Below are 132,902 nucleotides of genomic sequence, written 5' to 3'. Positions count from 1 at the left end.
ATAATTGATCTAAGAACTAGAAAACTCAGAAATATGGGGCCAACATTACTGTACTTAACGACTTCCACAAATATTTTCCACGTGCCTACCACGTTCCGGATGCTTTTCTGGATGCTGAGGATACCCAGAGATAAAATCCCTGTCCTCATGTACCTTACATTCCTTTTAAAAAAAATTTTTTTAAATGTTTTTAATTTAGTTTTGAGGAAGAGAGAGAGACAGAGTGCAAGCGGAAGAAGAGCAGACAGAGGGAGACACAGAGCCCGAAGCAGGCTCCAGGCTCTGAGCTGTCAGCACAGAGACGGACGCGGGGCTCAAACTTGTGAACCGCGAGATCATGACCTGAGTGTAAGTCAGATGCTTAACCAACTGAGCCGCCCATCATGTACCTTACCTTCCAATCGAGGGAGTTTAGTTTAACGCCGTTCCTGCAAGCATCATGCATTTCCTTACCAGATGCTTCCTGTGTTTGAGACCCTGTGCTCAATGCTGGGGAGACCAGGTTCAATTAGAAAGTGTCCTCCACCTCAAAGCGATGGGAATGCTGAGAAAACCATCCCTTCCCGAATCTGCGGCAAGAACAGAGTTAGAGGCAGGTGTAGGGTCCTGGGCGGGCACTGAGGAAGCCTAATCATCTAAAGTCAGTGTCAGCGAACTTTTTCTGTAAAGAACTAAGGAGTAAATATTTTATTTCTGGGCCATTAGGTATCTGCCAAAAGTATTCAACCCTGCCCTGTGGGGCAAAAACAGCCACAGGCAATACAGAAGCGAGCAGAGCAGGTCTGTCTTCTAATAGGACTTTATTTATAGACACTCACATTTAAATTTCAGATAACATTCATGAGTTGTGAACTTTCCTCTTTTGATTTTTTCAACCATTGAAAAATGAAAACACTCTTCTTAGGTCACAGGCTGTACAAAAATAGACGTTAGGTGGATTTAACTTGTAAGCCACAGTTCACCATAGACCCTTGACCAAAAGCAGAGAAAGGGTCAAGAAGAGCTTCTTAAGGAAGGTGACACATGAATTGGACTTTTAAAGAAGAGAGAAGGGGGCGCCTGAGTTGCTCAGTCGGTTAAGTGGCCGACTTCGGCTCAGGTCATGATCTCGCGGTCCGTGAGTTCGAGCCGTGCGTCGGGCTCTGTGCTGACAGCTCGGAGCCTGGAGACTGCTTCTGTTTCTGTGTCTCCATCTCTCTCTCTCTGCCCCTCCCCCATTCGTGCTCTGTTTCTCTCTGCCTTTCAAAAATGAATAAATGCTAAATACATACATATATATTATACATACATATTATAGATATTATAGATATTAATATGTATTATGTAGATACGTATATATATATTATACATATTATATATATAAGAGAGAGAAGATGCCAGACTAAAAAAAGGGTCACATGATGAAGTCAGGGAACAAGGAAGGATATTTAAGTTTGTGGAAACAGAGCAATCTAGAAAATAGTTGAAAATCACAGGGTTTAATGTAATTCTGTAAAAACAAGGATTTGGTCAAGAGTTAATATTTCAGTCTTTTTTTTATAGTATTGATGATTTTGGTGAATTGAAAATATAACTATTGTATAGTTTCTGCATGGCCTAGGTTTTTACAAAAATAGTCTGTGATCATCAAGAAAAATCAGAGTATACAGATAAGCAAAAGAACCTAAAGAATCCCCATAATCCTGCCCACACAGAACAACCACTGATGACCCGTTAGTGTATATGCTTTTAGGTTCTCCTTGAAGCATATTTAAATATACATATTACTTTGTTTTTTACAAAAAGGGGAAGATAGCATACATACCTTTATATAACCCACCATATTTTATGTAAGAAAGTTCAGTGACTGTTGGATAATTAGGTTATTTTGATTAGTCCTCTGATGTTGGATATATAGTTTGTTTTAACCCATCCCTTTGAGTTATTCTGACTTGCAGCTCTTCCAAAAAGCCCTTACAAGAACTGATTGACTGAATGATTGGCAGCTAAAAAGCCATCTCCCAGATAGACTGGGGTTGTGACCCATCATTGTGGTACACCCAAACTGGAAATTAGGTTTCAACCAAATTATCATGTTTACCAACTTTTTCGTGGCCAAATTATATGCCTATCTGAACCGCAGAGGCATGCATTAGTAAGATGTCTTTCAAAAACTTCTACTATTTTCTACTTATGAATAAAAAAAGCTGGGATGAACTGAGAATTACAGGAGCCCAATCTGAGTGACTTAGTGCAAGCTAAGGAATGTGGACTTAATTATGAAAGTCTTGGGAGCATCAAAGAATTTCAAGAGGAGGAATGACATGATGTTTATAAAGGTTTTGAAAATATGACCTGTGTAACCAAGAGAAGGATGGATTCCGTGAGGTCCAGGCTTGTGGTAGGAAGACCAGTCGGGAGACCATTGCTATCATTTGAGAACAAAATGATACAGGGGCGCCTGGGTGGTTCAGTTGGTTAAGCGTCCGACTCTTGACTTTGTCTCAGGTCATGATTTCACAGTCTGTGAGTTCGAGCCCCATGTCAGGCTCTGTGCTGACAGTGCAGAGCCTGCTTAGAATTCCCTCTCTCTCTCTCTCTACCTCTCTCTGCCCTTCTCTCTCTCTCTTTCAAAACAAATAAATAAACCAAAAAAAAAAAAAAAAAGAATGAAACGACACAAATTTGAACTATGAACTCTGTGTAAGTGTAAAGGAGTCAAAACAGAGCAGAGACTAAGGAAGCACATATTCCACAGAATTTAGTAACGGGCTAAACGTAGGGGGCAGGGAGCAACAAAAGAGAGGAGTCTGTGTCGACACTTGTGTTCCTGGCCGGGCCATTTGGGTGGATAGCAGTGCCACAGAGTGGGACAGGAATGCAGTCGAACAGGTGCTGGAGGAAGAAAATGACTTCAGTTTTAAATACATTGTGACTGAAGTGCCTGTCCGTTTGACTGTGTGGGCGGGTCTAGAATGATGGGGATGAGATTCCTACTGGAAATGGGGGCTTGGGGGTCACATGATATGAGTGGCATTTAGAGATGGCGGTTTGGGTGAGGACGGTCAGCGAGTGTGGAGAATGCAGAAGCATTCTGAGTGTAACCGGTCAGAAGGAGAGGAGAATTGTGTGGTCTGCCGTAAAATGTCTCAGTGCCGTAAAATGTCTCAGCAAGTTTTGTCTCAGCCTGAAGGGGGTCACTTGAACTGGTGGTCTTGATGAGAGCAAATTCATGGGAGCAGTGGAGATGGAAATCGATTGTAGGGCTAGGGTGGGACATTCTCCAAGATGAGTGTAGTTCGGTGTTTCACTAAAGGGTCTACTGCTGGTGGACGGCCAGAGGGTCCCCAGACCTCAGAAGAGAAAAGGCACATCCTCCTGGTATGTCATTTTCACTTGACATGAGAAATTAAAATTATATTTTAGACACACACACATACACACACACGTAATCATTTTTACTTGATATGAAAAAAATATTTATATTATTTATATACTTATATATAAATTTATAGATATATGTCAAGTAAAAATGACGTATGTGTATGTAGATATATATATATATCTATACACCCTGATTTTTGAAAGTTTGCATTATACCTCTTCACTTTTATGAAAGACCTGTTAGTACCCATTTCCATCGACCAAAAGGAATCCAAAGAGGATTTTCATCTTTGAAAAAAAAACCCAAAAACCCAAAACCGAGAATAGCATTCAGTGTTTGTTTTGCAGTGAGCTAGTTAAGGGGTAAAGCACACCTCAGGCTGCGAGAGGGCCCAGCCAAGACCCCTCACCAGGACCTGTGCTCAGCATCTCAGCACCAAGCCTCCATAGCTTTGAACCACGTCTGTGAGCATCTGTGCTTTATCTCAATTTATTTCGTGCATTTGTTAGGAAGTTGTGTGCCAGAAAAAACTAGGAGAGGTTATTTTTTGGATCTGGGAATACTCACAAATTTTTCCATACAAATTAAGTCATTGCTTCTTTGCTTTATGCCATTTCTGCTTATGGAAGTTTTTATAGGAACACTCTAGGATAACTTTAGGGGGAAACTGCATGTATGTTCTAGATAAAGTCAGTTGGAAATCTCATTCCATCTCTGTGACAGGCCATGGTCTTCTGCAAGATTTCAGAGAATTCCTGGGATGGAGGAGAATTCCTCCTCATAGTTGTCTCTGGGTCCCTGCTCCGAGCCTGCATCTACCAAACCTATGATTTAATGGCCCTGGTGCAAATTATACTGACCTAATGTGGCAACTGACCCATGGCAATCAGCCCTCCTTCTTGATTTCCAAAGCCCCAACATTGCATGAAAATTGGGGAAACGAAGGAAGGTTAATATTAGAGCAACACAAACGACTTCAAACCAAACAGGAGACCTTACTGTTGCGAGAAGTCCTCTGTCTAACTTACCGTCAGAGATTCCCTCCCCCCGCACGCCCCTGGCTATTTCATCCCACTTAATAGTCTGTGTTTTCTTGCTAGCGTATCACTTCCTTCCTCTTCTGTCATGCTTCTGCATCACTACTGTCCCCCCTACATTACTTTCGGGAATTCAAGATTATTTGTTTCTCTCTGGTATGCACAGCAAATTCAGCTCTCTCTGGTCCCATCCCAACAAGAAGTTCGGGTCTACCTTTGCACCTCCAAGCTAATTAGTGTGATGCAGATCCCATGAGCCCTTTATCTAACAGGAGCCACCCTAAAGTTATGGCTGTGAATAGAATTTCTCCCCCCTGGAAGATGCTATATGTTCTCCCAGAACAACACAAAAACCATCACATAGTCACTCACAATCTATTATCTGGACTGTCGCTTCTGAACTGGTTTCTTCCTGACTGGTCGCTCTGCTTCCATTCCCACTCACCCCAACTTGTCTTTAACATGCTAGAGTGATTGATATTTGTCCAAAATGCAGTTCTGATCACAGCAGCCACCTTTTGAAATTCTTCAGGGGTAGCTCATATTCTACAGAATAAAATTCAAATCCCTTTGCCTGGCAGACATGGCCCTGATGATCTCTCTGCCTCATTTCCACCGCTTGTCCACATGTGCTAACGCCGTCCTGCGCAACCTGCAGCTCCCTGAACAGGCGGTGGCCCCTCTTGACACACCCCTTTTCGCATACTTCTTACCTGCCTGGAATTCCCCTCCCACTCTTTAAATCTGGATAGCACCTAATTCATCCTGCAAGAGACCTTGAAAGACAAGTAGCTTATTGACCCAAGGAGATGGGAAAAAGGGCATCCTGCAGAAGAGCCTTGTTCTCCACAGTCTCCCTGGGTGACCTCATCCGAGCTGCTGTCTTTAAATACTACTCATATCACATGACCTCCAAATCCTTACTGCCAGCACAAATAAACGCCCCCCGTGATTCTGAGCCCACACATTCACATTCAGACATGATGTATTTAAAACTGAACTCATCTTCCTCCTTCAATACCCACTCCTGTTATATTTCATTTTCCACAGTCTCACAATATATTTTGCTTTACGCTGCGTACTATTTGTGTACATGTCTTAATCTTCCCACTGTCCTCCTGGACTATATATCCTGGAGACCAGAGACTATATCTTATCTTTATGCCTAATAAACAGCTAGCACTCCATACATGTATTTGAATAGATGGAGATATCAGCTACTCAGGGACAATGAGGAAGCAACGTGACAGTGTCTTCCCATCGTTCCTCCCGGAGTGGCCAACAGTGGGATGGGATCAAAAAGGAACATGGTTGGGAAATGAAGTTCTAGAGGAAGATTGGTCCCAGGTTTTAAGACAAGTCAGGAACTACACATGGAGGCTTAGGGGCTCCAAGGAGCACCCAATGATACCACTTCCTTTGTGAATATTGTAAGGCCAGAATTCTAAGAATATTAGCATCCTCTCTTGATGCCCCTCCTCCCTCAAAGCCCCCATCCCTTTTCTCTGTGTGATCTGGGAGCAGAGGTCAGGCTACGGTCACGAGTGGCCGTGCAAGCTATTGTCAGGAGAGCACTGGGGCCAGCCAGGGACTGACACTGGAAAATGAAAAGCCCTGCTCTCTAAAAGAACCATCTTGAGGTAAAATTAGTATAATCTTTAAAACCCTAAAGACAAATTTGCAGTCTAAAGTGGAGGGTTTTACTCTGATACATTCTCTGTTTGCATATTAGCTATTCTGCAGTAATTTTCAGACGACTAACCACGTGTTTAGCTATATAACCTTTATTACAAACTAAACAGTTTCTTAGCAACACAGCTGTCATGGGGTTATATATTTTGGATTTTTAAAAATTAGATGTGTCATTGACAAACATACAAGCTGTGGTCCAAATACTGCTGTCACGAGCACAAACCGCTAAATTTCCTCTCCTCCTGAATGAAATCTCAGATGATCCATCTGAGTGATCACTGTTATATAAACACAAAAACAGACGATCAAAAGTCAGTCTCAGGTTGCACTTTGCAAACTGCCCTCCCTGAATTTATCTGGGATTAACTCCTCTTCGAGCCCAGAGCTTGGTGGTGGCGGCACGCAGATTAAAAACCCGTGAATCCACGTAAGCGAATAAGCCGACGAGTGGCCGCTCAGAGGAACCCTTTGCAAACCCTTCAGCAAAACTGGGAACGTTAAACAACATTTTTTGGACACTTGGGGTTTTTTTTTGAAGGAAGAGTCGGGGTGGGGGGGAACTGCATGTATTTATACATATTTATGATGGTCTTTTTAGAAAGTTTACCCTGGTTTTCTGCAGCTTTTGGTTCATCCACATGACAGCAGTGGGGGTTGTGGCTCCTACCCAGGACCAGCACAAAGCTGGAAATACCACATTCAGGAGGAGCAAGGTAATACATACCAACCCCCTCACTTATTTTTCTCTAAATGCTGCCAAGAATTTCTGGTGACTCTTTTCAGAGACACTCGTAGGACGTTTAACAGGAATCTTGATTTGTTAGGATGGAGAGCTATGCTTGTACTCAGAAGCTATCAGTGGTGAACGTTGTTTTTAACGGCATGCAAATTTTTTTAACATAAGCCAAAAAAAAAAAAAAAAAGACAAAACAAAACCAGTTTTGCCTCCACATACGATATTCATAAGTTGGAAGTCACCGTTGGGGTGGTAAAAATATGAAATACATGGAAAATGCGTAAGGACAGGAGACGCACTGGCACAGGTCACTTCAAGTTCAGAGAGAGGACTCTGAGGTAATTCCAAATAAATCCTTATGTCATCACTTATTAAGCATTTGGGATTACTCAAACGTGTTAGTTACCTAATCTAATATTTCAAATGGAAAAAAAATATTTTAGTGCCGGTGGAAGGGGGGAAATGGGGGTTGGGGATGAGCAAACCAAAGATGAATTATAAAAATACTATATTCTATCCACTGAATACTCCCAAAATATGAGACTGCACTGATCTCACAACGTGCCTTGGCTTGCTTTAGTGGCTGCTGGTTGAGCTGCATGATTATAACATATTTTCCTTTTGTTGAATTTTGTGTGTGTGTGTGTGTGTGTGTGTGTGTGTGTTTTCCTGGAAAACAGAATGAAACAGTTCCCTTTGGGCTTTTGCATGTGCATAAGCAGAACAATCCCAAGCTTTCTACTTTTGAAATGAAGCTATTGGAATAATATTTTTATTTTTTACCCAGACTATCACTGGTGACTTAATACACGTGGGAGGCAGGGAACTCTAGTGGTTAAAGACACAGCCTCTGTATTAAGACAGACTTAAGTCTGTGACTCAGCTCTGACAGTTAACAGCTTTTTAACTTTGTGCAAACTGTTTAACGTGTCTCATTTGCCTTAGTTGAAAAATTGGGACAACTTCCTGAAGCAAAATATTTCATGCAGTGTCCAACACTTAGTAAGTGTCCTAATAAATACTGGTTAGTATTAAAATGGATGCTTTTAAACATGACTATTCTCAAAGGAAAAACATCTCAAAAGAAAAATTATCTGGGGATGGAGTAAGCATGGCCATGAGGCTTTTGGAAGATCCCTTAGATGGCTTCGTTATCAAAAAGTAGCCCAGTCTGCAACTGGATGAGTGCCCACATTACAGTTCCCTCTGCAGAAGGGGACAGGGCTGGGCGTGAATCCTTGAGGAAGTCAGAGAACTCTGGACACCAGGAAATGCAAACTAAGTGGTCAGGTGTTTGCTGTGCCCTCTGGGAAAAGTGCTTATGAGAAAAGCGTTCGTAACAATACTGGAATTAAAATTAAAACTTAATTTTAAAAAGTGAAAATAAAACAAAAACAAAAACAAAAACACTTGTATGGGCTGGTAAATGTATTGCCAATATTTGAAGGTGTTGCTATTACTTCCATGAAGTTCCTGGGATCTTTGCTGGACTCCCTATTTCCCAATATCAACTCACAAGTTTCAAGAACACAAAGATGCAAACCCAATCCTCTTCTGTGCATTGTATATTCCCAGCTCTCTTAATTACCTGTCAATTACTGTTCATTTCAGTTTCCGGGGAGGAAAGTAGCAGGGAATGACAGAAACCATAGAACAAAAAATTGTATTGGGCAATTTCTAGGAGGGGTGAGCCCAAGGGAGATTGTTGCCACAATATTAAGACAAAGAGTAAAGCTGGAGAGTGATTGAAGGGGACGATGCTTTCAAGAGAAACAGTACCTCAGATGGGGAAACAATCTCCATAATTTTCTGAAAATTGTTTCTTCTGCCTTCCTGTTCAACATGGTGCAGTGGTTTCTATCTTTGAGGTAGATGTTGTGAAAAATTGCCAATGGGAATTTAAGTCTGGAAACCAAATAACTTGAGAACAAATTTTCTACATTTTGAACTGGACATATTATTTTCGTTCCTCCAGAAGACTTGCCAGAACAGCTCTGGTAAGTCAATTAATACCACTGTCAAGGTCACATTAATTCAGGCCAGTTATTTTTGAAGAAACAGATAATAGTCTTAAGTATTGCTAGCAGCTACACATCACTGAATAGTATGTTGGATATTGAGTCTACATGCCCAAAATTCCATGCCTAAGGCCTGGTTCTTTTTCCCAATTGTGAGGGGAAAAACAGCCATGGAGAAATCTTAACTTAGCACTGACAACTCTTGAAGGGTCAGTGATTTATTCAAACTCTTGCCATATGTATAAATTATACAGTAGTCCAAATTAACAACCCTGCTTTCATCAGCCTGTAGTCACCAAATCTTGAAACCAGCCTAAATCTTGAAACCAGCCCAGTCGAATCTTGAAACCATTCGACCCATTGCCAGTCTTGTGGATAATGATTATAAACATAAATCTTTTCCTTATCTTTTTGTTTCTCCCAAATTTTCTCATTAGATGCATTAATGTATACTTTCTAAGAATCATGATGGCTTCACGATGGCTAAAATGCTATTTCTCCACCTAAATGGAGCCAGCCAAGTACTTGTGCACTAATTTCTCCTCCTTGTACCTGGGCAGGTTGTTTCTAATTTCCACAGGTCAGGGTGGTTCCATAAATATATTTGTATACATCAATATACGTAAATATTCCTGCTCATGCACACCCATACAAAGACAATTTTTTTTTTAATCTTTATTTTTGAGAGAGAGAGAGAGAGAGAGAGAGCAAGTAGGGGAGGAACAGAGAGAGAGGGAGACAGAATCTGAAGCAGGCTTCAGGCTCCCAACTGTCAGCACAGAGCCCGACGCAGGGCTTGAACTCAGGAACCACGAGTTCTTGATCTGAGTCGAAGTCAGTCGCTTAACCAACAGAGCCACCCAGGCGCCCCCAAAGACAATTTCTTAAATGACATTAATAATGTGGCTTCAAGGCTGCATCTCCAGTGACCTGCTAGAACAGACCTTGTATTTTTAGACAGGTCTGGAAGTGGCTCACATGGCCTCAACCATTGGTAGCCACACATATGTATCTCCAACATTTAATGTCAAGGTTTTTCCAGTCTCCTTTCCTGTTTCACCAATGTGTGACTTTTGGCCACTCTTTTGTTATCAGTCATGAGCATACCTTCTATTCCTAAGCTGTTCCTAAGTGTCAAGGTAACTTAATAAACTACAAAAACCTGTTCAAAGCCGGCAGGGGAGGTGGAGAGCCTGATTTCTCAATGGGTCTTAGCATTATGTGGCCACATGAATTTTTATTATCTTAATCTAGAGATATATTAGTACAGAACAACAGATTTGTTTTATTCTGGGGTCTACTTCCAACTTACAGTAACAGTTTTTTTTTTTAAATGTTTATTTTTGAGAGAGGGAGAGAGAGGGAGAGAGAGAGAGAAGAGTGCAAATGGGGGAAGGGCAGAGAGGGAGACACAGAATCCAAAGCAGGCTCCAAGCTCCAAGCTGTCAGCACAGAGCCCGACATGGGGCTCGAACTCACAAACCGTGAGATCATGACCTGAGCTGAAGTCGGACGCTTAACTGACTGAGCCACCCAGGCATCCTCAACTTACAGTAACAATAATCATTTTAAGTAGTTTGGCTAAGTATTAGGATAATGATGCTTGCATTCAAGTGCACTCACCTAGTCGTTCCAAAAATATGATGCCTGGGGATTTTTGAAGAGCCAGGAACTTGAGACAGGAGAACATTTCTTTCTGTTCCTGTTCCTACTTGCTTTATTCACCAATTAATATTTTAGATTAATGTTTTAATTTAATATTCATTAAAGTTTAATTTAAAAACACAAGTTTAATTTAAAAACTTGTGTATTTGAAAGCTTTCTGGGAAAAACTCTCAAAAAATTCCTTTAGTTTTTATACTGCCCATCCCTATCTTCAATTTTGTGGTGTATCTTATCAACGTGAAGATACAGCAATGGTTTCCAAGTGTGGAAAGATACTTGCTTTATTATGTCAACCGGTTTGTGTGTGGGGTCATTACTGCAATTCTAACTTAACACACATCACAAGCTAAGACCAAGATACGAAGGCACTGCTACATCTCAGTGTTAACCAGCCATGCAGTGGACAGAATACAACCACATTTCCCGCCTACAAGTTACCCTAGCTTCTCCAATGACCCACCAAATCCCATCTGTGTTAAGATGTCCATTAACGATTACAAGTAAGCTTTACAGAGTCAAAACTAAACTCAAACGCAAAATGTACTTGTGTCTCCCTACCCTTCTCAGCGGCATGATGTTTGGCTCTATTTAGATAGTTGGGAAATGAAGATCTGGAAAACCAAGTGATGGAAGTGGAAAGTGAGAGGAGGATACTGGGAGGGCTCAGTGGTGCACAGAGCTCTGTGCATGGTCTCGTGGCACAAACCACATCAGGCTGACCCAGGGATAGTGGTTGTAAACTTTAGGGCTCTGGTGCTGGCCTGAAGCTATCATTCGGCTCAGAATCAACTCAAATTTCCTAAACGTTTTTAGGCAGCAGGTCCTAACAAACATGTTCTGTAGCGTCCAGCCATTCAACCAGGGGCAAACAAGTCCACCTAAATAGAAGCATAATGTGCTCCATTTACTGGTGGCTTGGTAAGAAAATGGTTGCAATCTAGGACTATGCTTATTAAATCAGACTCTCTCATAATCACTTACCTGTTAATGTTAACTACACCACAACTTTTGTCAAATGTCCACAGCAAAGTTCAGAAAAGTCTTTTAAAAAAGAAAAAAAAAAGCAATTGAATTTTCCATTTGAAAAGGCTGGTATAGATTTGTAGCTGAATATACAACTCAGAAAAAGCTGGCCCTTCTACATTTATACCTTTGCTTAATAAAACCAAATATCCTATTTTATCAACTTCTTTTTAACTGGGTATCACTCTCCAAAATGGAGATTTTAACACATTTAATTGCACTTGCTGAATGTTTACGCAATCCCAATCTTGAAACAAAAATCTGCTTGCAAATACTCTCCTTTCTATTTTCTGTCTCCTTAGACTCCGCCCTAAAATGATAAAATAAATAAAAGTTGTCTCTTTTTAGGTTCAGAAGTGGAGTTAAGGAGCTAGAGTTCTTCACAGATCACTACAGAACTGAGACATTGTGAACACCTTTGTTTGTTTCCCTATAGTTAACTGGACCTGCTGATGCCTTTTCCTTTCACTTGTCTCCTTCAACACCACAAACACCGGAATACAAGCTTTACTTCCCTGCCTCTTTTCCGGGAAGGGTGAAGTATATGCCACTAAATTCGAATCTCCCCTGTCTCACTAATAAGAAAACCAGGAAGTTGGATTTAAAGTGTCCAGTTTGTCCTTGTCCTCTTGGAAGAACTCCCGGTCTTTAAATTGACAGTGCAGCTGTTGACTGAAAATTATACAGAAAGATTAATACATTCTCAAGCTAATTTTTTGTCAGGCAAGTTCAGTGTTAAGGGTTTACAAAATACTTACGTCTAGATACAGTCACTAGCTTTTACACCCATAAGAAACTAACAAAAATAAGTTGGATGTAGAATAAAAAGCTCATTTTTTTTTTAACCCAGTACGAAACGACAGGAGTGTCCTGTGATGACCGAATGCTTGGACAATGTAGGGTGGCCACCATCACTGAGCCAAAATATGATCACATGCTTCAGAGTCAGAGGCCGGCTCCTCAAAGCAAGCCAGCTTTCCCAGGCAGAGACGGGAACAGGATGCTGGTAGCTTCTATCAACACCCAGATGACATGTGAGAAAGGGTAAAATCTGTAGCCATAAATCTTTCAGAAACAAAGTAAATCTGCAATTTATTCATAATCTAAGAAAAATACAGAAGAATAAAACAGCATTAAGGCGCATGGAAAAGAGCAACTGAACTGGCAGCCTGATCGGAATTCCACTATTAGCTCCTTCTAACAGACCTCAGGCGAGCCCCCACTTTGATGAGACTTGGCTTCATGGAACTCGATGGTCTCCAGCTGTCTTTCAGTTGTGAAATAAGTAGTTTAGATTGAAGGAGGGAGGGGATCTACTTCACCGCAATCATAGTTTAATGTCCATCACCTGTTTAGTCTTAATAAACAATTGCTTAAACATGGTGATATTGATGCTTACGAATTCTTAGACTTACGCTTTGATGAAAATCTTCACACATGTAGCCATGACCAAGATAAAACTGAATTTAGGTCAAGACATGCCATCCAGGCCAAGATAGAAAGTAATGTCAATATGACACCTGGAACTTCCAGTTCCATAATGCAATCTGATACTGTTAAGATTAACTTCCTCTTGAGTAGAAAAATTCTTTAAAATCCTTACTAAAGTTAAGTGTAAGAAATTTTTGTGGTTGTTACAAAATTAAGGGACTTCAAATTTACTGGAAATACCCCAATACACGAAATGATTGTGTGTTATCCATATCCTGATTAGTCAATCTCGGTGGTACATATGACCAGTTAAGACTTACACTGGATGTGTGTGAAATTAAATACTGCCTCAGTAGTTAGGATGACCACTGATGTATGTTAAAAAAAAAAAAAAAAAAAAAACGGAACGGCTGATTTATGTAGACACGTTTTGTAATAAAGCCAAAATTTTTAGTGGTCTCCTTCACGCAATGGAGGATACCATGTTATCATATGTAGAAGCAAAGGCAGTCTTAGCATTAACAGCAAAGTATGTCCCCAAATTTTCATAAGAGCCACTTTATTACACCTTTTCCCAGTGATTTCACTACAAAGCAAAGGTTAAAAAACATCCACCAATGAGGGGCACCTGGGTGGCTCAGTCATGATCTCACGGTTCGTGGGTTCAAGCCCCACGTCGGGGCTATCTGTTGTCAGCACAGCACCAGCTTTGGATTCTCCCTCTGTCCCCCTCTCTCTCTGCCTCTCCTCTGCTTGTGAGCTCTCTTTCAAAAATAAATATTAAAAAAGAAAAATCACCAATGAAAGCCCAAGAGATTATGAGAATGCTGTGTTTAAGGAGGTAAGATTTAACAATAAAATAAGTGTGCCAAGTAAAATTTTTCTTTTCCACAGAGTTTTCTATTGTACTATAAATAGACTTTATCTCTATACTTGTCCTTTAAGAACTCCATTTCTAAAGGGCAGTAAGTTATTTCAGGAATTTCTCCTTTGATTAGATAAATATAATGTGACAAGCCCAATTCTGAGGCATTTGTCTCTTAAAAATCTGTTTTAAAGTTTGGTTAATACTTTCCTAAGTATTCACATTGTACAACAGAAAGGAATTTTTAATAGAACATATAAATTTGGCTAAAGCTCTTAGAAGGCATTTTGCAGCATCCTACACACTAGATTCCATGGCTCAGTTTAATCTTCAGACACCCACTTGTGCTAGAGTCAGAACAGAAAATTCTATTTATCAAAACTGAGGTTCCTGTTTAAAGTGCCATCTTGATACCATTTATGAAGAACCACTGAAGTCCCACGTGAACTGCTACATTTGGCTTCCACTGAAATTAGCGGTAAGCTTCAGCATCATTCCGATTTTAGGGAACCTCAACATTCTTGGTGTGCAAAAGAGCTGCGGTGTGACCCTGCGATGTGACTGCTCTGTGCCGCACAGCGGTGGCTTCCCGGGAGCTGCTGAGCAGCTGCCACGTTTCCCGGCAGAACAGGGAGGAACATTCTTTTGCCCACCGGTGTTTACTTCACGGCACACTCTCTCAGGGCGTGCGGTCTGCTGAACACTTCGACCGTCATCACTCACTGCGCCATACCCTTACTCTAATCTACGGTTAAAATTTCTTTTTACCCATTTTAATCTCTTAACATAAATAAAGAAAAACGCTTTTTTCGCCTATTTGGGTCAAATTAATTTTATTATGCTCCATGATGAATTGCCACCAGTGCAATATCCTATCACTATACATTTCGAAAAAATTCACATACTAAACAAAATTTCAGTTGATAAATGGAAACGAATGATTGAAAAGTCTTTATGAATCTCACACATACAATATGTGGCTACCTGAAATTGTCTATCACATAGCACTTAGATATAAAAAGCCTCATGCTAGTCTGTTAAATGCGAAGGCTGTCAGACAATCGTTTAGCTGCGGTGACCGTGGGAGGCTCTCAGACAAAGCACAGGTGTGGTGCCGCCCACAGAGAAGCTGGTGAACAAGCTGGTGGCTGGAACATGCGGCCTGCACACCCGCAGTGGGTTCAGTCTTCATGCCGGGACTGAACCCCACAGCTGCTGTGTTTCAGCCAATGGGAATTTAGACTTTGGGCAACAACAACAGAAAGCCTTTTTTTTTTTCTTTAAGAAGAATGAACCTAATTACCTTTGGCAAATTTTATACCCATCTTACACGTTAAAAGTTGTGTTTCCAACTCAAGGAACTGATATCCTTTACTCAGAGCAGCTCCTGATAAATATAGATCACACCAAAGTTTGCCGGAAAACCCTGAATTCCTGGGCCAAAAGTTAAGAGAGATCTTAAATTGGCATTACCTTAAAGACATTTCCAGGATGTTTAAAATGTTTTTTTCAATAATGTCACAAAGAAAAAAAAATGAAAAATGTTGAAAATTACTTAAAATAATTATAATGCTCTATTTACCATTTGCACAAATTCCTAATTCTATTGGTTAGTAGCTGTCCAGCCTCATCCACAGCAGACTCGGCGTCACTGAGCTCAAGCCACAGTAAAAATGAGAGTAAGCAGAAAAAGGTTTCCAGCAGCAGAGGGCACTGTTTTTGCAAGAAACAAAAAAGTCTAGAGTCTTTCCCGTGTTTAAATTACTCTTGCAAGAAAGGTAACATTCTTTGAATAACTTAACTATTTTACTGCACCACTTACTGCTTTCAGCAACAAAACCTTTTAAATTATTTCTTACGATAACTAGATGCATGATCACTAGAGATGATGTGATAACTGGTTAAAATTCAAGCCATATCTTGCAGGTCCAGCCTGTCAAGATCATGCCAATACTAGATTTTGGTCGGTACAATTCTAGAGAGCTTAATTTTTAGTTGGATATTGTGATTATAGTAATGAAATACATTTGGAACTACATTCTGCATATGACTCAATGTGAGAAAAATACGTGTCTGTATTTAAATCAGATCATTTTTCTACCTAAAATTTAAAATAGGTAGGTATGATAATTAGCACTATAAATATGAAAAAAACAACACCTTTAGGCAGATTAGTGTATTGTAGAGAGGCAAGGAAACCCTAATTTTAAGACATCATTTAGTATACATAACAAATGTGCAGGTTGTAAAGTTTTATTTACTTATTTATTTATTTATTTTAAATCTAGCATTCAGTTATGTCTCTCAAGAAATTTGACGTTGGGACCACCAATCTTTTAAGAAAAATGTAACTGTTCACCTGACAGTTGACAAAAACCTTGAGAAATTATAAAAGAGAAAAATTTAAATAGTGTACTAAGTTCAGCATTACAGTGTTTACCTTGGCCAGCTCAATTACATTTGTATGGTTGGTATTTCTGAATACCTCAACCCATACAGACTACCCGATAATTCCACATCATTTCCATCATGTTCTGATTTTATAGCGTACTTAACCAAAACTGAAGTGACCATTATGTATTGCCTCCTTCAGTTCATGGAGAATATTACCCCTAAAATCCCCAAACTGCAAAAACTTAAATAACCATCGAAGATTGATACCAAAAATATTTTTAAATTTTTGCCAAAAAGAGCCTGCCACATTTGCTATAGCATAAGAATAATCTCAGTCAAGTACAGGTAAGCAAGGTCTCCTTAGGATCCCAGCCTCCACATACCCCTCTGTACAGGAACAGGCAATATTGCCAGAAGAGGAGTGTTACGGGTTTTCCCGACTAGGGCCTCTGTAGTGGTCTTCCGTAGAGCATCCTGCTACAATTTGAGAACCTGCATCGGTGTAGTGATGTCTAGAGAACCGTGCAATGTGTCTGCTTCAACATTCATGTAGCATGGTGTTCAAAATGGAGGGGCTAAATAAACTAAGGTCTGCATCACTTAAAAAAGAATGTAGTGCTATACTAGATTTTAATAAGAAAATTTAGGTACAGAAAAAGTAGGGTATGAAAATAGTGTTTTCCTTCTGGCATTATAACTAAATTACATTAAGGTTTTTGTCAGTCTCACATATAATATTTAAACTCCCTTGTTGATGGAATGACAAATATTCACAAATTTAAGTGAGCATCCTGGTGTAAACTTGCACACAATGACAGGGAGTAGCTTTGTAGAGGATTTTGACAAACCTTTACAGATTAAATGAGGTATTGCACAGATTAATAAAAAAAAAAAAAGCAAAAAAGGCAACAAAAATATACAGCAAATTGGTAGAACATTTACATGATAATTTTACAGAATCCATAGACAGAAAGTAGTGTTTAGTATTTCACCTTAAAAATATATATATAATATATAGATCAGTCTTCCCATTCATCATCGTCCTCAAAATCTTCTTCATCATCTTCATCCTCATCTTCATCTAAAAGAAAATCATCAAGTCAAACAATCAAAATATTATGTATAAATAAAATACCATTACAGAATTCTTGGGTGATTTCTCCAATCGTTTAACTTCTGACACACAAACCATTCCATTGACACACAAACCAATCAAGTGACTAGGGTAATTTAAAAGGAATCAAATACAATACATATAAAGGGTATGATGGTCAGTTGAAGATTAGAACAGGAGTTAAGAAGTAAGTCCCTTAGTATCTATGTAAGGAATTTCAACTAGTGCTTCTTTATGTGTAAACCCTCATTTGGGTTGGGCTCTCTGAATTTTCACAGATCTCAAATCTAAGAAAGGCCCATTTAATTGACTACCTTTAAAGAAAAGTTGTAAAACAAACAAACAAAAAAACCCCACCTGACTGAACAGATTGTTCGGCTAGCAATTCCACTTATAACTCCAGTGATAGGCAGGAAACTCACTGACACTGAGCCACTAAGGAAACAGAGCAGGTAGTCCAAATACTCAGCATCCCTTTCTACCCTCCTATTCTCTCCTGAACTCAGTAACATTGCTGTTTCCAGATCACCAATGACCGACCATTGCTAAAACTAAAGCTTGACTTCCTGTTCTCATTTTCTTGACCGATCATACTTTTGACCCATATCCTGACTCCTTCCTCCTTCAAACACTTCATGTGGCTTCTAAGATACTGCACTCTCCAGCCTTCAGAGCCTACTATAATCTCTTCTTCTCTATTTACATGCACTTCTTTAAGGATCCCAGCCAGTTCTGTAACTTTAAATACCATGCCTGTCTCAATGACATGCAAATTTCTATTACCAGTCCAGACCTCCTCCCTCAACTTCAGGCTCATAATCAAATGCCTGCACAACATCTACATTTGAATTTTTAGTAGGTATCTCAAATTTACTATTTACAAAAACCAAACTCCCGATCTTTCCTCTCAAACCTGCTCCTCCTAAGTCTCATCCCACTCCATTAATGAAAATTTCACCCCTTTCATACTCAAGTCAAAAATCTTGGGAGTCATCCCTCACTTTCTTTTTTCTAAACTTCACTTCCAATCCATCGGCAAACCCAATTATTTCCTCATTCACAATATACCTAGTATCCAATCTCTTCTCACTGGGGCTAACAATCTCATTCAAACCTCTACTATCTCTTGCTTGGATCATTGCCATCCCTCTGCTAAGGACCTTCCAATCACTTCCCATCACATTCATGGCCTCCAAAGCCTTACTACTGGCCTCCTGTACCTCTTGTACTTCAATGCCTTACTATTCTTTCCCCCTCTTCCTTACTCAGCCATACTGACCTCATCATTATTCATCAACCTCAGGAACTTTGCACTTGCTGTTCTTTCTACCGGAATGAACACACTTTCCCCAATTTTCTACACGGTTTACTCCTTGAACTCCTTTTGGTCTTTTCTCCAATGTCACTTCAGTTAGGCTCATCCTATTTCAAAATGAACTTCCCTCCTACAGCTACAAGTCCCTAGATCTCCCTTTTCTGATTTATTTTTGCCCTTAGCACATATCACCGTTTAATATCTGTTTTTCTAATTTATTTTATTGTTGTCTCTCCCTGAAATGCATGCTCCATGGAGGCGGGGATTTTTATTGTTTTTTAATTATTATCCTACAATAAATACCTACAGAATGAACTAGCCTATTCTATCTCTGTAACAGTGTTGGAATAAATATGTCTATTTAAAGAAAATAAATATTAGTAATAGATCTTAGATATGACTCATGAATTCTCTCCATAAAACAAATAAAAAAATTGAGGTCCACAGTGAATAAATAATAATTCAATAAGAACAAAGATCAGATTCTAGTACAGCATACTGGGGAAGCTCTTTACTAAACCTCAAGCACTACATCAGCTAGACCAATTGCTTTCTCTTTTGAAAGTAACATCCATTTATATGGTGGTGTACATACGCTTAATAATGGCCTCAAAATAGAACTAGTTTATTCAAATAAACCTTTTAGAAAATGACGAAAAAGAGGACACAAAACACTTCAGGATTCTTTAGCAAACCCCAGAAAACCTAATTTCTCAGCCCAAATTCTTACAAATCAGGGAAACCTGAATTTCTCATGTCATCACAAGAATGTCGCAGGAATGGGATCCAGAATCTCAAGCTTTGTTTAGAGGTTTGACAGGCATTCTATTAGTATTCCCAGCATAGGAAATGAAACTGCTACTTTTCTGAAGTTGTTCTTCCAATTTATGCTTATGGCTATGGTGTACTAGAATCCATTAAACATCAGATAGACTAATCATGGTGGCAAAAACTTTTAAAAATTTGCCCTAATATCCACATCAGTGTTATTCAATAGCAGGGGGAAAGCGAGCAAAGTCTACCATAAAATAAAAAGAAAACAGAACTTCAAATATTAAAATTAAATATAAATGCACTCATATAAATAAACATACCTGAAGAATGAATGGCTTTGCTCCTTTTCTGCATCACTTCCATTAATGCACCCACAATTCCTGAAGTGGGTGCAGGTGTTGGTGGTGTAGACTCTTGGCCATCAGATACCTTGGAAAAGAAAGTGAGCAAAATTTAGAACTAAATCCTTAGCAAACACTTTTTGTCTCCAGAAAGTCTTACTTTTTTAGAATCACTTCCTATTTAAAAAAAGAAAGGGGGGGAGGAGTGAAGAGCAAATAAGCCCAGGACAGGATTAACTAATTTAAGAAGAAATAAATTGTGCCTTAAAATAATTATTCAAAATATACGTCCTCTCCTTAATGTATAAAGCCATCAACACATTTCCAAATTTAAAATAACAAACCTTTTCCTAAATAATACTTGCCTTTGCAGTTGGATTACTTCTGTTCATTCTAGAACATAAAGCCTTAGCTGATGAAACTTTAAAACTATTATCAAGGATCAGCATTTTATAAAAAATTAAGGTATATTCAGATTCTTAGAGTTGTTAGGTGAGAAGGACACTTAAGATATCTAAGAGCAACCGAAGAAACTTCTAATCTCCTAGAAAAACTCAGCTTCGCTAATAAACTTATAACTTTGTATACTATATTTATAGTTCATATGGTACAAACTTATAGATATGTGTAATATATGTATATATATTATTATAACTCAAAATGAACTTTCCTTCTCATAGCATATAACTTCTCTTCAAGGAGCTCGGCCAGGTAACTTTCAAAATGTACCTACCTCACAAGGCAACCACTATCCCTAACTAAAGTACTTCTATCTAGTATCAACTACTTTTGGGGCGGGGGAAACAATATCAAGGGGTCTCATTAAAGTCTAGTACCTATACAAAATACTCCAATTCCAACTCTCATTAAAAAAGAGAAAATACAGGAAATCTGTAGAGATTCAGGAAAAAAATACATAATTTGGAAATTACTGCTCTAAGTGTACTTTGACTAAAATGAAAGGTCATTTATCCAAAATAACTCATTTTGTTAATTTTGTCTCTGGACTTACATGACCCATGTAAAGGTAGAATATTAGTATACTTAAAAATGAAATTGTACAGCTCTTTTACTTGGATTCTTATCATTTCCCAAAGAAAAACTACTTTTTTAGGACAAACTTTTTATTTTGGCCTTTACAGCTCTTCTCCTAATACTACTTGTCTTTCTGGAGACTTAATAGGTCTTTTTCTTTTAAAAATATTCAAAGTAATTCCCCCATAAGATACTGATTCATTCATTAGTATTTAGGTTTGGGGAGGCTGGGTATTAACTACTCCTGGTATAGAAGTGCCACAAATGAAAAAGACAACAGAAACAGTTTCTGAGGTTTGAAGGTCAGCATGAGGCTCTGAAAGAAGTGTAGCAGCAGTAAGAAGAAACACTTAAGACACCCTTGAAGCAATGTGAGAATACACGGCACAGACCACAGGAGCACAACACTGACACAAACACGTTTTTGAAGGTACTTACTTGGATGGTGCTATCCAAGGTACTATGAACATGGAACTCAAAATCTATGTAAGTGAATAGTTACACCCTTCCTGCCAACTGTGATCTTATGTTAGTCATATTCATCTGTGAATAAGTGATTTACATAGACTGTTTAAAGAAACATAGCTGGAGAAATTTCAACCACAGAACGGTTTTCTTAAAAAACGAGGTAAAGCTATGGACTCAGATCACATACAACATGCCAATAATTCACTGATTTATTCCTCTAGGATAATACTCTAAAATTAATTTTAAGAAGTGATTATTTAGGGGAAGAATGACCTACATTTAGAATAAAACATACTTTTCTCTCTAAAAGAAATGTAGAGAATGAAGAGAGTTGGGATGGGACGGGGAAGAAATGATGATGGGGAAAATAGGGAACTTAACTCAGTAATTTTTTTAATTAAGAAAAGAGGACAGACAAGGAGTGGGATTAAAAAAAATGAGAACACAATTTAATTTATTAAAAATAACCCCTTATGGGGCGCCTGGGTGGCGCAGTCGGTTAAGCGTCCGACTTCAGCCAGGTCACGATTTCGTGGTCCGTGAGTTCGAGCCTCGCGTCAGGCTCTGGGCTGATGGCTCGGAGCTTGGAGCCTGTTTCCGACTCTGTGTCTCCCTCTCTCTCTGCCCCTCCCCTGTTCATGCTCTGTCTCTCCCTGTCCCAAAAATAAATAAAAAACGTTGAAAAAAAAATTAAAAAAAAAAAACAAACCCTTATTAGTAACAGCAAATGAGAGAAAGCAATAAAAGTTGATTGTGCAAGAGAGAGGAAATAGACAAGAGAAACAAAAAGAGAAGTTATGAGTGGCAGATGCAGGAATGAGTGACCCTGAGTTTGAGGTAAAGTCCATTAAAGCCTGCTACTCACCTGGGCTGTGGTCTTTTTTTTTTTTTTTTTACATAAATGTTTATTTATTTTTGAGAAAGAGAGAGAGAGAAAAGGTGCGTGAGAGAATGTGAGTGGGAAGTGGCAGAGAGAAAGGGAGACCGAGAATCCAAAGTGGGCGGCTCTGTGCTTGACAGCAGAGAACTCCATGCAGGGCTTGAACTCCTGAACTGTGAGATCATGACCTGAGCCGAAGTTTGATGCTTAACTGACTGTGAGCTACCCAGGCACCCCTTTAATTTTGCCACTAATTCCTCCCACTAACAACTATTTGAAATTCTTCAACTGTTCCTGAGAACCCTTTAGTCTAAACTAAATGGGGAAAGGGAGCAGAGACAACTGCTCACAGGTTGATCACATGGCAAGCAAAGACCTAGATACATTTTAAAGATCAGAGTTTTTAAAATCTGTGCTATGCCAATGTTCAAGCGTTTCCATTCAGTCAGCTGTGTTCCCTATCCATCGTTCTCCTCCTAACCAAGCATCGGAGATTTAGTTACCATAATTCCCTACATCACAAAATCATTTTCAATTAGAATCTCCTTTCACCTTCATTTACTGCACAGAAAAATCCACCACCCTCACCAACCCGAAGCCCTGGAGAGCAAATGTTCCTCTTGGAACTGAGAGACCATAAGTAAAAGCTCGGGAGTATGTGATGTAGGCAATTCAGATTCTAGAAAAGGGGTCAGCAAACTATTGCCCATGGGTCAAATCTAGCTCATCCTGTTTTTGTAGAACTTTTTTTTTTTAAATTTTTTTAACGTTTATTGATTTTTGAGACAGAGAGAGACAGAGCATGAACGGGGGAGGGGCAGAGAGAGAGGGAGACACAGAATCGGAAACAGGCTCCAGGCTCTGAGCCATCAGCCCAGAGCCCAACGCGGGGCTCGAACTCACGGACCGCGAGATCATGACCTGAGCGAAGTCGGACGCTTAACCGACTGAGCCACCCAGGCGCCCCTTTGTAGAACTTTTAAAGTGAAAAACGATTGTTACATTTTTAAACGGTTGGAAGAAAATAAAAAGAATATTTGTGACATGTGAAAATTACATGAAATTCAAATTTCAGTGTCCATAAATAAAGCTTTATAGAACACAATCACGCCCAATTTTGCATCATGTATGCTGCTGCATTTGTAATACAAGGGCAAAGCTGAGTAGTTGTGACAGAGACCATACGGCCTGCAAGTCTAAAATATTTACCATTTGGTCGGTCCTTTAAAAAAAACCAGTTTGCCAACCTCTGCTCTAGAAGACTATATGATCACCTCTTCCAATACACAGGATCCAAAATTCTCTACCAACATTATCCAAAATTCTATTAGAACTCTTTCAAGTTTCTGCAGAGTCAGATTGTCTACGAATCTAAATTTCAGAACACAGAAACTTTACAATATCGTTTAGTTTTCATAGTTAATGGTATGAACTTACCAAGATGATTATAATTGGTTACAAGCAGGGCTTTTACTTCTCCACAGTTTAAAGATTTATCTTTAAGTTCAAATAAATTTTATTCAGAAGTGAAGTCTAGAACACAGCAAACATACTATATATAATACTCCACTTACATGAAGTTCTAAGAACAGGCAACACTAATCTACAGTGATTAAAAATCAGATTAGTGATTTTTTTTTTTTTTTTTTTTGAGATGGAGACAAATGAAAAGAGGCGTGAGGGAACTTTTTCTGGGGTGACATTCTAATTATAGAAGTATGGGCTACACAGGTATAGGGTATAAATGTGTGTGGTTCTAGTTTGTAAAAACATCAGAAATTCAATGGGTTAAACACCTGAATACCAAGGGAAAGAGCAAAAAATAAAGATTTTCCAAGTTGTCTCATAAATTACTTTAAAATTCCGTTAGGACAGAGCATCTAAACTGAAACGAACAGATTACTTACAGATTTCAGCTGAATACCCTGTCGTATCTGGTCTAAAAGTGCATCCCTTCCGGAGCAGGACACAGGTCGACTGTTCTGTTCCACCTTTTTTAGCTGAGCACCCTCTCTAATTTGATCCAAAAGAGCTGCTTTGCTTCCTGCAGGAGGTGGAACCTGATGGTCACCGTCAGAAGGGAGGCCAGGCGGAGGTGGCGGCCCCGGGGGAGGCGGGGGCGGAGGTGGCGGGGGCGGTGCCGCTGAGCCGGCCACCGACAGAGGTGGAGGTGGCGGTGGAGGCCCCGACGGTGCTGAGGAGGGAAGGGCTGGAGGCGGAGGAGGGTACATCCTATTTGGTGGCGGTGGAGGGGCTCCCACACCTGGCCTGGACGGAGGCGGTGGCGGAGGCGCGGCGGTGGGAGCTCTAGAAGGTGGTGGAGGAGGAGCGCCTCTCCCCCTGGCGGGAGGGGGCGGGGGGCCTGAGCTGTGCGGGGGTGGGGGGGGAGGAGGCGGCCCTCCCCTAGACGGCGGTGGCGGCGGTGGCGCTGAAATAAAAACAGAAAAAAGAAACCGTGCTTTTCTCCGCCCCAAACACCACACTGAAGAAAAACTTACTTCAACACGTGTGAAAAGACATACGAGGGGGAAAAAAGGCCTCGTCTTTGTATTTTATTTTACAAGGACATGTGAGCACGGATGATATAATTCTATTTGGGAATACTCCTCTAAAGACCACTTTTCCTGTTTTTCTTGAAAAATATTAGCTGAAACTGTAGAATCTAGTTTTGAGGAATCAGCACCACTTCTGAAGGTACAGGAATAAACACTTCCTTATATAATAAAAACATCACAAAATCAAATACTGTGGTCAATTAGCATTATTTAGCATTTCAATAAAAATTAATGGATACCTTCCCTCTTTAAAGAATTGAGTTTATTTAATTTATAAAATTACTTTACATTCGGAATAAAATAGCTGGTGTTGCATAACCTATCAGAATTTATTCAAGTTAATCTGAGTTAAACCCAAATTGAATACTTTTTCTTTTAAAATTTAAAACTTTGTCACCTTACATTTATATTATATGGTCTGTATTTTCTAAAAATATAGTATATGTTATAATAAAATATACTATAATATGTAATAATATATATAATATTCTATATTTCCAGAAGATGGTCATTAACTCTAGTGATGGCAGTAAAGGGAGGCTGGTTGCTCAAGTGAAATGTTCAACTACTTATTCAGGAGATGCAACCAACTATTAATAAATTAACTGAGAATTTCTACATTGAAACACTGGACTAAGTTATTGATAAAATATTAATATTATCCTAGTATTAATGATTTTCCCATTCTTATTCTACTTAAATAAAAATAAGGAAAGAAATTCAAAGTACACATTTATTATTTTTGGAAGTATGATTTTACTAACAGTATGTACAAATTTACATAATAATGAACTTTATTATTTCTCCATTCCAAGACTGAAGAGGCAAATTAAGTATTTTTAGGAGTAGAGAAATCCTAGAATTCATAAAAACTCTTTGTGTTTACGGATATAAACTATATCACTGATGGACAGTTCTACAATCTTACAAAATACAAATACCGATCTTAATTACAAATAACAACAAGCATCTTTAGATGTTCAATAATATGATGATACGGGGCAGGGGGTGGGGGAGTGGGGGCCTCACTTCAAAGGAGATAAAATGGTATCTTCCAAATTAATTTGAGACGAACATGGGAAACATGCTATAAAAATATGCTATCAAATATAATCATAAATATTAGATAAAATATGCAGAAAGACCAATACTCACATTGTAAATGAGGAATACAATACTGTCTCCTTGTATACAAACTTTTACAAGTGAAATAATACATAGCTGCAAACAGGCGAGTTACCCTATTCAGGTGTCGGCCACCACAGAGGGAAGTTCCTATGATTTACATCAAGGCACCCTGGAGGTCTGAGTGTTGCAGGTTCATCCAATTTTCTCACTGGATCCAAAGTGAGGACACTTACACTAACCTTGCTAAAAGCAAAGTCTTTTTCTAACATATTTTGTAATAAAAGAACAAAACCAGGAGGATATGACATATATGTAATCTGTGTACTCTCTGCATAAGACAGTACCTCAAATCCTTCAAGCAATTTTAATCAGGCTAAGGTTTATATTTCAAATAGCTATGATTTACTTGTTTGTTAATCAAGAGGAAAATACCCACCCTATTCTACTTTAAAAAGTATTAGTAAATCATTTCTCATAGTCTCTTTGAGGACTCTGGATCCACAATCTTTTATATGTAAAATGATGTATTTCTTCAGTAGAGAGAATAAAAGTTCTTTCAAACTTGCAGTAAGTACATTTATTGGAATAATTTGGAGTCCAGCTATTACTCATTTAAACAGACACTAAATCACTGCCTAGGAAAAGGAAGCGTGAATTGATTGGGAGTAAATTATTACCTGGGTATAGCACAAGTTCAGCATCTCTACTGTCTTGAAAAGTGATGGAAAATGTCTCTATATTTTTGTGAGGAAAACATCTATTACCAACTTTGTTTTTTTATAGTCTGTATTATTTTTACATAAAAAGGTAAGTATGCAAAAGACATGCCATATCCTGATGTAAGAATATGAAAGAATTAAGAGGGAAGTACGGATGGCACAATAGGAGTTAGGTTTAGATGCACAAAAATGTCTAAGCAGACATCACGCACCATCAAGAGAAAATCGGATGGCCTACAGATTTGCAAAACTCTGAAAAGTCACCACAAACACCAGAATCAGAATGATAACAGTACTTAGATTTCTAAAAAATAAATAAAGTGAAACATATGAAACAAGTTACAACAAATAAAACTGTTCTTACTATCAGAGTTTAGTTAAAAAGGAAGAAAGACACGGAAAAAAATCTTGTCTTGATTGTATACTACAAAGAAAAGCTCCTATACTTAAAAATAATTATTATTGCAGATCAATATTAAGAATAATAGGTTAACTAATTTTCTAGATATGTGATATTTATAGGATTGGGAAGCAGAAATTATAAAATATAAATATAATTAAGGTTTAAAAGAAATATAGTATTATATAAAATTCAGGAAACATTCAAGAACTTCTCTCATGCACCCTCACCAAAGGAAAGCAAATAGAAAACTGCTATCTATTCAACACAAATTTAAATAACTCTGACTAGGCATGTATAGAACTGTGTGTTTATGTTTAGCACCCCCTCCTTGACTCAAATTAATGTAAAAATCTAAGTACATTTCATATAGTTTACTGAAATGATGCTAAGTGTGAAAGGCAACCACTAGGAATGAGTATAATAAGTGACAATAAAAACAACAATGGTGCTGTGGTTAAGAGGTGTTTTTTAAAAATCCACAGAATTTCATTAGAATTGTCTAAACTATAGATGAAATATGAGCTCTGACTCATACAGAAATATATTTTTTTTTATTTTACCATCTATGTGCCCAAAACATTAGTTTGAGTGAAGGGCAAAAAAACCTCATTGTATGTTTAGATTTGGAAGCAGGATAAATGAACTCAAGCTTCTCTGAAAATAAACATATCGAAGCATGCATAATTTAGAGCACTGGGTCAAATAACATCCCACATATATACATACCACTGCATTGTGGTGGACCTACACAGCAGATTATTATGAGTTAATGGCCTTCAAAGAATTGCACAGATACACACAAAATACATTGGAAATCACAAGTCTACTACTTTTTATAAACCTGATTACATAATTTTATAAAATAAGTTTCAAGAGATTTGATTCAGTAGGTTTTACAAAATATATTTTTAAGACAACTTCATAAATTTCTCCTCTAATTTTTTATACTTCTGAACACATTATATGTTCTGCCTGAAAACATTTCCCTAACAAATCATTAATTTTTATTTTTTTATTATTATTTATTTATTTTTTTATTCTTTCTTTGAAAAATTTATCTTCCACAAAATCATTCTTTGGTGTCTAAAAGGTTCCCCACTGGGAGTTAGGTTCTTAAGTATGACAAGAATTTAACTTTGTTCCCAAAGCATGTTTTGTTTTTGGTTTTTTTTTTTGTTTATTTTTATTTTTGAGAGAAAGAGAGAGCGAGCGAGCTCGTGCGAGCATGAGCAGGGGAGGGGCAGAGAGCGAGGGAGACACAGAATCTGAAGCAGGCTCCAGGCTCCAAGCTGTCAGCTGTCAGCACAGAGCACGACATGGGGCTCAAACACACAAACTGGAAGATCATGACCTGAGCCGAAGTTGGATGCTTCTTGACTCAGCCACCCAGGCGGCCCACCCAAAGCATGTTTTTTAATGTCTGTGTATTTCTTTGGTTTTAAGTAATTCAATTAAGGAAAGATCTTGCCTAATTTGATGCTTTAAAAGCAGCTAGAATAATAAGCAGTCATAATAAAGTTTAAAAACCAAATCAGGGGTTGGGGGGTGGGGAAAATGGGAAATGGGCATTGAGGAAGGCACTTGGGATGAGCACTGGGTGTTGTATGTAAGTGATGAATCATGGGCATCTACTCCCGAAGCAAAGACTACACTGTATACACTGTATGTTAGCTAACTTGAAAATAAATTATTTAGGGGCGCCTGGGTGGCGCAGTCGGTTAAGCGTCCGACTTCAGCCAGGTCACGATCTCGCGGTCCGTGAGTTCGAGCCCCGCGTCGGGTTCTGGGCTGATGGCTCAGAGCCTGGAGCCTGTTTCTGATTCTGTGTCTCCCTCTCTCTCTGCCCCTCCCCCGTTCATGCTCTGTCTCTCTCTGTCCCAAAAAGATAAATAAACGTTAAAAAAAAAAAATTGAAAATAAATTATTTAAAATAAACAAAGATTGATATTTGTAACTTAAAAAAAAAAAAAATCCAATCAAGTTAATCTAGACAACCCTCAGTCACAGGTATTCAGGTGTGAGGGGACATATATGGGTAGCCCAGTAAAGGTCAAGAGTCATTTATAAATTTATAAATTCAGAGAGCTCAGAGAGATGCCAAGCAAAATTTGGTAATGTGAGGGTATGTGATAACCATGGAAAAAGAGAGTTGGGAAACACACTACCAGTAAACGTGACTTATTCTGGGAGCATTTAAAAACAATAATGGTGCTATGCCCAAGATGTTTTTATTAAAAATCCATAGAGCCTGGAAATGTAATTTTTTCAAAAACTAAAACAAATTAGCATCATACTAATTTCAATGAAACTAACATTGTGTTTCTGCAATAGCAATTTCTGACTATATACTTGTTTAAATATCTATTTCCACACTAGACTACGAGATTTCGGAGGGCAGAAACCTTTTATTTAATAAACATCTAAATATCCTGAGTGGAAATGAGTGCTGGCATAATGTTTACTGAATAGATGAATAAATGAAAGATTGAATGAACATCAGTACTGAAAAAGATACAAGTAAGTCAAATACCTAATTTAAAACGACAGTGAAATTCCTCAGAATACTTTGATAAAATGGAACTTTTGCTCTGTACACAAAAGCTAGATAGAAGAAAAGCAATCTCAAATGAATAAGGTGGCAAAGAGATGATTGTCATATTGGAAAATTCAGTTATTGAATTTACACTTTATTGTTCAATTAACATACAACTAAAACAGAAGGTGCTTTAAATATCAGATCTTAAAAGGATGCAAATTAGTATACTCAAAGTACTAAATGATAAATTTTATTCTTTACCAAGAAAAAAATGTTTGTATTTCAAATAATTTTCATTATTTATATCCTTGAAAATGCTTATATATTACTGATTAAACAATGATTATTTTTAAATTACTACTTCTGAGTTGTAATAAAAACAACTTTAATGGTGGTTTCTAAGATTTGTTAATTAAGATATTACGCAACTATAAATTTTTATTCTAAGATAGAATAGCCAGAAGATTTTGTACGGATATTCATGAATATAAGACTTTTTAGTAAGAAAAACCTTGCCAAATGTTTGATTTTTTTTTCTATTTTTTTTTTTTAATGTTTATTTACTTTTGAGAGAGATAGAGACAGAGCACAAGTGGCAGAGGGGCAGAGATGGAAGGAGACACAGAATCCGAAGCAGGCTCCAGGCTCTGAGCTGTCAGCACAGAGCCCGATGTGAAGCTCGAACTCACAAACTGTGAGATCATGACCTGAGCCGAAGTCGGATGCTTAACCGACTGAGCCACCCAGGTGCCCCACCAAATGTTTTAGTTACATCAAAATAATGTAAAACAATACCCGGTCGAGTTAGTTATCTATAAATTCAAATATTCTGCTTACGGAAGGTTCACAGGAATGTGTATAGCTGTCTTCCATGAAACTGACCTCAAAATAGTCAAAAGAAAAAAAAAGGATTACAATGCTTAAATGAAAAAATAAATTACCTTGCCTTCGTAGTTCATTTTTAACAGCTTCCACACCTCCTGTTTTTTCAATGAAGTCATATATAACTTTCGATGTTTCTCGGTCTTTAAGTTGTGCCTCTGAGATTCCACACATATCAAAAAGATTCTTCAATTCTGGATCCAAATTATTCAGCTAAAACAAATAAAGTAACTAACTGTAAAATCGATCCCAATTTTTAAAAATAAGCATGATCAAATTTGATCCTCATCTTTGCCCTTTATGAAATTATTTTAAGTTGAAATATGGTTATTTATATTCCAACTAAACTTTCTTATTTAAATAAAACAGAAAAGGTAAGAACAAAGAATACATTTTTATTTTGTTTTGTTCCCTTCCTTCAAAAAGGGCATCTCATTTAGAGTTTTACTAACCCATTTATGATTAAACATTTCCAATGTTCACCTATTCCTAAATAAAATTTAGATACATCACAAATAAACAAAAGAAGTAAATCAATTTGAAAATCTGAGGACAAGGACCTCCTTATAACCTCAGCACCCTGTACAGTGCCCAACACAAAGAAGCATTCAATAAATGTTGTAGAGTTAACACTGTAGTTATAACAAAAATAACCAGAAGGATTTTTGACCCCAATCACAAGTATTTCTCTTCAAAATAATTTTTCCAAATCCTGATCATCTGGTCAACTGTGAAATACGTATTAATACTTAAGCAACCAAAAATACAGGTAAAATGTTAAAAACACATATTTTTGCCAGCAGTTTAACGTACCTTGCTCAGTGCTGTAAATTAAATAATGACGAAATTGCCAAGAAGAATAGAATGAAAAGACCTAGACAATTTAACAACTGGATAATTCAGAAATTGATTATTCTCCAGTAATTTGGCATACATTCCCCAAAAACGATCAGCTAGCAGAAATAGTTTCTTTCTCTTGCTGTCAACACACAAGAATTTCACATTACAGTATGTAAATCCAAGGAGTATAAAACCTTTGTCTTTAGAGACATAGCCATAAATGACTGAAGAATACGAAGGTTTCAAACCTCAGTAGTATATGTGCATAAACACATTCAAATAAACGCCAGAATTCACAAAAATGAATAATAAAAATCAACACACAGGCCATTGCATTCCCACTTATTTAGAGCAATAATGTTTATGACTTGCAAAGATACTTACATCAAAGCCAGTATTTGGATCCCAACCAACATGTCCAATGTGCCTGAAGAAGTAGACAAAAATAAAATAAAAAATAGAAAATGCATAAGGAGCATTTAAAACATAACATACATCAAATCCAAACCACCCAATAAATTTTGGCCCTGAACTAATAGTTCTCACAGACATAACCATATTCAGGGGAAAACTGTATGATTCCAGCCCTGGCTATGCTACTGAGTCTTAACACCTTTGCACAATCTTTCTGAGCATCCATTTCCTCAACTGTCAAACTGTCATTAAGAATACAGGCATTTTATGGGGCGCCTGGGTGGGTCAGTCAGTTGAGCATCCAACTCTTCATTTTGGCTCAGGTCATGATCCCAGGGTTGTGGGACCAAGCCCCGCATCATTGGGCTCTGTAATGAGCGTGGAGCCTGCTTAGCATTCGCTCTCTCTTTTCCTCTGCCTCTCTCCCTAGCTGGAGCTCTCTCAAAAAAAGAAAAACAAACAAAAACAAAAACAAAAACAAAACAACAAAAAAACCCCAAGAATTATATATATGAGAATATAAGAGTTTTGTCACGACCTAATGAAATGATGTATATGAAAATGCTTAAAATACATCAAAGAAATAGGAAAGGTTTGATGCCTACTATAGACTACATGTCTGTGTCCCCTAAAAATTCCTTTGTTGAAACCTAATTCCTAATGTGATGATATGTGGACCTGAGGATTTTAGGAGGTGATTATATTTTGAGGGTAGATCCCTCAAGAATGGGATTAGCACCCTTAGATAAAAGGCCCAAGAAGGCTTCCTTGCCCTCTTCCAAAATGTGAGGAAGACAGCTAGAAGGCCACGCACGGTCTATGAACCAGGAAGAAGAATCTCACCAGACACTACATTTCGCCTGCCTCTTCCCAGTCTCCAGAGCTGTGAGAAATAAATTTCTGTTACTTATCAGCTACTCAGTCTATAGTATTCTTTTACAGCAGCCCAAATGGACTGAGACAGTGCCTTCAGGCAATTTCAAATACCATTTATAGAGAAAAAGTGAGAAATCACTATGTCCAACAATTATTTAAAGAAACAACTTCATCTAATTTTTCTTTACTGATGGGTAGAAAAGTAAATAAACGGTTAAGATACAGAGAAAGTCTACTGAGCCTTAAAAAACAAACAAACACCTCCCAACAAAATCTATAGCTAAAAAGGTACACAAATGATAAATGTAAGGGTCCCCCCACCAATAAGAAAACTAAATTTTCTAACAAGTTAAAAATCAAGAGCAGTAATGAGTAAATCAAAAGATAAGAAAAACAAAAGAACTCTCTTACTGGAAATTGCTTGGTGTTCCAATATCTGCCTTGGTTAATCTCTTCTTTTTTGTTTTTCCTTTTTTCTTTTCTTTGGTATGGGATATGTTGTTGACTTGTGGACCATAAAATCTATTGGTTGTGATTTCTGGATTTTTTATGTCAACTGTTGCCATGGGTAGATTAGGACCTGCAAAACAATATGAAAGGAATAAAACTTGAGATAACAATTATTACATTCCGATTATTTACAATTTGAATATCTTTCTCTGAAGTAGGACCACTTCAATAATATAAATTATTTAAAATTTAAACTTGCATGTTAGTCTTTTATAAATAAAGGATAAAGTACTTCCTAAATTTCAAAAGCCTATAATAAATTCTTAAACACATTAGCATAGATGTTATTTGAAAGCAAACTTGTATTTTTATAATATTAAATCCCTCGGGAAACACATATTTTCAATAAGAATTTATATTTAATTGATCTAATCCCTTGAATTTGGACTACAATAGCCTGATACACATCACATCACTCCATGGTAAAATGGTATATATCACATAACAAGGCTAATAAAAAAAAAAAAAAAAAAAAAAAAAAAGTACATACTTCATTTTAAATCTGACAAAGAAATCTAGTCATACTTCTTTGTTTCAACTTTATTAGCCCATGAGGGAACAAAGTAGTTTTACAATTATTAGTATTTTTTCCAAAACTACCATATTTAAATCCGGTAATATTTTCCCTATCATACATATACTTTGATTAATAGAAGTACAGGGCTCAAAAACAAAATGGGAACATTCGCAAAACACTCATCTTCCACAAGAATCAATAGTGAAAATATCTCGGGCATCTTCAGATACTATTAATAGCATCTTTAGGAGTGACACTAAATATAGCATACAAAACCTGTCTGAAAATTCACGAAAATATTGTGGCCTTAAAAGCACGATAGTCTAAATGAAATGTATTCAATTTTAAAATTCCTTATAAATTTAACTAAAGAGCTTCACATGTTCCTTAGAGAGTCCATTTTAATATATGATACTCTGACAAAACCACTTATCAGACTTAATTCCTTTGAGATGAGTAATGACAACTTTCAAAATGTTGTCTACAATGTAACCACTACTGTGCAGAGAAAGAGTTAACACAGTAGGCCTGAGCCTGCCACTCTTAGAGTGACCTGCTTGCAAGGTTGACACTCAGCTGGCATCTGGAAACTGGGATTCCAAGAGGGTTCTTACCATTTCCTGATAGGATGGGCTCCTTGTGCCTCAACTATTTGTGCTGACAATGTGCTTAATGCTAAACACCTGCTTTCCTCCTGGGAGTCCAGAATCTCGGTATGTGCTAGACAGAGGATGACTACGTGAGTAGCGCCAGATAAACCCCAGGCACTGATCCCTAATCAGTTTCTCCTTTACTCAACATTTCACATGTGCTGTAACAATTTTTACTGGAGGAATGATGTGCATCCCCTGTGATTCCAGTGGGAGAAGACGATCACAAAGTTGGGTGTGCTTTCCCTCAGACCTAACCCCATGTGTCTTTCTCTTTGCTGATTTTGTTTTATATCCTTTCACTGTGTGCTTGGTCCCGCTGAGTCCTTCTAGTAAATCAACTAGGCTTTGATCTTGAGGATCCCCAACACAATCATAGAAGAGCAACTGGAAATCCCAAGAAATTACAGGCTAATGTATATTAGGTAACAACTAATTGCCAATTTGACTCTAATTCTTCACTTGCAGTAAACAGCTCAAATGTATCCTATTCATTAAAGTTACCTGAAAGAACAATGTTCATCTAAGTGGGTAAATTATATATAACCCATTTTCTCTCTCTCAACTCTACTATTAAAGATAAAATACAGTTAAAATAAATTTATGAAAGCCATCTGCCACCTTATCAGACAAGTAGACAATCTGGAAAGATGCGTATTTTTAACGTCACCAAAATTCAGCTATTTTTCCCTCCATATTCAAGGTCTACTTACATTTAGGTGTATAAAAGTTCTACTTATATTTTCATATAAAATTCCATGGGAAGTTGCCCATAGTGGCAAGAAATAAATAACTTCTTATTTGAAAAAAATAAAAGCTAGTGAGTAAAATGGATAAAACCATGAAAATAAGCTGATTCAGTGTCAAGGAATAATCTAAAATAGCTGGATCAAAAATTAAAAGTTAGTTAAGCAATTAGGCTTATTAATAGTAGATAAAGACTTAGGTTTTCAAATTTGTTCAGATAGCAGATTTCACAAAGTTTCACAAGTAGTTTCACAAAGGGACTAATCGAGAATAACCAGAATTTAAGTATTAGAGGTTAAATTGGTGTCATACACAAAGGCTTATCTAATGATCTGTTTTTACTTCTCATCCTTCTCTTTCTGCCTTCCCTCTTATAATTTGTCTTTACAAGTCAGTATCAGCAATACCATCCATGAGAAGCTGTGGCAAAGCACTATTTATTCTATCTTTATACTTAATACAATTCAAGACGTGACTTAAGACAGATTTAGGAGTATCAGAGTGAGGCACTCTCTTTAAAAATACCACCCCTCCCTGGGGCACCTGGGTAGCTCAGTCAGTTGAGCATCTGACTTCGGCTCAGGTCAGGATCTCATAGTTCATGGGTTCGAGCCCCGCGTCAGGCTCTGTGCTGACAGCTTGCTCAGAGCCTGGAGCCTGCTTCAGATTCTGCATCTCCTTCTCTTTGCCTCCCCTGCTCACACTCTGTCTCTCAAAAATAAAATAAATGTTTAAAAAAATTTTTTTTAGAATACCACCCCTCCTGAAATAGGTGTTCAAATAGTAACTATAAAGGAACAGCCAGATTCACCATTAAAAAACAACAACAAAACTATTATTAGTTTTTGGAAAAAAAACAAAAATAACAATATTTTTATGCTGCTTTGGGTTATATAAAAGTTATTATTATTTTGTGGATATTCTAAACAGTAAGTAGAGTTGGCTATAAAGGGAAGTTTAATAGCTTAAATTAGCTAATAAATTCTTCTCTGGGAATTTTTTAAAAGTTAAGATTTTTGTAAGCCTGATGCGTAAGTCGCTAGAGAAAATAATTCAGCCATCTCTGAAGAAAGTTCAAGGATAAAGAAGACAGGAAAAAAACATAAGTGGTATGTAGAATGAAAAAGTTTAACTCCTACTGTAGTCAGACTGTGTTTCCCCTCCTCTCTCTACCCCAAAATGAGATGTGGATATACTGTTATATGTCTGCCAAGCAGTTTATAAAGCCTTTGAATTAGCTATTTAGAATCATTACACGTGAATTTGATTAGTACCAGTTAAAAGATTATTTAGTTAAGTCTACACAGGAAAATCTGAATTATAGCAATGTATAGAAAATTAGTATTAGCTAGGAAATTAGACTGTTTTCCTAAACTTTTCCTTTTATAGATGGAAAATTAAGGTGAAGAGTCAGGTGACCTATCAAAAGTCACACAACTGTGACAAAGGCTGAACTCTGCAATCTTGGTTCCTGGTCCACTACCCTTTCTATTAACTACTATTGTACTTCCTACACTAATGTCAAACCATAAGGTGATTGATAATGCTAACTTTACAAATGTCACCGTATATAATTTCCTTACCAATTTATTAGTTCTCTTAGTTTATAAACAGTTTATTATTTAATAAATATTCACTAGTAACTTTCAAAATTTAGAAAAAAGTTTCCTACGTATTCAAGGGAATGGGTACTTGGTTCTTTCTGTTGATAATAGTCATTTACAGTTAGAAGGTGTTCAGAAATAAGTTTAAAATAGCATTCTAAAGCCCAATTAAATATTTGTTTCAAAAGTGACAGACTAAAAAAAGTAAAAACCTGTACAAAGCACAGAGTCATTTTTTAATAAAGTAAGGTTTATGGGAGATTTGGTAAGAGATTACAGAGATACTCTCAAATCACTTCTAGTAAAAAGTAATTTAATTCTTCCACTTACGAAATTATACTCATCCTAAGAACATATACTAAGTAAATATATAATGGAGGAGGCTGTTTCCGTTCTTTTTTTTCAAAAAACAGTCAAATGATAAATTACCTTCTTCTGATTAAAGACAACTGTCACAGAAAAGGCTTTTTAATATTCTCACTGAACAGCATTTCTAGTTAATTTTAAAACTAAAAGAACAAACTAAAGTCCTCCCCTTAATTTCATAAAAAGCAGAGAACTCTCACCAAGGTAAAATAGTTGAGAAACAGGTGGCCCAGAGGCCTCTGATGTCAAGCAGTCATGAAGCTGAGAACAAATCATTGGAAAGCGTCTAAGCTAAAAGGTGAGACTGACCAATAAAGAAAAAAGAAAGATGTACGGATTAGGAGTTAGTGAAGAAGACACTGAATTGCATTTCAGGAATATATGTTACTTGTACATAAAGTGTCTTTTTAATAGTTACAATTCGAGAAAAGCCTGCTAAACTGATAATCTAAACGAGGGTGGAAGTCAAAGCACCAGCATGGACATCGCAAGGTGGTTATGTGTCCACTGCATCTGCTGGTCGGGCACCAAATGCAGAAAAGTAATATGCTGCCTCCAAAACAGCGGTCTCCACATGGAGAGCAAGTCTCCACAGCGGTCTCCACAGTGGGGAGAGCAAGACAAGGACTGCACATCAGGAAAAAACATGAAAACTTCTATTAATTATTATTTCATCCTTTATTATGTAATATATTAATACCATATTATATGTACATTTTATAAAGAAATATACAAATATTGGTTAGTGCAATTTTGCCTTTTAATGGTACTATTTTTATAACTGTCATTTAATGAAAACAAGTTTGGGATCACTGCACCTAAGGGTAAAAACTACAGGTCTAAAGATTTGAAAGCAAGAGCAACTGCAGAGAAAGAAACTATATTTAATTATGAGTATCCTAACTAGAAGTAAGAAAATGGTGAGATACCACTGTCACATAAGGAATATCCAAATTCTTTGTATTCATGGATTAGGTGCCTTTTCGGAAGTATATTTTAAATGTACTGAAAAGATTAAAATTTTTAAAACCCCATAAGGTATTTACACCCTTAACTTATATTATTTGTACAACGTCTACACTTTAAAATCTCAGGTTACTTTCCCCAAAGATGCCACTGTTAGGAAGCCTTCCCCCTGTATTCATACAAGCAGAATGCAGAATGCAGAATCACAGAATGCAGAATAATAAATGCAAAAAGATTAAAATACTGAGGACACCAACAAGGGAGAGAATTCCAACACTGACGTAAAAGTTCACGGATGAAGGACTTCTGACTCGGCGGCTTCTGCCTCCCTTTGCCTCTGCCACATATTAGCCCCAGGACCTGGGGTACTGATTTACTCGGGCTAAGTCTCAGTTTCTCTTTCAAAATCTTCTGGACATGGCACAGTGGTTCAGGGGGTGGGCTGTGGAGTTAGACTGCTTGAGACTGAATCCTGCCCTACCACTTAACTAGTTCTGTGCCCTTGAGAAAGTTACTCACCTGTGCCCCTGCTGCTCTCCTATAAAATGGAGATAACAGCAGCTACTTCGTAAGATTGCTGACAGTGCCTGGCTGGGAGTAAGTAGTCAGTAAATAGGAGCTGCTATGATTATTGTTGTTATTGTCTTCATCGTGATAACTAATATTTACTAAGTACTAGGCTAAGTACTTTGATTACTTCATTTAATCTCCACAGAAGTCCTATAAATTAAGATTTCCATTTAAAAGACAAAGTATATAATATTTGGCACAAGATAAGCCCTAAGGCTACCTAAGGCAGCCATTTTTTTTTATTACAATAAGGTAAATAATCCAAACGGTCATACAGCAGTATTTCATTCATGTTTTTATATCAGGAAAACAAATTTAAGGATAAATTCAGAAAGCAATATATGTGTTTAAAAGAAACAAACCCTAACAATCACCAGTAGTTGTCATATATTAAGAACTCTGTATTATTTGTTTCCCTGAATAATCTATCTAAACTCTGATGAGAGGATGTGAGATGCTTTTAAAAGGAAAAAGCAGCATTCTCCATTATATTGAAGGTTCCTAGAGCAATGGTTCTTTACCTTCACAGGATCGGGGACCCCATTTAAAGGTGACGAAAGCCCTGCATCCTCTCTCCCCAGAGAAAATATATACACTTAAAAATTTAACACACTATTTCAGAGACGCTTTATGGAGTCAAGGATGAGAATCTCTACCCTAAAGATCTGGGACTTTGTCCTTTTTATTTTAGTATTCTGCTTTTACTTTCTGGTATACATGTTTTGTTTGTTTTTTAAATGAAATCCACAACACTTCAAGTGTTCCCTATCAAACTAAGGAGGGTTAGATACAACTACTATTAGCTCTAAACATACCATTAAAGTCAGTGTTCATTCTCCCAGGGGCTAATTTTGCATTACAAGCGTGAAATTGTATTTTGAAATTAAAAGAAAAGACACATCTTAAAGTACGCAGACTGAATTTATCTTCCTTCTCTTCAAAGAAGATACTAAGTCAAGATTATAGTTTCTCAACTTAATCAGTTGTGAATACAGAATGAAGATATAATATTGACTGTCACCCTATGGAGACTTCCTTCATGCTACAAAAAAGTCACAGAATAGTACATTTCTAAGACTCATCTTTGTTGTTTTAAAATAACACAATAAACTACAGTAGTTGATCACAGATACTAAACATTAAGTATTAACGTATGATATGTTTCTAAAAAGATTAAACTTTAACCTAAAATCTTCTTGATCAATAATTTGTATCAAAGAGCTTACCATTTGGGGGATCTCGTCTTTTCTCTGTTAGAAAATAAATTAAAATAACATTATTAGGCATATGTAATATAAAAATCAACATAAAATATTAATTCACCTAAACTCTGTCTTAATTCCTAAGTCAACGTACAGGTAGCTAAGAAAGATTTCTCTGAGGAACTGACATCTGAATAAACTAAGAGAGGGAACAACATATTTAAAGGCCCTAAGGAAAGAATAGCATGAAGGAACATCATGAAGCCTGGACTGGAATGAGCCAAGAGAAGAGTAAAAGGAGAGAAGTCAAAAGGAGACGGAGGGACTGGATCATGTAGGGTCCCACAGGCCAAGGTAAGGAATGTAGATTGTATTTTAGATATGAGAGAAAGCTCTTATAGGGTTTCCAATAGGGCAAGTGACATACCCTAATCTATGTTTTTAAGTTAACTTTGGCTACTACGTGGAAAAGAGATCATAAGGGGCACTGGGTGGTAGTAGAAAGGCCAGTGAGGGAGTCAGGGTAGTCTAGATGACAGAAGGTAGTGGCTTAGATTAGGGAGGCAGCAGCAGAGGTGGTGAGAAACAGACCCAGATTCTGTGTTTGAAGGAAGAGACAATGGACTCATGGATAGGATTTACAAGGGACCATGGTCAGCCAGAGTGGAACATTTTACCAAGTTGAGGAAGACTAGGAGAGGAGTCGGAATAGGTCTAATTGGGGTCAGGGAACATGGATCAAATGCTCTACTCAGATATGTTATGTTTGAAAGCTATTCTGATGTCCAACTGAAGTAAATTAGTCTGAAGGTTGGGGGGAGGGGTCAGTAATACAGATAAAACTTTGGAAGGTTTCAGCATACGGACAGTTTTCAAGCTGCAGGACTGAGTAAAAGCATAAGGGTAACGAAAATACACAGCGATAACTGAGCACCGGGGCAAACCAAAATAATAACAAAGAGCTACAGCAGATTAGGAAGGAGTAAAACCAGGAGAACTACCAATCCTTTGTATTCATACTCTTACATACGAGGTCTGATATCATTTTAGATTTAAGAAATTCAAAAGTGGTTGAAGAATTTTAAACAAATAGAATTTCCAGGGATTTTCTAATATAAAGTTGTCCAAAATTATAAGCGAAATACCCATAAATGATGATATAATAAAAATAATTAGTTTATAAATAGCCATAAACTAAAATTAATAGGATTTAACTGGAGGACAAGTGAGAAAATCCTGGCAATGGGAAACATAAATGTATTACTCCATCTGGTGGTCTGATGAAGTAACTTTTTGAAACATTTGACGTAATCAAATTCTGTCTATATCAATGAATGTCAATCTCCCATTTCCCAGGTGATGTCACCTCTGCAACCAGAGGAAATACTTCTTAAAGTGATGACAACACAGATATGGAAATATACTGAGATAAATATAAAGTTCAGAGTGTATATTATAAAAAGTAACTTAAAAATAAGACGGTATCCTGGCTTGAAAGCCACACATATGAAAAAAAGGATGGCTTGGCTGAACAATGAATGGGAGGTACTAATGTGAGGTATTTGCTAAAACATTAGCAGGACAGTATTTAATCAAATCAAGAGATGTGTTTTAGTATCATGGAACCAGTGAAACTACTTTTGGAGTACTGTGTTCAAATCTGAACCATCTGAAGAAGACAAAAATCTACAGTGGATTCAGAGCTCGGTACTCAGGATGAGTCTATAAACTACATCATGTGATGAGTAAAAAACTGGAACTGGTTAAACTAAAGAAGTGAAGGCGTAAGAACACGATAGATGGCTTCCATTATTAAATGGCTACTGGGAGGAAAAGAAAACAGACTAATTTTTTGTTGCTCCAAAAGTCAGACTCCATGCATCTAAGTTAAAGAGAGGTGAAGCTGGAGTTTGACTTAGCATGAAGGACTACCCAAAGATGAATCAGCTGACTCCCTAATGTTGGGGTCTTTCTGCTTGTGAAACACCATGCTTAAATGCTTAGGAACTGTGTAAAAAGAAATTCCTATACCAGCTGAAAGACAACCTTTAAGTGACCTTCCTATTTCAAAGTCAATTAGTCTATATTTTAAGAAACATTTTTTACTCGCTTTGATTTGGAAACGCCACATATTTTGGCTAAAAGGAACCCCAGAAAGCTCCTGGCCGAGCACCACATGTCCCTGAAATAAGGTACTAAACCATAAATTATTCCATAGCTTTAAATTCTTCCCTAGCATGGAATCAAGTGGTAAATGTCCTTGATCCCAAAAAGAAGTAACAAAAAATAGGTCCCTAACAATTCTCCTATGTGCTCATTACAGTTAAGATATAATAAGAAGGCAATAGTGAGCAACAGCTTACCTCATTTTATTCTCGTTTTTACCTCGCTTCCCTCTTGAAAATACATTAAAATACTAATGGAGAAGTATAAAATGGAGTACATGATTTTACACTCCAGTTTTCCAGATCCAATGTCTTATTTTTTTCATGGCTTAGTCCCTCTTATTGGTAAAGCACATCCCTGAACACAGTGGTAACATGTACCCCCAGATATACAGAAAACTTTCAAGGAGCATATGGCATAGTTTTAAGGATATCTATTTGCTGATCTCGATACCCATATGTTATTTCTCCTAAAACTGATTTGCTTAAAACAATGATTTTGGAGAGGTTCACCTTTCCTAATCACCCTTCTCCCACTTCCTAACAGAAACAGTAGACTGTTAACAAATATTTCTATACCAATAAATTGAAAGTTCTACACTATCTTGCATCATTCTCTAATTATCTTACGTGTATTAAAGTCTCATGAATTACACTGTGTTTCTCATGGTTTAATAATAGATAACATTAGGGACAAAATAGAGACAAAACAGTGTTTACAGATTATATTTGCAACGTGGCTTATTTGCTTCTAGGCTTGCCTAAAAAGTCTTTGTTCACAAAGTATTAAATATTCTAAGAATGTAAGAACAATGCCATAAAATGGCAAATTTAAGAGTCCGTATATATGGAATATTACCAACAAAAAAAGGTTATCAGAATGAGTTCTTCAGTAAACTGAAAAAAACTAGTTCTTAATATGCCTCTTAAGTAAGGATCATCACCTTTTTTATTTTTATTTTTTCTAGAGGGGCAGAGAATACACATTTTAGATTTTGTGTGTCATACAGTCTTTGTTGTAACTATCCAACTATTGTTGTGGCAAAAAGGCAGCCGCAGACACACTATACAGACAGTATGTAAGCCAATAAACATAGCTGTGTCTCACTAAAACTTCAGGTGGTAGGCCAGATCTGTCCCATGAGCCTTAGTTTGCTAGCTCCTGTTTCAAAGGATTAAAAAAAAAAAAAAAAAAAAAAAAAAGGTTTACCAGATTTCCTTTGTCGCCGGCCCAACAAGTCTGTAACTGCTTTTCGGAATTTTTTTGCTTCTTCTTCATTGGCAAAATTAAGAGCAACTTGACAAGTCTGAAATATTTTTTTTTTTTTTTTTAGCAAAAAAGGTAAACAGCAAAAAACATGAATTTAGCTTTATTTAATGAAAATGTTGATAGCCAACAAAGTACATTTCTGAAGAAGGAAAGCTGACTTTACTAACAAAGATTCAGTTTACCTTAAAGTTTTAATTTTACTTGAAAAACCTAAGAATGCTAAAAGCACAGAAAAAGCAGAGTAAAAGACTACATTTAGAAAAGCTGCCTATCACAGTGGACACTCAAAATTAAACTGAATACTTTATCTTCAACAACAACAAGAAAAGAAACAAAAAAATTTGATCCTTCAACAGAGCTCTATAAAATAATTTGGATTTTAGAAAAAGCAAATACCAGAAAAGTTGGTCAAATGCAGGCCAGCTCTATCTTTACTAGGGAATGTTTTTATTTTACAGCTTAACTGTAGGTATTATTTAAATTATAACTTTAATTCAGGTAAATTATTTAAAATCGTGGAAACACACTGACATTATTGATTATGGTACTTAATGCATACTTTTATATATTTACATATATCTATATTTTATTAAGAAAAATGTGGAAAACAATAGCTAGAGAAGAAAATACTTTTTGAAAAGATAGATCATCTAATCCAACCATCTTTTTTCTTATTATAGAAAATTTAGGAAATACAAATATGAAAATAAAGAAAATTAAAATCACCTATAACCTAGACACTCAGACAATCCCTGGGAGCAGATGGTATGGAAATCCTTCTAACAATTTCCCCAAGTATATGCGATAAATTTTTGAAATTCTGTTCTCCCCGCTACACACATTTACTTTATTTTAGTACTCTCCTAAGTCACGAACTATTCTTTTACGAAATAACTTGAATGGCAATATAATATTCAATGTTTAAAAGATATCACGGATTAGTGGGCAATTCAGACTTCATTTTTACAGAAAACTAAATCCCAGAAAGATTAAGCTATCTGCCCAAAGACAAAAAGATGATGAAAACCAAATTTCTTTTCACGTAGCAAGTTATATTCACAGTACTCTTTGAAATCCTTTTTGGTTTTCTGGCCCTTTAAAATCATAGCCATTTCCTCTTTACTATCTATGAAGATGCTTTTAAAAGTAAAATCATTCTTTTTATTTCATACAGTGTTTACATGGAAAGCTCATAGATGCTTTCCACAGACAAATGTAAAAACAATTACATTAAACAGGGCAATAAAAAAAAAAAATATGACTTACATCTCCAGCGAAGGTATGAAAATATCCTCTAGGACTATTATATACAAAGTTATTGTATAGCTCTTGTTCCCACAATAGTTTCCCATCCTAGAAAACAACAGTTAAAATAAGAGTTAACAAAAAGATAATCTCTAGGAATAAACCAAAATAGATGACTCCTATTAAGCAAATTGTTTTTATTAATAGCTTTTACATGCACAGAAAACACAGATATGCATAAAATATATATAACATAATTTAACTGGTGTTTTCTTAATAAGAAAATAGTAAATTCTGGCTATTTCTTCCATAAAAACTACGTATCAAGTGAGCTTAATTCAGTATGCCAAGATACAATCTCCTTAGCCTGTATTCCCAAATATAGTTACCTGGTCAAATACGTAACTAGAACAGTTACTAGGTCATCAATGTCAGACAGAAGGAATAGAATACTGCTGTACATGCACTGATGATCAATGCCTAGTTCCACTGGCAATAGACCGTGTGCTATCAAACATTATAGGAACATTTCATGCTCTTTTCCTCAATTCTGTAAGATGCTGGGAGTGTCAAATATACCTTCTCTGTACTGTTCACTAACAGTCTTTGAACTCCTAAATTTTATACAGTGGCTCCCTAATACTACTAGTAAAAGTAGTGTCAATCGTGTGCAGAAAAAGACCGATGATTAAGGTGCACCAAGGGTAAACTCTGGTTAGGAGAGGCATGGGTGACTGGATTGTCATATGTATGGCTGTAGTAGAAGACATAGAATTAACCTTAATACCAAAGGTGGCTAATTGCCAAGCATTCAGCAATGGTTATCTACAATTAGAAATCAGCAGTTAGAGGAAGATAAGTATTGCCCTATTCTGAAAGCAAAGTTCTACCTAGACCATGACTTAAAAATATTCAGAATTCACTATACACACAGGACCACCCATTCCTTTTCTCTTTGTGGAGTTATATGTGCACTTTACTTCTAAATAGTGCTTCTCATTGGTGATGAGAAGTATGTCAAAACAACTATGGGTTTCTTTCAAACTACTGCATGTTTCCCCATCCCCTAGAATCACTGCCATAGTTAAGCCACTGATAACAGGAGTACCCCACATTGCTCAGCTGTCTTGGAGTATGGAGAAGTGGATGCTAAGAAGCACTAAGTTACAAAGTACAGAAACTTAAATCTTACTTAATCTCAGGGAAACACTTTGCAATAGACGCAGATGGTTCTTGCATTTTATAAATAAATAAGCCAAGGCCCAGAGAAATTAAACATACAGAGGCTGACATACAATCTATCCGTAAGTATCATCCAGGAGAGTTCAAAGTCAGTGTTTTTTGGTTGTATTTATTGTCACATATAAATATTACAAAAGCCTACTTATAGAAAAGGTCTTAAAAGATAAATGGAGACTTCATCTCTGCAAAAAGGTAATTACTTCTATGGTAACTACAAGAAATGAATACCTGAGAATGGGCATCCAATCTAGGACAATGTGGATTTGTGTTTGAATGTGAGCGATACAAAGCTGTGAAAACGTAAACATACCTATGTTGGGAAACAACATAAGGAAAAATGGGTAGCAAATACATTATTACAGATACTGTATTATGCTTTAAGCCTAGGCTGAAGTAACTAACAGTACATACTAAACTAAAATATACTTTTATAGTTCCTTGAAAGGACTTTATACTACTCTGTATGGGACAAGATGAAATAGAAGAGTATCACTAGAAAGAGAGCATGTAGGGAAAGCCCAAGATGTAAAAAGTATTAAACCATACATACAGGATAAACAAAAATTACATACGTAACATACATAAATATATGTAAAAATCGTAACTGAAATAAAAAACCTAAGCACCTACAGTTTAAAGTGGAAGCAAAACAAAACTCACCTTAATATCAAATATTCTTAAAAAATAAGATCTCTGTGGATTGTCCTTAACAAGACAAGCAACACCGCTGCACTTCTTTGACCACATACAGTTACGATCTGCTGCATATAACTGTACCACCGCTGAAGACATAGTCTGGAAAATGTAAAATTTATAGCCATTAGGTTCAAAATAACACTCAGATGACCTCAGCCCCTGCTGACATCCTGAATGCAACCTCATGAGAGACATGGAACCAGAACCACCCAGCTATGTTGCTTCTGAATTTGTGACTCATAGGAACAAGGGGATAATAAACATTTATTGTTACTTTCTGAAGAAATTACTTATTCAGTAATAAATAACACAATAACTATGCTAAAAATAACTATGGAAAGGAAACATTTATTGCTGCTTAGAATGTATCAGAAATCGTGTTAAGCACTTTTAAATACAACTCCATTTAAATTTTATTACTATTATAATTTCATGTTATGCTTGAGAACCTCAGAGTTAAAGGGATACATAATTTACTCCACAAATCACACAGCTAACTGGCAGAGTTGAAATTCCAATCCAGGCAAGTTGTGACTTCAGATCCTGTACTTACTCCTTGCAAAATACAATAATCCCCAATCCTCCTTTATCCATGGGGAATACATTCCAAAACCCTCCAGTGGATAGCCTGAAACTGCTGATAGTACCAAATCCCATATATACTATGTTTTTTCCCCTATGGATACATAGCTATGATAAAGTTTAATTTACAAGTTAGGCACTGAGAGATTAACAACTAATAACACAATAGAACAATTACAACTATATACTGTAATGCAAGTTATGTAAATGTGGTCTCTTACTCAAAATTATCTTATTGTACTATACTCATCCTTCTTGTGATGTGAGATGATAAAATGCCTATGTGAGGAGATGAAGTGGGGTAAAGGCATAGGCATTATGATGTGGCATTAGGCTACTACTGACCTTCTGACAATATGTCAGAAGGAGGATCATCTACTTCTAACCTGCAATTGACCTTGGGTAACTGAAACCATGGAAAGCAAAACCATGGGCAAAGGAGGACTACTACACCGTTTTCCAATAAAATGAACATTTAAGTAATGAAGTAGTAGTGTTAGTAAAGGCTGATGTCTGTATAGCAGTTAACTACTTTAGTATGGTACTAAATCAAACGAAAGCAAAATTTGTGGTTACTAAATTATAATGCTGGACACTTTGATCATACCATCCTGGAAGACAGATTCTAGTATCACCTTTTTCAAAGATGGTAAAACTGAGGGAAAAAAGATATTAAGTGACTTGCACATGGCCACTTAGCTTGCAAGCTATACTGAAAACATGAAGAATTATTTGAGTGATCGTTGTGCCAATTTTTCCAAGGATATAGGTAACTAGTATCCTTTCAGACGTGTAAGAAAGAAGCTAATTGTTACATGCAAGGAACACAGCACATTAACTTCTACCACGTTGCCACCTCACTCATGACAGTAACATAAAATAATGGAAACTTTAGTTTAATTCTAAATTAAGTTTTTTTTAGGGGCACTTGGGTGGCTCAGTCAGTTAAGCATCCATCGACTTTGGCTCAGGCCATGATCTCACGGTTCGTGAGTCTGAGCCCTGCATTGGGCTCTCTGCTGTCCGCACAGAGCCTGCTTAGTTTCCTCTGTCTCCCTCTCTCTCTGGCTCTCCCTCACTGGTTCGGTCTCTCTCTCTCTCTCTCTCTCTCTCTCTCTCTCTCTCCCTCCCTCCCTCCCTCCCTCCCTCCCTCAAAATAAATACACTTAAAAAAAATCTCCTTTAAGCTTTTAAATAAATAAATAAATAAATAAATAAATAAATAAATAAAGTTTCTTTTATAGTATAATCTAGGAAGTAACTATGCAATTTTAGTTTCTGTCAGAATGATACACCACACTTACAAATCCTCTGAAAGTAATAATCATGTTTTTGGGTCTAAATCTACTGATTTCAGGGGCACCTGATGGCTCAGTCAGTTAAGCATCCAACTCCTGATTTCGGCTCAGGTCATGATCTCACAGCTTGTGAGATTGAGCCCCGCCACTGGGCTCTGTGCTGACAGAGCAGAGCCTGCTTGCGTCTCTGTCTCTGTCTCTGTCTCTCTCTCTCCGCCCCCCCCCCCCACCCTGCCCCTCACCTGCATGAGTGTCTCTCTCTCTCAAAATAAATAAACATTTAAATCTAGTGATTGCACTCCTAAATGGGAAAGCAAGGAAATAATTTAAAATACCTCAAAAATTTGTTATTTTTATATAAATATGAAACAAAATGTTTATACAAATATATTAGTTACAGTTTTTTTTTTTTTTAATTTTTTTTTTTTCAACGTTTATTTATTTTTGGGACAGAGAGAGACAGAGCATGAACGGGGGAGGGGCAGAGAGAGAGGGAGACACAGAATCGGAAACAGGCTCCAGGCTCTGAGCCATCAGCCCAGAGCCCGACGCGGGGCTCGAACTCACGGACCGCGAGATCGTGACCTGGCTGAAGTCGGACGCTTAACCGACTGCGCCACCCAGGCGCCCCAGTTACAGTTTTTTAAATAAAAGGAATTTAAAAACCAGAAGTAAGAGATGATTTAAGTAATTACAGTATATCAGTTCAATGAATACTGGTCATTGTAAAAGGAAATAGACTACATTAGATTTAGAAATAAAGTTGTTTTGGGTTACCTAACTATGGCTGGGGAACTTTCAGACTCATATACACAGAGTTTATATATATTAGTTATAATAATAAAGTCAGAAATGTAAGATGAGTGTACTTTTGGGGAATCCAAATTGTATAAAGACTTTCCTAACTAACAGTGCTCCATGTTATGTTTTTAACTTTTGTAGACCACAAACTCATCTTTGAATTTCTGATAGTCATTGACAGCACACAAAGCAGCAAGAAAATTTCCACAAGAGCCATTAAAAAAATGATAAAGATAGTTTGAAACATATCAAATGTATATACTAGGATGCTGGGCTTAAAAAAGGACACTATGCCTTTGGCTTGCTCAAAGCATACTCTGTTCTTCTCCAAGTATAACACATATCATTTTCTGCTTGGGCTCCCCGACCTCAAACTCCTCACACTGAAAACTTCAACCAAAAACAAATGGATTCTGCATATATGACCCAAAGGTATTAAAGAACAGACTGAAGGATTCAAAAATCAGATGAGTAAATTTGTTTTCTAAGGCAAATTCATATAAATTCCTGTCCTTTTAGTATGATGCTGTCAAAAGGCATTCATTTCTAAAAAGAAATTAGGAAACTAGATACCAAGAAAAAAATAAAAAAATCCTTTTACTTTTCTTTTTAACCAAAAAACAAGAAGTAACAGCTCAGAAAAGAAAAAAACGGATTATCAAATAGAGTCTGAAATTCCATTATGGAAATCCCCTTGCCAAATGACCAAATATTGACATGTAAAATGTATATGTGAACCTAAAAAAAAGTAACAAAAACTAAAAATCTACATTTAGACATTTATATAAATGTAAAACAAATTCTTAAAACATCTGCTTGAGAAATAAAGACCTGTGAAACAGTTTAATAGCATTCCACATAAACGTGGTTAGCAGAATAAACCTTATTCTAAAACAATTTATAGAATTTTAATACTGAAGAACCCACCTGTAATCAGAAGCTATTTTCAATAACTGGATTTTCAAATTTCTACTACAATCATACTGTCAGTATATGCCTCTTTCAGCCCTTTTTATCTTAAACTAGCAAAGTCTGAAAATTATATAAAGCCCTTTCTGATTAATTCAGGAAAATTATAGTAAATGCAAGAATAGCTTACACATATAAAATTTAATATATAAATGCTAGAAACATTAAAACAGTGACTATCCCTTAAGCCCTAGATTGACAGTGACTTAATTAAGCTTTTGAAAACATTCCTTCCATTCCTTTAAAGAAATTACAGCTACTCAACTCCGTTACATCTGGTCTCTCATAACTGAGAGGTATTATTGAAAAACAACCTAAGGACAAGTGCTTAGGAAAAGAAATCTATTTCTTATTAGCCCAATAATATTAGGGTTAAAATTTGTTAATTAAAAGGAAACAAGTAATATATCAGCTTTTGTAGAAACAGAACCTGTCCTATCATACACAGTCCTGATATTTCAGTACTAAGTTACTGAAATAACACATTCATCCTCAGAACTTTCATTGTCAAGAGCAGACAGAAGATAAAGGATGAACTCTGGGATGTGGATCTCTCCCACTGTCCTTCAATGGTGCACTTCTACCTCTCAGGCAGACTCTGCACCAGTCAAGAACTATTTCCCCAGTTCCCTAGGTTAAATGACTGGTTTTTTCCTTCACTTTTCTAGAGTATCTTCTTTCTGAGTATCTTGTGTAAATCTTATTGTACCACAACTTATTCTAAAATAGACTAATTTGCTGTATTGATTATTCATTTTAGTGGACTGTAATTCCCTTAAGCACCTGAACAGTTTTGCAAGAATATATATATTTTCACTTCACCTACACTTTGCTCCAAATAAGCAAACATTTGTTAAATTAAAAATTACGTATTCTGATTTTGATACTAATACTATGATAGTGTCCTTGATTTTAGGATACACATTTGAAGCATTATAAAGGGGTATGATATTGGCAATTACTTTCAACTGGTTCTGAAAATAACTGTATATATGTATGTGTACATACATAAGACAGAAGGAACCCTAACAAAATGTCATAAATGCTTGACAAATCTGGATGAAGGATATGCAGGAATTCTTTGTACTATATTTGCAACTTTTCTGTAAGTATGAAATTAAAAAATTCTAAAGCCCAAATGATTCATAAAAGTGTAAGACTCTCAGCCTCCTTCCACAGCCATGAGTCTTGGGACGGTGGTTCTATCTGTACATATACTAGCTACTACCACACTGACTCAAAACTAAGAAAATCACTACTTCTTCCAATTCCTTCTATACTCATACCAACCTTGTTACAGGGAGCTTCATCCTGAGTAAGAAAGACTTAAATCACAAAGATTCACCACTTCTATAGTTTACATTCTTCTCACATTATCAGAACGACCATGTTATATAACAGGTCAAAATAAGAATTTGAGATTAGGAAAACAGACGTTTCTTTTATTACAGGATCAGCTAATGACGGAAAAGACTGGAAGATACTAGGTCTTGTAGATCCTTGCCTGACCAACTGCCTACTTAGTACTAAGATGACTTAATAATGAACAACTGTCTACAAATATTATTTTAATAATCCAATAAATATACAATGTTGTTGAAGGAAATCATTTTTAAAGATATATTTTCAATTAATATCCAAAATAAACAGAGTGTGGGGAAAAAAAAAATCATAGGATTGAAAACATAAGTCTTTCCTATGGACATGATAGTCTAGATTAATAGCCAAAACACTCCAGCTTTTGTGTGTGTGTGTGTGTGTGTGTGTGTGTGTGTGTGTGTGTGTGTGTGTATCCAAATTCCTAAAATCTAATCCAGGAAAATCCATCCTAAGTTTTCTTATTATATAAAACTGCTTTAAATGTTCCTAAATACTCTGACGATATATTTACATGAAATGACCCATTAGTATCATAAATATGAAATTTTAATATGAAACATAAAAGGAATTATAAAAGTAAAGAAAAAGAAAAAATTTGGTTATACTTCAATTAAGAAATTAAAAATCATGTAAACGAGGAATTTGATTGAACTCTTATAATTATTTAATTGTGCAGTGATTTCAAGGAGCAATTTTCTAAATAATTAAAGTATAACAATGCTTTAGTTACACAGCCACCTAAAAAACCCAACACAGGGGCGCCTGGGTGGCGCAGTCGGTTAAGCGTCCGACTTCAGCCAGGTCACGATCTCGCGGTCCGTGAGTTCGAGCCCCGCGTCGGGCTCTGGGCTGATGGCTCAGAGCCTGGAGCCTGTCTCCGATTCTGTGTCTCCCTCTCTCTCTGCCCCTCCCCCGTTCATGCTCTGTCTCTCTCTGTCCCAAAAATAAGTAAAAAAAAAAAAAAAAAAAACGTTTAAAAAAAAAAACCCAACACAGAAACCAGCAATTTAAAAAAAATAGAAACAAGACTCCTGATTGGAAAGTATCAGTAAAAATTACCCAGGAAAAGAAAACACCGATAATTTACTCTGGAAAGGGCAGATTTTATCACCTGGTAATTTCCACGATGAGAAATAACCAGAAAGAGAAAGGAAAATAGAAAAAGGTAGAGATTAAAAAAGAATACATCAAAGACAGAAGACTTCAGAAGAAACCGTAATTTTTTAAAAAGCAAAGTTGGAGGATTAAAAGAGAAAGTGGACAAAAGCAGTAACAGAATCTCAAGTGTGTGTGTGTGTGTGTGTGTGTGTGTGTGTGTGTGTATAAAAGCCACAAGAAAACAGCTGCTGTCTTATGGATCAAGCAGAAATGGTGTTTTAGGCCTCAGTAGCTACTTAAGAAAAAGACCATGCTAGGCATATTCATTTACCAAATGTTTACTGAGCACCTACTATGTACGTGGAACTGTGATAAATGGGGGTGGGGGTGAATGAAAGTGAGGTCAAGCACAAAAATTTATTACAGACATGGTCCTCATGAAATGTGTTCTAATGGGCACAAAGACATTGTTAATGATTACAAATGCTATAAAGGAAAAATGCATCATGCAGGAAAAATGTAAAACCTATCCAGCATGGGAAGGCTGCCCAAGAGTAACAATTTACCTGAAGGATGAAACTGAATGAATCAGGTGAGCAAAGGGGTGGAGGGAAGAGGAGAAGAAATAGCATTCCACTGCAGACAGATCAACAAAGACCCTACCATGGGAAAGTGCTAATCTGAGTAGGTAAGAAAGAGAAGAGTGGCATGGCATGAAGTCACAGACTTCATATTAAAATAACATCAAACATGGCTCACCTCTGTGGTTTAGAGAGATAAACAGCCATGTGCAGTTTGGAGACTTTGTCTAGAGATGTAGTAGAGTGGTTTATCATTCCTGTAATGGCATTTGATGTCTCTTAGTATCTCAGTTCTGGTATACTCTTCTTCCCCACCCCCACACCCCGCCCAAGGGCCCTGGGTTTGTCCATATGATTTGCTTTGAGCAATAGAGCCTCAACAAATATAAGCAGAAGCTTGAAAACTACTTGTACGTAGTGGCTTGCCCTCCTGGAACTGCTGCCCTAAAATCTTGGGGTGAAAGACCATATGGAGAGCCGGCCCCATCATATTACCTGTCCTTGCCAAGCCTAGTTCCCACTGGACTGCCCACTGAATGCCACTGCATGAGTGAACATAGGTGACAAACTAGACACCCCACCAATCCACAGAATCATAAAATATAAATCAATACTGCTTTTAAGTCACAAAGTTTTCAGGTGGTTTGTTTGCAACAACATGCAGGAGATTATTTTAATATAATAATAACATATTATAGATGGTTCTAGCTCCTTCCTCCATTTCATTTATACTGGACATGTGTTTAAAATTACCAGTAAAATTTTCAGAAAAATTTTAATGTTTATTTATTTTTGAAGGAGAGACAGAGTGTGAGTGGGGAAGGGGGAGAGACACACACAGAATCTGAAGCAGGCTCCAGGCTCTGAGCTGTCAGCACAGAGCCCAACGCGGGGCTTGAACCCACAAACTGCGAGATCATGACCTGAGCCGAAGTCAGATGCTCAACCAACTGAGCCACCCAGGCACCCCAGAAATTTTGATCTATAAATCGTAGAAGTTTTAGAGCTCACTCTCACTATCAATGCACTTTCTTTTTTGGAATCATTGTTTAAATGCACTTTACATCCAAAAGCCTTACTAAAAGATATGTACTGGACAAGAGACTAAGCTCACTGACTAAACTAGTCATGGCCACACATCCATCTCATATGGTGTCTGTGATTTAAATTCATACATCAAAAAGCTGTAAATTATGTGGCAAAGATCTTTAGCATTACCTGCAATCAAAATTATAGATGCTAAAACCACAAATGGCAAAGTTTACCATCCTCTTAATTTTCTACTTGAAGGATAATCACACATAGATAAAGGTGAGAGGAATAGTGATCTCAATATAGCCTGGGTTATGTTTACAAACAGACAGGACACTGTAGTAGACGGGCAGCAAATAGGTGCAGCTTGCTCTCTTCTGCCTTTCCCTTCTCTGTAGCTTAAGTAGACATGCTTTAGGGAGTTTTTCTTCTTTCCTCTTCTGTGGGTTTCAATTTTTAGGGAATGAAGGTGCAGATGGGAAGGACGGTCCCAAGGATTACCACCTCAGCTGACCAAAGTTTAACATTTACCGGCTGCGCCCCAAGCTCTGGCAACAAGAAAATGTGCGCATGTGTGTGTGTGTATGTGTACAAAATACATTATAAAATATACGAAGTATATTATGCTATAATATAAAGTATGTTATATTTTAAGACCTAAGTATATTATACATTTTTATTATAAAACATATTTATTTATATATTATTAAATATATATTTTTTATTCTGCTACCACTTTCCTGTGCAAGTAACAGTTTGGGAAGAGAAGGTGGAAGGTTGTTACTTTGGTCACTGATAGGATTTCAGTGTTCCTGAACCCAGTATCATTTCACCATAAATTTATCCAGAGTATAATCCAATCCCTTCATTTTACAGAAGAGGTCAACTTATTTCTCAAAGTTCACATTGGTCAGCTCTGGATGAATTTCACAATCAGATGCTCATTTTATATTCACCATACACTACTCATTGATTTATCCCAGTTACTAATTTGTTAGATTTTTGACCTATCACATCTAAATGATTTTCAAAGAACTATATATCCTTAATATAATTTTATCCCTCTATTGATCTCATTTGGTTTACCTTATTTTGGAGGAGGGCAGGGGAAAGTTAGTGGCGGTAGCAAATAGAGGACTACTAGTGCATGAGAAAAAAGGATCTTTATGGAAAGAAAAACTTCAAACAGATGTAAGTTATACGACCTGGGGACATAAGCAGATTTACCAGGAAGCCAATTCATTTAAGTTTCAGAATCCTTTACTTGGAAGTGTCCCTTACAAAATTTGGTTTGTTCTCCTTTGGGGAGCACATGAAGGAGCAGCAATCCCAGCCGCATGCTTAAGGGCTCCTCTGTAGCTATTCTTGGAGGTCATCCTGGTACTTCCATCAAGGATGCACTACCTGGACATCCGTCCAGCCCCAGCAAATAACCTGTCCCTCTTGGAACACAAAATGCTCCCAGACCCAATCTTTAACCCCAAGGAAAAGGTATGAATGACTGCTATTTAGCACCCTGCTGGGGGTGGCACACTAAGACCAAACTTTGAACACTTCTGGGGAAAGGAGAGTGGTCCAGCCACCTAAGATCAAGAGCTGGAGTTTTTTCCCCAGGCAAGAAGCATCCTCTAAACAAAGTGAAGGAAATTAAAGATGTACCAGTAACTAGTTTAAGGAAACTTCTTTGAGCTTCACAACTATCAATATTTTGATCAAACATACTAGAGCAGGAGTCTTTTCTATAAAATACCAGATAGTTAATATTTTAGGCTTGTGGGCTCTTTGGCCTCTTTTATCTCTGCTGCTATAGCGTGTGCAAAAGCAGCCATAGATAATTTGGAGATGACTATGTTCCAATAAAACTTCATTTACCAACACAAGCAGGCTATAGTTTGCTAGGCCGTGTGCAAGAAGAAAGGATCTCTCTATAGAAAATACAAAATTGTTGTCATGTAAAGAGGTGCTCAATGAATAGATAGCCAAAATAAGTAGGAAAAAAAATATCAAGAAAGTGTATCAATTAATAGTAATAGAAATAAGTTATAATAAGTAATAAGCTATTTTTCTGGATTTTGTGATGTTTATGGTATTTTTTTGTTGTTATCTTTTCTCATACTAAATCACCATTTTTATATTTAATTTTAGATTCTTTTTTTAAAGAGAACCCTTCCAAATTATGTAAGTTTCAGGCCACAAAACGTGGATCAGCCTTATTTGGAGTAACAATATAATGCACCAATTGCAGCAACAGGATTTTGTATCTAAAAAAAAAAAAAGAGCTAACTGAATATATTCCTTTTGCCAAACCAAACTTAATGTAGTAACTTTTTAACATGCAGTGACTTTATCAACAGAAAAAAACTGCGGCTGAGCAACTTCAAAAAACCACTCAATAAAAAAAAGGTTTGAAAGGTCACTGGGAATGTGTGGGTCTATGTGGATGGGTTGCAAGAGTCTTTATAGTTAACTTTCTACCCAAAGTAAGAATTCCTCACGTGATATTGTTAACAATTAAATAACATTTGCTTGAATGCTTGCTCCAATGGAGAGTTCACAACTTGAAGGGAAAAACTCTTATTCTTGAGCAACTCAGAAAATAGATACTGAACCTAAACCTGTTTTCCTGGCAATTCCCACCCACAGGTATTTAATCTTTAATCGTTCATTTAAAACACAGCTTTATCAAACGTTTATTTATTTTTGGGACAGAGAGAGACAGAGCATGAACGGGGGAGGGGCAGAGAGAGAGGGAGACACAGAATCGGAAACAGGCTCCAGGCTCTGAGCCATCAGCCCAGAGCCTGACGCGGGGCTCGAACTCACGGACCGCGAGATCGTGACCTGGCTGAAGTCGGACGCTTAACCGACTGCGCCACCCAGGCGCCCCTTTAATCGTTCATTTAAATATCCGTTGAACATTTGCTATGTGACAGGCGCAGTGCTAGTTACTGTGGCTACAATGCTACAAAACTGGAGATGTAAACTATTCCCCCACTAATCACAGCATATCATGTATGTGTAGTGGCAATAACATTTTCATTTTCATAAAGATGTGCCCCAACAACCCTACTTCTCAGGTCATCTCTTTTTCAGCAAGAATTAATTTATTTTGGTCATTTCTCATCTGACCTGATTTATGGATACCTTATCAGTCTGGTTGCCCTTATCAGTCTATAGTTACATGTGGTCTGACCAGTGCAGAATATTAGCGAAATGATGGAGGAGATAATTTGTTCCCAATCACAGAAAGAAATGCATGTGCCACCTCATTCTCACCTATCACACTGTATACTGAAGACACAGGGCACCATCTTTCACTAGTCATTATCCTCTCTCATGTCCTGATTTTCCATTTCAGTTCTTTGCTCCCAAAGGCAAAACACCCTCTCTCACCCTCCCTTTACCTGGCTAATTCTGTTCACCTTTCAAACCTCAGTTCAGATGTCATCTATCATATCCCTTCCCTGACTCCCTCAAAAAGTGTTATAACTTAACCTACAGTTAATATCCTACTATTTATGAGAATAAGCAACATGAGCTTGCCTAACAAGGCACTTTAGTCCATTTCAGGAGGAAGCAGTTCCTCTTTTCACTAGGCCTTACCAAGAAGATTCTCTTCAAAAGTCAGTGGACTGGTTAGGTAATTAGACCCTCTCAAACTACACCAATGGTTAGGTTAAATATTTTTAGTGGACAGGAAATGCTAAAGAATAAAATGAAATCTAGAATTAAAAAGTCTACAGGAGGGGGGCCTGGGTGGCTCAGTCGGTTAAGCATCTGACTTCGGCTCAGGTCATGATCTCGCAGGTCATGAGCTTGAGCCCTGCGTCGGGCTCTGTGCTGACAGCTCAGAGCCTGGAGCCTCTTAAGATTTCTTTGTCTGTCTGTCTGTCTGTCTCTCTCTCTCTCTCTGTGGCCCACCCCGGCTTGCACTCTGTCTCTATCTCTCTCAAAAATAAACAAACATTAAAAAAACATTTTTTAAAGTCTATAGGAATCAAATATGCTGAGAAGTTCAAAGTTCATTAAAAAAAAAAAAAAAAAAAAAAAAAAAAAAGCACAGAGAACACAGGGGCACCTGGGTGGCTCAGTCCCTTCAGTGTCCGACTTTGGCTCCGGTCATGATCTCACAGCTCGTGAGTTCAAACCCTGAGTTGGGCTCTGTGCTGACAGCTCAGAGCCTGGAGCCTGCTTCAAATTCTCTAACTCCCTCTCTCTCTGCCCTCCCCTGCTTGTGTGCGCTCTCTGTCTCTCTCTTGAAAACAAATGAACACTAAAAACAAAACAAAACACAGGGAACATAGTCAATAGTATTATAACAACATTGTATGGTGACAGATGGTGACTACACTTTTGGTGGTGAGATATGTTGTATACTTGAAACTAACAATCTGTGTGTCAACTCTACTCAACATAAATGAATACTTGGAACAGGAAAAGTTACGATCTCTGATGTAACTAGTACCAGAGTTTCCCCACTAGTACACGTCGCATTGGTACTAACAAAAATTCTCTGAAAGGACGCCTGGACAGCAGATCTGCCATAAATCTGCTGCAGTAGAGCCCACATACTCAAAAAAGTACAGGCAAAATATCTAAAAAATACTGACATGAAAGGATCTAATAATTAGCAGGAATGAGAAATATTACATAAGCAAAGATAGCATGACATACAGTATGAAAGAAGAGCTATAACTGATTCACAATAACCCCAAAAAAGTTAAGTCTTAACCATAATCAAAATGGATGTTCATCAGATGAAGCATGATAGGCAATTTGCATCCTGTAATAATGATGTATTTCTTTTGGAGCAAGAAAATATACCAGAGTAAAATATATGGTACCTCAAATATTCACATAGGGACCTACTTTATCACATAGGAGTTAAAGTAAGTTCAGTAATGTGTTTGTTCTGTTGTACTAAACCACGGTAAAGCACTAACACATTTTAGAAAGACTTCCATCAAAATCAACAAAATATTTCAAACCTTGCATTTATTAATTCAGATCTTCAGAACCTTAATATTATCCAAAATTACTCAGGCAACTCGAACTTTCTAGGTCATCAAGAAAAATACCCACACAACTCATTAAATAAACTACAATTTAGTTATACAATGAGATACAATACAGCTGCTAAAAAAATAAAAGAACGAAGAGGTTCTAAGTAATAAGGAAAAATCCTCAAGATACATTGTTATGTGAGAAAAAAGCAAGATGTAAAATGAAAGGTGTAGTATGTTAACATTTGTGCACAATAGCAAGAATCAATATTTGCCTAGTATGCATAAAACTGAAAATGGACACAATTGCTACCTATTTTGTATATGCAAAGGTGTTTTGTGAGGGGAGGAAGGACGAGGCAAATGGAAGATAGCATGGAAGAGAAACTTTTCACTTTCATATATTTTGATTTTATACCATGTGAGTATTTGAGTTTTTCAAAAAATTAAATATTGATGTGAAAATACACACAAAAAAGAAAAAGACCTACTCAAGTCATATCATGGTAGAAGTCTGGGTGAAAAAAAGATCTTTGTGATCTAGAAACTGTAACCCAGGAAGAATTTCTTGCAGCTTTTAAGAAGCCTTCCTTTAAAAAAAAAAAAAAAAAAAAAAAAGTCATTTTGAGAGAGCGAGAGAGCACATGTGTGTGAGGTGGGGAGGGGCAAAGAGAGAGGCAGACAGAGGATCCAAAGCAGGCTCTGTGCTGAAAGCGGAAAGTCCCACATGGGGCTTGAACTCACACACTGTGAGATCATGACCTAAGCCGAAGTCAGATACTTAACCGACTGAGCCACCCAGGCGCCCCAAAAAGCCTTCCCTTAAAAATTAAGTGAACATTGCTGAAAATAACATACTATAATATCTAAAGGCATAAAGTAATAAAAAGGCAAACTTTGGCTATTATAAAAAGATAGCCTATGTCTGTAATGAAGGCCAAAGTCTATGGCTTCTTTCATAAACTTTCCCTTTGAGTCTTTTGAACTCTTAACATGATTAATCAAGACAAGCAAGTTTAAATAAAATTCAGTCGATTTTGTCTTCCATATTTGTTATTCTATATGCAGCAATTCATAATTATCCAAGCTTTTAAAGACAGTAATAAGGATGTGTATACATATTACATGTATTACATAATATAAATAGAAGTATATAAATTATGTGTAATATGTATACACATTTCTTTTGTACACATTATATATCATATATTATATATACACATATATATATATACACACATTTAATTTGCTTGACTTTCATATGTACAATCAAGGTGGGGGAAGAACATGCAAAGAAATTAATCTGAGAGTAAATGGAATTTAAATTCAACATACAACCTAAAGACTTTAGATTCAAAATTTGAGACTCATACATGATGTATAAGAATTATTAGAAAAGAAAAAAAAAGAGAGGCAAGAATCTTTCTTATTTTTTCAAAGATTTTATTTTTAAGTAATCTCTACACCCAGCCTGGGGCTTGAATTTACAACCCCGAGATCAAGAGACACATGTTCTACCGACTAAGCTGGCCAGGTGCCCCAAGGACCTTTCTAAGGTTGTTTTTAAGGTTTACACTTTACAGTAACCAGATCTATTATGGTGATCCTTTTGCCATGCATATAAATGTTGAATCACGATGCTGTATACCTAAAATATGATGCTGTATTTCAATTATGTTTCAATTAAAAATTTTATCCCTTGTTAACAACTTCAGACTTAAAATTATAGTGTTAAACATCAGTAATGATCTACTCAATAATTTGAAATCATTTAGTAAACCAAATTTTATATACTTCCTCAGAAAGCTTAATGTTGCTAGTTTCAAAAGGCATTTTTTATTCAAAATGCATGAACCAATATTTCTAACTCCAGTTATCATTACTGAAACTGAATGAACATGCCTAACTAGATGTTCAATTGCAACCACCACAGAGGAGTAGGAAGCAGACTGTATTAAAATAAATGGTAGATCATGTTTTTTTTTCTTTTAAAAGATTTTTATCATTAATAAACCATAAACTTGGGGGGCAGGGTTAAATGTTAGGATTTTATATAATTTAATTCTACTCTATAATGTTACACTAAGCACTATAAAGGCAAAAACAGCAAGCTAATAATTTTCTCTCTAAATGGAATGGGTGACTGGATCCCATGTACATATTTGGATACTTAAATGTTCTATGTTTTTAATGCATAAATTATTTGGGAAGAATTAATTTTGAGCCAAGGTGAGTGACTTAGGCAGGAGGTGCCTAAGGCAGGAAGTGAAAAGATGCTACTAGACTCCTTTTCCTTTTGCTCTTTGGAGCTGCACTGTCTAATAAGGAGCTCACTAGCCACACACAGGTATTTAAAACTGAAAATTCAGTCCCTTTGTCTTACTAGCCACATTTCCAATGCTCAATAGCCATGGATGACTACTTATTAAATGGTACAAATGCAGAATACGTCCACCATCATGAAAAGTTCCATTGGATAGTACTGCTCTGGAAAATCCAAGGGAGAGATTTTATATAAATACTTTATTAGAATAAGACATAGAATTTATAAGGTCAGGAGTGGAACAGAGTTGGAATCATTAGACAAAGGAATATTCATAATAAAAAGAATAAAATCATATTTATTCCAAAATGTCTGGCTAACTAGAGACTCAATTTGAATACAGTATTAAATTCAATTTAACAGATATTTATTATATACTGAAAACAGAAAAATAATTAAGGGCTGGTCTCTGTCTCCAGTGACCTAATTAGGGAGATATGCTTTAAATGAATAACAAACTATGCTACAAAATGAAAATGTACCAAATGAAATGTACCAAAATGAAAACAAAAATAAAGTGCTCTAGAAAGGCTGAGAAGCAAATGCTGAATTCTGACAGGGTTGTCGACAAAGTAAGGGTAGAGAATCACAGATATCCCAGGGAAGAATAACGTGAGGACTAAAGCACAGATTCTGGGGTGGATTCCACCACTCACTTGCTAAGCGATTTTCGGTAATTATATACTCATCTTTCCAATCCATTTCCTGATCTGCAAAATGGGGATACTATTACTAACTTCATTTTGTGTTATAGAGTAAATTAGTTAATACATGTAAAGTGTTCTGAACAATTTCTTCATCATAGGGTGATTAAATTTAAATGAAATACAGAAAGTACTCAGAAAATTGCTTGTCATTGTATGTACTTCTTGAACGTTAACTATTATGATACTCACATTATCAGTTGCTATATTTCCAATCAGATCATTTTAAAGCTCTACTACTAGCTTACAGAAACTAGTAATTAGAGAACATTTCCTGTTTTCAGCAAGTTGGTCAATTAAAAAATAAGGAGAACCAGGAAAAAAACCCAAGCCTGCGAAAACATGAAAGAAACCCTCACACCTTTACAGTCTGCAAATCTGGGATCAGAATTGTAACTAAAAACAACACCTTAGTACAGTAAATATTTTTTACAATGGCATCTAAAGCAGGTTTAGGTGAGTGACAGACCAAATAAATAATCATGTACTATATCTTAATAGAATTTTCACTAACATTTATACACATGATAAACAGAACATAAGCAGGTACTGCCTGTCCCCCCAACCCTAATACTTCTGGTATTAAAGACTCAGTTCCTTTCTCCAGGGACAAGCACCTGTGCTTATGCTCAATTAAGATTCTCTCCCTAAAATTTAGAATTCCAAACTGAGTCACAGGACTAACGGGTTGAGGGAAGAGATGACTGGAGTTGAGAGAAGTTCCACCAACTCCTGCTGTTGTTCTCAGAACTTCCCAGCCTCCTGCTGCTCCTGAAGTTTTATTGTTCAATTCTGTCCCGGATTCCATGGGATCCTCTGAGAGCCAATAAATTCCTTTTTGCTTAAACCAGCCAGAACCAGTTTCTGTTATTTGTGCCAAAGAGCTTTAACTAACAATTGGTTTCTTAAAGTAAATATTTAAGTAATTCTCATACCTCCAAGTTCTTAATGGAAATCAATGAGAAAAGACACTTTATTCACTATACATATATGCTATTATATGCAATCATATAAATGTGGAGCTGAATTTATACAGTAACTTCCTTTGGCCTGATGTATTTTAATAGCCTGAAAGGACACTATTCTCCATAAATTCTTGACAATTACTTTTTTTTTTTTAATTTTTTTTTCCACGTTTATTTATTTTTGGGACAGAGAGAGACAGAGCATGAATGGGGGAGGGGCAGAGAGAGAGGGAGACACAGAATCGGAAACAGGCTCCAGGCTCTGAGCCATCAGCCCAGAGCCTGACGCGGGGCTCGAACTCACGGACCGCGAGATCGTGACCTGGCTGAAGTCGGACGCCTAACCGACTGCGCCACCCAGGCGCCCCGACAATTATCTTTTGATATATAGATTCATGCTCAAAACGGAACAGGTTTCTCTTTGGTAAGAATAAAGGGCAACTTTTTGGCAAGGATTCAAACTCTTTCTTAACCTGCGGCAATTAACAACTTCACCTTTGCCTCCTGCTATTAACCCAAGATATAACAGATGGCAGCCAAATAATCTACAAATGCCCAAACATACTATATTTCTCATCATAACTCATTATGTTTACTCTGCTGGAATATTATGTTTGAAACTTGTCAAACTCCATATACCTAGTTCAAATAGCACACTCTTGATCAAGTTTTTCCACCATGTCCTCAAACACTTCTCCCTCTGCATAATCCCATAACGTTTCATTTACACATCCAATGAAGGACATATCATTGACTGACTTGTGACAGGTCCCTACATAGGGTGTTTCGCCAATGCACCATTCATCCTCTGAAAACAAGGGCCATGTATTCTCCAATTATGTACACTTAGTCCCAGCACAGTATTTATATGCATTTTGCATTCATTCATTAGCTCAACTAAACTGAAAGGAGTGTCTTTCTTAGAATCATATTAATTATTGTTACAGTTATTTTTAGAAGAATGACAACAGTTCTCTTCTTGGCACTTCAATTAATCATAAACATCTATATGACATGGTGAAAACCCCAAGTTAATGCACCCCCATTACTAATATTTTAAAGCCACCAATCACAGGAATTTGCTTCCACCTCAACCTCCATCCACAGAAGAGGGAGGCAAGCCTTCCTTATCCTCCATCACTGAATTGACCTGGAACCTTTTTCATAATACCAATATAACACTGATCTGATTATTATAGCTTTATTATAAACCTTAAAAATCAGGTGTGGTGGACCAACATTTTTCTTTTGTGGCTATTCTAGCTCCTCTGAATTTCCATCTAAATGTTATCTATTTATTAAATTTTTAAATGTTTATTTATACTTTTTTGGGGGGGGAGGGAGAGGGAGAGAGAGACAGAGAGAGAGAGACAGAGACAGAGAGAGAGAGAGAGAGAGAGAGAGAGAGGGAGAGACAGAGAGAGAGAGAGAGAGAGACGAATTCCAAACAGGCTCTGCACTGTCAGCACAGAGCCTGACGCAGGGCTTGAACTCCCACACTGTGGATCATGACCTGAGCCAAGGTCAGAGGCTTACCAACTGAGCCACCCAGGTGCCCCTATACTTCAATTTTTTAATGTTTATTTATTTATTTAGAGAGAGAGCACGCATGAGAGACCAAGAATGGGGGAGGGGCAGAGAGGGAGAGAGAGAGAATCCCAAGCAGGCTCCATGCTGTGGCTATGAGCGCAGAGCCCAACGCAGAGCTCAGTCCCACAAACCATGAGATTATGATCTGAGCTGAAATCAAGAGTCAGATGCTTAACCAACTGAGTCAGGCACCTCTACCTCAACTGTTTTAAAAGTGAAAAAAAATACCTTATTGTGATGAGTTTTTAAAACAAACCACCGAGCTAATTACTTCTATGTTTGACACAATCTTGTTTGCAAGGTGGCTAAAGGGAAAGTTGCTACCAACAAATATTAATGCAACCTTTTTACTTCTTTTATTTGAAAAAACAAACCCGTAATATCCCACTTTATAAGGGAGATACATAAACTCTGATTGTAAAGTACCTTGTTGCATTTATCTTCTCATTCATTAACTTTCATTTTAAAATTGAGAAATCTCTAAACTTGGAAAAATAAAACCCAAGATTCAGGAAAATCATACTTAAGAAATCAGAACATTTTTTATGGAATTAAATTAAAAAATTATTGCTATTTGTATTTGTTTAACGTTACTTAGGACTACAAAGAATATACTAGATTGTCATAAAAAAGGCACAAATTATAGGTCAGTGCAATCTGACAAGATAAAATCCAATTTTAAATGCACTTATGCCAGGGCACCTGGGTGGCTCAGTCGGTTAAGCTTCCGACTTCAGTTCAGGTCATGATCTCACAGCTCACTGAGTTCAAGCCCTGCATCAAGCTCCGCGCTTAAGCTCAGAACCTGCAGCCTGCTTCGAATTCTGTGTCTCCCTCTCTCTCTGCCCCCCATACCCCTATTCGTGCTCTGTCTCTCTCAAAAATAAACATTAAAAAAGATTTTTTTTAAATGCACTTATCCCTTTAAGCAATTCTATTTCTTGGAAATTATCAAAGTAAAATAACAGATCAAGTGTGTGAAGATAGATGGAATATATGTATACACATACAAATGTTAGGGGGAATGTTAGAATAAAAAGAAAGAAAAGAAAAATAACTGTCTATTTCTAGGGAATTGGTCAAGCTTCTAGGATGTGCCCACTGAAAACAGTATACTTACTGACATGAAACAATGTCAATAAAAAAATAAACATCTGTGTTTGTCAGGGGGTGTTTGTTGAGAATAAGTACACATGTTCATTTACCATTCAATAATTCATGAAAACCAAAAGCTAGGAGGATATACACAAAAACATTAATAAGAATTAGTTCTGGATGATGGGGTTCATAGATGATTTCCATTTTTATCAATATTATTTTGAAAACTGCCTAAGTCTGCACTTAGAAATATAATGTGAATCACATAAGCAATTTCAAATTTTCTACTAGCCAATATATAAATTAAAAATGTGTAGAGGGGTGCCTGGGTAGCTCAGTCAGTTAAGCGTCTGACTTCAGCTCAGGTGATGATCTCATGGTTCATGAGTTCGAGCCCCACGTCAGGATCTGTGCTATCAGCTCGGAGCCTGGAGTCTGCTTCGGATTCTGTGTCTCCCTCTCTCTCTGCCCTTTCCCCACTAGTACTCTGTCTCTCTCTCTCTCTCTCTCAAAAGTAAATAAAACATTAAAAAAATTATTTTAAATGTAATGAATTAATTTTAACATATTTAACTGAATATATTTCTTAATTTGTAATTTCAGCATATAATCAATATTAAAATTTTTTTTAAGTTTATTTATTTAAGCAAACTCTACACCCAACATGGGCTCGAACTCACAATCCTGAGACCAAGAGTCACATGTTCTTCTGACTGAGCCAGCCACGTGCCCCCACATCAAAATCTTTCTTTAAATATTTATTTTTGAGAAAGAGAGAGAGAGAAAGAGAGAGGGCGGGAGAAAGGGAGAGAGAGGAGACAGAGGATTGAAGGCAGCCTGCTTGCTAATAGCACAGAGCCCTATGCAAGGCCAAACCCATGAACCGCAAGATCATGACCATGACCTGAGGTCAGACCCTTAACCGAATGAGCCACCCAGGAGCCCCTCAATATTAAAATCCTAATGAAATATTTTAATTTTTTTTTTTTGTACCAAGTCTTAGAAACAGAGTGTGCATCTCACATTTACTGCACGTCTCGATTTGAACTAATGACACTTCAAGTGCTCAACAGACACATGTGGCTAATGGTTACCAGGTTCCATTATGGGACAATGCACTGTATTTTTAATGGGAAAGAAAAGTCATTTTTTAAATAATAAGTCACTTGACTGCTATCAGAGATCTTTTTCCAAAATCTAACACCTGAATATTACATAATACTTTGAGTTATTCAGTTTCCTCGCATTCTGCGGAAAAATTGTTTTTAGAAATGAACAGGTTGGTCTGAGCTCAAAGAAGAAAGAGATACAACAATATAAGAATTAAATAAAAATGTAGCACTAACAGAACCTTCCAGGATATAGGTGGGTGTATGTATGCATAAAGCCAATTCCCTGATTTCCATATTTTCTAATAGTGAATTCCTGATGGTGAAATTGAATAAATATTAACTGATTAGCTATATACTATCAGCATTATTTTCAGGTCTTTCAATGTGAAATTAAGATCATTCTGAGTATGTTTAATCAAATAAAGAATTACAATAACTTAATGCTTCTCAAACTTCTCGAAGTTCTCCTCAAAAATAATAAAAAGACCATAATCATTAGATGCATCAAACTTAGGCTTGAAAAATTAAGGATTCGGGGCCCCTGGGTGGCACAGTCGGTTGAGTGTCCGACTTCAGCCAGGTCACGATCTCGCAGTCCGTGAGTTCCAGCCCCGCGTCAGGCTCTGGGCTGATGGCTCAGAGCCTGGAGCCTGTTTCCGATTCTGTGTCTCCCTCTTTCTCTGCCCCTCCCCCGTTCATGCTCTCTCTCTGTCCCAAAAATAAATAAATGTTTAAAAAAAAAAAAAAGAAAAGAAAAATTAAGGATTCATTCAGAATGATTTCAAATAAACCTAAGAATTCTTATTGGAGGAATTTCCTCCCTCTACTGGAGGTAAGAATTGCATCAAACTTCTCTTCAAAAAACCACACAAACAAGAAGAGAATGGTGTAAAATATTTAAAGTGCTAAAAGAGAAATGCACCAATCTACAATTCTGTATCCAGCATAATTATCCTTGAAAGTGGAAAAGTATTTTTTAAGACAAACAGAAATTGAGAGAATTTGTTCCTACTAGACAAGTAGTCTACTTGCAAGAAGTGCTAAAAATTCCTTAAGGTGAAGCAAATGATATAGGTCATTTGAATATACTTGAAAGAAAAAAGTTTTAGAGAAGGAATAAATGAAGGTTAAATAAAATCTTTTATTTTTCTTCTTTTTTTAATGTTTATTTGTGTGTGTGTGTGTGTGTGTGAGAGAGAGAGAGAGAGAGAGACAGACAGAGCATGAGTGGGAGAGGGGCAGAGAGAGCAGGGGACACAGAATCCAAAGCAGGCTCCAGGTTCTGAGCTGTCAGCATGGAGTCCGATGCAGGGCTTGAGCCCACAAATAGCGAGATCATGACCTGAGCCAAAGGCAGCCGCTTGACCAACTGAGCCACCACGGTGCCCCTATTTATCTTCTTTATAAATGCTTTAATAGATAACAGCAACAATGTATTCAGTGATTATGGCTTATAGATCAGTGAAATGAATGACAGCAACATTATAAGGAATGACATAGAAGAACTGGGAGTTTTATGTTATAAAGTACTTCTACCACCCACGAGGCAATATAGTGTTACTGGAAACTGAACTTTGATTGATTATAAACATAGATTGCACAATGGAGGAAAACCACTAAAATTTTTTTTAAGAAGTAAAAACGATTATGTTGAGAGGACAGAAAATAGAATCATATAAAATGCTCAATTAAAACCAGGTGTGCCTGGATGGCTCAGTCGGTCAAGTGTCCAATTTCGGCTCTGGTCATGATCTCATGGTTCATGGGTTGAGCCTCACATTGGGCTCTGTGCTGACAGCTCAGAGCCTGAAGCCTGCTTTGGATTTTGTATCTCCCTCTTTCACTGCTCTCCCCTCTCAAAGATACACATTAAAAAAAGAAAAAAGACAGATAAAGAAAGGGGGAAAAAGGAACAAAGAACAAGGGCAACAAATAGAAAATTAACAATATAGTAGATATTAATCTAATTATATCAATAATTACTTTAAATGTAAATGGTCTAAATACCCCAATTAAAAGACAGAGACTATCAGAATGGATTTTAAAAAAAGAGCCAAGTACATGCTGTTTACAAAAAGAAATTTTTTTTTTAATTATAAAGACACAGGCAATTAAAAGTAAAGGGATAGAGAAAAATATACTATGCTAACCTTAAATAAAAGAAAGCTATATTAATATTGGGCAAAGTGTGTTTCAGAGCAAGGAAAATTATCAGGTATAAGAGGGACATTATATAATGATAAGGAGACCATGTCTATAGGGAGATATAACAATACTTAATATGTTGCATTTAATAACAGAGCATGAAAATACGTGAGGCCAAAGCTGATAAAACTGCAAGGAGACATAGATGAATCCAGTATTTAAGCTGGAGGTTTCAACTTTTAAACATAAAAGTACTAAGAAAACTGAGTAAATATTTTTGTAATTCTAAGCTAGCATATTATTAAATAAAAACTTGATATAACAGAAAGACTATTATATTTAACTTTACAAAACTTTAAAACCCCTGCAATGACCAGGAATACCAAATATGCTTTGTCAAAAGATAAATGACAAACTGCCAAAAAAATACTGTAATATACAATTACCATCTCTAAAGAATTCTTCAAATCACTAAGAAAAAACCCAATAGAAAAAGATTGTCTAAATACAAAGAACAAACAATTCACAGAAGAAATATCTATAAACAGACATAAAAAGATGTTTAACTTCACCAAAAACTACAAACCAAACAGATATATATATATATTTTTGGACCCGTGAATCTGTCAAAATGAAAATTAGTTTTAAATCCTAGTGTTGATGAGAATATATGGAGTTTAGAAACAACTGCTTTAGAAAACAATTCAGCAGTATTTATTAACATTCTTAATGCTCATGCCCTCTGACATCATTTCTTAAGAATTTATTCAATAGAATTACTTCAAAAGGATACATAAAAATATGTATTTGAATGTTCATTGTATGTTTAGAAACATATATGTTTCTAAAGGCAAAAACTTGGAGAGAAAAAAAATACCTATTGCTCTGGGCTGAATTATGTCTACCTAAAAGATATGTTGAGGAGTTCCTGGGTGGCACAGTTGGTTAAGCGTCTGACCTCGGCTCAGGTCATGATCTCACAGTTAGCGGTTCGAGCCCCACGTTGGGCTCTGTGCTGACAGCTCGGAGCCTGCAGCCTGCTTCAGATTCTGTGTCTCCCTCTTTGTCTGCCTCTCCCTCCACTTTCTCTCTCTCAAAAATAAACAAACATTAAAATATATATATATATACATATATATATTTATGTTTTAACACTTATATCTATGAATATGACCTTACTTGAAAAGAGGATCTTTACAAATGTAACCAAGTTAAGATGAGGTCATTAGGGTTGACATTAATCCAATGACTGGTATTCTTATAAGAGAAGACAACAGGTAAAGAACACCATGTGATTACATATGTAGAGATTAGAGTCGTGAGTAAAGCCAAGAAACATCAAGGATTGCCAGCAATGCCAGAAACTAGGACAGAGGCATGGGATAAAGTCTCTCAGTGCCTCCAGGAGGAACCAACTCTGCTGACACCTTGATTTCAGAATGCTAACCTCCTAAGTGAGCAAGAATAAATTTTGTTTTTAAGCCATGCAGTTTGTGATACTTTGTTATGGCAGCCCCAGAAAACTAATACACCCATCAACAGAGATTAGTAAGTTACAAGAAACTCACAAAATAGAGGATGCAGTAATAAAAAGTATGCAACAGATATAAATGGGCATGGAAACATATGAAATATGTATTAATATACGTGAAAAAGTTAAGTTTCAGAACAGCATGTACAATACGAATTTTATGATAAAGAAAACATACCTCTCTGCCTCCAACTCCTCAATGAAACCCATCCTTCTCACATGCCGGCCAAGGCAAATATGGGTTAGACTACTTCCCTCTGCAATCTTGACCTGCACTGATACCTTCACAGACTGAATTCACTCCCAAGGCCTCAATAATCAACACTCTGCAAAGGATTCCAAAAGCTCTACTCCTACAATCTCTACTATCTTGCTATTACCATCAGGAGGTTCTGTTGTCATCTGGAATTCACACAGCCAACTGAATATTGCCATTTTTTCCTTCACAACATTGCCATTATATAACCTCGGGATGGCAACTAGAGGTCATTCATCTATGTGAACCTGGACTGACTGGTAGTGGCTACCCGCACGATGCACTGCGTATTCAGGGACCGCATCTGGACACAGCAGAAGAAGTGCTATCGGCAACAGGTAGTGTCCACCATGTGCACAAAGACCATGTTACTATCCCTCATAACCCTTTTTTTGTTCTAGATGCTGCCACAATTCCGGTTCCTTAGCCAGGCCAGGTCAGCTGAGAGAATGAATAAGATGTTTAGTAAACTTTAAACTCTTACTTAATTATTCTCATTATGAATGTAATTTCTAATTTTCCCCATCTCTAGATCCTTCCTATCTTGATACTTTTTTAATGAAAAATCTTTTTTTGCCTCTTTACTAGTAACTTAAGGACTAAAGTTTAACCTCTAAGTCTGAAGTTCAAAGTCTTCCAAAATCTGGCCTCAATTTACCCTTCAAACTTATCATTATGTTCTGAAACAAATACTATTCTCATTTCTAGCCAAGCCAGTCTATTCAATGTTTCCTAACACTCCATGCCAATTTTCTACTCTAAACGTACATGTTTCCCTCTACTTGAACTCACGTGGTTCCTTGCTCCTGACAAATTGTATACCATTTAAGGTCCTCATGTTCAAGGCCCACAATGATGCAGCAATTGCCACAGTGATATATCTATCTTTCCTATTATTTAATTTTTTATTATATGCTGGCTAGTGAAACATATCTTTTTATGCAAGATTTTTGTCCTCCCCAGCTACTTAGTAAACAACATAGTTGTAAGAACTGAATCTTCCTACTCCGTCCATGTATTTGAAGATACTGGGGAAGTGTTAGCATCTCAATAAATCCTCAATACTTGACGATGATATTTCATTAATAAAAACAGTGGAAATTTGGATTTCTGATTAGCTTTATGTGTTGCATACAAATCAATTAGCTCCTTTACTATAATGAAAATTTCTCAAGTATTTAGGTATCCTGATATTTTTATGGCAACATAAATTCACCATAGTGGAGGGAGAATTTCACTTAAATTTTTTTATTTTGGAACCAAAGACATGATAAATACACAATTTCACCTCTATTTTAATACTTAAAAATACTACAGAGTTTTAGCTTCTCCAAATCTAATATAAGGGTTTAACTGTAAAATGAAACTTGAAAAACATTTCATTGTCCAAAGATTACTGTGTGCTTGGCTTATGATAATTTCTGATCTCATATCATCTTTAACAGCAGTTTATATTCCTAGATGTCTTTCATATTTCCATTTTGTTTCAATTTATCTGGTATTTAATGAGTTCTCCTTTTACAAAGACATATTTCTATAGTAAATCTTCAGGACAAGTTATAAATAAGTTTAAAAAATCACTATAGCAGAGGAACCCCGGAGTCAAGGATACTGAGAAACTAAGTAAACTATCAGAAAGCCATAGTAATTGAACTATGAAGTTACTACACATCTTTCAATTGATTCTATTTTCTAAAGGGTTTTTTTCTAAATGCGCCTCTTCAACATTACTCTACACCCAATTATTTGGTCTCTTTAAAAAAGGGTCACAATTCCGACATAACACATAAACTGCAAAGTGAAATTAACATTGTCTAAATAATCTCACTCTCCTATATTGATATTATAGTCACTAATCCTCCACTAATTTTATAATACTGACAGATACAATAGATAGAAACAGGATATATTTCTGTTATACTATATATACGAACAGAGTTAAGTATACTAAACGTTTCCTAATTACTAAACAATACTTAACCACTTAAAAATATTAGATTGTTCAGTCACACACCGATTAAGAGTTGTATTTACAGTTAACGATATATCTTACTGTGGACAAGAATGTATGAACTTGTTTTGCTTCCCATCTTTACAGTGAAAGTGACCTCTCTACTAATGCTGGGTTCTATAAAGTCCTAAAGAGACTAATTTATAATGAAGCCCAACTCGATCTACTCTTTTAAACCTCAACTTTGAATCAGTCTGTAAAATAACCAAGTTAGTTCACTATAACTGTTAAATATAACACTTAAACTAAAAACGTTTTAAAAATCTTCACACCATTTTTTCACATGCTTCTCCAAACAGCCAGAACACTCTACATACATTATAGCATTATTCTCTGAAACCCTTAAGCAAGCCCATCTTACAAATCTAAACACTAAGGCTCTTACTGGTTGAGAAATTTCCCTATATTATAAGCTAAGAATAACAAGAAATAAGGGATTTATAGCCCAGATATGCTGTATTCTTCTAAATCTCCTCCTATACTTATAGTCTACCAGACAAGACACTTTTATACTCACCTTTTTCCTCTATACAAGGTTGCCCTTTCAGTTTTGCATATTCCAAATCCCAAATGTTAACCTTTTTTCTCTTCCCATACTCAAGGTGAAATACATTCTCGGCCCTAACTTCCCAGCAATGCTGTCTTAACTCAGGCCTTCATCAAAACAATGATCCATCTAGGCACCTCTCCCTGTAAACCTATTTAAGAATTTAGAACAGAAACAAAGTAACAGTTGGACAGCTACTCTTACCACCTATATTAGTTCAGCAGCTGACTTAAACCACTTTGTTCTTATAAAGAAAGATTTAAATCCAGATAAAACTTGCATCAGAAATTGAAGATTTTAACAACGTGATCAAGCAATGAGAAATGCTGAATCAGCTCGTAGGGAATAAATGAGTTAGCAACTATAATTAATAAGTATTCAGTGATCTGTATGCTAGATATTATAAAATCATAGAAGACTACGTAGGTATAAGGTCTAATCTTCCATAATTATATATAGGGTGAGAAAATAAAAAATCTAATGAAAGAATATAAGTAGGTTAAAACAAGTGCTCGGGAATCAAAAGAAATAAAGATTAAAGATGGTTAATAAAAATGGTTTTTTATGCACCACTAAATCTTGAAATAAACAAACTCGTTGAATGTGTCAGAGAAAAGCATCAGTCAACATTACCAACTTAATCCATTTGGACCACAGATGGTTGTAGAGAGGTAGTATGAGGTTTTATTTTTCCCAATCCTTAATTTCTTATTCAGCACTATATATATTAAACTCCACTTGGCAAGATGGCATATACTCTAGAGAAAGTAAGCTAAATCACAGTACATGAAAAACAACAAAACTAACTACAAAACAAGACCTGATCTTGTTTTTAACTCTTCTTAACTGTTCTAAGAAAATACTACCAACTAATGAACTGCATCAGAACTATTTAGGTAAAAGTATATAACATATATTGACATATCACATATAACTCAAATGAAACCTCAACTTTCACAAAATCTATTTTTTAAACTGTGGCAAAATAGATTTACTTAAGATTCACTTCTTCCATGAAACCAATCACCAATCTAGAGTTTAATATACAGACATATTTCCATTTAGTGAAGTATGTATGTTTCTGCATCCTTTTTCTGCTGGTGGTTACACCTGTCTTTAACCCAATTCTCATCCCTCACCTGCTATATCTAAGGGGAATGAAATCCTACTAGAGACTTTTTAAATGTCCTGGAATTCCCACCAGCAATGCCTTAATTCAGGTCCTCATCATATCTTATGTGGACTGCTGTAAATACCTACCTGATCTCCTTTGTCTCCACTGTTACTACCTTCAATCTGCCTTCTTTGGTGCTTTCACCTTTCTCCCAAACTTTCTAAAAGTCGTATCTGATCTTGTGGTCCCCCACTAACTAGTGCAATACAACTGTATCTCTCTTACATCTATGAAATACACATTGATATCTTAACAGGTTAGAGAAAATCTGTAGTAAAACAACAACAAAAAAACCCAACTTCGTTTTAATTTAATCTTAACTCACAAAATATACATCCAAGATTGAAGGGAAACATATTAACATGTCAAATGTGTTTCAGGAATACCCTATCAGAAAACAGTACACTTCAGCAGTGAGTCTCAAACTGTAATATATGTTAAAGTCTCCTGTTGACCTTACTAAAAATAGAAATGCCGGAGTTCCACCTCAGGCCTACTGAATATTATCTAGAGATTCGACCTAGCAGTATTTGTAATCTCCACAATATTTCTAATGCATACCTAAGTTTGAGAACCTAGGCAGAAACTCTCCTTGCTCCATAACAAACTATTAGTAGGTCCCAACTTTCCAAGCTGTTTCATTCCTCTCATCCACCTGGGAGTTACCTACCAATCTTAAATATTCAGGTATCACCCATTCTAAAAAACTTTCACTCATCCGCTCTCCCACTATTCTCTTTTAATCTCCTAAACTTTTACAAAAAATAATAACATCCATATATTTATGTATGGTCCTTCTAATCCACAAAACTACTCCGTAAGACAGAATCCCTATTTTAGAAATAAGAAAAACAATTCTACCACAGGGAGTTAAAAACAAGAATTAAAAAAACAAAAACAAAAACTTGTTGTAAGTGACCATCTGAGTTTGAACTCTGGTGTGCTGACTACAAAGCCAAGACATTTTCCACTGAGACATGCAGCCTCCTATACATCACTCTGAAGTATTGACTTACTCATCAGCTTACACATTTGTTTCCCTTTTTAGACATAGTAAGCTCCTTGAGGGCAGGCATCAACCCTGATTTTGACCTCAACGTTTAGTTACTCAATATATATGTGTTGAGTCACAGAAGGAATGCAGCTCCTCCAGAACTGGGACTATAACTGCTGTTTCATTTCTTGAATTCTTAGTTAGAGCTCTAAATACACTTCTTCCCTAACAAATTTGGTCTGACTTTTGACTTTTTCTTTTTATAAAACAATGTATTTCACTATTATTTTAAACTACAAAAAGCCACACAGTGGGCAAAGAGGAAAAAAAGGATTGTTCAAAAAACAATCGTTCTGGGGCACCTGGGTGGCTCAGTCAGTTAAGCGCCCAACTTCGGCTCAGGTCATGATCTCCTGTTTCATGAGTTCAAGCCCCACATCGGGCTCTGTGCTGACAGCTCAGAGCCTGGAGCCTGTTTCGGATTCTGTGTCTCCCACGCTCTCTGCCCCTCCCTCCCATGCTTGTGCTCTCTGTCTCTCAAAAAATAAATAAATGTTAAAAAAAATTTTTTTTAAAAACAATCTTTCTTACTTTACTCTCAAAGAACTGGAGACTTCAAATATTAATCTTCACAAAAAATTTCATACCACAAGAGCAGGCCACTAAAGAGTGTGATTTTAAATGACAGAAATTCAAAAGGTAAAGGTGACTAGTAAGAGACAACATAAAGATATTGGGCACTGAATACGGACAGTGTATTCAGCAATCCACTTAAGCTAACCAGAAAGAAAGCTCTCTTTCTCAATCACAGTATTCTTTCAGATCTTTCACTTTGAAACGAGGAAACATTACAGGTAAGCATAAAGCAATCAGTCGGTGTACTCACGTTTAAATGTAATGTCCTTCCTGCCTAAAGTTAATGTGTCTGGTATGTCAAACAATACAACTACTTCCTTTCTGACACAGATTTCATAGCAAATGTAAATAAACTGGCAAAATTTTAAATTTTTCATTTGCAAATAATGTAACATTTGAAAACCTGGAGATTCTCATAAATCAAAAATATACAAAAATTGGTGTTGCTTTAAGAATCTTACACTCTAATTTTATCAGGTTTTGGTGGGTAAAAAAAGTGATAATTCCTTTAGCACCACTTTTTGAAACAAATCAGTAACAAGGGAAGAAACCATTCTAAAACAACATGATGTAGTGGAAAGCACAAGAGACTAGGCATCAGGAGTCCTGGTTTCTAGTTTTGGTTACATTCCTAAATTGCTGTGTGACTTAGGGTTCACTGGCTCCGTTTTCTCATTTGTTTAAAAGGGGGGGAGGGGGCTTGGTTATCTTTAAAGTTGTTTCTCAAAACACTGATATTAAGCCAGTCGTCTTATTTCATTCTTATCAGTAAAATGTAAAACACATTTGAATTAAATGTAATAGTTCAATCTCCAACAGGATACAAAAGGTTGATTCCTATGAAGTTAACAATTAACTCATAGGGTAACTTTCCAGAAATTGTCCAATCCTAACCTCTTAAACAAGCAGGTGTAGCCCAGTTGGGCAGATTTAACACTGCTAACAACAGTTGTGACTTTGCACTGCTCTGCTGACATTTCAGTCGGCGCTCCCTGGGTTCCTGTGGCACATGCTGTGCAGGTGCTAACACGCAAAGAGGGGAGAAAGGAACCCCAACAGCGTTTCAACAAAATCAGCCAGGGTCCAACCCAGCCACCGCAGTCAGATGCAGCCTGACAAGGCCTACACCACAGAGCAGAACCTCCCCACCCCCAGAAGTGCCAGCAGCCAATGTAATGAATGCTTCCGTCAACAACACACATTCCCCTTCCCACAGCAGAACTGCTTGCTCCCAACCAGCCATCTGGGGTTGGAACAGGCCGCACAGCACCAACCTAAGAATCACTCTCAGGCCCCAAAAGGCCAAGAACTACTAGAGATTGCGGTTCCCCTGCGCATGGTTGTGGGGAGAACAGCACCTCCTCCCACCAATGCAAAAAAAAAAAAAAAAAAAAAAAATCAGTGGGGAGGAGAGCAGAAACCGGGCCTGGTCGAGATTGCTGGAGAAATAAACGCTGTTTCTCTGCAATGGGGAGCAGTAGCATTTCCTGCTCTCATTCTGAACCGATGCACTAGACTTCACTCCCTCCTGAGATCCTAAACGGGTATTAAAAACCACATTCCGGTCCGCTTCATTCATATTTGGGCTTCATTCCTCGACCTACTCACTCCTGAAACCTCTGCCATTGTGAAAGGAGCCCCCCCCCCCCCCCCCCCAGATCAAGCGGCAGGAGGTGAAGCGAGGGCCGGTACAGAGGCCGGGTTTTTAAGATCGAGGAGCTTGTGCAAGAATAAAATCCCCTTGTGGCCTGAGAGCAAAGTTTGAACCAGTAGCTAGGGCGCAGACCTGGGCCCGGCCAGGCAGGGTTCCAGGGCAGGCCTGCAGAGGTGACACTTCCCAGCTCACGGGCAACTTCGGGAGGCGGTGTCCGGCCGCCCCGGCCGGCACTGCCCAACACCCGGGGAGCCGGGCTGGCTGGAGGCCTGGCCGGGAGCCGGACCCTCCCCGCGCCGCTCCCGCCTTCTTCCCCACTCCCACTTCCCGGCCCACAAGCCCGGGCCCGAGAGGTAACGTCAGGGGTGGCGACGCGGGTCTCGGCCACTGACCACACATTTCTTGCCGAGGAAAGTGAAGAGAGACTCGTTCTCCTGCGGGGTGAGCAGCAAGGACCCCACATTGGTGACCCTCCGCGGTGGAGGCGGCTGCTGCTGGCCGGAGCTCATGGTTTCGCCGGCTGGGTTGCGAGTCCAGGGCCGTCTCCGGAGAGTAGGCGAGTGCTCTTTCCCCTCTCGGTGACAGGGGCGGGAGGAGGGGAATCAGAGGCGCAGCATCTCGCAGCTCCTCGGGCGCGGGGAGGAGGAGGAGGCCACGGGGAGGAGGAGGCCACGGGAAGGAGGAGCCAACGGCAGGCCGCACAGAGAAAGGGAAGCTCCCAGCTCCCGCCCGGCGAGGCTCTGGCCGGATGGTCGTTGTCCTCGTACTCCGGCGACTGCGCTAAACTCCCAACTCCTCCACCAATCCTTCTTCGGCGGCGGCAGCGGCGGCGGCGGCGGCGGTGGCGGCCGCACAATCCAACATGGCAGCGGGGGCGGACGAGACCACAGGACGCAGGACGCGGGGGAGCGCGCCGGAAACGCGCGGCTGCGGGCCGGGCCCCGGAGGAGCTCCCCCCGCCAACCACGCCGCGGCCGGCCTCGCCGCGCCGGGCCAAGGCCCCGCCCCCTTCCGGCCGAGTCGCGGACCGCACCGTGAGACGCGGACTGGACGGTGAGACGCCAGGCGGGGGTTCCGCGTACCGGCCCACGGCTCTAGCCTCCTTCCTGCGGTGCTTGCGCCCGGTGGCAGCTGCCTGCACAAAAGAAGAGCCGCCCGCCCCTGTCCGCCCCTGTTCTGTGGACGCACACCTTTGCGAAGCGTCAGTGCAGACCCAGGTCCCCCTTCCCCGAATAGCTCTTATTTCTGGGGTGCGGAGGCCAGGCGTCTACACTGAGGGTTAAAAAGGTCCGGAATCTGGAGACAGAAGTGACGCTCTCCCCTGTGCTCCTCGGTGGTTTAGGTCAGAGCCGCAGGTGCCTGGGGTTTCTCAAACTTTGTCCAAACTTCAGCAGTGGAAGTGGAGGAACAAACAGGCCTCTCTCCCAGTATTGTGAAAGAGAGATCTTGCTGATGGATGCTACAAAAACCAAACGCACTTGGAAAAAAGATTTCTGCCCTTCGCCTGGAGTGTTGCGTGGGATACATGTATTTGTAACATTTAAATTCAAGCTCTTTTCTCTGAAGTACCCTGAACATATTTTTCCCCGTTTTGTGAATTGGAAAATATTCTTTTTCCCCTTCTCATGTTTTTTTCTTCAGACCCCAAAGACCTTGTTTTCTTTTTATCCAAAACGAATATGCCCATTCAGGGATATTTCACAAATGGAAGTACGTTGTCTGATTTAATCCTTAGAAGTAAATCTCAAGAATTTTTGTTAAATGTGTATGCCTCAGAAAGTTAACTAAGATAACCCCCTTTGTTCAAGTAAATTAAGTACTAAACAAATGTAAAATGAAGTTTTGGACTGAGGAAATGATAAAGAATACCCCCTGCAGTACTAAGCATCTGACTTTGCCGCTTTAAACTTTATTCATTTATTGTATAATCTCCATCACCAGGTTTACTAATGAATTTACATTCAATTTGAATAAACAAAAAAGTTACCATATGTTAAACTTAACATCCATGCTATGCCAAATGAAATTTGGTAAAACCATTTAATTTTAACATCTCTGATAGCTTCCAATATGAATCATCTATGTACTAAGGAGACTTATAAGCAATTATCAACGCACTTTGAAAATATAAAATTTTTAAATTATAGCTGCCCCTATGAAGCTAGCTAATAGGAATAAATCTAGAAAGGAAAATGAGATCTTGTAGTCCTGGGAGCCCTCATATAAAATATGGATATTTCAAAATTAAACTCGATTAATAATGTTAAGGGGAAAAGTGATTCAAGAAAATCAAACTGTAGGGATGCCTGGGTGGCTCAGTGGGTTGAATGTCCGATTTTTGATTTGGGCTCAGTTCATAATCCCAGGGTCCTGGGATCAAGGCCTGCATTGGGCTCCACAATGAATATGGAGGCTGTTTAAGATTCTCTCTCTCTCTCTGCCTCTGCCCCTCTTCCCCCATGATGCTTTCTCTCTCCCTCTCTCTCTCTCTCTCAACTTAAAAAAAAAAAAAGCTGACTTTTTATAAAATAATCAGGTTTAGGAAGCAGCAGAAATGTAAACCTGGAGTTGCCTCAGAATTACGAAGCCAACAAAATAAACCTAGACACTAAATCAGTTGTCTCTGGCATCAAAAGTGAGGTTCCTATAAATTAAAACCACAGTGACAGCAGAAAGCACTACATATTCTTGACAGATAAGAGAAATTAGAATCTTAATATTGTCAAAACTGTGAACCAGGGTAATAACAAATATAGGCTTCAGATCGGCCTAATTGTGAATTCTTGTTCGGCCATGCAGATATATAATTTCATGGGCCTTAGACAAGTTGCTGCTCTGAGTCGGTTTCCTCATTTGTAAAATGAAAATAATTTCTATTTAATAAAGGTGTAGCATAGAGATAATTACACCTACTTCAAAGTTGTAAAATTTACCAACAAAGCATATGTGAAAGACTTGATACGTCGTGGTTATTCAAATATTACTTGTTCATCATTGACCATCCTTGCCTGTGGTCTCCTTGCTTTCCCTTTGCCTAGGGTCTGCTTGCTTTCACTTAACTAACAATCAAGAGTTGAGGTGAAATGTGTATTTTTATTTTTGTTCCGTCTAAGCCTAATAGGTCAAAAACTGTCCTTTGCATTTAGAACTCTATGCAATTCTCCAAACATAGTGGTGAGTTGGGGGCATAATTTCTTTGTTCGCAGAATTTCTAATTAGGCGATAGGTTATGCCACATGGACGATATATGTGCCAGTATGCCAAATTTACAAAACTTTTTAAAACTATGTATCTAGAGACAGAATCATATTAGTTTCTGTAATTCTCTTTACAATAGATAATATTTTATGCTATTACATTTTCTAATATTAATCTTATTAGTTAATGAAAGCTGAAAGTAATTTTTATGTGAAAATGCCAAATTTTAAAAGCTTATAGACCACCAAACTGTTTTGAGGATGGGGGAGAGAGATGTGGAAAGGAGCTATGGGAAAAAGCAGACGACTATGAGAGGCTAGTTGAAAGGACAGCAGCTATGACTTGAAGTATCTATCCCACGCTCAGACCTACTAGGTTCTAATCATTTCACAACCTCTTGGTAGCCTAGACTATTGTTTTAATTGTTTTTTTTTCTTTCAGAAAACATTAAATGTCTTATCTAATTCTAGATGCAATTTTTCTTTTTGCCCTTGTTCTTTTTTGTTTAGAAATGATGATAGAAAATTATCACCACCGTAGACCTTTTTTTTCCCAAGTCCAAATCATTTCTTTAGCTTTGTCTCAGAACTTAAAATGTGGTTATTTTGTCCACAAAATTGCAACCTAAGTTCTTATTTTCTACTCCTTCATTGTTATTTTTTACTTTTCTTTGACCCTTTTCCAACTCCCTGTTCTTAAAATGTGGAAAATGCTAGTGTGAACATTACCTTGGAAATATGACTTCCTTACTCTTAGGAGCATGTGAACAAGCAATATTTGGGGTTTTCCCTTCTGACCATGCATACAAGGATTTTACTTTTCCATGTTCAGCCTGAGACCAAACAGTACCAGCTTGATTTGTTTCAAAGTCTTAGCAAGTTTCTTCTTTCATTCTTGATAGCATATCCTCTATTTGGCAGAACACAAGATATCTTTCTTTCTATTTTCTTTGGCAAGTTATTTTCTTATCTCAAATTCTTTTTACCCAGTTTGAGAGATTGGAAATGGTCCAGGAAATAAGGAGGATTCTATTTCCCTTCCACTAAGTGTCTTGAAGTTTATCAGCTAGGTTAAGAAGACCGTAAGGATTTTATTTTCATATATATACAAAATGCATATGCTATATTAAAATGTCTATGAATGTAAGTAAAAAGAAGACAATTCTTTAATTTCTTCCATTTGACTTTCCTTGACTCAGAATCTATTCTACTACTTTTATTTTCATCTTTCTTTGCTAGGATTCTTTAAGGTAAAGTCCTCACTTTAGCAGAAAACATTAGGGTAGCTTATGTATGGAAATGGAGGCGTATTTTCAGATAGATTCCCTGCCATTATCTTTATACTTTGCAAATTTCTCCTGTCCTGGTCCTTTGTTAATCCACTTTTCTTCTTTACAATTATCATTGTTTATGTACTGTTACAAGTCCTCTGAAACACCCTGTTCTCCTTGCTAATGTTAATAATTTAGGATTATTATTGTAGTGACACCCATCATTGTAGGGGTATGTGGAGGTAGCTGCATACTGGGATCAGTCGCATTCAGCAGCCAGCGTAGCCATAATTACCAGTACTGACGTCCTGCTTGAGTTGGCAGGCCTGGGTTATAGAGACAGAACAACAGCAAATCGGAATACCGCAGAGCTGATGAATGTCACTTCTACCATGCAACCTCCAAGTGCATTCGGTTTAAAATGTTCACGTTGTAAAATGTCTCTGTACATTTTCATGTAAATGTTGCATATAGCAATGTTTAAGAGAATTTGTCCTAGTACATCCTCTTGTTAGATGTTGAATGTTTTCTCATGAACTAAAATTATCTACTAAAAATCTTAAAACAGTAAGCTAGCAAATGATTTTCCCTTCCCTCTTCCTTTTATATTCATTTTGAGTACAAGCCTCTCTGGGGCTTACTTTTTAAGAAATAGATAGCTTATTTACAATTTATTCTGATTTCTTATTGATGTTAGTAGAAAATTGCATTCTTATTCGTGCTAGTAAATTACCAGTGATAGTCACTACCACTACATGGCATAGTCTCCGCATATCTAATACATACCTTTATGGCAGAAATTATTTGAACAGCTAAGTATGTTATAGTTCCCAGGTTGCCGCTTCCTGGCTTTTTCGCCATTGTTCTCTGACGTTAATGAATATTCAATGGCCCTCGGTTTAATTATTTCAGATGAGAAGGGAAAAACATTGGCTCCTTTATTATAATGTGCTCAATGTCAATCTACTTAGATTGAATTAGTAGGCAGCTTGGATACTTGTGATGATTTGACAATGTCATGTATCCCTATTAGCTCACTAAAAGTATCAGGGTGAAGGATATGGTCTTCTCTATCATGTAACGCGTTGTTGTTGTTGTTGTTGTTATATTGGTCAGGTTTATTTGATTTTCTATTTCAATAATTTTTGTATTTTATTGCTCTCTTCTACTTCAGGCTTAGTAATTTGTAGTTCTTTTCCCATTTCAGAGTTGAAATCTAGGTTTGTTTATTTTTTTATGGAGATATAATTGACATTGATGTAAATTATGAATAGCTTCTTTGCCAATCCATTAAAATTGTAGTATGTCATTTTAATATATCATAATATGTTGTCAATGCCAGTGATATACGAATTTTCTATTTGGAAAATATAATTACTTTGTAAATGTCTGTCTCCTCCATTATTAGCCTGAAGGCTCTCTGAAAGCTGAGATCATGTCTTATTCATTTTGATATCTTCTTATTCTCAGCACTGAACCTATACAGTAATAAATGTATATTTCTAGATCAAATGATCACCTCTGATTCAAGGAACAATATATGAATACGTCTCATAAATATAGAGATAGTTATACATGCTCTGAAGTCAAGACAAGAAAACTCATTGCCTTATCCAAACTCTTCCACACAGTAATAATTATGTAGTATTCTAAGAGTGTCTGGAGAGAAAATACAATACCCAGAAATCGGCACACAACCTAGTGGGAGCAGGGAGAGGGCTTATAGCTCACAGTAATAGAGGCGAACCCCATTGTAGGTGGCCCAGAAAACTAATTCAAGTCCAGAGCATGAAGTGATTTTTTTTCCCCCCTGAGCAGTATCCAGGAACCTACCTAGTTCAGGAGAAATGTGGAGCCTGTTGTTAGGGATTTCTGAGAATAATAGGTTTTAGCATGAATCAATTGCTAGAAAAGTAAATCAAGGCCTGACCTGGTCTAGGAAGGCAACTCTGGAAGCAAGGCCAGTACCCAGGTGTCCTAAAAACTAGAATACGGACAAGGACCAGGACAAAAGGTCAGTAGACTGGCCATCCCTAGGGACTGGGTGAGATAGACCAGTAGTTCCCAAAATGTGGGCCCCTCAACCAGTGGCAAAAAAATTACCTGGGAACTTGTTAGAAATATAAATTCTCGGGGCGCCTGGGTGGCGCAGTTGGTTAAGCGTCCGACTTCAGCCAGGTCACGATCTCGCCGTCTGTGAGTTCGAGCCCCGCGTCAGGCTCTGGGCTGATGGCTCGGAGCCTGGAGCCTGTTTCCGATTCTGTGTCTCCCTCTCTCTCTGCCCCTCCCCCGTTCATGCTCTGTCTCTCTCTGTCCCAAAAATAAAAAATAAACGTTGAAAAAAAAAAAAAAAAAAAAAAGAAATATAAATTCTCAGGCTCGGTTCTTGAGTTAGAAACTGAGCCAGAAACAATGGGGGCAGAGCGCATCAGTCTACATTTTAAAAAGCCCACCTGGTGTTTATGACGGACTGACCTTCAAGAGGACATTCAGAGGGTTAAATTTACTTCTACCAACAACTACTTCCCTCCCCCTCCCCCAGCACATAAGAAATATAGCATTCTGCACACCATGTCTGAATCCCATTCCTTTTGGGGGAGGGAACTATAAAAACCACTGGAGGGGCGCCTGGGTGGCACAGTCGGTTAAGCGTCCGACTTCAGCCAGGTCACCATCTCGCGGTCCGTGAGTTCGAGCCCCGCGTCAGGCTCTGGGCTGATGGCTCAGAGCCTGGAGCCTGTTTCCGATTCTGTGTCTCCCTCTCTCTCTGCCCCTCCCCTGTTCATGCTCTGTCTCTCTCTGTCCCAAAAATAAATAAACGTTGAAAAAAAAAATTTAAAAAAAACCACTGGAGTTTATTCTCATCAGTTTAAAGCATAGATAGTGTAGTATCTGTAGGCACAATGTCTTTATTGTTCACATCTGGCAAAACAGCTGCTAGGCCAAATGAATTAGTTACTCTAATCTGAGTTCTGATATTAACTAGCCATGTAATCTTAGTAAAGTCACTCGACTTCTGTATGCTTCCATTTCTGATTTATGAAATGAAAGGAATGAATTAATGATTGCTAAGGTCCTTTATAGCTTAAAACTATATAAAAAATTCATATTTTTGGCTTGAAAAGGCATCCAGCTTTTTTATTTATTTAATTTTTAAACATTTTATTTTATTTTATTTTTTTAATTTACATCCAAGTTAGTTAGCATATAGTGCAACAATGATTTCAGAAGTAGATTCCTTAATGCCCCTTACCCATTTCACCCATCCCCCCTCCCACAACCTCTTCATATTTAAGAGGCCCTTATGTTTTGTTCCCCTCCCTGTTTTTAAGTTAATTTTGCTTCCCTTCCCTTATGTTCATCTGTTTTGTATCTTAAAGTCTTCATATGAGTGAAGTCATATGATATTTGTCTTTCTCTGACTGACTAATTTTGCTTAGCATAATACCCTTCAGTTCCATCCACATAGTTGCAAATGGCAAGATTTCATTCTTTTTGATTGCCGAGTAATACTCCATTGTATATATATACCACATCTTCTTTATCCATTCATCCATCGATGGACATTTGGGCTCTTTCCATACTTTGGCTATTGTTGATAGTGCTGCTGTAAACATGGGGGTGCATGTGCCCTTTTGAAACAGCACACCTGTATCTCTTGGATAAATACCTAGTAGTGCAATTGCTGGGTCATAGGATAGTCCTATTTTTAATTTTTTGAGGACTTCCATACTGTTTTCCAGAGTGGCTGCACCAATTTGCATTCCCAGACTTTTTTAAAAGTAATGGATGGGGCGCCTGGGTGGCTCAGTCAGTTGGGTGTCTGACTTCAGCTCAGGTCATGATCTCACTGTTTGTGAGTTTGAGCCCCGCATCAGGCTCTGAGCCTGGAGCCTGCTTTGGATTCTCCCTCTCTCTCTGCCTCTTCCCTCCCCTGCTCTTTCTCTCTCTCTATCTCCTTCAAACATAATAAATAAACAGTAAAAAAAATTTTAAAAACTCTCCCACCCTTTAAAAAAAAAGTAATGGGTAAAAAGGCAGTGTGTAAGATAATATAAGCAATTTTTTGCATTATTATAAATGCCCTTTGGTGGTATAAAAATGAATATAGAAGCCGTATTATAAGTCCTCCTCTACTGCAAGAGGGGCTGGTAAGAATTTCAATGCCCTGAGCATAAAAATTCTACTTTTAATTATTTCAGCAAGAAAAGAGTAGCTAATTAGTGACTATGGTTTCATGGAAATAGCACTCTAATGTGTATCATTTATATTCAAAACTAGATTGCATAAAACTTGATAATTACTAAATCAGTCATGCTTCTCAATTTCCCATGGCTGGGAGTTAATATTACAAGTTTTTTGTTTTTGTTTTTTTTTAATAGATCAGGAAAAACATTGAATACTCACTAATTTAGCCAGAGTCAATGGTTATATTAGAATACATTCCTGATTCCCTGTTTGGAAATCACACAGCTCAAATCATTGTATTAGAGATGGAGGGGACCTTAGCAATTATGTAGTTCAAACTTCTCATTCATCTATGCCCAAAAATGTAAAAAGCAAAAAAGTATAAGAGAATATGTGAATATACCAGCCAAAGGCAGTACGAAATTTCTGGAGAAGGGAGCAAAAGTGAGCCCTTAGCAGGCAACACTTTCACTTTCACCACTGGGAGCTATGTGCATGGACAGGCGGGGGGGGGGGGGGGGGGGGGGGGGGGGGGGGGGTATGGGCAGGTACACCAACAGTATAGTTCCTTTCTGGAAGGTTTCTAAATCCATGACTTTGCCTTTGCCCTCACAGCATGCCAGATACTAATTTCTAGATTTGTATGAGCTGAGATCCAGTTCACACTCTGTAGCCATGTCATGGGCCCTGACACCCAGAGGAGACGCTTTTTGCTAATTCCCACAAAAGCACTGAATGCACTAGTGACAGCCTAGAAGGTGCACGTGAAAGGCCTCGGTAACTACTGCTCAGCAGGACATGGAAGGCAATACTGACAAATGTTTAAGAAAAAATAACACTTGGGTACCAATTTTCCTTTCATCAAAGCCCAGTCATTGTTTTTCTCTGTTTGGTAATCCGTCCCCTAATCTTGATTTCACTTGTTACCAGGGATAAGTAAAAAACAATCATTTCTTAGTCTCTAAAGCATCTGGAGGCTTATATTTTGTTTGGGTTTCGACTCTTGCCCTAGGCTCTGACTCTATAGTACTGAAACCTCAGGGAAACTTCGGCAATCGAAAACCCACAGAGGGGCTCACATCCGTCATGGTTCAACTAAGGAATCATAAATTAAGTAATTAAGACAGAATGAATTTTACCCAGGATATTGTTTTCACAGGTGCTAGGAACACTGAAAAACCAAATAGGGGACAGCAGACACAGAGATTAGCAGTAACAAAAAGTCACTAGAATTTTGAGAGTGGAGGGACTAAGGGAGAGGGAAGAAACAGAGATATCTAGAGGGAGCTGGCTCTTCAGCTGGCCTATTGAGTGGAAGCTCTCTACTGTCAGGCCCTCTCAGGAAAGAGAAGGGAGAAATTTCCTGACTTCTCTCTTTCTCCAGTCCTCCAGTCCTGCAAGTGCCTTTCAGTAGCCGAACCAAGCTGAAAATCGGCTGGGTTGGAAGCCAGGAATTGTACCTTTGTAGGAGTCACCCCCTCACAGTACAGAACAGAACAGAACAGAACAGAACAGAACAGAGGAAGGCTGAGAAATTGTTTGACAGCAAATTCTCAAGAACAGGTATGATGTTTATTTGCTAAAATAACCTTAGAAGGTTGCATGTAGACTTCTAAGTTCCCAGTCTCTGGGTCTCCTTCAGAGATAGCAGGATATACATATTTCTAAATTCATTTTCTCCTGACTGGACTTTTCTCACTCAGAGTTTCTGCTCGTTACTAGCTTTTACATAATTTACTGATAATCAGATTCCACATACTATCTTTATTCTTCTATATTTTCCCGTAATAGGTAACTGTTTTTCTTCAAAAGCTAATGTCCATACTCCTAAGTAGTGGTAGCTATTTTTTATATTTTGTGACCTTGCCCTTAAAAGGTCACATCTAAGGTCTAAGACCCTTCTGAACATAGACAATTGGATCACAGCAGAACACCTAATCTCAGCTGGGCCGATCGAATTTGTTTCCTGAGATCTGGGAATCATATGTTCTAGATGTTAGTATGTGCAGATTGCATGAACTTGGGGCATATGAATGCAAGGAATGCGGGGAGGTCGTTTTCTACTGTGTACATGAAAGAAGAGAAAGCAATTTGCAGAGAGAAATCAGAATGAAGCCGACTTACAGAAAGAAGCACAGAAAGATGGGAGCGCGTAAGACCCCCAGAGAGGGAGATCCAAGGAAGAGTAGCCTGCTTCTCTGTTAGTCATCCAGTTCCTAGTTGAGGCCCAGGATGGCTTCCTGCTCTTGGATACTGAGAGATAGGCCATTATCCTATATAAATAACTCTTTTTTGCCTTATTCGGGGGTGTGGGGTAGGGGAGGAGTGGGGGGTTCTATTTCTTGCGACTAAAAGATGGCCTAAATTAGCATTTTAACTAGTTTAAACAAGGAGTTTAAAAATTGTTACATCTTTTCTTTTTCATGTTTCCTTTGCTTCTCCTTTAAGGTACTTAGGAAGATATGCACATGGAATACTGGTACTTTTTTTTCACCTGGTACGCTTCACACTGAAGCTATTGTATTTATATTCAGTTAAACTGGGGCTTTGAACCAGTGAAAGAGGAAAGCTCTAATAAGCATCAAAACTGACTCGGTGTGTTGATTCAATTCCTACATAATGACGGTATCTATATGCATGCACATTATAATGTTCTGACACACACAAGAGTGTGCCTCCCTGTCATAATTTCCTGTTTTAATGAAGGTCCACACAGCATCCCACATCTTCCTGAGGCTTTCCAAGCACCATTGGATGTACTGCGTTAGAAGAGATGATTGGCAGACCACCTCAGGCTAAACTTACTGGTGAGCCTTCTGTTACTCTTGGCTCCACTCCAAGATAGCAGTTTGCAACCACTGGATAAATAAATCGAAACGAGACGCTCAATTATATCTACTGTCATAACCATCCAAAGAGGTCCACCAAGCCTCGTTTTCTACTGGAAAGACGCGTGAGGAATGGCAACATGTTCTTTATTCTGAAGGAGATATTTTTACGTGTCCTCCTGAGATGTCCCGGAGGCATCAGGCTTCTGTATTTGGTGGTATTCATTTCCCCATCACATTCATTAATCTGACCGAGGCACCTGGAATACTTGAAAACTCCCAATCTACAGGTCAGTTTCAGTGTCATATTATTTTATGCAGTGAACTAGCACTCGCAGGATGAGGCAAGAGGCAGAGAGACTGTCATTCATATTCTAAATTGGGAAACTAGCAGTGAAACAGCCCTACCTTACTGCCTATGGTTATTACAATCTAGAATCTATTGTGATTTTAGAAAGCTTTACAGCAGGGGTCAGAAAACTATGGCCAGGGCCCAATCTGGCCTGCTACCTGTTTTTGCAAATAAGGCTTTATTGGAACATAACCATGCTCATTCTTTTAAGTATTATCTATGACTGCTTTCATGCTATAAAAAGCAGAGCTGAGTAGTTGCAAAAGAAACCTGTATAACCCACAAATCCTCAAATATTTACTATCTGGCCATGGACAAAAAAAAAGTTTGTTAACCCTTGCTCTGGGTAATTAAATATGTATATTTTTGCCATCAAATAATAGAGGTATGAAGAATTCAATAACTGTGAGATAGCATTGAATAAATTAACCAAAGAGAATGACAAACTCTAGTCTATAAATTCCTGCCTCAGAGCACAGCCTGATACTTGGGAACATTCTGTGATAATTCTGGGGGGGAAAATCTATCTTGGATCATTATAGGATTGAGTTAAGCAGAAGTGAAGCTCATAATTTCATCCAGGGTTGCTGAACTGACTCATGGATTAGACTATCTTAGATACTTTGTATTAAGATAGGGGTGACCATTAAAATTACTTATGACAAAGAAACTCACTGGTTATTCTATTCTACATTTCTTACAAGAATCATTGAACTTAGGATGTTGCCCCATTTTTTTTTCTTTTTTACAACATAGCTCAAATTCTATCCTTCAAATGACAACAGAGGTAACTCAATACGCATTATGTCTGGCATCTGTATGCTCAGTGAAGCACAGCATTTTCTTCCTAAAACCTTCTGCTTTGTCGCACTCTATATTTCTCTGTAAGCTTACTCCATCAGTGATTTACCCTCTTTCCTGTATTTTAAATATTTTCTTCTCCATTGGCTTTCTCCAATGAATGTATAAATAGGCTCAAACATCTCTCAAATTAAAATTAAGATGACTTTGATTGTTTAGTTACTAACCTGTATCTCTCCTCTTCACAGTCAACCTTCTAAAAAGAGTGATACACATTCATTGTCTCCATCTCTTCCTTTCTCCTTCACTCATCAAGCAATGCGAGCTTGTTTCCACCCCTAACATGCCAGTGACTAAATTCACCAATATCTTAGTAACTACTAAATCCCCCCAAACATTCTTTAGTTATGTGACACGTTGGTAGAATTTGACATTTTCTCTTCTTTGCAGGCTCTCTCTCATACCATCAGCCAGTATGTTATCTCTCTCTCCTATTTGTGCATCACTCTATATTCTCTATGGGCTCTGTGTCTTAAAAATATTGATCTACCCAAGGGGATGCCTGGGTGGCTCAGTCGGTTAGGCATCTGACTCTTGATTTCTGCTCAGGTCATGATCTCCCAGTTTGTGAGTTCCAGCCCTGCGTCGGGTTCTGTGCTGACGGTGCAGAGCCTGCTTGGGATTTTCTCTCTCCCCTCTCTCTCTCTGCCACTACCCTGCTTGCTCTCTCTCTCTCTCTCTCAAAAATAAATAAACAAACTTAAAAATATATATTGATCCACCCAGAATTCTATCATTTTGCTTCTTTTCTTTGGCCTTGAATATTGTAGGAATCCAAACAAGACCTGGTGAATAGATTTTGTTAACCCTATTCACCTGAATCATATAAGCAGGCACGTATTGAGCATTTATTACATGCCAGGCACCTTATTGAGTGCTTTAGATACATTCCCATTTGATTTAATTTAATTCTTTCCTGGCTTACGGCAAATATTTTTAACATCTCTTTTCACATTTAGACGACTTGCGTGAGTCAGTGAGAGTAAAAGCTGACTCAAAGCTGGCTATTTTGACAGATGGCCTATGCCCTTAACAGTGACACTATGCATGTCCACGGCTTTTCACTACATCGTCTTTGTGATTCCCATATATCTCTCCAGACTTCTCTCCTGAGGCCTAGATCGGTAGCTTCAACTGATAAGCTCCTCCAAGTCATCATGCGCAAATCTGAACTCATGATCTTTGTTCCAAATCTTTCCTCTTCAGGTGTTCCCTATCTTAGTGAACAGCAACTGCCATCTACTCTTCCAGTCAGAAACTTCAAAACCACCCTGTTCTGTCCCTCACCCCGTCCCTGTCCTCTACACTCCAGTCACTGTAGCGTGTCAATTTCACCTTCTTTTAGCTCTCTATCCATTACCCCTTTTCCACCTCTTCTGCCTGTGTCCCCCATCAGGCCATTCTTGACAGCCTTACGAATATCCCTGTTTTCAGTCTTCTGCCCTGCCCCCAATTCGTCCTGCACAGTATTGCTAGCAAGCGAGCGAGAAGCTGACCATGTTCCCCTCCCTACTAAAATTCCTCAGGGGTTCCTCATCGCTCGCAGGGTAAGATTGAAGTTCCCTCACTCAGATGCAAAAGCCCTTTAGCGTCTGTCCCTTCCCACCTATCCAGCGTCATGCTCCGGTGGCTCCCCCTCCCCCACCCCTCACACCGCACGCTCAGTGCTCACAGCTGCCTAAACAGGCCGCGTTTCTTACACCCTATTCCCTCCGCTTGGAATGTCCTCTCTCCTGTTTCCTTGTTGGTCTGCGTGGCAAGCTTTCCTTCAACAACCAGGTCGAGTGTTGACCACTTTTGTGAAGCCTTTCCTGAATTTCCCAGGGGGAGGTGCCCCTTTCTCTGTGCCCACATTGGAACTTGCATGCAATGCCAGTACAGCTTACAATGAATTAAATGTGTTTGTACTTGTTTCCTCAGTTGATTTGAACAACGTGGATCCTGTATTTTTACATGCATATGTAGATTTTTTTGTATGCACGATCCCCTATTGCCTGGCACAGATCCTCAACAAATATTTGTTGATTAATGATTAAAGAAACATAAAAGGGAAGGGAGGCAAGAAAGGAAGGAAGAGAGAAACAAAAGGAGGACCCTTCAGAGCTGTAAGAAAAGACTCCAGATTCCTTGTAATTCTCTATCGCCTTTTCTTTTAAGTAATCTTGGCCCTGGAGTGTTTGGGTGGCTCAGTCGGTTAAGCTGCTGACTTTGGCTCAGGTCATGATCTCAGGGCTTCTGAGTTGGAGCCCTGAGTCAGGCTCTTTGCTGACAGAGCCTGGAGCCTGTTTCAGATTCTGTGTGTCTCTCTCTCCTTCTCTCTCTCTCTCTCTCTCTCTGCCCTTCCTCCACCAGCACTCTCTCTCTCTCTCTCTCTGTCTCTCTCTCTGTTAAATAAACTTAAAAAAAAGTTTAAATAATCTTGGCCCTCCCAGTGTTAAGTATCTGAATCATGACTAAGACTTCTGTTCTCACCCATTTGGATATAAATACTGAAGCCACCCTCTACAGCCAGGTAGGCTCCTTCTAAATTTTCCTCCTTATTGGAAGATCTTTTGCCAGCTACCAGCTTCTTCTCCAATCTTACTTCTTTTTCTCAACACTCCTGATTACATAACAATTTCATAAACAAAGAAGGCAACATTTTCTTTTGAAAGTGGCAATGACTCAATAATAGCACCAGACTGACCAGGAATCATGTATTATATTTAAATAATTTGTCTGAATATATTTCTACTGCGTAAAAATGCAACATCAAAGACTTAGAAGCTAACCGTTCTGAACATTTTATTCATCATTCAAAATATACATTAATCCAAAAACTTGTCAATTTCTCAAGGAAATTTTGGCATTTTGTTTCCTTTCAATTTTTTTTAACGTTTATTTATTATTGAGAGACACAGAGACACAGAGCGTGAGCGGTGGAGGGGCAGAGAGAGGGAGACACAGAATCCGAAGCAGACTCCAGGCTCTGAGCTGTCAGCACAGAGCCCGACATGGGGCCTGAACCCACCAACCACGAGATCATGACCTGAGCTGAAGTCAGACGCTCAACCGACTGAGCCACCTAGACACCCCACATTTTGTTTCCTTTGAATTAACAAAGCTATATGTGATAAATAAAGTCAGTCGTCACTCTGAGGGTGAATGGAGACGATAACCAAGTGGTGATGTTGCCCATGTAAAACGATCTTTGGCACGTTGGGGTAGGGGTAGGGAAGACAGACCACGTCTGTATAGGTAAAGAGAGAAATTGACAGTATACAGTTGTCAAGGACGCAATGTGTTAGGCAGTTTTGCAAGTCAAGGGGTTAAAACGTAATCACTAGGTGGAGAAATCACTGCTCTTAACATATGACAGTACTGGGAATCCGTTAACTCGATGGGAAATATGGTCAGAAAGGAGATTACAGTCTCTAATATTTTGCACTTAATTCCCTTGTCAGTTTTCACACACTTCTCAAAAGTAGTATCTGCTAATGAAATAGTTTGTCTTTTCAAAATTAGCCCATGAGATAGCAAATATTTATGTAAGTAGAAGAAAACATAACTTTTCAATATTTAAACGATCAAAAACTAAGACTGAAGGGAACAATTGCTTTTGCAGTCCCTCTTTCTGTGGTCAGCTTTCCTTCAGCTAATTCACTACCAAAATAGAGCAGGTCTTTATCTTAGTCTTCATATTTATTTAAACCAAGGCTATGACTGAAACAAACAATATTCTCTTCCTGTTTCCTTAGTGTAACAAAACATTGTCCCAAGGAGGTTTATTCTCTGGACATGCTCTCTCACTCTCTCCTGTAAGGTCAGCCTTCTTTTTTTCTTCTTTTCTTTCTCTTTCTTTTTTATCATTCTACTCTTCCTTTAGCTATTTTCCTTTCCTTCCGGAGATACGCTTTCCAAGGCCAACTCCCGATATTTCTCTCATTTGCCTGTTGCTGTGGTTCCATGACATTACTTATTCTTCCTTCGACAGGTTAAGTTTCCCACTCTCCAGCTTCTGTTCCTATAGTTCCCGATTGCAAGTATAGTTTGGATTACTAATAACTTTTATTCTGTTCTGAGGGACGTTATGTTGATATCTTACCTATTATGAAAGGGTTCCTCATTGTAGTTGCTGCAGAACTCTTTGAATTACAAAAAGACTTTTCTCTTTCTTATCAACAATACTTGCCTTCTGTTCTTTTGATTTTCAAAGCATAGGAGTCTGTCCTCAATTAAAAATATAGAACATCAGTACTCCAAAACCACCTCAGGCAGCACAAACCATAATTTTTTGCTATATTCAGCTACTCTCAAAACCCATTAAGACATGTGAGATTTAGAAAAGTTTTCACTGGAACTGATCCCCATTGAAGTCCCTAGGTAACCTAACTTTTATTTTTTGCAGTAAATTCAATTCCCAGGAGACTACATAGTTGTACCATATTAACTTAAACCTCTTATGAGATCAGAATACACTAAGTTACAGTTTCAAATGCATTAAGTTACAGTTTAAAAACTCTTGACTTCAACAGAAGATTGTTACAAGAAAAAATATTATGAATTCACTTTTATATTGATTATAGAATTGTTGTTTGGGGTATTTTTCTCAAGTAATAGGAGTTCGTAGCCTCTCTATAAAAGTGCTTACTGAGAAATTTCTTTTGGAATTTAGTTGCAGGGAATAGGCTCTTGGGAAATGTGGACACAATTTCTCTTTTCTGATAATAGCTGTAATGTATTTGTACCCCACCCTCAAAGTTCCCATCTGCCCCACCGCAGGCTAGTAGGATACTCAGGGGAAAATTTGATACTCAATCATATACACTATCAATGTCTTTACAATCTCTGACATGTGTATGATACCTTCATGATGTTTGCTGTTTCCTCCCCCTCCCAGAAAAATTTATATTCTCACCTTAATCAGATAATGTTTTTTTGCTTTAACAAATGTATTTTATTTTTTTTTTTTTAATTTTTTTTCCACGTTTTTATTTATTTTTGGGACAGAGAGAGACAGAGCATGAACGGGGGAGGGGCAGAGAGAGAGGGAGACACAGAATCAGAAACAGGCTCCAGGCTCCGAGCCATCAGCCCAGAGCCTGACGCGGGGCTCGAACTCACGGACCGCGAGATTGTGACCTGGCTGAAGTCGGACGCTTAACCGACTGCGCCACCCAGGCGCCCCTAACAAATGTATTTTAAAAGAACGATTGAGTTTGATGTGGTAGGTACATTTTGAATTCATATTCAAATAAATAGTAAGCTATTAGGATAAAAAGTTATTATATGCCTCATGCTTACAAATCATCTCGCGTGCTATCAGTGGTATAATTATCATATATTGGAAAACATCAAACTGTGTTAAGTTCTAGGATTGACTTCTTTTGGTTCTGATTTTCTATTTAATAACTTTATTGTATATGTCTTTTGTTGCCTCAAAGTAACTTGCTGAAAGGGACTTGACCACAGATGGTAGAATTCTAAGTGCAATAAATTTATGCAAAACAAAACAAAACAAAAGAAGAAAAGTAGAAGAAGAAGGTGAAGTAGAAGGCGAAGAAGAAGGAGGAGGAGGATTGGGTTTTTGGTTCTCATAGTTGAAAAGTCTAAGATGGACTTCTTTTTTTTTTTTTCTAAATGTTTATTTTTGAGAGAGAGAGAGCATGGAGAAGGGGCAGAGAGAGAGAGAGAGAGAGGATCCGAAGCAGGCTTTGCACTGACAGCAGACAGCACGATGCAGGGCTTGAACTCATGAACTGTGAGATCATGATCTGAGCTGAAGTCAGACACTTAACCTGCTGAGCCACCCGGGTGCACCAAGATAGACTTCTTAAAGCTTAGCTGGATCTAGGGCTCATTGACATCAGTGGGTCCCAGCCCTTTGTTATCCACATTTCAACTTTATTCTATGTAGCTACAGTTCACAGGCAGTTTCTATCCATGCGCTGGCTCCCTGCAGCTCCAACACTTAGCACCTACCAGCTTAGCAATTTCAAGAAAAACTCAACTGCTTTGTTCCTACAATCTGAGCAGAAGTCTTCAGTCTGACTCTCATTGCCCCCAGGTTCATGTGCTCATTACTTAACCAATCACTGTGGCATGGAGGGTGCAGTGTTCTAACTGGTAAAGTTTGGACCAGGCACCCAGGGGAGATGGGTCAGTTCTACCCACACCATATATTCTTATAGAAAGGTAGATAGTTTCTGAGGTAAAAGAGAGGTGTGGTAAAAGAGCTGATATGAACTCAGTGTTTGTATTGGCTCATCCCAGGAAGACTTCTGGAGTTAAAATGGCTCTTTAGGGGCACCTGGGTGGCTCAGTTGGTTAAGCATCCAACACTCGATTTTGGCTCAGGTCATGATCTCACGGTTCATGAGTTTGAGTCCCGTGTCGGGCTCTGCACTGACAGTGTGGAGTCCGCTTGGAATTCTCTTTCTCTCCCTCTCTCTCTGCTCCTCCCCTGCTTGCTTGCACATGCTCTCTCTCTCTCTCAAAATAAGTAAATAGACTTTAAAATAAAATAAAATAAAACGGCCATTTAGAGTACTCCCACAATGACATTAATTAGTCACTGGATATAAACTACCACAAAAGGGACATGCCATTGGGTAGGATTGCTCTCTATAGTGGGAGCAATCCCTGGAGAGGTTGGCAGTTGAAAGCTGTCTGCCAATAGCCCTCCTAGGGGCTGGGGTCACAAGTCCTCCTGGGAGGAGGATCCGAGTGACTTGTCACAATGTCCCCACTGTCCCCACCGCACTTAACTGTCTCATGCAGAAGGTCATAAGATACAAATATACAAATATCTATCTACTTCATAGCTTATACAGTCCTTTTGCAAAGAATCTCATGGAGTATTATAGTTACCTCAAAACCTTAAGGGGAAGAGATCTGAAGGGAAAAAATGTGACCATTTACTAAAAGAAGGTAAAATGTGATAGGCAGATTTTTGGATTTCATAGACCAATGAAATTGTCCTTAAAAATCGAGATGACAAACATAGGCTTACCACCTTCTATATTTACCAAGTAGGATTTTTTTTTTTCACACAGTCATTAAAGAGATAAGTTATTTGAAACTAAAAGTTAGGATGGAACCAACACCAGAATAAAGGACAACTTATGTTTAAATTAATACACCTTCGGGGCGCCTGGGTGGCGCAGTTGGTTAAGCGTCCGACTTCAGCCAGGTCACGATCTCGCGGTCCGTGAGTTCGAGCCCCGCGTCGGGCTCTGGGCTGATGGCTCAGAGTCTGGAGCCTGTTTCCGATTCTGTGTCTCCCTCTCTGTCTGCCCCTCCCCCGTTCATGATCTGTCTCTCTCTGTCCCAAAAATAAATAAACGTTGAAAAAAAAATTTAAATTAATACACCTTCATAAAAATGTACTACATTGTTATGTATCTTATTCATCACGGACAGGAGAGAAGTATGTCACCAGCTGTATGACTGTGGACTGGTATTTAGGAATCATTATCATATGTGAGATTAAAACCAACAAAAAACAAACAAACCCAAACAACCTACTATGGAGGTTCCTTGGTAGCACATCCGGGAAAACTTTGTAGGAAAGGTCACATTAAGTCTGGACACTTCTGGAAAGCCAGGTAGCAGGGTGAGTCAGGGGAGAGGTTTCAGGTTAAGCGAAGAATGTGGGCAAAGACAAAGAGTAGGGTGCAATCACATAATGAAATGTAGTCATCCTGCTCAGGAGGGACATTAGTCAGTCATATAGAATAGGGTTGAGCAATGAAACTGAAGTATGTTGGGACTTGATTATTCAGTAAGCAGTCAGATATATTAGAGGTTTTTGAGCTAGGAATTTACGTGATTAGGTTTATGCTTTAGGAAAAATAACTTATTAGTAAATAGGCTTTACTTATGAAACATACTTAAAATGGACCATATGGTAGAGAGTTTGTGTCTTGTTACAAGACTGTTGTTTTAGTCTGTGAAAAGTAAGAGGAAGAAGCCGATTAGGAATTTGGCCTTGAGAATATTAACGAGGAAATGGATGTGGCAAATACAGTAGGAATAGAATCAACAAGATTTGGCAATGTATGGAATATGAGAGCTTAAGGAGAAGGAGGAGAATGATAGTGGTAGTTTCATTAATAGAGAAAGGGAGTGAGCAAGAGAGAGACTTTGAAAAAAGATAAAAAGATCAGTTGCAGGCATCATAAATCTCAATATTCTGTGTTTAGAGACGGCTAAGAGATGGCTGGAGAGAAAGTCTATTTCTAAAAAAATGCTTCTTCTTTCACGCTATCATATTGTGAATTGTTCAGTGTCAACCAACGATAAATGAAAGCAGCCTTTGCTTTGCATGTTAACTGCATCTTGTGCAAATCAGAACTGCTTCCTCACTGCTCACTGAGATTGAATCTCCCTCAACACGGTACCATGCAAAGTGAGAGCTCCCTGCACATAGGTGAGCCTCCCTATTTTTTCTAACGTTTTATTTATTTTTTGAGAGCGTGCAAGCAGGGGAGGGGCAAAGAGAGAAGTGGACAGAGGATCCAAAGCGGGTGCTGCACTGACAGGCTGACAGCAGTGAGCCCGATGTGGAGCTGAAACTCACGAACCGCAAGATCATGACCGGAGCTGAAACGAGACGCTCAACCGACTGAGCCACCCAGGTGCCCTGGGCCTCCTTATTTTTACTCCATGTTGTGATTATTGGCAAATTGCCCAGTTGATGTTTCATGACCACTGATGAAATGTATTGAATTTATTGCTTGTGCATCTGTGTCATTACCTCATAGATTGATTCCTAGTTACTTTGCTCTAAAAAGGAGAGAAACCAAAGTGGCCGAATAGCAGGGGACTCTGTCACCTGCTGCCCTCACACATATTTCTATAGCCATTACTTATATTTGAAACTGTATTTGATTTCAGTCTACCTAAGCTTGCCTCATCATTCACAGGTGTTTGTAATGCTGTATTTTTCCTCTATATGAATTCCAGAGGTAAAGTTATGCTATCATGTTTCACCTTTCCACTAGTATAGTAGTTGTAGTTTGGAAACTTTTGGTTGTTATAGTATTTTGGCATTTTTGTTATGGGTACTTTGTACATAATACCAACTACCTGGATTTAGAGAGAAGTCACTGAGACCAGAAGCAGAGTGGGTTAGTGGGTAGGAGCCACGGTAACAGCAACATCCAGTCAGAGTGAAGGCAACAGTGGGCACCAACATGTAAAAGTGGGGCATCTCGGTGGGTGGCAAGAGCATAATGAGACATGTGATATCTGACATCTAGACGCAGTTGCCATCTGAGAGGCTGGTGCACAAATCATAGGCCTTCCAACAATGACAGTGATGTTTCTGGGACAAAATTTCAAACCCAGAGGCTTAAGTGTTAGGAATGGGCAACTAGGCAAAACATTGGGACTGAAGCTAAGGGTTCAGGACAACACAGAGGTCCAATTATTTGAATTATGTGGTGTAAAAATTGTGACTTACGGAATAGTAAATGAAACCAGTGGTGTGGTATCTTTGGAACAAAATCATAGAAAATTGGCCTAAAACCAGGCTTTGCCTAATGAAAGCTGCTTGGGTACTTACTGCCTGCAGTCAAAAGGAAGTGCCATGGGGTGGGCAGATCGAAGGGCCTAGAGGATGACCTGCCATGTGATGGCCTGATGGAAGCTGATAGCCGATGTCATAGTTTAAGAACTAGATTTGATGGCAGGCTATACAACACCCGTGAAAAAGAATTAACACCAACTACTGATGACACGCCGTGACATCCCTCAGATTCATTGGTTGTCTTGATTTGGCTTTCTTCTTTTCTATGTCATTAGAGCCTATATTCTCTCAGTAAAATATTTTTATGATGGTCTAAGTCTATTCTTGATTATGGACGCTACTGGAAGTCTTTAGTCTTTCTCGTGATTCTTGCTCAGACTTGTTCTTTGCTTTCTTGGATTGTACAATCAATTAAGAAGTTTTTGCTGTTAATAGAACAAATGGTCCATGTGCTCTCCTTGGATGAATTTCAGTTTGTTAACTTGCACAGGAAAGAAATTACACAAACTGTGCTTTATCAGATTTGAGTCTGGTTTTACATTTCATTTTTTATTTAAAAAATTTTTAACATTTATTTTTGAGAGACAGAGCATGAGTGGGGGCGAGGCAGAGAGAGAGGGAGATACAGAATCTGAAGCAGGATCCAGGCTCTGAGCTGTCAGCACAGAACCGGACACGGAGCTTGAACTCATGGGCCGCCGTGAGATCATGACCTGAGCTGAGGTCAAACGCTTAACCGACCCAGCCACCCAGGTGCCCCTAGTTTTACATTTTAAAGATTAGGGGGGCGCCTGGGTGGCGCAGTCGGTTAAGCGTCCGACTTCAGCCAGGTCACGATCTCGCGGTCCGTGAGTTCGAGCCCCGCGTCAGGCTCTGGGCTGATGGCTCGGAGCCTGGAGCCTGTTTCCGATTCTGTGTCTCCCTCTCTCTCTGCCCCTCCCCCGTTCATGCTCTGTCTCTCTCTGTCCCAAAAATAAATAAACGTTGAAAAAAAAAATTTTAAAGATTAGGTATCTACTATTTCAGTTTCTTAGTAATTGTATTTAAGAATAATAAGTTTGGGGGCGCCTGGGTGGCTCAGTTGGTTAAGCGTCCGACTTCAGCTCAGGTCACGATCTCACGGTCCGTGAGTTCGAGCCCCGCGTCAGGCTCTGGGCTGATGGCTCGGAGCCTGGAGCCTGCTTCTGATTCTGTGTCTCCCTCTCTCTCTGCCCCTCCCCAGTCCATGCTCTGTCTCTCTCTGTCCCAAAAAAAATAAATAAACGTTAAAAAAAAATTAAAAAAAAAAAAAAGAATAATAAGTTTGCGGGGCACCTGGGTGGTTCAGTCGGTTGAGCGTCCAACTTTGGCTCAGGTCATGATCTCAGTTTGTGGGTTCGAGCCCCACCATCAGGCTCTGTGCTGACGGTTTGCTCGGACCTGGAGCCTGCTTCGGATTCTGTGTCTCCTCTCTCTTCCTCTCCCCCACTCACGCTTTGTCTGTTTCTCAAAAATAAAAAAATGTAAAAAAAAATTTTAAGAATAATAAGTTTGCTTTGTTATTCTTTTTAATTCTTTCCCTCTTTTAATGGAAAATTAAGATAAATATAACATGATTACTATGTGAAATTCCATTATTGGTTTGTAAATTTCATATTAAGTTGTACTAGTTCAATATTATACTAGTGCAAAAAAAAAAAAAAAAAAAGACAACTACAGTGGGATTTGTATGCCCTGGGGGTAAATTTCATCACATAGAATGTTTTTACTTAGCATGTACTTCTCACATGCAATTAGCTTTCAGCAACTCAGTTTTACCTGTGTGTGTGTTCTTTTACATCAACCAACTCGTTGTTTGAGTCGGATCTTTACTGTTTGCTTTACTTAAATCTCCCAAGCTTGTGATTCAGAGCTCACCAAAATCTCAGTCTAGATGAGAGTTTTTAATTGTTCAGATTGAGCTTTCTTCTTCTTTAGCAATGTTCATTCTTTGTTTTAACCTCTCTCCTCAAGTTCTCTGCTCTTTATTAATCAATTCAGTCAGTCAATCAATAAATCTATATCCATCTGTTCATTCATCAGACACTTGGTTTCAGACCATGCCATGTATGGCAGTTGGCTAAGCAGAGGAGAATCAAAGGTGAATGAGACTTGGCCTCATAAGCCGATTCTTGCCTCTATGCTTTGCTCACTCTGTGGCTTGCCCTTCAACTAGTGAGCGAACCCTATCAATTCTGACACTTTTCCTGCCAAATCTGTTCCTTGCTGCTCCTACCAGTCTCCATTAACATCATCTTAGATCAGATGTCTATTCTGTCTTTGGGATAACTGCAGTTGCTAATTACTTGAACTCTCTTCCGATTCATATTCAACTCTGCAGCCAGAAGATCTTCCTGAAATGCAAGTCAGATCTTGTCACAAGCTACTCAAAATCCCTTCAGTATCTTCCAGTCCCCTTACAGTGACGTCCAGATCATTAATGTTCTTTTCTGGATCTGGCTCAAGCATCTGCCTCATCCCTTGGCACTTCCTCCCTGAAACTCTGCAGTAACTTGAACATGTGCTCTTCTACCTTTGGGCCTTCTGATGAGCTTTCCCTTCTAACTCTTCACCTCGACATTCTTCATCTCCCCACTTCCTTCCCCACCCTTTTCCTAGCTAATTCCAACACATACTTAATGTCTCAACTTTGGTATCACTACTTCTGGGTTAGGTATCTCTTCTATGTGTACCTTTGCCATGGCACTGAAACTGCTTCTCATCTTTTTCTGTTGCCATTTATATCCCTGTCATCGTGTTGGGTTTTTTTTAAATGTTTATTTATTTTTAAAAGAGACAGAGAGAGAGAGCAGGGGAGTGGCAGAAAAAGAGGGAGACGGGGGATCTGACGAAGGCTCTGCTCTGTCAGCACAGAGCCCAATGCGGGGCTCAAACTCACAAACCCTGAGATCATGACCTAAGCCAAAGTCTGATGTTTAACAGACTGAGCCACCCAGGTGCTCCCCTGTCTTCTTGTTTTTATGTCTCTTCTTGTCTTTATAAGAGACAGGGAAATGTCTATACCACTCCACATACCTGGAAACTAGCTTAAGTGCTTGCTACATCATATGCGCTAAGTGCTTGTTGAATGAGTGGATGATTGAACAAGAGGACACCCCATCAAATATTTCAAGTGTTTTAAGAAAATACTTATAGGGGCACTTGGCTGGCTCAGTCAGTGGAGCGTGCAACTCAAACTCAGGTTTGTGAGTCTGAGCTCCAGGTTGGGTATAGATTACTTAAAATTTTTTTTTAAATCTTTTACAAAAAGGAAATACTTATAAATATTTTTAAAAATGCCATTGGAGTCCATTTTCTATACTCCATACTAGGACAATAAATAGAAAATAACCAATGACTTGGTTGTTAGTTCTCACATCTGGAATAAGAGAAAAAGTAAATGTGGGAACGGAGTTACTATGCTTTGTGTCATATATAAAATGCCGAGTGCAGCCAATTTGTGACACGGACTTAGATTTAGACTTCTTAATTCTAATCTCTGGATTTCATTTTCTTTTTTCTCCCCATTAAATGACCCACAAAAGCAATATCTCTCCCACCTTTTAAAAATCATTCTCCATACCAGTCTTTAAAATAGCATACTTCCCTAGGGAACTGAAATAATGGAAAGCCACTAAACCGGGGGTATAAAACCCGAAAATAGAGGGGACCACATTTACCTCAAGTTCAGGTGCATACTAGTCAAGCCACTTTATTGATCTAGAAAATTAGAGGTGTTGGATCACCTAGCACTTGGCGTTCTATAATACATTTTAAATAGGAGTTAATTTCCAAATTTTCAACTTCTATAAAAGTTGCAGTAAAATACCGACTTCATAAAGTAAGATATATTTCTATATGCCTCTGCATTTGAATTACCTTGGCTTGCATGTAAATCCTTCTATGACAGGAATCTCCACTTTAAACTGGACTGGATCCACTGCAGGAATTTAGGCATAATTGGACATTTTTGAAAGCTAGTGGGATAAGTGTAAGAAGATCCTGATTTTTATGGATAGATTGTCATGAGGATTTTTGTTTTGCACTATCAGAAGTCGAGGCACCCATTGTGCCTGGGTGCCTGGGAGCTAGAAATAAATGTTATGGTGGGCAACATGTCTCTTTCCTGACCTCTTATTAAATCAGAGCCTCTTGGGGGAGAGGTGCTTTGGGTGGAAGCTGAAGAAGCATTTTCATAAGAGAAGACAAGGTTTGGGAGAAGAACATTTTCTACAATTCGTGACGGGACACATTGCCACACAGGCACAATGAGCTGTTACCGGAATGTGGTACCATTTCTGATCCCTAAACTGAAGATTTAGGACACATTGAGAGACACAGCTCTTAACAGTGATCACATGGCCCTTCAAAGGGCTTCTCAAGGGAGATTGGAAAGGGGACTGGTGTGAACACAGGCAAGACACCCTTAGAGACTGAAAAAATACTGTGGTGAAGAATTTTGCAACAGACCATTGTCGCATGACATACAAAGGAAAACAACAGGCTCATTAAATTTGATTAATTGTTATTAATAAAAACTCCTTTGTATCCCCAGGATGATGAGACCAAGGAAAACTTGGATTAAATTTACAAAAGGGTCACGTGGATGCAGTTTCTAAGCCATACGCTGCTATTGTGCTATTTTTATGGAAGAAACTTACCCATCATTCTCCCATCTCCTATGCATGCTCTGTGCAAAAGTGTAGCCACAGGCCATAATGGTCTGTTGAGTATTTGAAATGTGGCTGATCTAAATTGAAACGTGCTATACATGCAAAATACACACTGATTTCTCAGACTTAGTATGTTTCTTTTTACTTTTTAAAATGTAGCTACTAGAAAATTAAAAATCACATATATGGTTTGCATTATATTTCCATTGGATAAGGCTGCCCAATAATTCACATTTGGACACTAAATCATATGCCATTAATTTCACTATTTAATTCATTCATGCAAAAATGTTTAGCTTGATAACATTATAAGGTCCTGGGAGGATAGGTTCTAAGTTTCTAATTTGTATTTTTCCAGATACTTAAAACACTGGTAGCATGTGATAGTTTTTACTTTATACTTGTTGATTTAAATTGATTTAAGAAGACTGTTTATTTCCATAAATCTGTGAACTACTTTCATATTGTGTCCTAGATAAGTGCATTTTGATTATAAACAGAACTGTATTATAAAAAGTATTCAGTTCAGAAAATGTGCTAATGAATAACAGAATTATTTTAATTCCATCATGAGCTCATTTTTCCATTTCTTGTTTTATATTTTTTAATAGGGAATTTCAAAAAAGAAATTAGGACAATTTTCTTCATTAATGTATTTATTTCCATAAGCCTTTGATAATTTAGTTTAAGTGGGAGGAATGTTAGTTGAATTTCTAAAATTCCAAATTATGATTTTTATTTTTAACTACTTATTTGAAAATAATTTTCCTGCAGAAGACTTGTAAGAACACACCCTTCCATCAGACTCATCATTTATATTTGCCACATTATATTATTGTATTTCTTTAAAAAAAATTTTTTTTTTAATGTTTATTTTTGACACACAGAGAGAGAGAAACAGAGCATGAGCAGGGGAGGGGCAGAGAGAGAGAGTGAGACACAGAATTTGAAGCAGGCTCCAGGCTCTGAGCTGTCAGCACAGAGCCCGATGGGGCTCAAACTCACGAACTGCGAGATCATGACCTGAGCCGAAGTCAGGACGCTCAATTGACTGAGCCACCCAGGCGCCCCATATTATTGTATTTCTTTATCCCCCACCCCAAATACTTCAGTTAGTATTTCCTAAGAAAAAGAATATTCTCCTGTAAAATCATAGCACAATGACCAAAGCCATGAAATTTAACGTAATCCAATGCAATTATCTATCATACAATGCATATTTAAATTTCACCAGTCATCTTTCTGTTATTCCTCCCTGCCCCACCCCAGTTTAGGGTCTGATTCAAGAACATGCATTGCATTCAATTGTCATGTGTTTTTTAGTTGCCTTTAATTGGGAACAGTTCCCATGTCTTTTTTTCTTCTTTCAAGGCAATGATATTTTTAAGGGTCTAAGCCAATTGTTTTATACTGTATCCTTTGATGTGAGTTTCCAAGCGATTCGAAGCAGGTTATGAGTCTTCGGACAGTAGTACAGCGTAAATGATGCTGTGATTTTCTCAGGCACCGCATCAGGAGAACGTGGCAATGTCCCACTTTGGTGATATTAGCCTGGTAAATGTGGTATCCTCTAGGTTTCTCCACTGTAAAATTGCAAATGCAATTGTAAAAAAAGTTACAGCTTTTAAAATTAATTTGCAATTCATAAATAATGAAGACAGAGATACTTCATCTATATATCTTGTTCTTCTTCAAATGGTCACCCAATTTTTAGTCTACATTGATGATTCTTACCTGAACTAACTATACTTCAAATTCAACCAAAACAGCATATTGAGACAGATTTAATGCAGAAGAAGATAATGAGGATCCAGATGAATTCTATCTAGCAGACACTAAGAGATTTGTAAAAGTGTACAGTCATGCCACTCTTCTCACTAGTTTATTTGTGGTTAGAAAAATAAAGCTATTTCCATCCAAATATGTTATTCACAATAACAAATTATGGGTTTATGATTCCACATTTCAACTAAACTTTATTGTTATTTAAAAATGGATTGAGGGGGGCGCCTGGGTGGCTCAGTTGGTTAAGCATCCGACTTCGGCTCAGGTCATGATCTCACGGTCCGTGAGTTCGAGCCCCACGTCCGGCTCTGTGCTGACAGCTAGGAGCCTGGAGCCTGCTTCAGATTCTGTGTCTCCCTCTCTCTCTGACCCTCCCCCGTTCATGCTTTGTCTCTGTCTCAAAAATAAATAAATGGTAAAAAAATAAATAAATAAAATAAAAAAAAATAAAAATGGATTGAAGGGGGTGCCTGGGTGGCGCAGTCGGTTAAGCATCCGACTTCAGCCAGGTCACGATCTCGTGGTCCGTGAGTTCCAGCCCCGCGTCAGGCTCTGGGCTGATGGCTCAGAGCCTGGAGCCTGTTTCCGATTCTGTGTCTCCCTCTCTCTCCACCCCTCCCCCGTTCATGCTCTGTCTCTCTCTGTCCCAAAAATAAATAAACATTGAAAAGAAAAATAAAATAAAAATAAAAATGGATTGAAACAAAGGATACAGGAGTGCTGATACATAGGGGCACATGTACCCCAATGTTTACAGAAGCACTTTCAACAATAGCCAAATTATGGAAAGAGCCTAAATGCCCACCTAGTGGTAAATGGATAAAGAAGATGTGGTTTATATATACAATGGAATACTACTTGGCAATGAGAAAGAATGGATTCATGCCATTTGCAGCAGTGTGGATGGAACTGGAAGGTATTATGCTAAGTGAAATAAGTCAGTCAGAGAAAGACAGATATCATATGTTTTCACTCATATGTGGAACTGGAGAAACTTAACAGAAGAAGACCATGGGGGAAGGGAATGGGAAAAAAATAGTTACAAACAGAGAGGGAGGGAGGCAAACCAGAAGAGACTCATAAGTACAGAGAACAAACTGAGGATAGACATAGGGGTGGGGATGGGGAGAGGGGAAAATGGGTGATGGGCACTGAGGAGGGCCCTCACTTGTTGGGATGAGCACTGGGTGTTGCATGTAAGCAATGAATCATGGGAATCTACCCCCAAAACCAAGACCACACCGTACACACTGTATGTTAGCTAATTTGACAATAAATTATATTTTAAAAATAAAATAAAATAAAAAATAAAAATGAATTGGAAGGGGTACCTGGGTAGCTCAGTCAGTTAAGCATCCCACTTCAGCTCAGGTCATGATCTCATGTTAGTGAGTTGGAGCCCTGTGTTGGGTTCTGTGCTGAGAGCTCGGAGCCTGGAGCCTGCTTCAAATTCTGTGTCTCCCTCTCTCTCTGCCCCTCCCCTGCTCATACTCTGTCTCTGCCTCTCTCTCAAAAGTAAATATTTTTTTAAAAGATTTAAAAAAAAGAAATGATAACATATTTCTAAATGTCTATTAATTTGTGACATAGTAAACATAAATATAACTCATAAACCAAAGGTCTAGGAGATCCTCTACAAGTTTGAGAGTGTAAAGGGGCCTTGAGATCAAATCTAGCCTATCTTTTGGGGAAAGGTGTCTTCAGTATCGGCCGAAGGTTTTCCACAGAAACTCCTTATCTTTTAGAGGTATGTAATGTAATATTGAGAGGTAAAATAATACGATGTCTGAAATTTGCTTGAAAATAATACCATGACAACAATGGTAGGTGTGGTAGTGATGTGGACAGTTCCAGCAGCGGTGGTGAGGAGGGTATAGATGAAATGAAACTGTGCTGTTAACTGTTGAAGCTGTGTGATTGCTACACGGAGGTTCATGATAAAGTCTTATTTTGACCAGGCTTGAAGATTTTCAAAACAAAAGTTGTTTTTAAAGGTTTCATCTCTGGATAAGCTTTTTAATGCTATGGATTTGGAGAGAATCAAGCTTAATTGCCTGAAATGTCATAATTATTTAAAACATGTTAATTATAGTTTCATAGATTTATGTAATACCTTTCTTCTGAAGGGTGCAAGCTGATTAACTTTGGCTAGTTTTTGAAACATGAATACTCATTATCTATTTCTTTGACATTTTGAACATCTTAGGGAAGTTTGCAAAGTAAGAGCAAACACGTTGAGTACACATCGAACACTATCGTTCCATAAGTAGTTTTGTATGTCTGGAATTAGCTGCAATAAAATAAATGCTGCTTGCATGAAGATTGTATTGTTCTCCTCCTAAAATGACATAGATTTCAGTTTGGTTCTTAGTTCTGCCACTTTATACTACTTATCATGACATTAACAATAATAGACATAATATACAAACAAAGCCAAAATTTACTGATCTTAATATGTGACTGGTTTTGTGCTAAATCCTTACATTAGTTTATTCGTTGGATCCTTACAACAATACTGTAAGTTACTTTAAATTTTTTTTTTTTTTTCTTTTTAGCGATCTCTACACACAACATGGGGCTCGAACTCACCATCCCTGAACCAAGAGTCGCGTGTTCTTCTGACTGAGCCAGCCAGGAACCCCACTTTAGGTTACTTTTGTTTAGTAAATAACCTGCCAGTACATATTTGCTAAGGAGAAGAGCAAAAATTGGAAGCTAGGGCACCAATCAGCATCTCTTCAATCCACTGCATTAAGTTGTCCTATCTTACCAGCTAACTGTCTTGGGTAAGTTATTTGACCTCAGCCTTATTTTCCTCTTTTATAAAATACGGATACAAATAGTAACTACCTCATAGGCACAAGGATTACATCAGATAAACAGATAACATACAATTGTACTCTATCCCCCTCTTAGAAATTTGTAATGTATACTAGCACTTGAGAAGTCATGTAAGAAAGAAAGTTGGTTAATTTTGTTTAACTCAATGTTTGCTAAGTTTACTTCATTATGGAGTTTCTTTGCTCCTGTAACACATACTAACATCCCACAGAACACACTTAAAATTAAACTATATGCAGAATTTTTCAAAGCTAGATTTTTGACTAATTGTTGCAGTTATTTTTATCATATTTAAATAAATAAACACCAAAGTTTTATGTAATAAACTTATTTGCCTTTTTCTAGAGTATAAGTGACATGAGCAGATACCTGTTTAAAGAAATATTTTTCTTTTATTCATGATCAGAAAATCTGAGTTTCAGTTCTGAAATTCTGATTCAATTCAATAAATATTTATCATATGTCCTTTTTTAAAAACTTTTAAAAAAATGTTTATTTATTTGCTTTGAGAGAGAGATAGAGAGAGAGAGATTGTGCACATGCGCGAGCAGGGGAGGGCCAGAGAGAGAGAGAAAGAGAATCCCAGGCAGGCTCTGAGCCAGACAAGGGGCTCGATCCCATGAACCTTGAGATCATGATCTGAGCTGAAACCAAGAGTCAGATGATTAACCAACTGAACCACCCAGGTATCCCTTTTGTATGTCTTTTATACATCAAGTGCTGGCCTAATGCTGATAATCCAAAGATGAATTGGATGTGATAGTTATCTTCACATTGCACATAAACATATGGATTCATTTGCCTCCTCTATACAGGCACGTTCCTCTATTGTTGTTTGATTGGTTGTTTCTTTAAATAGTATTTCTTGGGGTGCCTGGGTGGGTTAGTCGGTTGAGCGACCAACTCTTGATTTCAGCTCAGGTCATCATCTCACGGTGGTAAGAGGTCGTGAGATCGAGCCCTGCATCGGGCTCTGTGCCAGGTGTGGAGCCTGCTTAAGATTCTCTCCCTCTGCCCCTCTCCTGCTCTCTCTCTTTCTCTAAATAAATAAATAAATATATAAATAAATATATATATAGTATAAATATTGTATATATATAAATATAGTATAAATATATATTGTATTTTTGGTTAGTTCTTGCCACATTTCCAAAAGTGTATAAATGTTAGTGGAGTTAATCTAGTGGTAGAGCACAGATGATTGCATTAGGTGCTATAACACATAATGCATCGGTGCTCCCTCGAAAGGGAGGTAAATGTAAAGTGATTTCCAAAGGTGGAAGGAGCTGTAAGACCAAAGACAAAGGCTGAGAAGTCCCGCTTGATAAGAAATAGTTTATTAAGAAGACTTACAAACAGAAGCGTGTCTTTCATGGCCACAAGAGGAGATCTCCACAACCCCACCTCCCATAAGACATGCTTTTATAGCCCTAGCGAGTACATACCGGGGGGACCACCTCAGAGGGGAATGTTTGAGAATAGGTGTGTGTCATAGTCATATCTGCAGAGTAGATCAAGGACATTATGCTTTAAGTGTGTACTTAAGGGTGTGGTTAAACAGAAGAAAAGAATGGGGTGGGGGCGGTGCTGTGCTCGGAAGGCTTCAGGTCATAGAACAGTCATTATCACAGTGGATTTGTCCAAGATGGTGTTAATCTGGTTCACAAAACAGGTATAAATAAAGTGTCATTAAAAATCAGAGTAACTGCTCAACTTTACCCAGTGTCACTGAAAAGGATTTTATTGAGGATGTGTTATGTGAGTGGAGAAAATTAAAATGCTGACAGACACAAGAGACAGAAGTATTTCTAGGCAAAGAGAATTGTACAAAGAAGTAATGCCAGAAAAGTCCACGTTTCACGCCAATAGGAGTAGGTAAGGGTGTCAGGCAAACAAATAGAAATATAAAAACATAACTGGGAACAAAATACGAAGGCTCTTTAAATATTATTTAAGGATTTTGAGGAAATTACCTGTGATTCTCGTAAGTATGACTTTATGACATGGGTGAGGACACTTCAGTGTCAGAAGGCCAATTCTTTAAGATCCTGAAGAGGAACTTTCATGCGTGTGTTAAAGTTCTACCAAAGAGATAAAATATGCTAAATCACTACTGCGCACAATAGCATTCGGCCACTATCTTTCAATAAAATACTTGTCATAAACTATGTAATTATCCTGGTTTTTTTAAAGTATGTCCAGTTTTGATTTTTTTCAAATTGTTTAATTTCAGTCTATTTCTTAAAACAAGACAGCAAAGAAAAACTAAAAGAAAGCACACACACAATGAAAAAAATAAAATTAAAGTGTTGCCAGATGCATGAGTCCAACATATTAGTCAGAAACTTAGCAGAGTTGTGCACTACATAACGGCAATATCATAGGAGGTTTTCGAAACTCTTGGCGTGTTGGTAATTGAGAATCTTACATTTTTCGCCAACAGAGAAACTGCTTAATTCAACTAGAAAGTGTGACATAAACCCAACACTGACCTCACTTAATGACTAGCCAAATAAAAACAGAAGTTTAGAGGTTTCACAGCTGCTGACAGAGTCCATGGAAAGAATTATTTTGGAATATTCTTACTGTTGCTAAAGAAGGAAACTAAAGAGGTCAGAAATAAGAAACCAGGAAGAAAACAAGCCTGTCAGCATTCAAAACTGATTACAAGGGAATTACTTTGTGGTTAAAAATCCACAGTGTTTCAGCAACTTTATTTAGGAATGTTTATCCCAGAGGACTTTCATTGCATGTATTTTGCTACAAATAAATTTGCTTACCTTAACTCCATAAAGAGCTTTATAAACCACAACTGGTTGGATTTGAATTTGCTAGCTTTCACAACTGCTACCAACTCCATTGAAAACCAAGAGGCTTTCAGGATGTGGGAGGGACCCTGGCAGTCACAGGGTCCAATTAGGTGGCTGTCCCTTTTGTTATGGTTCACATCTTAGAAGAAGTCAGATAATGAGCCCCAGCGCCCACTATTAGCAAGTAGGACCCTGTTAATCGTGTAGAGGGCCCTTATGATGAGTGTGACAAAAGGAAATATGGTGTTTTTCTAGCCTACACCAATTAGACAGTTTATTTTCATTCTATCTTTTGCTTTAATACTTGTGGAATAAATAATTATTGAAAATTTTAATATAATGATTTCTTTGAACAAACAAAAGAATCTCTCACTTGGGTTGGATAACCAGATGCCTGTAATGTGGGGTAGTGGGCGGTACATCAGATGAGATTCAGGGGGCCTATGCTCCATTTTCTACTCATTTACTATTTGATTACCCTTGTCTAAGGCTAACTTCCTCAGTACCAGCTTCATCATATTTGTTTATTATTATTATTTTTAATGCTTATTTTTGGGAGACAGAGCAGGAAAGGGGCGGGGGTGGGATGGGGTGGGGTGACGGGGACAGAGGATCCAAGGCTGGCAATCTGCTGACAGCAGACAGCCCAATGTGAGGTTTGAACTCACGAATCGTGAGATCATGACTTGAGCCCAAGTCAGATGCTTAACTGACAGAGCTACCCTGGTGCCCCAGCTTCATCATCTTTAATATGGAGGTGATGATGACATATCATAATGATGTGGGGATCAAGAGAGATTATGTATCCCAAAGTAGCTCATTAAAGCAATGATTTGCTATATTGCCTCAATTCTCCACCTTCCCATAAACACATCTTCTCATAGTTCCTTGAACTCAGAGTTAGATTAAGGCATGGCATGGACAGATTAAGCAGAGTGCCAACCTATAAAATTGCTGCACAGCCCTGGATTACATTGGAAGTATATTGCCAGATAATGCAGGCTTTGACCTGTCATCCTTGGCAAAGTGTAAATTTCTGGTTTCATTTCTGCCAAAAGAGGCATGCCTTCGAGCAGAAATAAAAATACAAAACTCCCCTTGCTAGAATTAGCTATCTATGCTGAGCTTTCTTTCAAACAAGCAGTTACAAACCAGCTACAATTCCAAGGACCAAAATGCAGGTCACAATGCTGCTTAATGGGGACATAATTCATCTTAAAAAAAAAATTAATCTATGGATATGTATCCCACTAAGTTGTCACATATTTTCAGAATATTGGCTATGCTTTGACCAGAAGTCAATCGGTGAAGAAATTTGTTTCTATGTAAAATCTTTATAACCCTCCATACTCTCTAAATAGATGCTCAACAAGAAGTTTTTGTATATTAGTTAAAAGGGGTGCCAATTCGCCTGCCAACATTGCTTGGATTTTCTCGCACTCTCTATACTTTTCCACATATTTCCATCTACATGCATGCTGTCTTTACACCACTTTGTTCACTACTCACCTTTTGAGTCAATTAAAAAATCAATTCCTATATGATACCTTCCTTTCCCCCTTAGTTCCCTAGAGGGAATTATGATATTTTTGTAATTCTAAGACATCAACTTTTTTTGGGTAAATCAAAACAAAACCAATAGAATATTAAAGATATGCATCAGTTAAAGACGTGTTCCATCAGAAAAATGCTAAGGTGGTCAAACAAATTTTAACATCTAGAAAATACAGTAGTTGCTTATTCCTATGAGTATCTCTAGCACATAGAAGTATTTTAGTACTTCTCACCATATATAAGGGATGTAAATTTGCCACACGAGACTTGGGTAAACCAAAAGCTGTATTGCCTTATTTTAAAAAATCAAAATAAATCTTGCTCTGAAGTCTCTTCTCAACTCCTTTTATATTAATGATTACAGAGCCCTTCTTCAAAATTGTTCATGATTCCTGGGGGATATTATATAGATCATTCTACATCATCATAGAAGAAAGTATTCTTTTCCTTTCTTTCTTTCTTTTTTTTTTTTAAGTAGGCTTCATACCCAGTGTGTAGCCCAATAGAGGCCTTGAACTCATGACCCTCAGATCAAGACCTGAGCTGACATCAAGAGTTGGGCACTTAACCAAATGAGCCACGCAGGTGCCCCATGGTGGAAAGGATTCTTGACTTGAGTTCATTCTAGTTACCGGGTTGTCTTGGCCACTGCTCAAGCCCATGTGACCTACCTGAAGGTAGGCTATTCTGTGGCTTGGGTAGTAACCTTTCTCCATGCTCAACTCAGACCCAAGGCCTGCAAGGCCACAGCTGTAGAGACTGAACCACCAGTCACTATGCATTCCTTACCAGTGATCCTGACACCTACTGGGATTCTGAACGGGAATAGGACCCTTGTCTCTACCCACCTCAGGAATTCAGTTCCAAACAATAATTCAATTCCTCTATCCACTCCCCTTCTGAGATAACCCATTATAATCGTCTTCAATTGGCTTGAATCCCAAACAATTGAACTTCCTGAACAGTTCTCTTTGTGTTTATTGGGTGGGGGAGGGGCAACTGCCATATAAAGAGAGAATAGACCTTACCTTTTGCAAGTTAGGAAAGGAGACCATTTATTTTACCATGGTGAACTGACAGGAGAGTACACTAAAAGTGATATTAAACAAACCAGTAGATTTGGTTTGTATCTCCATCACCTCCCAATAAACAGTGGTTGTTTGGAGGGTAGGAGCTATGTTTTCTTCATGGATGGGTCTTTAGCATTCCACATCGTGCTACCATATGTTATCAGTCAATATTGGATCGATGAACTGCGTATAGTGTGAGAATCAATGAAATGAGAATAGTGTGTGAATTCTTGTCTTCTAGAGTAATTCTGGTTTTAGGAACTTTTAGCTGCATTAAAATGTGAAACTAGTTGAATAGAACTCAAGAACAAGGCTCTGTCCTCCAATCATACCATTTTGATGAATTTCCCTCCAGAAGTACAAGGAATTTTGAATGTCAAACACACTAAATTGCAATTTTAAAATTCGTGGCTCTAAAATTGATTTCAGCTCAGCACACCTGGCTGGCTCATTCAGTGGAGCGTGCGACTTGGGGTTGGGGTTGTGAGTTCAAGCCTCATGTTGGGTGTAGAGATTAATTAAAAATAAAAAATATTTAAGATAAATAAATAAGTCAAAACAGATTTCAGCTCTGCTTTTTCCCCCTAAGAAGTCACTGTATCTCTGTGCCACTGTGTGTATTGACACAGTGTGAAGTTAGGAAAGTGTTCCAAATTTGGATGGAAAGTACACACTGTTCATTGAGGGCACAGAAGTATCTTTGAAAGTGAGATATTTGATGGGCACACAGACACTTGTACTTTGCTTTCGTTACATATTTAGCAGGGAGTTCATATCAGTGACAGGAACATGCCATGGGAGAACAAGGAAGTACCTTGGTTACTGCACAGTCACTGGAGTACCCTTTAAAGCCTGAGTGACTTTACTACCTCTGCTCATAAAAGTCCCTCATTTAAAATGTCATTTTAAGCCAACTTTCAAGCTTGTACCTAAATCCCCATGCAGCTACTGCTCATTCCTTTACTACCTAGTAAATTCTCAGCACCAGACCACTAACCATACATAAAAGATTATAGTCACTCTGATAGAAGTTTCTTATAGGACTTGTTATTGCACAAATTGGAGAGAATAACTTCAAGTCCAGAGACCAAAATGACCCACAAAGTTTTATTTATGCAGCATGTATTTATCAAGACACTTTAGGCAAGGATCTAGAGCAGGCTGTGATGAAAACCATGATTTATTAGTGACCCTCAAGAAGATCATTATTTCTAGAGGTGGGAACAACAAAAACACAAATGACTATAATTCAGGACATAGTGTGATGAATACTAAAAGAGGAACGGAGTTCAAAGGAGGTAGTAACCACTTTCAGCTAGAAGAATTGGGCATTTCTGCATAGAAGGGTCATTAAACTGTGCCAAAAAGAATGGGTTACATCCCATTTGGACAAACAGTGATTGGGAAGGCAGGTCTAACGCAGGGAATGCCTTGAAGAAAGACACACACTCAGTCCCCGAGAGGCATATCAGCTACTCAAACAATAGCAAATATTCTTGTTTCATCATATTTCCTACTTGGGTGTATTAAATGTTTATATTTCATATGAGTAATGGAAGATATTATGAAATATACTCTATATTTGCTCTATAGTAAAAAATTGACCAACCAACAATATGTAGAGAGTAAAATAGTACTTCTGAAGTTCCTTGATTGCTTTCCACATTTTTCTTGTCAAAGTAAGTTCTTCATTCAGAGCAGCTATTTCATTAGTCAGCATTCTCCAGAGAAACAAAACCAGTAGGGTGTGTGTGTGTGTGTGTGTGTGTGTGTGTGTGTGTGTGTGTGTGAATGTGTGTATATATGTGTTTATGTCAGATATACACATATGTATGTATACACACATTATGTATACCCCATATTGGTTGCAGAGAGAGATTTATTTCAAAGAATTGGCTCATAATAATGTAGGGGCAGGTAAGTATGCTATTTGAAGTGTTGATGGGCAGGCTGGCAATTCTTGCATGGGTTGACTATAACCCATATAGTATTGACTCTGAAGTCAGTGTGGAGCCAACATTACCTTTTTTGGTGGGGTAGGACTTCAGTTTTTTTCTTAAGGTCTTCAACTGATTGGATGGCCTATGCATGTTATGAAGGGTAATGTGCTTTACTCAAAGTCTACTGATTTAAATGATAATCACATCTAAAAACTACCTTCACAGCAACATCTAGACTGATGTTTGATGAAACAACAGATCACAATAGCCTAGTCAAGGTGATGCATAAATCATCATAGTTAACATGATCATGAAGATATTCCCACTAATGAAAAGAGGGAAAACAGTACCTTTCATTTGTTCATGGGCTTCATTATAGTTTTACAAAGATTTTTGCACATGTAATTTTAAAAACTCCGTAAGGAAAGAAGGGAGCATTATTATCAACAATTTCTAAATGACAAATCTGAGGCACAGAGAAATTAAGAATCTTGGAGGTTAAAGAGCTGGAAGTGGTTGGTGTCAGAAATAGAACTGATGTCTTCTGACTCATTACCCAATGGTCTTTCCATTGCACCATCTGCTAGTGTTCCAATCCAAATTCCTATAGCATTTACTATTCTGTAATACCCTCTCCAAACTTAAAGATATCATTATTGATATATTCTATTTCTCCAACTAAATTTTAAGACATGCCTCTTTGTAAATAACCCTGTTATATCCTACATATAATTAAATATCAGTAAGTATTTTTTAAAAATAAGAATGAATGGTGCTACACATCCTATTTATGCTGGGAGACAATCTGTTTATATAATGGATAAAAGACTCTTTGAATTAGTTTTCAAGTCATGCAGATGAAACTGTCACAGTGCTTTTTATAAGGTTGGCAAGTCTGGAAGGCCTAAATTCTTCATGTTAAGAAAGACTTTGAGTTGTATCAACACGGGCAAGTTGCTCAACTTCTAGATCTAATTTCTTTATCTGTAAAAAGAGGATGATAATAGAACTTCAGGAATGTGTTGTGGGAATAGAGAGTCACTGCATATATAACAGGTATGAATAGTTCTGTGACACTCAAGGTGCAAGAGATGTCATGGTTCTTTATTTTCCAAATAAAACCATCTCCAAATTACAACTTAGCAACATCGATGAGTCCAATACCAGTTATTAACTGGGGTTTTCCTCATTGGAGCTTACGAAATGGCTTACATCTTCCTGGTTCTTGGTCATAGGATGGCTATTTCCCTCCTTGGCTCCATTTGGCTGCTACATACAGGGTTGTATCTACATACAGGCTGTTATCTCCAGAATGCAGAGTCTAGGCACTTGAGAAATCCACAACCCTCCCCATGTTTCAATTAAGGAATAAAATCCAGTGTAGGGCTACCTGCCCGAAGTCTCCATTTTCACCTCCCTTGGGACAGTCCAGTTTAATCCCTTTATGGCTGAGAACTTTGCAATGAATCCTATTAAAACTCTCTCTCCAAAGATAAGGGGAATCTAGATTTCAAGGGCAAACAGCCATCTTGTCATCATTCTTTGGTGAAAACAATAGAAAAAATTAAAATACTGATCAGTTTCTCAGTAAATCACACAGTTGCACAGGCAAATCACTTAGCATGTATTAGCATATGTTAATTGCTCAACGTATGTTGCTTTTTATCATTATTGTTTGGAGTATTACAAATGCATAGTGACTGCTCCATTGAATCTTTTATATCTTGAGAAGCTTTAAGGTATAGGGGAAATTCCTGGCTTTTGCAGTCAAACAGCTCTGGTGTTGATTCATGGCTCCGTCGTCTCTTGTCTCTGTGAGCTTAGGTAAATTATTTTACCCAGCTTCAGTTTTTCTTTTGTAAGGTTAATTGTGTAGGCTAATTGCACATAACCCATATAGCCTTAGGCTTCACCTGCCAGGACATACACTTGATATTCATAATAATATCCCGATTCTCAAGGCTTTGAGTCCACACCTGAGTGACAGTAGAAAATTTGGTCTTTTGGTGGCAGCCCTTCCCATTAATTTATTCTGTCTGGGAAGCCCCGTGGGTGAAGGATTCTCATGTCCTTCATTCTCATGTCAGACCGCTAGGCTGCTGTTCTCATGCTTCTTTTTCCTTCTGAACAGTAGGGAAAATTCTTTAGAGTCCCATGATCAGAGATATTTCAATAGTTAAGTCCCCTGTGTCCCTGCATTTTCCTTCCATAGCACTCTAAAGTTTAGGAGGAGAGGGGAAATGTCAGAGAAGATCGAGTACAGTCTTCTGCTGCCACTACTCGCCTTGACATTCAGGCAAACTACCAGGCCTGTTCTTCCATATCTTCTCATAGTTTCTAAGGTCCCTTTCTCTAGATCACCCTCCTTTGGGGAAGCTCAGTCCCCTAGATTGGTTTCTGGATGACTGAACACAACATGTGGACCAGGTTTGCATTCTCTTCTACAGATATCCTGGGCCCGTGCAAAACAAGATGTGTGTCTAGACATCTGTTTCAGTCCTTAGGAGCATTCTGTGATGGTCACAAAGCCCCTGGAACATTTTGTCACACCAAGTTGTGCTATCAGGGGCAAAGAACCTTATGTCATGCTCCAACCTTGACCTACTGCAGAATATTCCTTTAAGCAACTAGTGTATGGTACACAGTAAGCTCTTAGTAAACATAATCCCCCTTTTGCCTTCTTTGCCTAAAAATGATTTGATGTATTTGCCAGATAGTTGACTATAAAACACATTTTATCTTTATGTCAAGCTAATTGTTTTTTTAGGTTTATTTATTTTGAGAGAAAGAGAGAGAGTGTGAGAGAAAGCAAGTGAGTGGGTTGGGGGAGGGGGAGAGAGAGATAGAGGGAGAAAGAATCCTGAGCAGGCTCCATGTTGATAGCACAGAGCCTGATGCAGGGCTTGAATTCACAAACCATGAGATCATGACCTGAGCCACAAGCTAATTGTTTTTATAGTGAAAAAATCTGTGACCCAAAGTCCTCTGGGTCATGTTGTTATACAGAGCATCTCAGGACTTGGGAGCTTATTATCAATGCAGCCTACACATTGTAAGCATGACTGGCTTAATCAGAAAAACTATTAGTAGAATGTATAATGGCTACCGGGGAAGAGTCACGGCCTTGTACCCTGGTGGAAGCCATTTCAGTTTGGACTCCTACAAGCAAATGGAATAAAACTAGTTCTTCAACTGCCTGTGACAGAGACACATAGGGTAGGATGCTCAGGTTAAGAAAGAATACCAAACAAATAAATAAAAACCTCCCCCACAGTTTATAAGTAAAGCAGGAAGTCAACTGTTTGCAAACTATATGGCAGGGAAATGAAGCCTCTATAAAGCCTTTATTCAGGTGAACTTTGAACTTTTGTCAATGCAAAGAATAAGTACTATTTAAAAATCCTTAGAAGGCACTGAAGAAAAGAAGTAACACACAGAATGGTGTGGGGGAGACATCATGGGAAAACAGAAAATGATTTGCAGAGCTGGGACAGTTGAGGAAGAGGTGTTCAGATCTGACCAAACCTGAGACTATTCCTTACGTCATTCTGGTTTAAGGATTCTCACGAAGTCTTTAAGGAAGAAAATCTGGAAATTAATTTAATTTTTTTTTTTCAACGTTTATTTATTTTTGGGACAGAGAGAGACAGAGCATGAACGGGGGAGGGGCAGAGAGAGAGGGAGACACAGAATCGGAAACAGGCTCCAGGCTCCGAGCCATCAGCCCAGAGCCCGACGCGGGGCTCGAACTCCCGGACCGCGAGATCCTGACCTGGCTGAAGTCGGCCGCTTAACCGACTGCGCCACCCAGGCGCCCCTGGAAATTAATTTAAAAAATACACTTAGATGATGTTTATGGGTATATTATGAGCCTTTCACATTATAATTTCGTTAATCTTTAAAACAACCACATGAAGTGCTATTGGTCCCATTTTTATAGATAAACAAATTGAGGCTAACTTGCCTCCAAACATAGGGCAAGAAACAGAGCCAGAATTAAAAATCAGGTAGTCTTGATTAAAGATAGTGTTATCGGGGCGCCTGGGTGGCTCAGTCGGTTGGGCGGCCGACTTCGGCTCAGGTCATGATCTCGCGGTCTGTGAGTTCAAGCCCCGCGTCGGGCTCTGTGCTGACGCTCAGAGCCTGGAGCCTGTTTCAGATTCTGTGTCTCCCTCTCTCTGAACCTCCCCCGTTCATGCTCTGTCTCTCTCTGTCTCAAAAATAAATAAACATTAAAAAAAAAAATTTAAAGATAGTGTTATCATATGATGTAGCAATTTCACTCCTAGGGCCTAGTAATTCTGTTCGGAGAGAAATGAGAACATATGTCCGCATAAAAATGGGTGCACTAACATTTATAGCAGCATTATTCATAATAGCCAAAAGGTGAAAATAATTCAAAAGTCCATTGATGAGTGAATGAATAAACAAAATGTGGTATATCCGTACAAGGGAATATTATTCGGCATACAAAGGAACAAAGTGCTGATCCATACTATAACATGGATGAACTTTGAAAAAATACTGCTAAATGAAAGAAACCAGTTACAGAGACCACTTATTGTATTATTCCATCTGTATGAAATACCCAAAATAGGCAACTCTGTAGAGACAGATAGTAAATTAGTAACTGCTTAGGGTGAGAGACATGGGACCTGGGAGTGATAGTTGAGGGATAACAGAGTCTCAGGGGGGGGAAAAAAAAAACCACCCAGGTAATCTGGTTCCAGAGTCTGGGATTTCAACCCCTGGGCTATGCCATCTTTCTTGACCCAGAAGCCGGCTGACCAGAACTTTTTGCTGTGTATGCTCAGACATTTTAAAATAACTTATGGTTTGGATACACATGGGGAGAAAGTCAACTAAAAAGAGACCTTAAAGAAGATTGGCTTGAGGAAGCTCAATGATAAATGGGTGGGTAGAGTTTTAACATCTATCTGCTATGACTACTCCTGTACCCTTCCCTTCCTATTTTCTGTTGCTGCTTACCATCACAGAAAATGTGGGGTCAAAGTGTCAAGGTAGGATGCCAGAACAGATTTGCTACATTGCTGGTCTATTTCACTAAGGTAACCTTTTGAAAATGGCCAAATAGAACTCCAAACTTGATCTCCCAAGGAAACAATTTGCAAGTTGTGAGACAATGTCAGCTAAGTAAATGGAACACAGATACCTCAAAACTGAAAAGCCGAAAATTTTTCTCCTGCCTTTGTCAAAAGATCTCACCATTGATTTCTGGTACTGGCCAACAAACAGGTGTGAAGAAGGGCCCCCTGCTGGCCCTTGACTAATAAATTCTAAGTGAATTGGAGGCCTATACTCAGTGCCTTAGTCTGGCACGTGTAACTGTCTAAAATTACCAAAACAGGAGGCTCGTTGATGATGATAGTCTCAGGTTATAAATAATGCTCTCATCATTACCAAAGGCTGCTTTAATTAACCTGGGTTTCATGTGAACAACCACCAATCAGAAATGGTAATATGAAAAGTCACACACCTTGTATTTGTCCCTCTTTTCTCAGAAGAGGATTTCATTCCTCAAGTCTCAATTCTAAAGCTCCCAAAAAGCTTTCATTTGAAAACCTGATTATGTCTACGGTAATAATAATACTTTTCCAAAGTGCCCGCAATTACACATTCAGTAATTCTCCATATTCTTTCCTTCTCACCCACCAGATGGTGCTACTTCCTTACATTTCCTAAAGATAACAACTTCCTTCTGAAGGAAGTTACTGCCGTAGGTTTTAGGTACCCTGGGTTCATATTCCAAAATTTGCAAATTTCTCTTATTCAACATCTCGTAATGTAATAAAGAATTTTGTAAATGGAAACCTGTTGGTTGTAATTGGAAAAAAAACCAAAACACCTAGGTGTTTGACTTTTAAATCACTCTTGTGTATTTAAACCAGAAGTAAGGCCAAGTGGTTACAGGAAAGCTGTGGTGACAGAAACCATGCGATCACCAGAGACACCCCCCCACCTTCTACTTGCATGGTATCTTATTCCCAATGGGAATAACGGGGGTAAGAGTAGATGTGTTCTTATCCCACAAACACTGCTTCATTAAAAACAAAATATATCACCCGCAATGATCTTAGAACTGTAACTTAGTCTTTAACAAAGGTTTACAGAGATCTTACAATATTCTTCCCCAGTCACAAAACGTAAAGCAGTCTCTAAAATAAGGGTAATATTTATCCTGAACCTACAAACAACCTTGGGAATGAAAGAGCTGAGATTAGGAGGGGGTAAGCGGCTGGATGTGCGGATCAGTTCATAGGGCTGTGAAAGAGACAGATCAAACATTCCATTTGCTCTCCTCCATTTCCTGGCCTTCTTGCAATTAGAATGAGCACAAAGAACTAGTTCTGACCAGTGAAATAGTAGTGGATGTAAGTGTATTATTTGCAGGGTGAGGGAGTCAAAAGCCCATGCAAGTTTCTCAAGTTTCTCTCTTCCCTTAACAAAGTACCTGAGGAAGCTGCATGTTCCGGATGGTGTAGCTAACAAGATGGTGACAGCTCCATTGGCCTGGATCCGTGTGTGGAGCAGAAAGTCTGCCAACTCATATGGGAGATGCAATGTGAACAAAAAATATATTTTTGTCATATCAAGCTACTGACATCTTGGGTTGACCGTAATCCTTGAGCATATGCCCAGAACAATGCTAGCATGTTTTTTTTGTTTTTCTGCTCCACTGCTTTCTTCTATCATGTCTAAGCAATACATTACTTGATTCTGTTTCAGAGTATTTGCTTTTTGGGCTTTTGTTAGAATGTAGATTTTAAGTTGATCTGTGTTCATTTGTATTACCTACTGTGCTGAAATCCTTGACTGTTATATTCCTCTCTCTATAAGGATTAGCTACAAAAATTTCAAGAGAAGGCATTTTAGCATGAGTTTTGTAGACAGAATGGTTAGAGTCCCAATAATGTAATTCGATAATTTGTGTTATAAGTTAAAAAGTAAAAAGGTCTTCATAACTACCCATTTCTTCTTCTCTAAAATGGGAGGAACAAGATCACAGAACTTGTAAGTTTGATGCGATGATTGATTGAATCAGAACATTATATTTTGAGTACTTTTTAAAAATTAATAATATAGTTTTCTTTTTCCTTTTCTTCTTTTTTTTTAATTTTTTTTTCAACGTTTATTTATTTTTGGGACAGACAGAGACAGAGCATGAACGGGGGAGGGGCAGAGAGAGAGGGAGACACAGAATCGGAAACAGGCTCCAGGCTCCGAGCCATCAGCCCAGAGCCTGACGCGGGGCTCGAACTCACGGACCGCGAGATCGTGACCTGGCTGAAGTCGGACGCTTAACCGACTGCGCCACCCAGGCGTCCCTTTCTTTTTGCTTTTCTGAGCCCATGACTTTCATCTTGGTTTTAAGGAGGCTTCCCTCTATGAATCTAAAATTTATTGTATGTGGAATACAAATAGAATAAATTAAAATTCTGCTTCTGATATCTAAAATGAATTGTACAGCAAGATAACAGCCATGTTAGCTAAGTAGTTCTCTAGTGATGGAGAGAGGTCACTCCTACCTAAGGCCGCCAGGCCTTCCCTGGGGTAAAACACACTCCTTTTTGAACTAAGGGGAACTGAGGCAAGAAGAAAAGAGTAAGAAAGTGGCAGTGAAGGGAGCAGATGTCTCTGTACTTTTCTCTCTTTGGGCTTTGGCTCTGGCCTACAGCTGAGCACACAGAGAGTAGAGAGGTACTCTTTCTTCCTCTTCATCATTTGAGACTCTGGGAGGAAGCAACCATGCTGGCTGCCTTACACCAAGTTGAAGCACAGTCACCTAAAAATGAACTACGGTCAGGTAGCTTTCCTGGGCTGCCTTTGATCCTATGTAGTATACACTGACCCCAAGTTATTGAGCATCTGACTGGAGAGCTTGCCAGGAGTCACCTTAGCAGAACAAGAGGCCTAGTGGCCAGGATTTTAGAGAATACTTGGACCAAATGAGAGGCACAGCCAGACCCAGAGCAGTGACCTGGACTAGTGGGAGATAATGAGACATAGCCAGCCAGGGGTCACTACTGTGAGACCAGAGAAGCCAAATCACAGTTGCACGCAACTTAAACTTCAGCCTTAAATACCTCCAAAGGTAAGCAGTATCCTGGTAGATAAAGAATATTGCACTACAAACCAGAAGAAGCAAAGGACATTACTCTCAAGATCCTTGATCCTTCCTGGCTGCCATGAGGTTGTTTAAGCTCCCCTCATGTAATCCCACATGAATGGACTCCATTCTTAGTGAGAGACGAAGAAGAATGAAGGAGGCCGTATGAGAGACTGAGCACTTTTATTCTATAGAAAGGAATATTACACCTTTAAAGATGTTGGGTTGGATTAAATTTAAATGCAATTAAACCATCAACTTGTTTATTAATTCAGAAGTAGAGGGTTCAAACTGAAGACCAAAATAGTTGTAGACAAAATAAAGTAATTACATCACACACACACACACACACACACACACACACACACATATACACACACATATATTCATATATAATATATACATATACATACATTAATATATATAATATATACATATATGCACATAAAACACACGTTTTATGTGTGTATATTTATTATATATATTTACATCATATGTAATTAATGCATACATGTAATTGTGTATACACAATGTAATTACATACATGTAATATGTATACATATTTTAATAAATATGTATGCATATATGTGTGTGTGTATATACACATATACATAAAATGTAATTGCTTTGTTTTGCCTACAACTGCTTTGGTCTTCAGTTTGAATCTCCTACATCTGGGTAGGAAAAAAAATACACAGCATAGTATCACTTAAGCCTATGACCCTGCTACACAGTGCTCATAATAAGTGTTTAATACATGTTGAATTAATGTTAAAGCTTCCAGAATACACAGCATCGCTTCTTGGATATTTAAGAAGCATATAAAATTTATTATGTAAAATAAGGAATTCCTGATTCCCACAATTCCGATTTACTCTTTCTCTGCCTTTTCCATGTCAGTAAATGGGCTCACCATTCAGCTAATTTCCTCAGTCTTTGGGTTTTTCCTTTTCTTTTATCTCCACATCCAACCCAGCAGGAAATCTTATTGGCTTTCTTATTAAATAGGTGTTGTCTCTATTCCTTTTTCTCCATCTCTGTTACATAAATTTAATCAAGACCAACCAGATTTCCGTGTTTAATTTCTTAACAGTTCCCCTATCCATTCTATTTTTCTCCCAGAATATAGTCTTTTAAAATGTAATCTTTTAGAAACATAAAAGAAATCTTGTCAATCCCCTGCTTAAAATGCTTTCGTGACTTTTTATTACTTTTAAAATAAAATCTAAACCTATTGCCTTTGTCAACAAAGCTCTGCATAGTTTGGTCTCTATTTGGCTCCCTAACTTCATCTCTCACCTCTTTCCTTCCTCAGAGGTTAAAACTGTACAGGACTCCTTGATATTTCTCAGTCATGCCAGAACTTTTGCACATGTCCTGTGTGTCTAGAATCTTCTTCCTCTGGATCTTTGCAAGACTAGCTCCTTTGCGGTCTATATACATCTCATCTCAAATATCAGTTTAGAATTTTCTGACTATCCCAGTTATTCTTTATCAAATGTTTATCTTCGTTATAATGTTTTTCACAATCTATAATTCTTTTGACTTTTAAATGCTGCTGACCTGTTTATTGCCTGTGTTCCCCCAATAGACTATAAGCTCTGTGGGGGCAAGAATCTTGTCTATTCACTCTTGTATTCCCATCACCTAGAACCATTATCTGTACACAGAAGGCTCAATAAATATTTGCTGAAAGAAAAAGGAGGGATGGAAAAAAGGAAGGAAGGAAGGAAGGAAGAAAAAAAGATGTGCAAAAAAGAATGAAATGAAGTCCAAAATAAATATTTGCTGAAAGAAAAAGGGGGGATGGAAAAAAGGAAGGAAGGAAGGATGGAAAGAAAGAAAAAAAGATGTGCAAAAAAGAATGAAATGCTCCTAAGTCCAAGGTATTAATAAAGTTCATTTTGATAGTGTAATATATCTTATTTTCTGCTATATAAATCAAGAATTAGCCATTTATTATTTATAATGAAACTCGAAGTTATTTGCTTTTTATAATCATTGTATATTCTGAAGTAATTTCATAAGAAATTTTATTAATCTTGGTTATTGAGTTGCTTTACCAAATTGAAACACAATCCATCATGTAATAGTGCTGTTTGTCAAATATTTTCAGCTTCCTGCCTTCAGGTACATGGTAGTAGGAATGTACTTGTGGTCCCTTTTTTGGTTGGGTGGGTCCATGTGACTGGTTCCAGCTAATGAGTAATGAGTGGTGATGGATGTGGTGTGTATCATTCCCAGACTGAAGCATATGATTACTGATACAAGATGTTTAAAAGATTCGCTTTCTTCTGCCGTGGGTTCACTAGATAACGTTGTAGTCTTTATGCTACTTTCATCATTATTTGTTCTTTAGATGTTTTTCTCTCAATAATTTATTAAATTTTGATGAATATAGGCTTTTTTGCTTTACTTTGTAAAGCCATTACTTTGATATGCCTTGGAAATACATATATTTTAAATTTTTATTATTGAAGTATAGTTGACATATATTAGTTTCAAGTGTACAGTATAGTGATTTGGTAATTCTGTACATTAAGCAATGTTCGCCACAAAAAAGTATATTGGAAATTCGATTCAATTCTTCATCACTCACTTATTCAGGAAACATCTACTATGTATCAGATACTCTCCCAGGCTCTTGGGCTAGGTCAATGGACAAAACTGACTATGATGTTCACCCTTTTGAAGCTTGCATTATGGAGTCAGAGAGACAATAAATACGTTATTTAAGTAAATTAGATAGTATGTTGTAGGTAATAAATGCCATGAAAAGAGAAAATGTACAGGAAAATGGGAAGTCTAAGATTTGGACGAGGTGGTCAGGGTAGACCTCAACTGGGAGAGTAAAGTACACAGGCAATGTCTTGAAGAAGGTACAGGACTGAGCTGAACAGATAGATATTTGAGGCCAGGGTACTCCAAGCTAGAGTGGAATAGCTACAGCAACGATCTCCAATATTTTGGTCTCAGGACTCCTTTATTCTCTTAAAATAATGTTAAGGACCCTTTTGTTTTCTTTTTGACCATTTAGTCCCATGAAAGGGTCCTGAGGACTTACAGAGATCCCTGGGTCATCCTTTGAGAACCACTGAGCTGGAGCAAAGTCTCTGAGAGAGTCTGATCTGTTGCCTGCTCTGTTGCAGGGACCTTGAGGATGCCAGTGTGACCAGAGAGAAGCCTAAGGGACAGAGACAGGAGAGGAGGTCAGAGAGGTGACTGTGATCAAATCACATAGGCTCTTCCAGGATACTGTAAAACCTAAATCTGTACCCAGAGGGACATGGAGATCATTTAAGAACTTAGAGCAGAAGAGCGGCATGATCTGACAAGTTTTTAAAAGGACATTGGGGCTGCTGTCTTGCAACTAGATGGGAAGAAGCAAGAGGACAAGATGAGAGACTTGTAAGAAGAGGCTACTACGGTGATCAGGTGAGGGCATCTACATTTGACAGTTAGCTCTAAATGCATCAATAAACCGATCACAGGCTCCTTCAGTACTATTATCCCTCTAACTGGTTCACATTCAAGGCCCTATTCTCTTCCTTTCCCTCATAGCCTTACGTAAAGACATTGGTATTCCTTTTCCGTATTTTTGTTTGTTTCTTTTTCAAGTTTATTTATTTATTTTGAGAGAGAGAGGGAGAGGGAAAATCCCAACCAGGCTATGCGTTGTCGCTTGGAGCCCGACATGGCTCAAACTCACAAACCACGAGATCAAGACCTAAGCCAAAACCGAGTTGGACACAACCAGTGAGCCACCCAGGTGCCCTGACATTGTTATTCTTTAATTGCACATTTCCTTTCATTTTCTTGTTAAAAAGCAAAACAAAACAAAAATATTTATTTTTACAGCTCCTTGTTAGCCAATATTTTCAACCCCTACCGTTGTATCAGCAGGCTCATTTTTCTAGATCTTTAAAAAAATATAATACTTTGCAAGGCAATTATGAACCCTTTTGTTAACATTTTTGTTAATCATTTCATTTATTCATTTGGCTCCATGCTTTTTGTTCTTTTTGTCAGACATATTTTTCTACAAATGAGTGTCTTGCATTTTAAACTAGGTCTGTCTTTGACTTCAATTCTAATATGAAATTTTTTTTTCTCAATTCATTTTTTGGTATGTGAATTCATTATAAAGTAAAAATAAAAGTTTCCTTTCTTCTGGTATTTAAAAAAATCAAATAATGGGGCGCCTGGGTGGCTCAGTTGGTTAAGCATCCGACTTCAGCTCAGGTCATGATCTCATGGTCCGTGAGTTCGAGCCCCGCATCAGGCTCTGTGCTGACATCTCAGAGCCTGGAGCCCGTTTCAGATTCTGTGTCTCCCTCTCTCCCTCTGCCCCTCCCCTGTTCATGCTCTGTCTCTGTCTGTCTCAAATATAAATAAACGTTAAAAAAAATTTTTTTAAAAAAAAGCTTTTAGGGGCGCCTGGGTGGCGCAGTCGGTTAAGCGTCCGACTTCAGCCAGGTCACAATCTCGCGGTCTGTGAGTTCGAGCCCCGCATCAGGCTCTGGGCTGATGGCTCAGGGCCTGGAGCCTGTTTCCGATTCTGTGTCTCCCTCTCTCTCTGCCCCTCCCCCATTCATGCTCTATCTCTCTCTGTCCCAAAAATAAAAATAAACGTTGAAAAAAAAATTTTTTTTAAATAAATAAATAAAAAATAAAAAAAAGCTTTTAAAAAATCAAATAAGTCTTATCTGTTATGATTTAATTAGAGTGTAGTCACTCCAGTTCTCTGCATTAAAAAATTATTTCTAGTGTAATATTCATCCACTTTAAATCTCAAAGTTACTTTTTTTTTTTTAAATGTTTATTGGGGCTCCTGGGTGGCTTAGCTGGTTAAGGGTCCGACTTCAGTTCAGGTCATGATCTCATGATTCATGAGTTTAAGCCCCACATCAGGCTCTGTGCTGACAGCTCAGAGCCTGGAGCCTGGTTCAGATTCTGTGTCTCCCTCTGTCTCCCTCTCTCTCTCTCTCTCTCTCTCAAAAATAAACAAACATTAAAATAAATAAATAAGTAAATGTTTATTTTATTTAAGGGGGGAGGGCATAGAGAGAGGGGACAGAGGATTTGAAGCAGGCTCTGCACTGACAGTAGCGAGCCTGGTGCTGGACTTGAACTCATGAACCATGAGATCATGAGATCATGACCTGAGCTGAAGTCAGATGCTCAGCTGACTGAGCCACCCACTGTCCCTCAATGTTATTTTGAAATATAATTTATTATGCCACATTGTTCTCTATGCCTATTTCATCCACTAGATTATAAACTCCTTGAAAAATGGGCTTCACTAATCTTCCTTTACACACCCTTATTTCCTTATCCCTTGTTGACTCATAAGAATATAATCAATTATGATATTTATTCATATTATTTCTCATTCATTTCTGGCTTCCATACTGAGGCACTTGAAAAAAAAATTTAAGCAATCTCTATGCCCAATGTGGGGCTAGAACTTGCAACCCTGAGATCAAGAATCATTAGCACTACTGACTAAGTCAGCTGGGTGCCCCTGCACTTGAAAAAAATTCATAAAACCAAGGAACATTTTTTAAAACTAAATTTTTAAAACCTTCTCAAAGTTAAGTGGAACGGAAGAGGGATGGGAATAGCATTGGGAATTATTAACCCAGAAAATGGATTTTGGTCTATTTTCTATCTGTGGACCTTAATATTCTCTCAAAAATAGATGAAGTATTTCAGTGCACTCATTTGCTTGAACTCATGATTGTGTGAGGACTTTCTCTCATCGGGAAGAATGAATAAAGAAGTACAAATCGTTTTAATGAAGATGGCTAACAATTCTACAATTAAAATTTAAAAATATACAAAAACTGCTTATTTCTAAGCAGTTTAAACTAACTCATATATGAAGTTAATCATACTATCAAATCTAATTGATGTCGTCAATTTTATTGCATGTTTGATTTTATGTTTTTTTGTGATTTCATATTTCTCCATTTTGTAGGCTCAGCAGAAAGTATTATAAAACTTCTTCCTTCCTTCCTCTCTCTCTGTCTCTTTCTTTCTTCAGACTGCATCCTCTCCCTCTTGCTCTCCCAAAGAAGAAAAGAACCAGTATCAATGGTGAATGGCAGTTGCAGAAACACCGAGAATCGGCTCTATGCTCAGGAGAGATTGCTGTGTCTCCTGCTGGTGGTTTCCGGAGCTCTATACTTTCAGAGAAACTTCTCTAGTAACAAACTGTAGAAATGATCCTTGAAAGTATAGTCTTGGAAATTTATGGGTCTCTTGAATTTACACTGGGTAACTGCTACATATGTAGAGGGTCCATATAATTTATTGTCTAAATTGGGCCATTTTGAGAATTAAAAGGTGTCACTACTAATGATCGCCTGAGGACAGTGGGTATAAACTGTGACTGTCCCCAACAAACAGGTCACCCTATAGACGAGGTGTTAGGGGAGCACTTTTTTCCCCCCAGTATTTTGTATCCTTGAGGGGAAGGAATTTCCAGAATAGTATGGGAGAAACACTTTTCTCTCTTTCTGCCTCTTCTCTTATCCCTCCCCAGGGGATGGGGAATGGTTTTGCTGATTGATGAGTTTGGGAGAGGAAAACTGAGCATGTAATTTCCAAGTATGACTACTGCCAAAGCAACCAGTGTAATGCTCGAAACTTCTAAAAATAAAGATTTCTCCAGATGCTTGTTGCAGAAGTTTCTGACATTATATAAAATAATATATATATATATATTTTGCTTGATAATTCTAATTTTAAATGTCCATATGGACTTTTGGAAAAACTAAATTTAAGCATATCCCTCTCTTCACCACAACTCCCTCTACTGTAAACCTTTTCATATGTTCAGGTAATATGTTCTTTTTAAAGGAAAGCTTTCCTATTTTTACACATCACCAAACACCTTCTCTGTTTCGGAGAATCCTCTGTTTAATTAAATTTAAATTGAACTCTTACTTTTTGCATCCACTACCTTTTTGATTTAGGCAACACATCAAGTTTCATCTACTTTATTTTGTGTATTCTTGAGCTACATTTATTATTAATCTACATTTTTAAAAAGATTTTATTTTTTTAAGCAATCTCTGTGCCCAACGTGGAGCTCAAACTTACAACTCCAAGATCAAGGATTGCACGTTCCATGGACTGTGCTAGCTGGGCACCCCATCTTATTAATCTAAAATTTAAAATGTAACCCAGATTGTGGAGCCTAGGTTGGGAAGATTGTTTTGTTTTTTTCTTTTTTTAAAGACTTCCCTGTAAAAGAGTAGAGCTTAAGTGTGTTACTTTTGAGTACCCTATAGATCTTTCTCTGATACTGAACCATTAATGTTAAAGACAGAATCAAAAGACACACTAAAGGCAACACTAAATATTAACAAATACTTGTTTTTCAACCGCTTGAAAAAGTGAGATGGCTTCATAAATAATCATGAAAGATTCAGTGCTATTCCAAATATATATCTTTTGGATTAAGAAATGTCTACAATTGTTTATTGCTATATTACGCCTCTCTCTTAAATCTGTCAAAACCAATCTTGCTCTTATTTCAGGACTAGAAGACATCAAGTACTAGGACTCTGAATCGAGTGTCAGTCTCTTCCTTTAGCTCTTCGGGAATAAATTCATTTGAGCAGCCCGAAGCTGAGAGGTTGGTACCATTCGAGCTTTCCTTCTTGAGAAGGAATCCTCCCTCCACTCCAGCTGAAGGAGCTTGAGCAAGAGGTCCAAGAGGGAACAGAGAGACTGATCTTGAGTCTAAGGAACAATATGCCTCCACTCAATTGATTTAGTCAGAAACCCCTGCATAGTTTGAAACTAGTCAGCATCTAACTCCCCCAGCAAGTTGCCTTTTCTTGGTATTCATCTTCCACAGCTCATCACCTTCCTTAAATGCTTCTGGCCCCTCATCTTTAGGTCTGCGGTATCGTCCTTTTTATTTTTTCTTTCTGTTGTTGGATATTTTCTCTCCTTCGATTTTGAGGTGATCCTCAAAATCCTATCTTCAGGTCTCTTCTCTTTCCTGTAGAGATTTCTCTCCTCACTACCACCTCAACACAGAAGATTCCCAATTCTACACCAATAGAAAAATTCCCAACTGCCTGTTAGATGTCACCAACCTGAGATATCTGTAGTTCAAAA

The 132,902-nt window shown here is 38.0% G+C and overlaps 1 protein-coding gene and 1 non-coding gene across 2 annotated transcripts; both read right to left on the bottom strand.

Annotated features, from left to right (window-relative positions):
- Nucleotides 1-14,647: 14,647 nt before the first annotated feature.
- Nucleotides 14,648-78,393, bottom strand: WASL (WASP like actin nucleation promoting factor). Its single transcript, XM_086691147.1, has 11 exons — nt 78,132-78,393; nt 46,220-46,354; nt 44,339-44,425; nt 43,013-43,109; nt 39,662-39,685; nt 32,917-33,085; nt 31,600-31,642; nt 30,435-30,588; nt 24,060-24,580; nt 19,749-19,857; nt 14,648-17,306 (listed from the first exon to the last, which is right to left on the bottom strand). The coding sequence occupies exons 1-11, from the start codon at nt 78,246-78,248 to the stop codon at nt 17,245-17,247; spliced, it is 1,518 nt and encodes a 505-aa protein (XP_086547273.1). The 5' UTR covers nt 78,249-78,393; the 3' UTR covers nt 14,648-17,244.
- A 52,415-nt stretch (nt 78,394-130,808) lies between these two features.
- LOC112867120 (small nucleolar RNA U3) lies at nt 130,809-131,013 on the bottom strand. The gene has a single exon (XR_003224169.1). It is a non-coding gene; the product is annotated as a small nucleolar RNA U3 (small nucleolar RNA).
- Nucleotides 131,014-132,902: the final 1,889 nt, after the last annotated feature.

Source organism: Puma concolor, chromosome A2 (genome assembly GCF_028749965.1).
Source record: "Puma concolor isolate L17-30 chromosome A2, mPumCon1.1.hap2, whole genome shotgun sequence".
NCBI lineage: Eukaryota > Metazoa > Chordata > Mammalia > Carnivora > Felidae > Puma > Puma concolor.
The sequence above is the reverse complement of the archived record's forward strand: the minus strand, read 5'-3'. Positions and strand labels throughout refer to the sequence as shown.

Excerpts from the sequence above, each read along its gene's own strand:
- WASL (XM_086691147.1), bottom strand. The coding sequence starts at position 78,248 with ATGAGCTCCGGCCAGCAGCAGCCGCCTCCACCGCGGAGGGTCACCAAT. Across the intron at positions 43,110-44,338 it reads TTCATACCTTCGCTGGAGAT|ACTTGTCAAGTTGCTCTTAA; the intron begins GTAAGTCATATT and ends AAAATATTTCAG. Across the intron at positions 19,858-24,059 it reads AGGGTATTCAGCTGAAATCT|GTATCTGATGGCCAAGAGTC; the intron begins GTAAGTAATCTG and ends TTCTTTTCCAAG.